Genomic DNA, 122,383 nt, shown 5'->3' on the forward strand with positions numbered 1-122,383 from the left:
TGTCACAGAAATCCGACTTAATGATACGTGCAAGCGTCCTTGTGAGTAACTCTAAGCAGGCCCGGCTGTCTCCTGTGTCTCTTTTCAATGATAAGTCCCTGTCCGTATGGAGAAAAGCCCATCAAAAGCAAGAGATGATAAAATGGACAATAAGCGGGGGCCACTAGGTCCCCCCCCCCCTCCTCTGGGGGCCACAGATTAGGCCTTCTGCACTTCCTTTGGAAAACAGGCAACCGGACCCAGAGGAAGCTCCTGTCAGCTGCGCTCCCTCACCTCCCTGGCCTCTCTCGCTCTAACTTGGAACTCCTCTCTCCCTCGCTCTTACTCTCTCTGTCCTGGAGATGAAACACAGGCCTTTCCATCCACAACTTGCCACCGTACTCCACCCGGATACCGCAGCAGTGTCACACTAACTTTTCTCTTCTTTGTTTCCCACATGCTATGGTGACTCAATTTGAAAATCTTTTTTAGTGGATAACTTTCATCAGTACATCATCACCCATACTTTGTGTGTGAAGGAGATGTAATTACAGAGGAACACAAATCTGTGAATAGAACAGAGAAGCTCCTGCTGAGAATATCCTGCGCTCTGCTGCCAGGGCTGTGAGACAGTGGAGGGTGGAGGTGGGGTCAGGTGGTTAATAGTGATTGAGTGTGGACCCTCCCTTGGCTGCAGAGCCAAATCACTGCTTAAGTCATCAGACAGATAATCGTCGGTCGCCTCCACCCTCCGACTGTCTTGAGGATGATCCAGACAGCTCTGTTAGGACGTGACTTTGCAGGAGTATTTTGGGCTGCATCATAGCTGCAGCACATTTTTGTTGCAATCAGAATTTGTGTATTTTCTGCACTTTAACTTTTGCAAGAAGACATGTCATCCTTCAAACAACACACTCAGGGCCTTTGGCAGCTTGTGGTGGCTGAACTTTGTGCCTAGTTAAGGCTGTCTGGCGCACATTCAATGCAAAAAAAATCATGCTAAAGTCAAACACGCTGATGATTGACTTGTTTGGTGTCACATCTGTGGTTATTATTCAATCCAGGGGTCGAGTTCTGTTCTTTGTAGACATGACAGACATTTCAGACGACTGCAGTTCTGTGAGTTCTATTTCCAGCAGAACCACCGCAGGCAATTTGGATCTCCTGCCGGCCAAGTAGTGCTCCTGGTGTGGCCGCACATGGAAAAGCCTAAGTGGGTAACTCTGTCAGGCTTCCCTGCAGGCGCGGTGGCCGCTGAAGGCTGGCAACACAGTCGCCTCTTCACCACAAACACTGCCACAGGTAATGTTTTCCTGAAGACACGCCAGAGTTTTAAGAATTTCCATGCATCGAGGAAAAAGACGCAGAGCTACACATGAAATACAAGCAGCCTTTTCAGCAGGCTCTTATAGAGTCGGCGAGCGGTCGAAAGCTCTCCTGTCCTGGAAGCAAAGAGGTGAGAGGATTAGGCCTCGCCACAACATTAAACAACACCGAACCTTGTTTGATTCAATCATGCGTGCTAAAAAACAGGCCCTGACCTCAACCTGCTGCCATGCAACGTGCGGTTGTGTACATGTGTATGGTCCTCTGTGTGTGTTTGCAGAGTGAGGGACGTCTGGCTCTTTGCCACGCTGTCAGCGAGCGGAGAGGACAGATTGATCCTGAAGCAAATGTCATCATGTTTTCCCCTGACAAGGTTGACAAATTCACAGGAAAATCCCATCATGTGTGATCAGCATGCAGCTCTGATGAGATTAAAGGTGAGACACTGGTTCTTTCAGAGGGGCGCTTACTTCATGTCCAAATGCTGGAATAAAAACCTTATAAATACATGAGCAAGTCTTTTCTGAAAGCATGTCAGCCTCGCACACGTCAAAATTCTGCATTTATTTCCTGTGTATGACTAAATAAATGTAATAAAACATGACCCTTAAAACGTCAAATTGCCCCAGATTTCCAGAGTAAAAGCTCCCGTCTCGCTATCGTCCCTTCCACTTCATACGAGCCAGAAGCCAGACCTCAGCCAGACACCAAAACACCCGATTCCTCTGGAGACAGGTTCCGTGATTTGACAGGGTCTGGGCCTCAATCTGTTCAGGCCCGGAGCGGAGCAGAGCCGGTCCGCGGAGGAACGACATGTGATAAATGGGTCTTATCTGGAGGTTGTGGCGTTGGGAAGCTGACTCTGTTTCCCTCCGATTACATTAGCAGGCAGGAAAATGGGACGTGGGGGAATGGCTGGAATTCCGTGGAACGAGGGGCAGACGCTCGTTTTCACTTGTTTGTGCCGACTGATAAAGAGAGCAGTAGGAGGCACGGAGGTGGTGTGCCGGTCTGGGTAGACTTTTGTGTCTTTATCTAACAATGCAGAGTAGAATATGAAGAGCGGAAATCAAATGAAGTCAGCTGAGTTAGTCAGAGAGTACAAAACTCCCTCATTTTCAGTTGCAGTCGCTGACCTTAGCTCTCTTTAGCGTAAATCCCCAGGTGACATCATGGGTCCACACTGTGTGATTCATTACTGGGTACCACAGTGACACCTGTGCACTTGACTGCACTTGACCAGATTGTTTCCCCAGCCGCAGGCGTCAGCTGTGTTCAGTCTTACACGAGTGTCACCGGGTCATGTATCAGCAGCATGTTGCCTACATTACTTTTGTTTGCATGACTCACTCTCAGGAGAAAGTGAGTTTTTTAGGAGGCATACCGTGATGATTTTGTCTTCGTTATATAAAACAAATTGCCCTGTTACAATTTCTCTCCCTCTCTCTGAAAAGAAATAACATTGTTTCAAGATTTTGGTCAGATAGAAAACACAGAGATATAGTCTGATATTGCAGGAGAGAGGGAAAAGAAGGAAGAGAGAGCGGTTGTGATAAGAAGTAGGCAGCAGCCCAGACAAACATGGCGTGGCCCTTCCTCACTGACATCCTGAGGAGGAAGCTGCGGTTCTCCGGCCTCCTCTGCTCCAATCCCTCAGAGACGAGATCCTCCAACGGGTCATCCGAGTGAGCCAGGATCAGCGCTTATTAACACTTTCCCTTCCGCTTTCCCTCTTTCTCTGACTCTCCCTCTCTCTTAGTCATTTTTCTACCGAACTCGCTCCGAGATAAGCATGTACGTGCTTTGTGCCTTCTTTGATATCTCGCTGTGTCACGCTAGCTTGGCTGCGCTCTTGCTTTCTTTCATGCCTACCATTGTTTCTTTACAACAATCTATCTCTATTCTTCCATCATATCTATAAATTTCCCCTCATTCCCTTCCTCTCCACTCTCGTCATCACTTATTTTCCACACCTGCTTGTCACGGTTATGAATGTACATCATCTAGCAAATAGCTGCAGATATCCACCAGACGTGCAGGGCAGCTAGCAGGGGGAAAACACAACTCCAGGCTCCATAAATCACGATTCAGACAATCAAGCTAATTGCCCCTCAAATGGCTTCCAACGAGGCTCTAATTGAAAGAGGTGACCGGTGCGTTTAAGCAGCGCAGTAAGCCCGAACTCTGGAAAGGATATCTGTGTGTGAGAGAGTGTGTTTTTAAGCGAGGCAGGCCCGCTGGCACCAGAGCCACGGTGGTAAACGGCTCAGTTTAGCATTACAGTGGTGGCTCCCTGAGGGCCTGTCCTCCACTGTAGCAGCAACCTGAGGAATTGCAGGCACTCGGGGAAAAAAGGCTGGAAAATAAAGAGTGAGACCAGAAGAGAACCAGGTTGTGCCAGTAAAATATGCGTGCCGCAAACACACAGGAGTAAGAAGTTTACACACAAACTCGCAAGTGCATATTTGCTGCATAATACAAACGTGTCTGTGCAGTTTTCCGCCTAAATGTTTATAGATTTCTGTTTATAACATTTTTCTATTTCAGCTTCAAACGCTATGGAGTTGATAGACGTGTTTTGAACAAGGCGTCACCGTCAAAAACACACCGTAGACGCAGAAAAACAATGAGAGAACCATTTTTGTCACCATGTTGTGAAGATATTACTGCCCTGTGTTGTTATTCTGCCTTCATTCTGTTCCCACATCTCTTCATCCTCTCGCTTGGTTATCTGCCCTCTGCATGCCTGTCCAGCGCAGCAGGGGTCCCCCGGGAGAACAAACCCACACTGGCGGGTATGGAGCAGTCCCACAATCCCCCTCTCCCTCCCCCCTTCCCCTCTCCCACTCCGTCTGCCTCCCCCCTGTCCCACCGTGTCCCTGCCTATATGCCCCGCCAGTCTGCCTTATGACCTGGCTGCTGATAAGACCCGAGGCCCCGCAGTGCCCAACGCCTGGTGCCAGCACTTCCCTCTCATACAAAGTCAGTCGACTCTGTCACAGATGGTATAGGTGATCAAAAACAGCCGCCCTGCTCGAAAAAAAAGAGTGCAAACTATTAGACAATAGGCCTCTATGACATGGTGATATGGCCCTTTTAACCCTGTGTGTTGCTCTTTCCCCTCAAAGACAGATATCTTGCATTAATAGCGACATAGCTCGACGGATGGTGATGTCAGGATGTCGGTCAGTCGGTCCAACACTATGGTCCAGACTGAAACATCTCAAGTATAGTGCAATTAAATTTATTTATACAGACATTTATTGTTGTAAGACAATCCACATAACTTCCCAGATGTCTTTATCCCACTCCAACAGGAGGGTCACATTTGTGGTTTTGAGTGAGACATCTCATCAATTATTGAATGGACTTCCTTGAAGCTTAGAACCCTCAAGATAAAATGTCAAATATTTTTGATAAACCTCCGACCCTTCATATTCAGAACCTCATTAGTGCTCTTGTCAGCACTTTTAAATGCTAATTAGCATGATTGCAAATGTACAAAATGTATATATATACAGTATGCCTGCTTGAAACTGCAATAACCAATTTATTTGGCCACTTGGATGCTGCAATTATCAGGTTTGAATACAACATGACATATAATCACCTTATAAGATGATATAGTGAACCTGCTAGCATACAGTATGCTAGCAGGTTCACTATACACTATACACAAGTGTAACCAGTGAGCTTCTGCTTTGTGTTGGGTTGTACTTATTGATGTTGTGACCTTTTTCCCTTCTTTCTGCACCTCTGTTTATTCTGGCCAACAGAAAGACAGACATAACCTCCATAGCCTGCTCCAGCTCCTACACAGATAAAATAAAATGACATCACGCAAGTTAGCTTAACTTGCCGCGCATGTTGAGCTAGCTCACTGACTATTGACATAACGACAGGACATTCAAACACATTAACAAGTAATAACAGACACTATAATATGTTAGGAAATTTAAAAAAAATTGAAGAAGTGACCAAATGTAGTGAATTTAATGTCTGGACAGCTAATCAATAGGCTAGTCACAGCTTATGTTAGCATGCAAAAATTACCCATTAGCTTGAAACACTGCTGTGGCTATGAGGAAATCCTTACAGAGCCGTTAGCATGGCTGTGTTAGCATGACTATGGTAGCATGAATGTAGACTTATTTTTTTTCTCTTTACGATTTATTATGAATTTATTGAAGTTGAGACGAGAACTTTGATTTATTCCAGTTGACTAAAATGTATTTCTCCTCATATGACATGTACAAAAGGGAACACACCCTCACACACTGCACGCTGCTGCACATACATGTTTACATACAACCCTTCACTCACTCCCTCACTCAATCATTCAATAATTCCCTCAAAAAGCACAACTATTAACAGATCAAGTGTGTGTGTATGTGTGTGTAGTCTGGCATGGCTGGGTGTAGTTATTTGTCTGGACACATATAACAAGGCTCATCAATCTTCTTCAGGGACTGTTCGGAGTTTGGATTAAAAACACCTGGGCCTCTGCTGGCCGACTCCTGAGGTGGAAACACGCTCCTGCCCTGTCAGGCCAGCGACGAGCAGTAAGTCTAACACAGCCGCAGACAGATAGAGATGGAGACCTGGGCAGCGTGTACAACCAGGCTGACTCCGGGTGCTCTGGGAGCTGTCTGAAATATTATCCGGATACTTCCACAGCAGCAGTGGAAAGAAAAAGAAGGAGCAGGACAGCTTAGCATATGAACCTCTGCAGAATAAATGTGTTGGAAGAGATTTAAAGTGGAAGAAAGCAACAATTGTGCCCCAGCAGTTAAAGTGTGCTCTTTATTGTTGATATTGCAGTGACTTATGATACAATGCACCTCCTACTGGTCGAAGCAAAACATGAAAAAAAGAGCCGGCAGTGAGAAGGATATTGGCTTCCTTTGTGGTCTATTTGCCTTCCTGAGCTGTTCTTGGCTCTCACAAAGATTAAGTCAACTACAGCAACAAGAAAGGTGAGACCTGAGGTAGACTTTAAAGTGTGCCCATGTTGAAAGGCTGGTGTAACCCACAGAGGAAGGAAGAGCGGGCAGTCTGAGGGTGTTTCATAAACACATTCCTGAGCAAAGCTGAAGCAGCGCAGACAATAAAACTGAGAAGAAATGTAAGGCAAAGAAAGATGCTGAAGACGTATCGTGTGTGTGTCTGTGTGAGTCTGTGCTTGTGTGTGTGGCTGAGAGAGGTGCTTTGACCCCAGTCAAGTCACTTGACTTCTCGGCACCTCTGCCTACCCCAGCTGTATCAACACATCCCCGCTCCACGCAGGCAGGCAGGCGGGCAGAGGGCCGGCGGTGTGTCAGGAGCCTGGACCTTGGCCCATCACACACAGAATGACTGGCTGTTTGTGTGAGTATGGGTGGAGGGGGATATATAGGGTGGTGGAAAGGGACCTGCACCCCTCGCCACAACTCCACTCTATGGAATTCAGATTATTCCTCTCCACCCCCAACGTCCCCCTGCTGGCAACCGTGCCCTGAGTAAACAAGCAGCCGGGGTCAGGGGCAAACCAATCAGCACCACCAGGTCGCTTTAATGGATGGCTGTGTTTGCTGACAGGTGGCTGGGTGGTGCTTCAGAATCGATATGGTATCAGTAGAGGTCTCTTTTATGTCAGAATGAAGAGCTTTAAAAGAAATAAGCTATCAATAGGAAATTTGTATCTGCCGAGTCAATGGTCGTCAGTTTTCTCTTCCGAATAGGCCAACAAAAAGTAACTCTGCTAAGACATTTATAAAGGGTTCAACCAGAAAACTAAGGAGCTAATCCTGTTAATGGACGGGGTGACGCTATGCATATCATTATGTGCAACCTATGGCAACCACTTCTGCCATACGTGAGCCAGCTGTAACCGTCATCGTAATTTTTGCTAACTCACTACTGACGACTAACGTAAACGTTACTTCTACTAATTACTACATTTCAAGCTAGCTGAGTTTCAACAAGTTGCGGCTAAACGATGGCAGAGACGTGTTTCGTTTTCGGCAGTAATTTTAGGAGGAGATGAGACACGTAGCGCATAGGGGGCGGGGCCTATGCAGATCGTGAACTTTTAATGAGGGAGAAGGAGGAGATGCCTTGGGAGGATTTTTACAAGGTGATTAAATGTATTTTGCAGGAGAAAAAACATCTGACACAATTTATTATTTCAAGCAGAGCATTTTCTATGTCTGGAGCTCGTCTTTGAACACAAGTTTGTTGTTAGTGATGGATTTTTTCTGCTTTATCAAATTTTTGTAGAGTATGTTTTGGCTATTGTTAACCGTAAAGGTCGTCTAAATACAAACTGGGATGTCGTTTTGTTGCAGAACTAAGGAAACATGATTCAAAATCACACTTATAGTTTTAACACAAATAACTTAACATCAGTTAGCAGTCAGAAGACTATAGGGTAAATAACAGCAGATTAAAACAGTTTGAACTTTGAACAGTAAGTATTGTAAGTGGTAATTTATCTCAGAATAGGTGCCGTAAACCCGAACACATTTAATAGACATGTAAATTAAGTTACAGAAACAAAGAACACATCAGCTCTGTCCATATTGTCCGCTTCCACATATTCTCTAATTGTTTGACGTTTTGCTATTCCATAAATTCTATTAATTTCAAAGAGATTTTGGGCACAGTCTCAGAGAAACAAACAACCCACCTGAGACATTCAAAGTTTTCTGTGGTCTTTATATCACGCTACACTCACTTGTTAGGGACGGGAGACGGAAGGGGATGTGGATGTGGGTGGAGGGAGAGGGTGGAGGAGGTGCGCTCTGCAAGCCAATTGTTTGTCTAGACATATTATATTATACCGGCAACCTGTGTACAGGGAGGAAGTACATACTATTACATTCTATATATGATTATTATCAATTGAGTATTTAAGTTAAAGGAGGCACATTAAAATGAAAGACTCTGACTGCCTCTTGCTTTCAGGCATTTTTTTTGCAAAGCGATTTGTTAAGATGATAAGAGGTGCTTTGATTTCCGAGGGTGACACAAATGTCACACCACAGGAAGACGGACTCTCCACACAGGCCACTCTGCTTGAGCAGCTGTTAAAGATATGCTGCATGTTTAACTTCTGTCTGCTGGGTCCCTTTCAGATGGATTTAAGGATGTTGGATGCCCTCAGCAGTGACATTAACAGAGGAAAAAAAACTCTGCTACTTTGCTAATCCTCTCTGAACCTCTAATATCATTACTGTGGTAAATTCATCTTGGGGGAGGAGGAATGAATGGGCCTCTTTGTTTTATTAGTATTATTTCTGGCACGGAGAACCACACACACGTCTGTGCTGCGCTGACCGAAGGTCTTTACCCAGATGGCAGCGGTGCTACAACTTATTGTACAACAAAACACATCTTTCAGGCTTCTCTACGGGCTGGGAGAAGGGCCAAACAATGCATTACCTCTCACCGCCTAACCTCCAGCGCTTCCATCCCACATAGTTAGCCCTCCTCTGCACAGGAGCATCCCAATCCCCAGGCTGATTTACTGTGTGAGGGCTGCTGTGGGTTTCCTGCTCCAAATAAAGAAGCCCCCACTCTTTTGCACAACAGTATACAGAGAAAAGGGAGCACACAGACTTCTAATTGCTTATCAAATATTGCATGCCTGCCATTGCATGACAAATGACTATTTGGAGTTGAAATGGTCGGTGGGGCCTTGAGTGCTTGGGTGTGCAGTTCTGTGCAGTCTGTGTTCTGACAGCTGGCAGAGGAAAAAATGAACCTGGCAGAAACCTGCTCCACACAAAAAAAAAGCAGTCAATAACAGGAACTCAATCAAACTGCCCTGGTTTCCGGTAAGTTCTGCACTCTGGACTGCCTGCTCTGACAGACGCTGGCTGCAGGTCGGCCCCCACCGCAGCAGCAGCGCGGGAGAACTCTCACTTCTTGGCTCCGAGGTACCAGTCTCATTTGTACCTCGTCTGAATGAGGTTTCCACTTTTATTCAGCTGGGTTCAGAAAATGTGCCGAACGCTGCAAAGATCTGCCAAAGAAAGTAGCGAGCCCCGGACTCGAGTTAGGTTAGTGCAACAGAAACATTTGAGTTATACTGCGCTTGTTTTTCACGCCACATGAAGTGAATAAAAATAGAAGATCTTTGGATGAACAGGTCATTGCTGTAAATTTCAGAACAATAAAATAATTGAGATGAGATCCACCAGAATGTGTCTTTTAAAACAGTTTAAAGGCCGTAAAATGTTCGATTTAAATGGTAACATGTTCATGGCAGAAAAAAACTATCCAAACATCCGTAGAAACTTGTTTAAACTTTCCTGCTACATAATCTACATTGTCCATTGTCAACATGTTCGTTTCTACACTGTTTTTTCTACACTGGATTGCAGAATAAGGTTAAGTGTGTTAGAGGCCCTGAACTATTCTGTCCCAGATAAACATTAACACTAATGTGTCACACATTTCTGCAGCCAATTATGTCCATCCATCCATTATTTATGCCATTTATCCTCTTCACGGTCGCGAGGGGCTTGAGCCGATCCCAGCTGTCATTGGGCGAGAGGCGGGGTACACCCTGGACTGATCGCCTGTCAATCACAGGGCTGACACAAAGAGACAGACAGCCTTTCACGCTCACATTCACGCCTATGGACTATTTTAGAGTCAGAAATTAACCTACGAAGCATGCACGGGGAGAACACACAAGCTCCACACATAAAGGCCTACTCCGTCAGATCCAGAAGTTGAACTAGGAACCTTCAGACACAGACAATTTTTTTTCGAGTTACAATTTTGTAACCTTTTTTAAAAGTGGTATGCACTATGAGTCCAGGGTGTGGTACGGTTTAGGCAAATAAAAGTGAAGGGAAATACTGTCATTACCCTGAATTATTATGCAAATGATTCTTTCCTAACCTGATGCTTATATGAAATCATAAAAAATAAGTTTGTCATCTGCATTTTCGGTAATTGCCTTGCAGATACGTTCAGCGTTGTTTCCTCGATGTTTCCTCATCATGTGTTAAAACAAACACATTTTTGGCATCATCCTGTGTCCTGCAAAACATATTTACAAATTAGCTGTATAGCGATGGAATGGTCCACTTCCTGTCTGTGTGCTATGCTAGTTTAAACACGCCATAATACGATGCGATTGATATAGATTGTCTCATCTGTGAGTTTATAACAAAGCAAACAAGCGTATAACTCAAAATGTCAGACTGTTTTAACTGATTTTTGTTGGCGTCTTTGGGGCAACAAAAGAAGCTGTAAACACAGCTCTGACATGTAATAAACTATTAAGATGATTTGTCAAACATGCAGGGAAACAGTTGCAGTTGGTTGAAAATGCAAATAGATACAGAAAGATAGAAGCGGTGGTGGACAGGATGCAGTTGGAGGTGGATGCAGCGGTACACGTGGCACCTCACGTCACAGTAAACCTGCAGGGGGACACGCGGGGTTGGCGGGTCGAGCGCTCCGCGTTCGGATTCCACAGCTCCTGTCATCACCTCCACCTTGTTTAGTCTGAGTGTCACTGTCTATCAGCTCACCGTTACACTGAAATATTCCTCTTTCTTCCCTGCAGGCACAGAGGAGGAAAATCAGATCCAGGAGTTGGAAGGAAGGCAGATATTTATCAGAACATTTAATGTATTTAAGAGATTCTTACCCATAATTATATGCTCTGGTCATTTGACATATGCACAACTTTCTTCTCCATACCTACGTCCATACTTGTGTCTTTGTGGCCAATATTAATCCCAAACTCCAGAACAACTCTTTGCAGTTGTTGGATGATGTAAAATGGATTAAAGCTCACAGGGGGTTGTTTTTTCAACTGTTTTAACTCTTCCTGGCTTCTATTTCAGCTGTGATGTGGCTTCATTCATCAGCCAATCACCATCAAGGATCCAGGGCATCTTCAGCTGCCTGGGTAAAAAAGCTTTATTACATTGCTTTATTACATATATCAGCCCTGCTTCGTCATATTCTTTGAGTTTTTAGGGTTATACTTGAAATGTTTTACAGAAGGTCATGTTTGAAAGTACTGTTTTTATTAACTTTCTATCAGCATTTATACTATTAATAATCAATCTTAGAATCAGAAATATATGGAGGAAGAAATATCACATGAAAACTTTACAATAGAGTCAGGAATCAAATTTTTCTAAAGAGAAAATTAAGTCAAATTATTTGACAGCTATACAAACCTGCAAGCATGCACAAAGTATGACGAGTAAGTTGATTCATGCATTTATGTACAGCAATGTGCACATTGCTTGAAGTAGCTTTGGTTAAACTGTTAGTGCTGTTAGTCAAGTATAAGAATTCATACTATCAGTAGATAATGTTCAGTAATGTTTACAATTATAATTTTAAAAAAAAATCCAAATAAGTGCTTTATATTTGTTTTACACTGTGTGTGATAATTCAGCAGGTCTCTCTTGAGAATGAGACCACGTGTCTCTAAATAAAGGCTAAATATGTAATGATGCAGTAACATAAAATGTTAGTATCTTTTTATTTTAAGATATCACAAATATATTAGTCTAATTTTTAAAAACATTTTATGATAACAATATAAATCCTTTTTTTCCTCTAATCTCATGTTGTTAGTAGATGTTGTATTTAATATGGCTGCACACAGCCCGTACAGAGTCAGGCCTGCACACAAAGGCTTTACAAACAATACGTTCCAACTTGGGTTGGTATCTCTTTTATATGTTTAGAAATAAATCTAATAAATCTTTTGTGGCTTTTTTCCGTTATTGGATAGGACAGCTGAAGAGAGACAGGAAGTGTGGGGAGGAGAGAGTGGGGGTGACATGCACCAAATGATTGCAGGTCAGGAGTCAAACCTGCGATCAGTGCAACAAGATCTGTAGCCTCTACATGGGGCGCCTGCTCTACCTGTTTTGTTTGATTGTTCTTTTATATTTTATGATTTGTTTTTATTTGGTTCAACCTGAAAACTGATTCATTGAAAAACTCTGTTTATTATAACTCCTACCAAAGGCCTGTAATGTTTAGTTGTATGTTACTGCCATCTGTCCTAGTTGTACTTCTTCTATTTATTTATTTTTCAAAAAAGAAGAGGAAGAACTTGTTGATTTAGCAGGGAATTGTAGTCCTGAGCTTGTCTCCGAGGCCTCAGGTAAGTGTACAGCTGCTGCAGAGTGTGTGGTTTGAGTCTCAGGCTCAGTGATGACCTCTCTGAGCAGGCCGCAGCCTCTCGTGTCCTCTGATCAAACAAAGATATTAACACCTACTCATGACATGTCATACAGGCGCCACCCTCTGGCAGGAGTCCGGATCTGCACTTTGCAACCACTTATCATCAGTCTCTCTTTACTCTCAGATGTTTCCTGCTTCTTCCGTCCTCCATAATAAAAGGCTCAAACTAGGCGTCAAAATATTTAATACGAACAACGTGCAGCTCCATCAGCAGCCCCCGCACCACCACCACAGACCACCGTCCTCTATCTCCACACTTTCTCACACTCCTTCTCGCCCCTCCATGTTTGGAGCCGTGGATTCAGACTAATTGAATAAGCAGCGACCCTGTGGAGCGCCTCGCTGAGGGATTAGGATATGATCTGAAAAGAGCGCTCCTCTGAGGGCAAACACAGCCAATTTAGAGCCATTTCATGCTCTGCACTGGAGCACACAAGAGGCCACACACACACACACACACACACACACACACACGGCAGAGGAAAGTAATTCATGGCCTCTCAAATCAAGCATGCTTTAAATTCTGCTCTTTCTCTTATGAAACACAGCTGTTTTTCTTTTCTTTTGTCTCTCCCCTGCCTCCCTGAACACTGCAGAGACTATTAATTATCAAGAACGACCTTTTTAAGCACCTGAATTCCTCATTTTCATACAAGAGCAACTAAAAGTTGGGCCTTAATATTTGTTAAGATTAAAATCTCAGTGGTTACATGCTTTTATTTTGAAAAAATAATAACCAATGAGAAGATTTTGTCTGTTAATGACTTGATTTTATCTCAAATCTCAGTAAACCCCAAATACTTTTAACTCTCTACCTCGAGGTCACTTTTTTTCTCTTTAAATTAATTGTCAAATCCTGTTTAATATTATCATTGCGTCCATTATGTTCATTAAAATCCCCTCATACAGACCGTTTTTTTGTATTTCTAAAGAGTAAAAGCCTTTAAATTACAGATTAGGGCCCCTGGAGATCTCAGAACCACCTATTTTATTTTGAAAAGCCACTGACGTCTATCACAGCCTTGCAGACTGTCCCAGAATACAGTGCTGATAATCCCCGTTTTGTCCTCCTAATTGCATAGCATAGCTGTATTTAAATGCATCATGCACATATTAATTCTCGCCTTTATAACTGGTGTAGATTCTTCTCTGTTACTTAATTTTTTTTACCTGTCTGCTTTGGATTTTCACTCCCCTCCTTTAATCTGAAATTCATACGCGTTCACATCACCTTAAACACCTTTTCTCGGGGCTCCAGGGTTCAGAGGAAGCGAGTCAAACAGTGTGTGTTTTATTACATGCCTCAGTAATCCAGGAAAGGGGAAGCACATGTCTCGGTGAAATACGATCGAATTCAGATTATCTGTGGATATTTTGCCCCGTTTTAACCTCGCACATAAAATGAATCATATAAAAGTCTGTCCTGATTCAGCGCAGGTTATTTGTTACACACAGAGTCTTCTTCTTCTTCTGCTGCTGTAGTTTATGTCTGCCTCGCTTTTTCCAGCTGCCTATTAGGATTGTGGCTTCCCCTGTGGCGGTCTATTTCTCCCCTCTGGCAGAAAGAGAAGCATGCCATTAGTTCACCAGACCTGTCAAAATAAGAGCAGGGAGTAGATCTATTAGATACCTATATTTCCTGGTTAGAACAGCCTCAATCTCTGCCTTCCCCCCTTTGGCACATTAAATAGAGAGACAAAACCCAGATGACTGGTTCTGAATCTATGAAAACATGCACTAAGTACACTGCTTTGGATGTGGATTCTCAAAGAAAATAATGAAAAAGCCACTGCTGGAAAAAATAGTCCCTCAAAGGACAGTTGAATGAGAAGACGCAGCTAGCTGTCATGCTAAGCTTCAATCCCAACTGTTGATTCTTTTTTCCTCTTTGATTGTATTTGTTTTATTCCTTTGTCTTTCTGTTTGGAGGACTTCTATTATGTTTGCAAGAATTCGGCTCTTTCTTACAAACAGAGTAAATCACTTTTTCCGTGACAGAGCCAGTTGCGAATCCTCCGTGCGGTTTCACCTCATCTATCTTTATCATGAGGTTGAAAAACAGTTGGAGGCCATCTTTGGTATTTAGTGCTGGGTTTCAGCTCAACAATGAAGCTGAGTCTGATTCCTTAAGTAGCGCGGGGGAACGGTGCAAGAAAGATTTGTAATAAAAGGCCGCTCAGGTAAATCACTTTTCAACCTGTCGTCACCCGCCGGGGTAATATTATTGGAAACAGGCGGTGTGTATAACATGTGGATGTTGGCTGCTCCTTTCAGCGTCCCTGAAGACCTGGGCACGGCTGAATTCCACACTTCTTTGTGAATTATCTTTAACCTCCACTTGGCAGACGTTTTGATGTCTTTTTTTTTCACTGCCAATGATTTGATAGCTCTTTCATTTGTGTATAAACTATAAATTACAGCTGTTAGATTTAACGTGTCAGTTCTTAGTGGTGCAGGAAGCACTCAGATCCTAAAAGAAAAAAACCCGGTTAAATACTTTTTCACAAGTAAAAATGGATTTAAATTCTTTAAGTTGTTATCAATGGTGCACATACTTAATGCAGTTGATTGTCCCATGTAAGTGCTAAAGTGTGCATAATAGGTTTAATACAACTCCTGCATCATTTCACTTCATTAAACAACTTCATAAAATGTTCACAATTGTCTGTATCAACACAGGCTTTACTTTATCTCCCACAATGCATTCCTCTGACCCACTGTTAGAATTGTTTTTCATATTAATCTTAATATATTTACACTAACTAAGATTGTTATTCTGACCCAACAGGACAAGCTCAAATGGGTCCTTAAGTCGACGTGGATCTCACACTCAGAGCTGCAAAAGATACAATCAGTAAAAAATAACATCTAACTTTTCAAGAGCCGGATTATAACGGTTAACAACTATATTTTTAGTTAGCTGTGATTTAACTCAACAGGCATATAAAGAAATAAACACTTACACACTCTTAAAGCAACCTACTGCCTCAGGCTGCTTCACCATCAATAACTCGATTTTTCCCAGTGGGGAAATTGTTGCAGCAGCTGGATGCAAACATTTGGCATACATAAAATACACGGTGCATACAGCTTTAAAAAGTTAAGAGACCACTCCAAATGTTCCTTAAATCAGCATCTCTCTCTACACGTCATGGCCGGCCCACTCCAGATCTGAACCCCACTGAAAACTCGGGGCGATCACAAGCCATCGGACACAGGATCACAGCAACAGCAACGTGACTGACTGGTGGAGAGCATGCCAAGATGCATGAAAGCTGTGATAAAAAAACAAACATTATTCCATCAAATATTGATTTGTGAACTCTTCCAAACTTAAAACATTCGTATTCTGTTGTTTAAATATGAACCAGATTTCTTTGCATTATTCGAGCTCTGAAAAACATATTTTTTGCATCTTTTGTTTTCTTCACCAGTCGTAATTTTCTGCAAATAAAAGACCTGAATGAGAATATTTTATTTGGAAGTAGTGAAAAATGCTGTTTACCATGAAACAAGTTAATTTGACACAAACACAAACTTCTAAACAGTAGAACCAGAGAAAATCTGATTTTTGCAGTGCTCTCTTGTTTTTTCTCGTGCTGTATTTGGCGTCATTAAAGACATAAGTTCAAACACTATAAAACTAATTGGTTTAAACATCGGGGACACATGCAACACAAGGCAAAAAAAAACCACACACAAATAGAGAGTGCACAAAAATGATCATTTACAGGTCGCCAGTCCCTTTAAAATATAAAAACATTCTACAAATAACTCTTTTTCCCTGAGAGTTAAAGCGAAGGAAACATTATAATGAAAAGTATAAATCTATTGAGACCAGGTGGTAGAGACTAAAGACGTACATGTACATCTATCAGTTTGGTGCATACTCATGCAGACTGGGGAACTTTCACCTAAATATGAGCTGACTCTAGACTTTTATGAGTGTAACTGTTTATTATATTTTATAAGATCATCATATATGAAGTGTGTAAAACCTCAAGTCACACACATAAATGTGGTGCAAAAGTGTGATATTTCCCCTCTGTAATGTGGAGAAGTGGAAGTCGACTTCAGCGCTGCCTGAGCAGAAAGTTTGGAAGGAAAGGGAATTAAACAAACCAAAAATAGTTCTCTCTAATGAAATGATCAGATCTGCAGAAAAGTCCGGTTTGTGCTCTGAGGAAGATTAATCAGCACTTCTCCCCCCGTCTGTCTGGCCAAATCCTTTATCCCCTGAGCGGAGTCTCAGGGCGGTCGGCTGTTTGTGTGAGCTCTGAATCTTTGGGCTTTACAGGCTTTCCTCTTCCCCGGGCAGCCAGGCAGGCAGGGCGGAGAGCCTGCTGACTCCACATTCTCATCTCTCTCTCTCTCCCTCTCCCTCCATCCCTCCATCCCCCCCCTCCGGTGTCCTGTTTACTCTCTGCAGCCCTGCGGCTGTGCCACCTCGGAGACACTCCAGACCACCAAGGCCCTGGCGGCTGCCTCAGATTGGCCGTTGCCTGCGCCCTCGCCATGGGAGCGACAGGGGAGAGGTGCAGGAGCGGTGCTGACGGTGGCTTTAGTGGTGGGGATTTTTATTTAATGCTGCAGTGGACGAGGCAGGAGGGTGAAGGTTACATGCGGCCCGGCCTTGACATTCAGAATATATAGGCCTGCTGGTGCATTATGGGGCAAGGTGACCTCTTAAAAGGGCTCCTACGTGAAAAACCACAACGGTGGAACAGAAGAGGCATTTTCCTCCAAATATGGAGACATTTCAGATGTTTCACGTCTTAGTTTCAGTTTCTTCTTACAGATTCTACCATTACATTTCGCCTCAGCTCTAGCTGGCAGCCGCTTTTCATACCATCCTACTTAAATTTCCCCCATAGCCATGAATGTAACGGGAGATGTTATTTTTGACACTCCGAGAAAACGGGGAGGGAGGTCATGTTGGCCCTAATAATAATAACGTCCCGGGGTTCTTTCCACAGCTTTGGTCGCCCTCTGCTGGTGAAACCCTGCACTTTTCTCCCCCTCCCAGTCAGCAGTAATGTGGTGTGTTTGCACAGAACTACAGCAAACCACTAAAGCAGCCACAGCGAGGTCCATTATGACATCTATTTTTGCATGGGTGGTCCCCGTTTGCATTGTTGAACCCAGTGACAGCGAGCTCTCGTGAATGCGAAACGACAGCGCCGGCCTGATTCTGGCCAGTTAAAGAGGTTTTGCTTTGGTCGGTCTGTCAGCGACCCATCAAAGCGAACAGCGCTGGCCAGAGGGTTTTCTCAAAACGCTCACTGGCAGGACATCGAAGTTTGTGAGGAGGCCGCCATTTTTCGAATGATGAGGGAGTGGAGGAGATATTGGTTTCAGTTTTGGAAGAGTTGCATATGAGGGCAGGGAGAGGAAGAGAAAGAAGGAGGAGGAGGAGGAGGAGGAGGAGGGGGGTTACAGGTGTTTGTGCCTCAACATGGAGCCACTCTGCACTCATTTTCTGCTGACTTTTAGGAAAGTGGGTTCCCGTTTGGAGGCAATCAGCAGTGTTTTCCCCACGCTGATGTGTGCAGATGTGAGCTCTGCAGGTTGTGATGGCCACTCCCTTTCAGACAAGGGGGGAGGGGGGTCTGCTGAGACAGCACATGAGGGAAAAGTTGTGCATGATAGAGCAAATAAAAAAAGAAGAATCATGCTTTTTTTTGTGTACTTTAACTAATCATGGCTCCTACCTATTTTTTAAGGAAGTTAAAATAGATTGCTATATCCTGCTAAGATTCCTGCTCTCGTGTCCAAAAAAGAAGCTTCCCAAACTGAGGCCGCAAATAACCTTTTCACTCAAATGTCCGAGACAGGGAAACTCAAAACAAAAAACAAGCTGCTAAAAAAAAATCCCTGCGCCTCTCAGGCATTCCAAAGACAGCTTTCAAGTGAAGTCGCCCAAACTGAGACAAAACCTGGAAAACTGAGGGAAAAGGGGGATTGTGGGTCCTGACTCCAAAATGTTTGTGTAGGGTCTTCAAGATTGCGACAGCAGCAGGATGTGTGTGGGCCATTGTTAGTCCGTCCAAGTGCTACCTCAGTGGTACTACTTCCTCTTCTTCCGCCACCAACCTGCAGGCCCACTCAGACACACACACACACACACACGAACACAGCAACGTGCACGCATCACTCACGACGATGCAGAATTCTATTGTGCCTTTATGATTTATTTTGAAAGGACTGAAATATGATCAGATTTATTAGCAAATTCAAATATTCATAATTTTAGTTTGTACATTTTGTCTTTGAAATTAATGTCACGTTTTGTAGTTTTAACATAAGAAAGGGAGAGGACCAGGTGCAAACACGAGGCTATATTTATTTACTTACTTGTAATTCAGGCCAACCCCACAATCCAAACAGTCCAACTTAAAGTCCATCAAAAAGGGAAAAAACACACCAGACGCAACCGGAGAAAACTCTGGTGACTTCACCAAAGGGTTGGCATAAAGTTTCACGAGAGTTTATACGAGAGGTTTCACAGGGAAAGACGGTGACGAACCCGCACAGATACATGAAAAGAGATTAAATACACTGGGGGGAGGTGAGGCTAATCAGACACAGGTGAGACCAATCAAGGAGCAGGTGACAACAATAATCAAACGGGCGGGAAAACACACAAAGGCAGGAAGTAGAACATGACAAGGGTAGTAAAAAAAACAAATAAAACAGGAAATGCTTCTTGAACAATGAAATAAATAAGAAATACAAAACTAAAGAACAATAACTCATGACGATAAAAGCTGTTTTGTGTTGCATTTGGATTCAATCAAAAGTCTACTCAACTAAACCAGAAGTGTACATTTTTATGTAAAGAGAAGCAGACAGAAGCAGACAGGGATCAGAAATGTTCAGAAACGTCAGGTCTTACTCTTTAATTTAATTTAACCCAAAAAATAAATGATTACAATATTTATTATAAAGCATATTACATGTTATATACATGTAAAGTGATATTATACTGTACATACTGTACATTCTGTACTGTGCAGCACCATATTACATCCAATAGTCTGTCTTTACTGCTGCAATATTCATTATTATATTAATATTATATCATCATCATTATTATTGATAACACATACTGTATTTTATATTATACTATTATTCCATATTATTGCAATTTTACTTCATATTACTTTTTTAGTACTCACTTAATATTACATATCATACATCATTATATACATACATACTGTACTATACCATACTGTATTTTATTGCCTCTTTTATATTGCAGCTCATATTGTACTATATGTTATACCTTATACCTCATATTATACTGTATTATTTTATACTGCTGAAATGTTGCTGCTATTAACCATACATGTCACTATAGATTGTCACCAGTTGTCTATCCATCTTTATTTTATTTATTTCACATCTTCTTATTTCTGTTTGTATTTACCTTCTTGCTACTTTGTCTTTGTGCTGCTGCAACACGCGGACGTCCCCTCTGGGGATCACAAAAGAGTTATCTTCTCATCTTAAAGAGGATGAAGAAATAAATACCAACGTTTAAATCATCATTTGAAAAAATCAAGTAGTAAATAGATGTAGTAGAGGAATTAAAGCCTTTTATAATTGCAGGCTTTGGCAAGGAGAAAACAAAAAATGGAAATCTAAATTGTATTTTACTTAATTCAACTATAAAACAGTACCTTAATATAATATAATATAATATGCTGCTATAATAATGTCTAACTTCATACTGAAGAAGTGCACTTGTGCTAATGAAAGTATTGCGTGTCTGTGTGAACACATATTAGACAGACATTAAATCCATGTATAATATTGTTAAATCCAGCTGTATTATTAGACAGAATATTTTAAGGACTTGGACAGCAATTGAGTCATTTAGAGATGATTTTATGTCTTTTAATTTAGCTGCTAAAAAGTAACAATGTCAGTGTTTTCCAAAACATCTACCTGCCAGTATTTCCCAGCTGCCATAAATCCCCGGCCTCTACCAGTAAGAGCATGAACATCATCCAAAACCCCCTGAATAGACACAGACGCAGTAAATCTTTCTCGCCTGCGCTGCCTGCCACACAACACATAAAACGTCTCCCTCAAAATGGGCTCTTTGTGTGGTCAAGTGAATATGGCCTGAAGAATGAACCGCAGCACTGTGACTCTTTTCCTGTTTCCCCCGTCTAAAAGCAGACTGGACTCAAATGAAGGCAGGCCTAAAATAAAAAAAGCCAAACCGAGAAGCAACCAGCGAAGCATTTTTAGCTGAAATATGGTCAGATATCAGCAATTCCCCTCAGGGCGCACCCACCTCCCATGATCAAAAAACCTCAGTGGATGTTAACGTTGCTGAACAACAACAACACAAATGAGATTATCTGGCTGCTATGGTTTTATAATCTTGAAATATGTAGTATTGCAAAAATGTCCTTCTTTTTCACCCCATGCTGCATTTTCACATCTCAACAAGATACAAACTGACACGGAAGAAACTTCTGCATCGTTTGCATCCCCTCAGTCTGAACTTTGTCTCTCATTTTCAGGGATTTCTCATGCATCCAATCCGTCTCTTGTGTCTCTAATCGTGGGAAACATTTCACACTACAATAGCAGCGGCCGTTCGGGTTGCCATTTGGGTGCCTTGCGCTGTGTTTTTGTTGGCTATGAGAGCTGTTTTTGGGAGTCAGACACAGAACGGGCTGAGGGTTTTTTCCCCTCAGTGCACGGTCCCTGCTGCAGCTCATCGATCACTGCGCGCAGGGAGGGAGGACAGACGCTGTGGGTGGGACGGGAGAACACAGCCAGGAGATGTACAATATGGATATGTTTGCAGCTTATGTGTGTCAAGTATTTGCTGGGCTGTAACATGTGAAAGTTATGCAAGCGGATGAGTGTGTGGGCGAGATGCAATAAAACATGACAGGAGTATGTTGCGGGCAGGATAAGTCGGTGTTTACATGGGTGCGGGGTCAATAAGGAGTTCATTTGTCTGTCTGGAAAAGGCCTGAAGTGATAAAAAACACACACACACACACACACACACACACACACACACACACACAAGAAGCATGTTCATACACACACACTTGTATTAACACACTAACCTCAGACACACAGAACACGGTCCCTCAGTCTGTTTGAACAAGACGCTTGGCTCCATTTAGTTCCCTCAGTAAAGACTCCTCAGCAAGAGCTAAAGCATAAAAGAGCGCAGCACGTACACACGCCGAGGCCTGATGGATTGCGGCTCTCCCGGCCACAGAGGCCTCTCAGCAGGGCTGGCAGACTGAACAGAGACCCCGTGCAGGCCGAGGGGTGAGCCAGAGGGACGAGTAAATACAAAGCTGATGGAAAGGGCCCCAATGTGGGACCGCCTGACCAGCAGTAGGGCCCAATCGGGAGGTGATACGGAGCCAAGCAGATGACCCAGCAGCAGGGAAGCTCTCAGATCATTAAAGGCTTTAGCATGGCCATTTGATCAGTGTTGAAACCACCGACTGAAAACACTGCACACAGCGAGCTGCTGTGTTTCCCCCCTCGTCTGGAAATCAATCTGTGTGTGGGTGGGAGAGGGCTGTTTGTATTTCAAAAGTCATGTTTTACAGTTACTGAAAAAATGGGTCTCAGAATAGTGAGTGGACATGGAGTATTCCCACATCATAGACATTTTAGACATAATAAAACTATTGAAATTGGAGAAATATATGATGCTAACACTTTCCTGTCTTTTTCTATTTAAACTGCATGAAAGAGAAAACAGAAAAAAGCCCTAAAAATAGTAATATCCAGGTCAATACCTGATTTTTTTTTTTGCCTCAAAAACAAGTTGTAAACGGAGAACTGACATATGTCGCCTTTTGGGTTGATGTATTAGCACCTTGTAGCGTTGATATCTATTATCAGTTAGATAACAAGAATTAAATAGAAATACTGGAGTTGATATGAAGTTGTATTTGTGTCCAGCAAACAAAGACAAATATTTAATCTCTTTTAGCTCCAATTTTGGTCTCCACCAGCTCCATAGGGAATATTCTCCACATGTAGCTGCTCTCTTACTGTGTCAGTCTGCTCTTTACTTGGGGAACAGGTCGAGTAAAGTCGGATAAGATATTTCACTGAAAAGACCTGCTTGCTGTGGCTAAAGAGAACACTATGAACATTATAGATGCAGGTCACCTAGCTAAACAATTAGCTAAACTTGTTAGAAGGCTCAATAAAGCCTAGGGGAGCCGTACATTTGTTGGTTCAACAACACAAGTGACCCCTTTCATATTGTTCAAGGTCAAGTTCTTTTTATTTTAATGTAAATAGTCGCAAAAGTGCAACAAAATAGCAGAGCAAAATGACTACGGTAAATGCTAATATCTAGCACAACAGTGGTTTGAGGAAAGAATATGTAAGGTCAGTTACACAGCAAACGGTAACGCTAACGGTAGCCAACATAAGCTCACTATATGTTCATAACAGACCAACTAACGCTGTAGTGGGAAAACTGCTGAGTATATTGAATCAAGAATTTGGGCATTTTAGTATTAATGAATTTAACTTCTCATTCGAAGAAAAGGACCCTTCTTCTTTCCAAAGTTACAAGTCTAACTGAACGACATCATAAAGAAGAAACACAACCCTCGTAGAGACGAGACGTTATCAGTGATATCCAGGTTAAGATGACTTCTTTGGCAGAAAACCATAAAGGGATAATTCGACATTGTGTTGTTATTGGTGCAAAACCTCAGCAGCTTTAAAAACAGATCACTCACCCAGCATGTTCCCACCGCTGGATGTGACGACACGTGTACTGCCATTAACTGAACATAAACGTGGTCTGTTTCCCCCCCTCCTCGCAAATCAGAACCACCTGCCCCCCGGCCCTGAGAACCGGCCGGCCCTCTCTCTGGACCTCCTTGAAGAGAGAGAGAGCACCTCTTGTTTGGATAAACGTCAGGACCAGCTCTGGGGCTCTTACATGAAACGAGGAATGGAGCAGGGAATCTTACCCTTCACGTAGCCTCCTACAACCCCGGGCCTCCGTCTCCTCCCTTCTGAGCAGGGCCCAATATTTTTTAATTACGTACAGGAAACTCCTGTTACAAAGGACACTTTCTTAGTCGATCTGCGGGGAGGCACTGAGGAGTTCTGGGGTCACCCTCATTTTTTTCTCTAGGTCCCTTCTTACTAAATGTGTGTGGGCGGTATGTATCGGCTAACAAACTAGGGAGCATGCCACCCAGAGATTCGGGTCACTGCTGACAGCTTACCTTTCCAAAACCAAGATGGCACCTGGTCTGGTTTTTACACACACACACACACAAACAGCAAAACTACAGCGCTAGCATCCCCATCTCTAAATAGCCTCACTCTGGACCATAAAAAAACAACTCCAGCCCCAAATTTTATGTTACAATCCCACTTTCGTATACAGTATTATAATACTTGTCAATATTAATAATATTGTACGAAGCAGGATAAAAAAGTAGACATGTCAGTAAGTTTTTTTTTACCCTCAGCTTCTTAGCTCCGGTGGTCTCTAACTGACAGGAACTCAGGCACTATTTGTTATCTTTAGGCCCAATAAGTCCATCTGGTTTTGGTTTGGCTCCTCGAGATCGCCCCTGGAGATGTGGATGGAGGGGACTTACGGGTGAGGCGAGGTGGTGGAGGGGCAGTTCTTCTAGGAGGAGGCTTTTTTCTCCTCTTAAATTGAATTTCTCACCATTCCAACCTGGGCCTCGGACCAGGGATAGAGCGAGAGCTTGCGTTCGGCTTCCAACCCTCGGGCTCCTGGAACTATATGTGAAAAAGGGAAGAGTACTTGGAAGAAATCAGAATCACCTGTTTAGCCAAACTACTTGCATGTTCGGAGTAATTGCTATTAAGTGACTCAGACTCTCTCTGCCTGGGTTGTAATGGAAGAATGTATGAACTCTTGCTGAACCATGAAACCTTTTTATGTGAAATGATGTGTGAAAATAAACAAATAGTAGACTAAACAAAGCTGTCAGTGCTTGATAGGAAATCAGGATGGAAAGTATTTTAATTTCATGTTTAAGGTTTTATATTCTAATGGTATAAAAATGTTTATTTTTACATTAAATTCACCAGGAGAAATCTTAAAGAAAAAAGCCAACCTCTGTAGCAAAGGTCCATAAAGTATTGATAATGCTAGCCAACATAAAGATGCTAGTCAGATGTAGGCTACCTGTGAGTGCAATTTACTACATATCTTCAGATAAATTCCTGGTATTTTCAGTTTTTGTAGTCTTTTGGGGTTTGTGTGCTTAGGCTATTTATATATAGGTACTACAATGTAAGAAAAAAACAATGTTACAGGTGTACTAGAAAAGCTGTCTATCTGTGAGATAGCTGCTAGCAAGCTAGCTGTAGATCTAGCTATCTACCTGGATCTACTGTAGGCCTGTTTCTATGTCCTTGTTTTGCTTTTGAACTAAAGTACACAGTATGTTTCCATGTTTAACTATGAACATTATAGAAAATTCATTATAAAGTGAACGTGAACTGTTTTTAAGTTAAAGCCTTTGAAATGCCTTTTGATTCCATAATGAAGTGATTAGCAGCATTGTTTTTCAGTTTTAATACAGGAGGATGAATTTTTCATACATAGGCTTATTTATATATATCTATTTATTTATTTATTTATATATTTTCTTTAAGTTGGATTTTGTATCCTTAAATATCCCTGACCTGGTATTCCATTTCTAGACTCCTGTCTTTTTTCTTGTCCACTTTTATTTATGGTAGCCAACATAAAAATAATCTAGCTAGCTAGCAACTCCCTGCTAGCCAGATGAAGGCTACCTGTGAACGCAATTCCCTCCAACATGCGACAGGTGTACAGGAAAAGTAGTCTTTCGCTGCTTTCCCACTGGTCAAAAAACCTGCTAACACCCAGCTTTTTAGCTTAATGGGAAAGGCTACAATCGGCATTCAGACCCGGGTGAAATGACTCTGCAGTAGACCCAGGTTATTATCGCCTCGGCTCCGATCAGCAATGATGGGAACACAAAACCTGTGCTGACTCTAATCTCCTACACCTTTCCGGTGCCATTCTCCATCGGTAACTTTCTGCCACTCCTTGTCATCTTAGCTACAAATTTTACCCGTCTCTGTCCGAGCAGCGCTCGAACATTGTTGTTTACTAACCCTGTCTCCGGCGTGTTTGTGACGTCAGATGGTGATGCAGCAGAAAGAGACCGACAGGAGTATACTCCACTGGCAATGGGAACAGAGACAATCAGCATCTATAAACGGGTCTTCCCAGGACTAAAAAACCTCAACACGCTAAATTTAGGTGGGAAAGGGGTATAATTGTAAGATAGCTGCTAGCAAGCTAGCTGTAGATCTAGCTATCTACCTGGATCTACAGTAGGCCTGTTTCTATGTCCTTGTTTTGCTTCTGAAATTGAATACACAGTATGTTTACATCAATGATTATTTAAATAAATTATGAATATTTTTCGAATTAAAAAGTGAACGTGAACTAAGTAAAGTTAAAGTTGTTTTAAGTTGTTTCATAATGAAGAGATTAACGCCACTGTTTTAAGTTTTTCTTGCATACACATCTATTTTATTTCCTTTCAGCTGCATTTTGTATCCTTAAATGTCCCTGGTTGTGTTTTCCATTTTTAGCCTCCTGTCTTTCTTCTTGTCCACTTTCTAAGAAGAAATTCCTCGATAGCATTCTGCGCTACATTGTTTTTAAGTTTACATACAGATGGGAGACAGTTGGTCTCTCTCTCTCTGTCATCCATCTTTCATGTCAATGTCCAGTTCAGGCTATATAAATCAAAATGGAATGAAAATGAATATAACCCAAACTGTGAATTATTTTGTCGGCCCTTACAATTTTATTGCCATGACAGTCTCAAACTACTAGATGTAAAAGTGGTCAACTACTGGGTTCCTCTGCTTTCTGGTGGTACAGTTTGCTTTTCTGGTATTTCTGTACAATTAAATACATGTTTCCCATAGTACTCCCCCATAAGTCTGCACTTATCCCTGACTAACCCTGTGGCTTTTGTAAAATAAGACCTTACTGTCTTAAAAAGGATAGAGCAGGCTGAAAGTTAAGGTATATTTTGTGTAAATTTAGCTGCTCCTTAACGGCTCAATTTGCTTCTTTGACATTCTTCCTCACTTGTTCTGCGCCTCAGTCCTTCCTCTGACCTCTGCAAAAACCGTTGATACCCACTTTTTTTCTCCAAAATATGTGAACCAAAGCCCCATTCCCTCGACATCATCATCATCCCACACACTCTGTTTATTTTCTCAGGTGAACAAACTGCATCGCTCACGCTGGCTCCCTCAGATGCTCTTTGTTAGGCTCCTGGAATCAGCTGTACTTTCATCGGGAGTATGAATGTGTTTGTGTGTTTAAGGTTTAAATAGAATCCGGGTTGAGATGGTAAAATTGTCACCAAAAATAGTTCACTATGTCGTCGCAGATAGAAAAAATGTGTTATGAAATCCGACTTTAAAGATATTTGTTTCTTTTTTGCCATTGTTAAACTAAACAATCCTAAGAGAGTACGGGGAATCCTGCTAGAAGAATTTGGTTGAATTTAAACTTATAGACTTTAGCATTAGGAGAACAAAAATAGACTTGTTTAATACAACATCAATTCAGCTGTGCCTCCATGGTTATTAGAAAATGCAGGCGTCACCTTTATGTCTTGTGGTTTTAAAAGGATAAAGTCATCTTACTTAAATTGCTGACTGTAAAAAAAAATCCCTACTTTTTAAAAGCAACTCATCTTATGGGGGTTTTTGTAGTCCTTTTATGCCTTTACTGAGAGAGAGAGATCATTGGATAGTGTCAGAAACAGGGGAAGAGAGATTGGGGATGACATGCGGCAAAGGGCCGAGGGTGGCGGTCGAACCCGGGGCCGTCTCATCAAGGACTGCAGCCGCTGTACATTTGACGCGTGATTTAGCCATGCTCTTATGTTTAACAGGACAATTACACCAACTATTTACTTTAATTTGAATTGATGTTGGATACGCTATACAAACTGAGCTTCAAACGACAGTAATAAAGGATACACACTGGTGATTTAAGACACTATTTCAGTTTAATGGATGTGTACACACTTCACAAATACATGCTGATTTTGAAATTGTTAAAATTGGGTGAGGATAACTTCTCTGACTAGCACTCTGCTCAACAACATTCATCATTTCGTTCAAATAAAAACCACATAAAAGTAGTTCTAACAACATTATTAAAACTTAGGCAACATTAGGTAGGTAGTGTTTTACTTTCACTTAGTGGACCTTCACAGAAGGCAAAGATAACACTGTTTTGTGGAAAAAGCATCTACAGTAGCATGAATATGCAGCTAGAGTGGTATGACAGCTCTAGCTTACAGTACAATAAAAAAAAAGAGTTTAAAAAAGGTTTTCTCTGTGTATCAAGTTGAAGCTATAACGGCTAATAAAACATAAAAACAAAGAGACATGCAACAAAGGATTCAACTAATACACTTAGCTGATAAGACATTAACTGTGTCGGTGAACTGTTGGTTATGAAGTAAAAGCGTATTTTCTTTATAAACACCTGGACAAAGCAGGATGAAAAAGGAAATATGGGTAAATCTGACCACACAAGCTTTTTACTGTGGTAGCTTTGTGTATAATCTATGTTTTAATAAATTACATGATAAAGTGCACATACTACAGCTCATGACACCGACCGCACTAATTCCATTCTGTCCATACGTTCAATAAACATCCAGCTGTTATTTAGAGTCCTTCCCCTAAACTATGAGCAAATCTGAATTTTTAATCTATAGCTCAGTCGTTATTTACAGCCAAAAACAGCACATGAGATTATATTTGTAACTGCGAGGGGAGAAATGCAACACACATCAAAGCAGACACATGATAAAGACTTTGCTGTCGCCTTCATACAGAAATAGTTGAGGTATGTTTCTAGCTATAAACAGAAAATGAAAACAGCAGCGAACAATAACGGCACAGTGTATTTCATTTGAGATAAATGATGGTGGCTCACTGAGAGGATTTTTCAAAGTGAATATGTGCATGAGCAACTTTTAAAGGCAAAGTTGCCAAACACAATCAAGCTCTTACAGTATATGAGAAAACATGACGCATGGAATACATGACGCATGCAGCTAGGTCACATTATGACATTAGCACCGGTTTGAAGAATGGCAATATACAAGGACAAAAAAAAAACACCTTATAAAGAAATGCAAACAAGCCAATCTAATCTTTTCTCCAATACTGTTTGCCAAAACAATGACTGAACAACACAAGGAGGCATTTCTTACTGGATTGGTTAATCTTATAAGTCTTTTGTTCTGTTCTTTTGTTCCGCTTGCATTACACGAAAACTTTGACTGAAGTTGATTGAAGTGTGAATTGTTAAAGGAAAATACATTTTCATGAAAGTATAGTCTAATGCTCGTGGAACTATCCACCATTAAATCCTACTTAAACAAAGCTCTTTTTTCTCTCAAGATTTATTTTTGTATATTGCTTACATTAAACACAACACAGTGGATCACATGTCAGAAGGTTGCCAGATTTTCAGCCCGTGCCACCTTCAGGTGCAGCGACTGAAAAATTGGGTAATTTACATGGACGGGAGGGTTGGTCCAAGTGGCCACAGCTGGAGCCATCACATCACCGTAGCCCTGAGGGAAGACAAACGAGAGGATTTACTTTCAGATCACAGTTACTGTTTAAATGTAACATGTTGCAGCAGTCAGGCGCTGAATCCCCTGTTTCTGCTGTGCTACCCTGTACAAAATTTGAGACATGCTTCCCCCTTGTGGATGTTTTGAAAGCACTCTGGTTCTCTGGCTTGTCAAACAAGTAACAAGATATCTTTTTTTGTACTTTAAAAACAAAGACAGAAAAAGGACAAACCTCAACTATCAGTCGGGGGCACACATGATGACCGCCGTGATCTGCACATCGTTTTCTTTGAAACAAAGCAAAAACACATCGTTATTATTCTTAAGGACAAATCACATAAAATCACATCGGCTATTCCAAGTTCCCTTGTTCCTTTAACATGATTTAACATCATATGTTTTATTTTGTTATGTTTAATAGAAATGCTGATTTTAATTACTTGTCTACCAAATTATAAAATGTGTCAAAATAACAATAATTTAAACATACAAGCTGCAATACGTGTCCAACTAACTTTCTTATCTTTTATTTTATAGAAATGAAAATAAATTTGATGTTGAGAAAGATTTCTTTGTTGTTAATTGTTTAATATTTTTCGGAGAATTAAGTCAGTTTAAGATAAGTGACCGTGAGTGGCTTCTTAGTTTTATATATGATAATTGTAGGCCAGGACTTCTGTGTATTCTACCTTTGTGTACAGGCGATGATGAAGGGCTGTGTCAGAAAGCCAAGGATGTCTTAAGGCCTCAGATGCCCCTATCCTCCAGCTGATGAAAAAGACAATAACACATGAATATCATTCACATTTTAAAAATCATCTTAGGTTAAATTTAGCACAGTGAGACAGTAAACGGAGTAAGAAGACGGATACCTTTTATTCACAATCAGCAGCTTGGAGATGAAGTCTTTGGCTTCTTCAGACGTATCTACAAACTCTTGTTCCTCAAAGTTCCACTTACAGGCCAGGATGTTGTTCAGAGTCTCGTTGTCGTCGTCGCCGAGGAAGGGGCAGAGACCACTCAGACTGACGGGGAGAGACAGGCGGGGTCATTAACATTAGCTTGTAAGGGTTTGTGTTTGCATGTTGGCGTTTGTGTGTTGACTTACAGCATGTAGGTGATGACGCCGAGGCTCCACATGTCCGTGTTGAAGGACACAAAGTCGTAGTTGATGACTTCGGGAGCGAGGAACTCTGGAGTGCCGAAATTCACTCGCAGTTTCTCCCGCGGCTTATATCTACGTGGGAATATCATCACTGACAGTTACATTTTGCCTGACAACAGTGTAAATGAAATAGAAGCAAATAGCGATACTTACATCCTAGCCAAACCAAAGTCGATGATTTTAATCTTATTTGTGACTCGGTTCACACACAGAATGTTTTCTGGCTGAATTAATGACGAAACAAGATATTTTAGTTACTGATTGATTAAACTTTCAGCATTCATTAATAGTACAATAAATATAAGTGACTTTGTTACCTTTAGGTCCAGGTGTAGGATGTACATTTTGTGCATGTGCTGCAGGCCCTCACAGATCTGCCTGATGAACACCAGAGCGTCCAGCTCCATTAATTTGTAGTTTTCATCAATGATCCTGTCAAACAGCTCCCCTCCACCAACACTAAGACAAACGCATTAAAAAAAACACTTAAAAACCCCAAATTCAAAACATGTTTAATCTTAAATACAGTTTTACTTTAGCATAATATAAAGTTCATTTGGTAATACAAATTAACTGCTTTAAAAGTCTATTTTAAAAGTAATATAAAAGAAGGAGAGCATACTATTCAAGTACAAGGATGATGTCATTCCTTGACTCATAAGCTGCATAGAGCTGGATCAGGCTGGCATGGTCCAGATTATTCATGACCTGGATCTCATTCTTCACCACCTCCTACCAAAAACACAGGCGCAGACAGACACACAGCCAGATGCAGAGGCCGACAAACAGACACAGAGGCAGACAGACAGGGACGCACGAACACAGAGACAAGTGAGCAGCCACACACGTACACACACACACACGATGAGAGGTGTCAGCTGTTCCCTGCTATGAGACAATGCATCTTCTCTTCTAGGTCAAATATTTCTCACCTAGGTGAGAAGTATTCCCTCTGCTTCTGTTCCAAGTGGCCTTGTCATGCTCTAGTATGTATTAAATATTGTAACTGAGCCCCTGCTTTTTATATCATGTGCTGTGGCTTGTATCAAAATAGGACTAATCTATTGTCATTGATGTAAGGGTGCTTTACCTTTTCTTTCAGACTCCTGGCTTTGATGACCTTTGCAGCCAAAGTCAGACCAGAGGAGTTTTCCACACATTTGTGCACCTGGCCAAAACGCCCCCTGGAGGAGAGGGAGAGAATTAATCGCTAGAGTCGCAGAGTAAAAGTTCCCAGCTCTGTAACTCCAATAAAACACCCGAGCAGTTTTGTGATAGTGTTTTATGTTTCCATGACAAATCAAAAAGTGATCTCCCCTCGGGCGGGGAAGTTTTACTGTTGGACAGTGTTGTTGCTTAATCTGTTATTTCATTAAATCTGAGCTGGGCTGTGTCTCCTCTTTGAAGACTTGGATTAACACTTAGTGATTAGCTACCAGCTGGCACCAGGGATACAGTTTCACATACCACTCAGGCCTAAGGTAAAAATAACTGCCGTGACTCTGAAGTTATGAACCAGGGGAGAGGAGGGGGGGGGTTTACGCAATTAGGCTTTATGGGAATTGAGGACCTCGTGCTCACTGCCTTTGATCTGCTATAGATCATCAATAGCGTTCTGCTTTTTACATTACACAGAGATTTACGGTTCTCACCCGCCCAGGACCTCCTGCCAGTTGATGGTGTAGAAGTTGATGATCTGGTTGGGCTTTGCAGAGACGATGCGGTGATTAAAAGGAGCCACTGGAGGAGGGCTGGTGTCTGAAGTAGGATGGGAGGGTGGAGAAAAGATATAATCTGTTTTAATAAGTACAGAGGAATGTGAGAACACAGGAGCCTTATTATTAATCAGCTACAAGGAGGCTTTTCAGTGAGTGCCGCTATAATTGAGTTAACACATTGTGCATTAACGCGCTGTGATAAACATCAACCAGGCGGAGTTGTTGTCTAAACATTACAGAGCTGCTTTAGCACAATGCAAGAGGCAGACTTCATCTTACGTCACACTACTGTACTGTGTCAACTTAGTACTCTGGGGTCCTCAAAGGAGATAGTTAGAAAGCATTAAGCCTGACAAACAGAGGATTTTTGATACTGATATTAGTTTATGTATTTCTTTTATATACGCACAGAACATAAACAACATACTTAACCCTATATGACCAAGTGTGTCATATTTGATACAATAGATTTTGAGACCTCTACATCATTAGTGTGATCTTTTTTTTCCTGACACATGCAGTGAACGGATAATCCACCATGGGGGAAAAATATCTGACCCAGAAGATGAGAAACTGATGACACATCTGTGACCCACACGTGGTTTTTATAACGTTAAGGCAAGAAAAACATTGAAATTGTTTTTGAAACTTCAAGAGGAGTTGAGCAACATATAATGACTTAATATTTTCTAACTTATTTTATAGTAAAATGTGTCAAAAAATGTGTGCATTAAATTAAATACAGCAGGTATTTAAGATTTGTACATTTATCAGTATACATTTTTTTCACTTTATGCATTCATAAAACTTTTGATTGTTTAATTTAACTAATTATATTGTATTGGTTTTTTTACATGTGCTGCCTGCTTTGTCACAATAATGTAAGTAAGTGGCTCTCTTTCTTTAAGTTTTCTTTTGCAAATTGATTTTCACAAAAAAAACATTGTTTAAAATAGTGTTTTCACTTGACAATTTAGAGCATTTGTTTGATCGATTTTTGTCCCCTTTTCATTTTCTGTATACTAATTCTTCTATTTTATTATATTTATATGTTCACTCACTTCCATATGACATATTCCATGTTAGTTTTTACTGTATGCACCATCACAACAAGGCAAATATTTTAAAATATTAAAAGTTTTGAATCAAAAGATTTTGATACGGATGAATAAGATTTAATTATGATTATGGCTACCGAGACACAGGTCATCCAATCAGAATAATTCCAACATATCATTGGAGTGCAATTTCTTGTTACTTAATCAGCCAACATACAGTATATACACTTATACCAATACGTCTTCAATAAGCTCATATCAGGTCTTTAACAGGCTCCAATATCTGGAGTTTGCAATGACTGTGTCTTTTCTGTGGCTCTGCCTTACAGAGGACTTTATATGACCAAAAAAAGTGGTTTAAACCCACTAGACTGGTGTTTAGGAGTGCAGACTCACCAATAAAGTACCGCTCCACATCTTCATCGTCCTCCTTCTCCTCATCTTCTTCCCTTCTCTCCCTCTCCACCCTTTTTTTCAGGTCTAACTGGAATTCCACTCCGGCTGCTCTGAAGACGGCCCAGCCCTCGGACTCCAGGCTCTGTTCGTCCTCCTCGTTGTCCTCCCTCTTCTCCACCACCTCCACCACCTGGCTCATTGTTGTGTGTTCCTCCACTACAAAGTGTTCCTCCGTCACAAAGGACTTTGTACTCGTGCTGCTGACCTCTGATATCTGGTCTGGTTCGGCTTCAGGAGACGAGGGAGCGTCTTTGTTGTCATCGCTGCGGGGACAAAAGTTGTGATTTGTTCTGGTTTGTATTTTTGTTTTTTTCTGTTTCATTACAACTTGTTCAGTTTTGGGTACTTTAATAAAAATGGCCTTTATGACTTCCAAGAGCAGCCCAAAATCCCAAAACAGCAGTTCTTAAAACATGAAGATTATCTCAATTTTTTAAAATAAAAAATAGCGTAAATTAGCGTTAAGATTTAATCAACCTTGTAATTAATTACCTTGCAGGAGTCGGCTCTTTTTCCTCCTCATGGGCAGCAGGGGCTTCTGGTTCTTTAGCTACATCCACAGCAGGAGAAGCGACCTCCTCCTTCTTCTCTTCTGGTATTTTCTCCTCCTCTTTCTCTTCAAGCTTAGGCTCCTTCTCTGTAACTGCTGCCTCCTCCACATCCTCACTAACCGTCTCCTCAGCCTGATCTACTTCAGCCACAGTCACTTGGGAATCTTCACGCAGGTAGTCCACCAGAGCAGGGGCGTCAGGTTGTTGATCTTTGGGGGAAACTCCAGCCTCCAGATCCAATAATTCAGAGCTCAGCTGCTGACCGGATTTCTCTGTGTTCTCTCGGTTCAGTTTCTGCACCTCTTCAAGAAGCAATGCCTGCTTCTTCAGGGAGATATTATCTACAAAACAGCCATTACATTTGCATCATAGCAACACATTCAGATTAAAATGCACACATCTAGTAGATTATAATGTGTATGTGGATCTCAGTACCTGCTACATCTGGGGGTTTCATCTTCTTTTGAGCCTTCAGACCCTTAGGGCTCAAACAGGGCTTATCTGTCCCATCTTTACCTTTGTGGTCCTTCAGCTGTGAAATACAAATAAAACTTAGGAAAACAAACATCTCGACAGCATATGACCATTAGATTTTTACTCAAAGAAATTACTTTAGTTTAAAGCTATAATCTCGAAGATTTCAATTTCGTTGTCTTTGGCGGCACATAAAGGCCATAAACAGTAATTGATGGAGCACACTTCCCAGTTTAACCAGACTTCTACGGTTGGCTCCAGTTGTAACTCTTGATTTTCCCCGCTGATGGTCACTTTCCTTTTCAGACTGTTTGCTTCATCTGAGTGTCAAATTTGTTCCCTTTTCTTTGGATTTTCACATGTTTTTGAAGTTGTATCTGTAGTCATCGATCTTTTCTTTGTTTGTTCAGCCATAGTAGATTACTGTTTACTCGCAACGCTTGCAGAGACCGGAAAAGCAGCCGCTTAGCTCCGCCTACCCTCTCTGGCAGACCAACCACTGCTGGCTGATGGAAAATGTGTCACTAACTGGGCTTGTGTTTTTTTCTGCGAATGTCGCCACAGACACCCAGCCTGTAATACTGCAAATGCTGAGGGTTTCATCAGTGGGCCATAAGCTTAGTTAGCATTGTGTTACCTCATTCGGTAACAGATAGTGACTTAACAGATATTTTTTTTAAATGAAACTCTTCAAGATTATATCTTTAAATGTTAACATGTTATTTCTAAAATCAACAATTCAGCCTGGTCACGTTGGGAATATTTAATGCCAAAAAGCGCAACTAAAAGGCAGTGATGTTTTTTCTTTCTTTAGCAGATGTAAAGTTGCAGAAAATTCACAATGTTAATGTTTCATGTTGAGAAAACTAACAAATAATATTCAGAGCTACAGAAAGCATTTGAAGCTAAAACATTAAGAACAAGGCGCCAGCCTGAAGCCAGAAAAGCAAAAGCACATGAAGTGTTAAATACGTATAGAAAATAAAAAGACCAGTTCCTGTATACGTACAGTCCACAAGCACAATAAACCTACAAAGTTTCCACATTTGCGAGAGGCGAGGAAATGCTTTGGTCCACGGAGCTTTATCTTGTGAGCGGGCTGTGGAGAACTGGGCTCACATGCAGGAATTATCTCCTGATTCCCTTTAGTCGCTGTATTAGAGGTAGGTTTCTAGTAAAGAGACAAGATGGCAACGCTTAGTAGGGTTATATTAACGCACATGGATGGAAGAAATATCACGTTTACAATGAGAGAGACATGAGCTGATATGATGAAGTTAGGGTCAAACAGACAACACAACAAATGAACCAAAACTCATTTGATGAAACGCACAGAAATGCACAGAACACGACAAATGAATCAATGACATGACGGATAAAATAGAACACTTGTCTTCCAGCTTCTATTAGCACATTTATTGCCTGTCTCCATGCGCACACTGACTTGTATCATGGCATGCCTTTGATTATTCATGGCAGATAGATAGACAGCGGCAGGCCAGTGAATTTATAGCTTATCACTTGTCGCACTCAGCGATGGAATGCAATGCCGACCCCCCTCAGCGGAAAATATTACAGGCGACGTTAGGGTGTTGTTCAGATTTCTGAGCTGAGGAAACTCACTAAACACTCTGTGATCAGGTTAACATGGAAAAACCTGTCTTGAACCCTGGGGGGTCTCAAATTTGTCCTCTGAACGCTGTCGTGAGGTAAACAGCGCAGGGGATATTTCCAGTGCAGTGTTTCCCCGGTGACAGCTGTGTTTACCGGAGTTCAGCACTGTGATTGGGTGATTGGAGAAAGCGTGAGGAGGCCATAGTTACAGGTATTAAATGTAAGATATCTCACGCCTCTGGAGGTGAAGGAAGAGGGGGGGGGGGCGAACACCTGACGAGAGCTCTGACGACCACAGAAATCCCCTGAAATGTGAGTCACACATGAGCCAGCAGATTGGCATGTGGCCGTTAATCATCAGGATAGCCATAAAAACTCGATCCAACCTTTTAATTGGCTTGGGTTCAGTAGGCCACGTCTTAATCTAATACGAATATGAGCACAAAGATGCCTACACTGTGTACTATGACATAAATACACTTGAGTACCTCACCAAGTGTGGCTATAAGCTTGTCAGACGACGTCACAGCCACTCAGGTGAGTTTGCGTTTTGCTTGTCAGCCACAGAGGAAAGGAGATATGACTGTGCACAACCTCTGCACTAGTGATAGGAGAGTGTTGATAGCAGACTTCAGGTCTGTAAGTGCAGCACTTAGTGACCTTTACATAAGGTCATGATCTGTCTAATGATTGCATAATAAAGCAAAACAAAATCTCAGATATGATTCGGGGGTGACCTAAGTGTGAGAGGACTTAAATTCAGCTGAGCCGAAGTGCAAACTTTACACTTAGATTATATTTACACGAGTTATACCAGTTTTACCTTTCCGAGCATGTACCAGCGTTTCCTAAAACACAGCAGGCCGGGTTAAATGCAGACATTACTGGAACCTTTAAATCAAAGGTGCTGTGACAGCATTATCAGAAGGACTCCCAATGAAACTGTATAGAGAGCTATTTTGCGCCACAGGATGTTAAGTAATTTGCAACATGGCAGAGACTTTAGGCAGTGAACACTGTTCGGGTAATACAACTGTGCTCACAAAGCAGAGCTGTTCATTGTTAGAGTTAGGACAGGAAGTATATAACGGGAGGAAGACTGACTCATCACTATTTGTTGAAACCTGACTCCTGCTGAGCTGAAGGGGTTAACACCCTTTTGGACCACAAACACAGCAGCCCTGATCCAAAAACAGCATTTCTAAACTGGGCCACTCACATTTCCCCCCTGGCCTCACACCGGCCCTCTCGTGCCCCGCCGGGGGTCCCCTCATGCCAAGGAGGCCATGTTGCACTCCGCATGGGTCGAGATCCAAGACACTGTAAGCTTAGCTTTCTTAATTACTTTAGCTTCAATCAGCAGTTGGCAAGTGTAAACGTGTCAAATCCCAGTCTCTACCTGTTACCCACTCTTTATACGGGGAATTTAAGACACAGGCCAAGTTACATTCACAGGCAAGAGAGGTGTTGGGGTGGTCAGCTTTGCTGCTATGATCATTTTCACATGTTCTGCCAGGAACAAGAGGATCTTTACAAGATCTAAGAAACCAAAGTCAAGTGGAAAATATAAAGCAGCTTATGCAACAAAGACAAGAACGAGACTAGATGTTCATAGTGATGGACGGTGATGGATTTATCTAAACTGGCAAAATATGAACTTTATGAATCTTTAACAAATAAACCAAAGATAGTCAAAGACATTATTGTGCGTAGACATTCCAGGTTCTGGTCTCACCTTGTCGAGCTTCTTGCTTATCGTGTCTGTAGATGATCTCTTCTTAATGGCTTGCTTTCCTTTATTGTCTTTGGTCTTGAGGCCCTTCCGAGCGGCGGGGCCTTTGAACATCAGCTCCATAACCCTGGAACTCTTCACCGTCTCCCCGATGAAGCTGATCACCTGCTGCATGCTGAGGACCAGCTTCTCCATCCCCTCCAGCTTCTGAGCCTGCTGCTCGGACCGCTGGTTCACCGCCGTCATTATGGTGCTCATCTCCTGACATATCTCCCTCACCTCTCGCCCCATCACCTTCGTCTGGTTCACCATCTTTGGTGGGAGATGGATCTCCTCCTTGTCCACCTTCAGGTTCTCCATATCCTTCTCGATGAAGTCAATGTCCTGAGACATCCCGTCCAGTCGGTTGAGGACCTTTTCTTGAATGTTGATGAGCTTGTCCATCTTGCTGCTGAGTGACTCAATCCGGTTTTGGATGAGGTCGAAGCCTTTATCGCCATCTCCTACGGCGTTCTTCACCAAGGAACTCATGGTTTCTGGTGATTCAAAGATCACGTTAGGACGCCGATTTGAGTCAAAAATAGGACAAGAAGCGTCCGTGAAACAGACGAAAAGAGCTTTTCAAGATCCGTAGCCAGCTCTACCCTTCAGTGCTCCCTGTTGCTGTGCAAACTAATAAAGCTATAGAAAAGTGGAGCAGTGGGAAAGGAGTGATTCGGGATCAAAAATCACCAACCAGCAGCAAAGCAGATGAAGATTTTAATCCTCTAAAGCTGTAAAGTAAGCTCTAACACGTCTCTGTTTCCCTCACTCTTTACCCCCGGTGCCTGCTTCTCTCCACACTTGAAATGGTATTAAGAATGTAGTGAGCCGGTGTCCCTAAATGTAAATGGACAGCCTACGTCAGCAGGGGTCAAGTGTTTGGGGTGGGGACTTGGCACTGCTCGGGCTATGGGACATTTGAGAGCCTTTAAGTGTTAAGCCCACCTCCGTCACTCGAATGCTGGCTGTCAAAATGGTCACTGTACACAGTACCTCTGCAGTGTGTGACAATGCTTGGCCGTTTTTGCAGTTTTTCCCACTCAAATGACATTTACAATAAGCTGTTCTGACAGATGGACATGTCTGGTCCACTGGTTGAGTGGACTGCAAAGGTGCTTAAAAATGGAGAAGCAGCGAACACGTTGGTTCACTTATATTTCAAAGTAAAAGATCAAAACATAATTTCATTAAAAAGTCTGACAGAAAAGTGGAAAAGTCGACCGGTTATGTGACTCTGCTGTTTGTGGTCTGTCTGCGTACTATTGTGAATGACAACCATGTCGCAATGCACATAGCCCGCTTTATCTCCTGGATGCCTGTAACAAGCACCAATGTCAGGGGGAAAGAGGAAGCCTGTGGTTTCTGGCTGAGGGGAGCTACAGTAAGATGTTTAGTCCCTCTGCTGAAAGAAGAGATGGCTGACTCACATGATTTATACGATGACTCCTCTCTGACAAAAACATCCACTGATAACCTTGCTTAAGAGAGGAAAGGATCATTTTTAACTTAGCTCTTGTAATATGACCAGAATGTTTCCCGTAAAGCAAAATATGTTTGATGATTTATTCCAACAGACTGTGTGTTTGTGTCAGGTCACAGGGCATACACACAGATTAAATCCTAAACAAACTAAGAGATGAAATGCTAATTCATCTGTGCTGCTAATTCTTGGCTCTATTTCTTAGTTAGAAACTAATTTGTTCCCATACATTCATGTTTAATTGAGTGTAGAAGGTATTCGAGCTCTGCCACTTTGACAACAGAGGCACAGACTGAGAACTGAGCCACGGTGACCCCAGCCAAACTCGCCTCACTCATGTTATTCAAGCCAAAATCTAGGCTCAGGGGTGCAGCCTCCCAGGAGGGAAGTGAACTTGGCAGATAAAGTGGAGCCAAGTGGGGTTAAGTAGCGCACCAGACCAGTGACTGCACCAGGCTGTGTATTACTCTTCTTCGTTTTGGGATAAGAACCAGGCAAAGTTGTGCAAACCGTTTAGTCATTTTCCTACACCAATATAAGCAGATTCACCTGCTTCATTCTGCCTGTTTTTTTATTTTCATCATTGTTTGCAAGCAAAAGATTGCCACAGCGGAAAGAACTCTGACGCGGCAGAAACAGATGGGAGTGAAATCAGACATCAATCACTCAGGCGGAGAGACAGGGACGCTCACACCTGTCCTTAGATTCCAACCGATGACAGACAGCGTAGGTCAATTGCTGCATGTTGTGTCAATTTGAGGGGCACGGACAGCCAACTTTCGGACGCAGAGGTGTGCAAAGAACACTGTCTCCAAGACGAATGTAAAGCATTTCTTTACGAATGTTAACGAGAAAAACACATCCCGCAACACAGCCGTGATTAACCTCATTTTGCAGCACATGAAAGGTCAGCACGCACGACTTCGATTGCAGTATATCTTGCTTTGCCTGGGGGCAGGGGGGCACTTTAAGGTTATCAAACCCTGCAGGGGATATAAACAGACCCTTGGCCTCGCCGGCTTACGACACAAAGCAAATATCGAGCGTAGATCACTTACACTTTACAGTGAAACTAACGCCAAGGAAAGTAACAGCATCATGACTGGGACTTAAAATCCTCTCTCACCTTCTTTGCCAAGCACAAGTATGTGTACACGCAGACTGAGCCCCTGACAAACACTGGCCCGTCTAGTGGTGCATGATGGAAATGTTGTTTGGTTAATGTGACAGCAAAGGCATTAGCATGTTTGAGGCATTTTCAACCGCACGGATGTTCAGAAAGCCAGTATACTACGGAACAACTGATGCCAAGAGTAGACATCTAACTTCCAACTTTTATTTTGAAAACCATCCTTCCATCCTTTAATTTGTTGCTGTCTTTTTCTGTTGTTGTGTGTCAAAGGCAAGTTAATGGAAAAGCCTAATATATTTTCAGTATGTACATTTGTAGGGCGGCCTCCATTGTTATTTTTTTTTTATCGATACATCTGGAATTTATTTCGGTAATGTGACAAGGTACTAGAGCCAAGCCTGACATTTTCAATCTCAAACAATCTCAAGGGCTGAAAGTGAAGCCAAGTGGTAAAAACTGTCTTCAAATACCTGAGGCAGGCTGCAGAAGCAATCAATCTCCTGGATAACTTAAAAAGTTATGCGCAATGGATGCCACCAACTGTCTGGGTGTCACGTCAACTAATTGGAGTCACTGAACTTAACCTCTTTGGTATCCACCCTCTTGTCCAGACATGGCCACCTATGGCTCCTAAAAAACAAGAAGGTGACGACCAAAATGCAAAACTTGAAGCCTCAAAATAGTAGTCCACAAAGCGCTCGGTGACTTCATATCAATTACTTTGTTCAATTCCTTACACTATATGCTTCAAATGTCTTATTTTTGTCTTAAAGAGGGGGTATTATGCTGTTTCACATTTTAAGACACATTAGACTCTCAGCTCAGTCTGCAGGCTGCTCTGCCAGGAGTCACACAGGTTTTTCCTACACACTGCACTTTGTGACATCACAAAGTGCAGCCTCAGCAGGGTTCGGAGAGCTGGCCAATCAGAAGAAAGTGGGCTTGTAGGGGGCGGGGTTTCTTAAAGGGACAGAGCTGCCTGAGTCGTTTCAGGCAGAGACTGTATGAGGGCCTGCACAGAGCACCAGTGTGAGAAAAATGATGAGTTTTTTAAAATTGTAAATCATGCTAAGCTACTCCACAAGTATCACAGAGTGAAATATGAAGCTTGAAACTAGAATAATAGTCTCCCTTTAAGCCAAACCCAAAAGAGATTCAATGTAGAATAATGTAGATAATATGCCATATAGCTGCTGCAACGTCACCAGTGACGGTGACCTGTGGTCCCTCTCTTTTATTCAAATTGATTAATTAACCACTTTTTGCAGCTTTAATCAAGAGTTTGTTTTGGGTCAATACTGCACCTGAATGCATCATGCAAAACTAGGGGGGCAATCACAATTCAGACATGGTTGTGGCAGAACAAATAAGGCTTGAGAGAAATATATGCAAACAACAGCTTGAAGTAAGGTGCCTTATGGTGTTGCTTCTATAGTATAACCCATACATCCCTACATATTGGAGCAAAGTGCACTTAGATGCATTCATGTTTTTGTTTTAGACATTATCTCCTTTTTCTGAACAATCACTTCTTGTGGGAGGTTATGTACTGTGACCTGCACGGTCCTCTGTGTTAGGCTATTTGTTTGGCACCGGGACAAGGTGAACCGCTCAAAGTGGAGCACCACCTCCCTGACAGAGAACACAATGTCCTGGGGAGCAGCGGGGCGGTCGATGTGGCTACTGTCCAGTCACCTCTCCAGACTCCACTCACACACGCCACAGCCTGCCAGCTCCGGCTTTACTTTCCCTCGGAAACTTGTGGGCTTAAATGTGTGTGAGAGCCGTGAAACTTAACTCCTCTTGCTAATGTCTAAGACATTTCTTCTGTTCTTTCCCCATCATCTCAGGTTTTCTCCTGGCATGTAAACACATTTTGCTGCTGCACGTTAAAGCACTATTTAGCTTTGTTTATATAAGGTTTAAATACATTGACCCCCTACATATATGCATACACATACATGCCTGTGTGCCTTTTAAAATTGTAATGTAATTGCATCCAAGCTGATGTATCTAAATTAAAGGGGATTGCATAACTAATGCACTGATGCCTTTAAAGAGTGATCACTCAGAAGAACTTCAGACTCTACGTGTCTAATCCAATTATTCACTCTAGGTCTTATGTTGAACAGCAGGTGGCATTGCTCATCTGTGGAAAGGATGACCAGTGAGACTTCACTGCTCAAAAGTCAGATGTAAAGTGATACTGTGTGTGAAACCCTTTGGGTTGCAAGTTAGATAGAAAATATAGTTAAAAAAATATATAATTTTCAAAGAGGAAAAAAGGTTTCCAGTCATCCAGGTCATGGTAATTCTAAGCTTAATCCAGAAGGCAACTGGACTTGGTTGAAGTTCTTGAAGACGTTTCAGTGAGGATGAGTGAGTGACTCACCCTTGATTACACTCCTATTAGCATACTAATGACCTACAGAGGCTAATATTTCTAGCTCTGTCCACCAGTCAGTTTAGAACTGAGGAAGCCTTTTGCATTAGAGGTGAAAAGTCCTCAAGAACTTCAACCAAGTCCAGTTGCCTTTTGGATTAAGCTTTGAATAATTCACCTGGTAATACAGAGACTGTTCTCTGACAAAAAAAAGTAGAGCAAGGGGCGGACACTTTCATCTGTGCAAATGACAACTTGCTGCTGACGAGCTAGAGAGGATTATGTGTACGCTTTGTGACAGTGCCAGTGTTCTTTGGCAACAGAGAAGATGGATGAGGCACAAATGAGAGTTTTTGTTGTGTTTTAGTATTATTTACATAACTGATACACATTTTGTGTTTTGAATTGCCTTTGTCGTCTGACCAACACTTGGATTAAGACAACCAGCAAAGAGTCCTAATCGATAAGCTGTAGTCAGTGCATTTTTGTCACCTGGCTTTGATAATGATGAATCAACTGATTGTTTGTGGTGCATCACTGAGTTCCACAAAGACTCTTAAATGGTTTGACATGTTACATTGAATCTTTACTGGTATTGTTATTGCTAAATCTAACCTGGCCCCTGTGAGGAACTTTTGGTTTGTGTTGATTTTTCTGGCGCCCCCTGTGGACAAAGCCGTACCTCTTATCTGTTTGCTGATTTTGTCCTGTACGTGTTTAAGTGGTGTTTCTCATCCTGCTTTCTTTATTCTATTATAATCATAATGATAATCTCTTGTTATCATTATGGAAATGTAAGAAGCGCTGTACATCGAGGATGTCATTTAAGGTATTAAGGGTTAGTGACAGAATGCAAAGAAAGCTCAGTCACATGCTGGTGGATCTACTGCAGCAAATGTCAGTGTGGATCTCTAAAGGCCAAAAGAGGAATGGAAACAAGAGAGCATGAGAGGGCTTCAGCTCAGTCTCTGAGGTGTACTATCACGGCAATACGGATAAATACAGTATGTGTGTATCAATAAAGATGTATGGTGCATATTATATACTGTACGTTCTATAATGTGGAATAGGTGAATGGAGATGGGGCCATTTCTAGTGAGAGCCATTATTAAAGAGTAACATAATTCTGAATATTATTTAGGAAGGTTTTACACCTGTTGCTTTTCCCATCACATGTAATGCAATAGTGCTGTCACCACTGAACTACACATGAAGCAGTGCAACATCACAGAAGAAATATAGACCTTCTGTATCACTAGATGGCAGCAAAATCAGGATTTTCAAGCTGTTTCTTCACATTGCTGTGTCTGTCAGCGTCTACCACTAGAGCTCACTGTTCCTTCGCAAGCAGGTTCCCTTAAACTCTGCATCATAAACACCAACAGCATCTCATGTTTTATCCTTCCTGCTGCTATCTGTAGCATAGCAAAACACACACATGCATCATAATTACTCAGCTCATCTTTCACTCTGATACTGAGCATCACATTACAGCTGAAAGGATTAACCACCATATGTTGAGCTTACTAATTAAATCAGATGTGACATTTAGCTTGAGGATTACATAGTGAGAGCAAAAGTGAGCATATAATTGCCCAGATTTACTGCACAATTAAAGCAGTATAAAATAATAAAAACGTAGGATACTGCCATCTGCGCATGCCACCTTCTTTGCCAATGGGTCGATGTCTGTCAACACGGCCGATACTGGCCGATTCCTATGTTGAGCCGATGCATCGGTGCATCCCTACTTTATATGGCAGTAATAATAAGTTTCTAAAAAATTATTAATTAGAGAAAAATAAAGAATAAATTATATTAAAAAGTAACCCATTACGTAAAAGTATCTAAGCATTGTGCAAATTTAAAATTTTGTACCAGTAAAATAAACCCAATAAGTTGTATTAATTTGGCAATAATACTGCAATGTGAAGTTAAATAGCTTTTAAAAATAAACAGGCAAAGAATGCACATGTGTTGCTTGTTTGTTGTTTAAGTTTTAAGTAATTATAACACTATTATAATAGAGGGAACTCCACTCAATCACTCACCACAGTTGTCATAAGTGGCTGAGAGCCTCCTCCACATGAAATGTGATGCTACAATATGTGTTGTGTTTAAGAGAACTGCTAAGCCCCTTCAGAATCTTACGCAACACATGATATGCAGGACAATACAGGAGTAGGAAGATAAGATGAAACAAAACAAAGTGTCAGTCATAACTTAATGACTATCCTCTCCAGCCTAATTGGACATTCCTACGGTCGCAGTTAGATTATCAGAGGAGGTTATTAAATGTTGGTGTTTCACGAGGGGCAGGCATCCCCTCTGAAGACAGGCCAGAAATACTGACAGGATTTATTCTGTATGAGTTACTAATCAAGGTATTCAGTTTAACTGCCATCAAGAAGCAAGCACAGCTATCCACTGTTGTTTCAGGGAAAAGTCCAACTACAATATACATGAAATAATACATGTGTTATGATTTAATATGATGCAATATTTTACACATGCAAATTAATGCAAATGTGACCAAAGGAGGTTTTCCTCTATGTCTTCAATCTGTTGAAGGAATGTTAACAAGCAGCATGACCAGGGCAGAACTAGCATCCTAAAAGGCATCTTAAGCACGTTAGCAAACTATGAAATGTTGTGACACTACCGAGCTTTTCTACTGTATTCTCTCTGTAGGACTTTAAACAGCAGAATTAAGTGTATTATCAAGAACTCCACGATAACAACACCGATAACATGAAAGATAGTTTTGAAAGGTCAATAAAATATACAGAACAAAAGTTAAAATGTAAAATGATGATAGCCTTGCTTAACCAACAACACATTTATATTCTAGTTATGTTTCCTTTTCTTTGTCAGTGTTCCAAAGCTAATGTTTCAGTTGTATTTAACAGGTCAAACAGCCTTGTATATACCTGAAGTGCGGGTGGAGTGGATGCTCTGTGCCTCGTCCTGTAGCAGAGTAAACCGCACAGCCTGCGCCAGAGGTAGGAGGCGACCACACACATGCTGTTGACTAGCCAAATGTCCCAGCCGGTGACAAAGTTCTTCATGGCTTTAACTTTACTCTTCATCCTCCTTCTGTGGCTTTTCTTTTCCTATCTTTAACTACAAAGAACCTCTCGGAGCTTATGGAGTAGAGTCTCAAGTGGTGAGTCAGAGGAGATGACAGTTCCCTTCCCGGGGTACGGACCGCCCAAACGTTAATACTACACTATCCTCACACAGCCGCTGTTAATTCAGTCAACGCCCCACTCCCATCAGCACTCGGAGCCAGAGGACGGGCGGTTTGTCCTTATGACAAAAGAGTGACAGGTGCCAGCAGTGAGTGTATAAGATACCAACTCTCTCTCTCTTAATCTAACCTTTCCACTCTCACTAAAACAGGACTTTTATTCTCCTCTTAGAAAATAACTCTGAATAAACTAAAGGTGGAAGCAAAATTAAGATTGAGCACAGTACTGACATCGAAAACTGCGAGAATTGTGACAGGGGCTCAAGTCTCCCTGTCAACACTGACACTTGGATGTGGTGCAAATAAATAGCCTGTGCTATTGAATTACTGCTCCAAATGTCACACAGACTATCACGTGGATGCTTACACTCAGCAGTCTCAACTGAGGTAATATTACATTGAATTATATTGTTTGACCCTAAATCATATCCATGTATATAACATTACAATAATAACAATATTCAATCCAAATTCAAGATTAAGGCATCAATTATTTCATAAATTACGCACAGTATCTCTGAGGACCTTTAAACCCAACACCGTAATCCCTATTGTGCTTAAGTGACCCTCTGGGTGTGAAAGCCACATGGCCTCAAAGCCAAGAATGTATCATCTGGCTGGCAGCAGCCAATTACAGCTATGTTTGGCACGTCTGGATATCTCCCCAGCCACTTCTGGCTTCACCAGCAGCTCTGCCAAGTACAATCATGAGCTCACTTCTGGATGGGAGCTGCGCCCTCGGTGTGCAAATGAATGTTTTGGCGGCCATGGAGGGAAAGAAACCAAACTGCTCTTTGGATACTTACAATGTCTCAGTTTGCTTTATCGTAGACGACTTAAGTTACAAATGCATGTTAGCTGTGATTAATTGAATTCCAGATTACATGCTTTATGCTATTTTGGTACCCTTAGGTCATCACACGATATGGAAATTTACCACTGATTAAATTAACACGTATTAGGCATTCTATTCAGTACATCAGAACATGCACCAGTACATGGTTACAGCATTCCTGTTATCTAAAAAGGTGACTTTTGCCACCCTCTGCTGGTACTCCTGCAGACTTGAATGGCTGATTCAAAAAAGACTAACTATATCCCTACTTCTTGATTTAGTTTGAGTATATTTAGTATGGATTTAGGGAGCTGCATGTATACCTCTGGTTCAAACTTCATCTCCCAGAAGCAGCGTAGAGTTTTCACCTTCTCCAAGTAGGGGAATAAGGCCAGCTTGGTCATGTTTCGGCTGTTGGCACACTAGTGAAATGACTTCAGCTTGGCCATCCTCCCTGAGGGAGACACTTGGCTGCCAGGCCTTTCCGTCTGAGCTCTCTCTGCGTCTTCCTGGCCTGGTTGACCTCCCTGGTGTGTTTCTCCCCGGGTCTTTTATCTGACAGAAGAAGAAATGGGCAACAGTAAAGTACCAGTAAGTTTATAAGAAAAAGCAGCTTAAAATCAGATCAGTTTTTTCTATTTCAATGTTGTGCATTTCTTTCTTTTCAATATTATATTCTTGTAATTATAAGCCCTTGTAGCATGGAGAGCCTTAAGTGTCTTGTATATTTATTAGCCAGTCTAATTCTCTATAATACCCTGTTCCTCATACTCTCAATGCAATGCGGCCACTTATTCTGTGCTATTATACAACGTCACGCCCAGTTTGCTGTTATGTCACTTAAATTGCACACATTAATATAGCCTATTGGAATATATAAAAGCACAAAAGTGACACAATCTGCAGCTTAAAACTTGATTTTGACACAGGGCACTCCTCAAGGCAGGATTAGTTTATAAAGGACCATCCTTAGCATAGTCAACATCCTTAGCAAGCATAATTTGCATACATTTGCTGTTAGAATTTAGGCCTGAATTTTCTGGGGGCCTGTTAAAAATTTCCCACTTCCCCCACTTGACAAACCAACGTTGCACGACAACGAACAGCTTTGAAATATGACGAATTATTTTTCTGCATGTCTCAATTGTGAGGTAATTTATCAGTTTCCGTTTTAGTTTCTTAATAAACAAGGACACGTGGACCTTAAACATAACCTTATATTTCACGAGCACCCAGAGTTCCATGTTAGGAACTTGATGCATTCACGTACTTTTGCCTATGGGGAAAAAAAAAGTTTCCAAGGACCCGCAATACTGTTTGTCAAAACTGTTACAGACACATTTAATTTGCAACATTAGCCAGAGGAACCATGCCAATGGCTTAACCAAAAACAACCCAACTCCAATTTCAGTGTTTTCGTTTTTATGCAGCCCAATTTCTGTTGCAAAAACATAAACTAGACTAAAAATTATCTGATGTCGGACCGTGCCATCAGCACTTGAATGCACACAGGCAGTAAAGAAATGAGAGGAAGTAAAAAGAAAAAAGTAAAACTATAATATTCTTCGAAAAGTCATATTTTGTTTAATAAATGTAAAGGGGGAGTTGCATCTGTGATGAGCAAAGTAAAAGAAAACTTTCAAACGGTTAATCTCATATCAGTGTTTGGTCACGTGATTAAAGGTCAAATGTTTCGCGGGAACCAAAATGGCGAACGAGATGCCACCTACAGCACCGGACTCTGTGCAATGTCCGGTTTGTTTTAAAGAATTTGAGCCTTCCACAATTAACGGACACCTTGACGTGTGCCTGCTGAACACCATTACCGACAGCAGTCCGTCAACAACAAACGAGAGCGAACCTCCTTTGAAGAAATCTCGCTTTAGTGCGGAGGCGTTACCACCCAGCCCCAGTGTAAACAGACCGTCCGCCAGCTCACCCTCCTCCTCCTCCTCCATGTCCAATCCGTCTTCCTCTGTATTTTCTCTGTTTCAGACCAACAAAAGCAAAGTTTCGGTTCAAAGTGAACGAAGTGGGTTACTGTCAGGTAAACAAACTGCTGTCAATAAGGGAATTAAACGTAGTTTGCTGGCGGAGGCAGAACCTGGACCAGCAGGTGCAGAGAATCTGAAGAGCCAACTCTGTGAATCTAACGGACAAACTTCGAAGACATCAAATCATATCCCTCCGCGGACTCTGCTAGCGATAAACAAGCCTTTGGCGGAGATTCTGAGACCAAACACACTGGAGGACTACTTTGGCCAAAGTAAAGTTGTAGGCCAGGAAACACTCTTCCGCTCACTTCTGGAATCACAGGAAATACCATCTTTGATCCTTTGGGGACCACCGGGATGTGGAAAGGTAAGGGCGGCGATGACTGAGGTGTTCCCTTATTTCAACAATAGCTTACTGTATAACTACTACTATTTATAAGATTTGTGTCTAAGAAAATTACCCTTTAAAACCTTACAAAAATATATTATATTTACGTTTTATAAAAAAAAAAAGAGAGAGAGATAGAAAGAGAGGCAGTTACATATTTAAACATTAATTTTATTGGGGGGGGGGGAAATAGACTGCTTTTTGCCCCAATTTTGCACTGACATGACTATGCAAAGCTCCTCAGATAACACTTTTCTGAAACAAATAATTTTATTAAAGAAAATGTAACATTTTTAACCAACTGATAGTTATGCAGACCGCTGTATGCACGTATGAAGTCTGAGCTCATTCTGCATGACCAAGTTTGCAATGACATGATTTTTAAATCACTCCGAACATTGTTATAAATCCTATCAGCAGATGTCCAAAAGCATGCACTGATTCTGATTTATCTCTGATAGGTCAATATCGACCAATAACATTGGCCAAACAATAAGGCTATTATTTTTACGTCCCCCCTCTCTTGCACTCGATAAAGAGAGACTTGCTGAGAGCATGATGAAAGAGTAAGTTGTCTCTTCTCTGGCTGCCAGGTTGGGTCTTGCAACTGTTATTTGTCACACCTGAATACAGCATGGTAATGACTTCTTAGGTATGCCAAGCTACCAGCATAGATTGTCATTTAGCAGCTTGCCATACCTAGACTTTGTCAACATGCTTCAGTAACAATCTACCTCTTTAACTCCCCCTGTCAGTTGTCTTGGTTTCACAACTGAAGCGTTATTTTAAGAGCTTGTTATAAGGATTTACTGTGAAGAAGGATCTCAAAGTAGGGTGCATTATATGACCTGGAAATAAAATAAATGGCTCATAAAATAGAGATTATTTAAAGTACATTTGTTTCCTTTCAGACCACTCTTGCTCACATTATCGCCAGCACCAGTAAAAAGAAGGGAACAGCCCGTTTTGTGACTCTGTCTGCCACCAGCGCGTCCATCAATGATGTCAGAGAGGTGATCAAGCAGGCGCAGAACGAGCTGCGACTGTGCAAGAGGAAGACCATCCTGTTCATAGATGAAATTCACCGCTTCAACAAATCCCAGCAGGTGAAGTATTAAGAATAAGGATGTGCTCTGATCATTATTTGTAATGTAAGCTGTATTTGTGTTGTAAGCAGTACAATAACTTATCAAGGACTATGCCTTCTTCATTCAAGAAACAAATGAAGTCTTTTAATAGTAGTCTAACAAATACAGTACTTACTTTTGATATCTTGTCATTTCAGAGATGGTCACTGTCGCCTTCTTCCTCTCATGTTCGCTCTGCTTTCTCTTTTTCCCTCTGTCTACATGTGACTGCATCTGTAGGACACCTTCCTCCCTCACGTGGAGTGCGGGACCATAACTCTGATCGGAGCAACCACAGAAAATCCGTCCTTCCAGGTGAATGCCGCCCTGCTGAGCAGGTGCAGGGTGCTGGTTCTGGAGAGGCTCTCTGTGGAGGCGATGGGCTTGATCCTGGAAAGGGCTTTGGAGATGCTGGGCATCACAGTCCAGGGACGAGACCCCAAAGATCCAGACCAATCAGATAAACACGAGTAAGTGTTTCTGAGCATGCAGTGTTACAGATCTTTCTGGGTGTGTCACTCTAAAACTCTAAAAATCCTTTTGATTTAGTAGGAGGCCTGTTGTTTTCTAGTGTTCCAGGCTTAGATAATGTATGGGAGGACTTTACGTGTAGTCAGCAATCCCCTCAGCTCTGGTCCGGGCTGATATGTTGACAGAAAAGAATTTGCATATGATTGAAGCTCGGAAATCTGGGCCTGTGACACGCGTTGAGATTAAAGTGTTAGCCAGCTAACTTGTGGTTTGAACCAGAATGAAGCTTGCTCATTTTATCCAGGATAAATCTCTATGGTGACCTATGCTACACAACTATCCTACTCAGGAGCAGGTTCATGTCAGGGGAGCAGACTATCACCTGTAAACAACTTGAATTTACAGGTTGTTTGTTGTATATTTGTTGGAAAAATATCTAAATAATATCTGTTGGCAATATTCTATTATGTCTAATGTGTTGCATCCTTACAAAAAAGGAATATGTAAAAGTATTAATGCGGATCTGGCTGATAGCTGACATGTATTTTTGTTTTCCCAGGCCAAAGATTCTCATTGAACAAAAAGCTCTGGACACCATCGCCTACCTTTGTGATGGTGACGCGCGAACAGGGCTCAACAGTCTGCAGCTGGCTGTTCAGGCTCAGGTGAACTCGGCCCGGCCCAACCAATCAGGACAAGATGGTTCTCAGGAAATACTGGTGAAGGAGGAGCACATCAAGGAAGGGCTACAGAGGTCCCATATTCTCTACGATAAAGCTGGTAAACCCAGATGTACTGCTTTTTTACTTTATAGGACAGAATAGAATACTTTATTGTCATTGCACAAATGTACAACAAAATGTCATGCATCTCCTCTCAGAGTTTCAGATGGTTCTAGTGTTTCTGCACATGCTTCATATTTCACAAATCCACATTTTTAAATCATCTCAGCGTCTCTGTAAAACACATGCTATCAATGACATTAAAGTAGAGGGGGTATCTTTTAGCCTAACTACCCTGTCATATTACTGCCCAGAAACTGTGATCACTAGCTTGTTAAAGGGCATTCATATGAAATGAAAAAGTGCCACATGTTTGTTTTGTGTGTGCAGCACATGTTGTTATAACTGTACACACATTTAAGTAGAGCTCCAGTGTCCTCACAAAATGATGTATAAAACTGTGACTGTATGAAGTCTATGTTTATTTACTCTCTCTCCTAGTTACAATATGCACGTACTGTACTTTTCTGGTCATCTACACTCTGTCACCCCACACCTCTCCCCGAGTATCAGTGCATAACTCCTACTCACCCTTTCATCCGACCTAATAGCCATTAGTCCTGTACACCATCCTGTTACATAACACGTCAGCTGTCGCAGAAGCCTGAGATTTACTGTTCCCTTCACAGGGTGATGAAACTGTCACTCAGCTGGTCTAATGGCCTTAATGGATATGGCGTTCTTCCCTTAGTATCAGTGTTCTTCCCTTACTTACAGCTTTAGATTTTCTGATCATTTTTGGTTCCTTTATGTTTCTTCAGGCCTTTGTGAAGGTTTGAAACCTGAAAAATTGATGTATCTTCTTTCCTTGCACATGTATCGTCTGTAACCTAACAGGTGAGGAGCATTACAACTGTATCTCAGCCTTACATAAGTCCATGAGAGGCTCCCATGAGAATGCGTCTCTGTACTGGCTGGGCCGCATGCTGGAGGGCGGCGAGGATCCTCTCTATGTGGCTCGCAGACTGGTCCGCTTTGCCAGCGAGGATGTGGGTAAGAGAAATAATTGATTTCAAACGAAACAAAGATTATTAGAACACAGTGTGACTGAATGGCCTCTGTCTCTTGTCTCATGTGTCTCTCAGGTTTGGCTGATCCTGCCGCTCTTCCTCAGGCTGTGTCCGCCTTCCAGGCCTGTCACTTCATCGGGATGCCTGAATGCGAGGTACGCTTACCTGACCAGTTTTCAAGTCGTAAAATCAGACACATGAATGTAATTATCAGTCAGTCTTATAACAGTTGTATCCTCTCCTGTCTTCTTCTTTTTCCCCGCTCATCAGGTGATCTTGGCTCAGTGTGTCGTCTACATGGCTCGAGCCCCCAAGTCAGTAGATATATACCTTGCCTATGCTAATGTAAAGGCCTCTTTAAGGAACCACAAAGGCCCCCTGCCTTCTGTCCCTCTGCACCTTCGCAACGCCCCGACCAAGCTGATGAAAAACTTGGGCTACGCTAAAGGCTACAAATACAATCCGGCCTTCAGCGGCCCGGTGGAGCAGGAGTACTTACCCGAGGAGCTGCGGGATGTTGACTTCTTCACCTGGACACCTTCAGAGCCATGAGGACCTGTGGTAATGACTGAGACAGCTTTATGCAATATGTTAAAAAACAGGCTGATAATTGGAAGCAATACTGTCCAATGAAAAATACATAACCATCATGTCATGTTCGAATGTATCTACAATTTGCTATTTGTTATCTTCATCTGCTGTTATATATGTTATAAAAGACACAATATACCTTTAATTCATGTTTACACAACAGGCCTTGTATACCCATAATACATGTTTGAATCTTTAATGTTTGTTTACATTTGTCCTGTCCTTGAAACGTGTTCCACATACCAATGACTGTATATATAGATGGACGACGCGTCTCCATCTGCTCTCATTGTCCAATATTGAAGCCAAAACAGCCCCAACAGCAGGGCAGCTTCTTGTGTTGGTCTGAGGCAGACTCTCACAGATATGGAAACTTCAATGACTGTAGTGATTGTTCTAGTTATGTTTCCTCTCACCGTTCCTCCTCTATTCTGCTAATCCGGAACAGATCAGCTGCAGGAGCTGTTATTTGTCAACAGAGCTGTCAATCATCCTTTTTACAGCATCAAATAACTAATTAAAATTAAACTTGTCAGAAGAATGAGCACTTGGATGTAAATCAGCATGATAAGAACTAACTATAATGACAGAAACCATGTTTGAAAAAATGTATTTGGCGTGTATTTTAATTTTATAGTTTGGCTCGTGTCCCATCTGTTAAAATGGAGGAGTCGGGCTTTATGACCTATACTGCAGCCAGTCAGCAGGGGGCGCTCCAAATGTTTTGGCTTCACTTTTAGGGAGCTGTCATGTCATCCATTGTTTTATACAGTCTGTGTTATAAACAAACTAAAATGTTTGTCTTTTCATGTTCTAATCTGTATATACTTTGATGAAATACAAGACAAATATAAAATGAAAGTTTTATTATTCAGTTTATTGTTCAATCACTTGCTCAGTTGTAGGATCTCCTTCAGTTCTGGGCCATGGTCTGAAGGGAAAAACACAAGACTAGGTTTATTACATTCTTCTGACCCTTTTTATGATTATATATCTTAATGTAAAGTTCCCTCACCTCACTGATCCACGGGATGAAAGAGGCCACTTGGGTGAACACTGTGGGCTTCTGAGGGGTATTACAGCCTTGTCCATCCACAAAACTGGTCACCCCTTCTACATACCACTTACCATCTCTGCCCTTACAGTTCAGAGGACCTCCAGAGTCACCCTGAAGATAAAGGCAAACATTTGAGCAATTAAAAATATTGCTTCACAAAAAAACATTGAGTTGTGGTGTTCCTCACATGGCACGCTGACTTGCTCTCTCCTCCTGCGCAGACCATCGTCGTCTTTGCTGAGCTCCCCCACCAGTCACTTTGACTGCAGGTGCTGTGATCCACCACAGGAAGTAGGGCCTGCTGCAGTGTCGTCGCCCGAGGACCACCAGCTAAGAGAGAAACGAAATACCAACTAGGCATTTCAATATCCGATACATCTCTACAGGTGTCAACAGTATGGCATGCTTGGCGACAGGTCTTACAGTAGAGACGACCCCAGCCTGTGACGTAGCAGGGCTGGTTGTGGGCGAGAATAGCACCTTCCTCTGGCAGGCACGCTGGCTGAACCTTGTCATTGATAACAGCACTTTTTTCCAGCTTAAGCAGGGCGATGTCATTCCTACAAAACAAGATGAAACAAAGAATTAAACAAATCAGTATTACGTTTTACTGCTTAAGTATTTCTACAGATGAAGGTGTTTTCATTACATTAACAGAACTAGTATTTACTCAGCTGCTGTCAGGCAGAAACTCTCAGGGTTGGCACCTTTCCAAGGACACTGTGCTTCTTAATAATCAAACACAGATCTGTCTGGAGCACCACAGTGGTTGTGTTGAAAATGTATCAGAACCTACCCACACGACGCACAGTTGTCGTTCCATTTGGGATGGATGAACATTTTTGACACCATGATAAACTGTTCAGGTCCCTCCTCCTTGTTCATGTCATGCTCAGCAAGAACCACCCTGTACGTGTGGAATCTGGATTGGAAAATAAAAAGATTATCTAGTTAATACATTTTAAAAGTAGTTAAAAATTACATTTAAAAAATACATTAAAAACTTATAATGTGATTGTTCCAAGAAAAATAACCCTTAAGTGTAAATCTGGAAGTATAATTAGATGAAGTATTTCCTCACGTGATGCAGTGTGCAGCAGTCAATACCCAGTTAGGGGCGATAAGTGTCCCTCCACAAGTGGGGAAAAATGACTCCAAAGAAATCTGCCATGGCCAGCTGTATGGACGGGCTTCTTCCCCGTTCACCACACGGCCGGTGTCGGGCTGGTGGCTGGGTACACCGCACCCAGATGCTACAACACAGAGGAGATATAACCAACAGAATGAATGTGAATCTCTACAAGCTTCATATTTAATACATGTACTTCTTCCAAGAAGAAAATGAATGTGTCAAATCTGGACTCACCAGTTGTGACGACCAGAAGGAGGAGCAGTGCAAAAACCATCGCGTTTTCATCCAGAAGAAGCAGCTCATCATGCACTGCTATTTATGGGCAGCAGTCCAGACAGCACAAGACAGGGCCTGGGAGTTCTCCTCTCATTTTACAGATGGTTTAACAGGCTCAGATAATGACTGTACAGCAGACTGTATATCAGTATGTGCTGATAGAGTTATTCCAACTTACATTCTGTCAACACTTCAGATGGTCTCCTAACAACCTTAAAGGAAATGGTGACAACCCTATGGACCCACTTTAGGAGAAAATAAGATTATTTTATTATTTTAAACAGGACTACATTTTTAAATATTTAAAGCGTCATAATATATTTATTGCTAGGAACAGATGTTACATTTTTGTAGGGTTTTGTAAGACTGATTCTTTCTAAATCAAAATTAATGATGTATTCATTACAAAATTATATTAGTAACAAAACTTTATTTGTATATACACATGTACAAACAGTCAGACATGTCAGTTCAGTTCATCAAGCAAGGCACATGAAAGGAAATCCAAAGGCGACAAACCCAAAAGTCTTTGTGACAGACTCATTCAGGGAAAAGTTCTTTGTGAATTGAAATAATTGAAATAGCTTTCTTGCTGGAGAGTTAAAGAGATTCAAAATAACATTCTAAATCAATGAAGAACATTTTAAATGAGGGGGTTACATCAACATTTAGCCAATAAAATAAAAAGGTTAACAATAGTGCACAATTTACTATCATTACATATAAAGTAAGTAAAAACATTTTTGTCGTAAATTTTGATCATATTTGCTGTTTTACATGAAACAAAAGATCTTTCCAGAATGTAATCTGTAGCTATGTTGTGTCATCTTTATGCATTACATCATGTTCTTAAGTATTCATTCATCTTGGTAGGTGGCGTTCAAGATATTTAATAAATGTTCCCCATATTCCAAAAAAGCTGTAAAGTGAGCATAAAGTAATATATTACGTTTTTTTGTCTGTTTTTGCACGCTAAAGAGAAGATAGATTAATGGGAAAAAAATACACACTCTTCGCCAAAGGGTGTCGCTGTGAACACCGAATGTCTACTTCAACTCAAGGCCGTAGCGTAGAAGAAGAAATTGTAACTGAAAGATGGCGCAGCCCGGTGTTTTACTCGTGCAGCTCAGAGCGCTATGTAATATTGCCAAATGTGTCCATACAGGAGGACACACTGCGTCCAACTGGAGCAGAGAAATACGGTGGTACAGGACAAAAGCGCGCAGCGTTCAGGAACACGGGACATCGTATTTACAGTCTAAAGGAGGTGAGTGAAAACGGGCGTTAGCTAGTTAGCCAGCAGGTTATAGCTTCCAGTAGTGGTACAGCTCAAGGACATCATCGTGTATAAACATGGCATTCATGCTTTCGTAGGGGTGTGATTTCCAGTTTACTTTAGGCTGGGTTTGAAATATAATGTCACCTCGCTGTGTGTCTGGCCTTTGTTTTTACTGTCTTAGGTAACGATAGCAAGAACCTCTTGAAGGAGTTTCCAGATCCTAAAAGTCTCTTGTACAACACCATCTCCCGTTCACTGGGAGTCAACGACCTGTCCAAGCTCATCCAGTACAGCTGCAGTGAACATGCAAGCGTCAAGGTCAGAACCAAAGTGACACTGAGATGGAGGGTTGCTGAATACACCATGTCTCTGAGAGCTTATATCTCCCTAAGCTGATATGTTTGTATTTTGCCTTTGTGTCTGCAGAAAGCCACTGTGAAACTACTCTGGCCCTGCGAGATTGAAGAGGAGGGACATGCCTCCAAGAAGGTCGATGCAGAACGACTTGCTGCAGCTGCTGCTTGTCTCAAACTGAGAGTAAGCTGAAAAAGCTGTTAAAAAGTAAAGTGTTTCCATTTTGTCTTATCAATTCTTAGTGATATTCCTTCCCCTCTCTCTTGTGTAAGGAAATGGGTGTCATTGGTCCAAACAATCAGCTCCCCAGAAGGAGATCTGGTAGGTCTAGCGGAGGGGTACAATCAGCACTTCATGATGAAGAGGATGACTGGACAGAAAAAGTTCACATGCCGAGAGCAAAAGCGGATGTAAAACAAAAGCAGCTACTCCCTCCTGAAGAAGATACTTCCAAGTTCTCTGAAGCTCTCTCCCTGTTTCCACAACCAAAATCTCTCCTCACCAGGGTCATCCAGGTGGCCACATCGTCCAACAGAATCCGGGTTGGTGGCTCTCATCCTTTGCACAATGAAAGCTAAGCACTCTGGAATCATTTACAAACTAGTCATCTTCTTTCCTTACAGGAGGTGATGCAGTTCAGAACAACAGGTGGGAAGCTAAAGAAATGTGAGCTGACCCTCCACTGGCCAGAGGAGATGACATTCTCAACCACAGCGTACAACAGAGTGACAGCGGAGAGGAGAGCCGCAGCTCTGGCCTGCATGAAACTCAAGGTGAGAAGAACTTTGGGAAACTACTGTACATACTATATATCCTCATGCTTGAGCTGTGGAAACGTTATTGTCATGTCACCTGCTCCAGGAGCTGGAGCTGCTGGATAATGACAACAACCCGCTGACTCACGCCAAGTACCATAAAGATATGGTGAGGGAGGCTGGAGAGCGAGGGAGACGACCCCTCTCCCTGGAAGTTCCAGATTACCTGGAGGAACAGATGAGAGAGTACCTCGCACGGGTTTGTTATTTAATGAATGTTAAACGGATATAGATAAACAGAGCAGGTATCTTGCTGAACCACATAGCCGTTCTATTTTTAGCCATGTAGTGATGCGTCATCTTTACTTTATTACAGTACCCAGTAGCAAGAGAAGTCCAGAATCTGTGGGAGGAAGAAGAAGCAAGAGGACAGCAGACAGTGAACCAGGAGGAGGAAGAGGAGGACTTGTTAACAGACGCCATTACAGGCAAGCCGTACAGGCCTCTATCTGAACGAGAGGCCCGGCAGCTTAACACCTACCTGCAGGAGGAATGGGAGAGAGCAAACCCTGGACTGAGTGTGGCGCTCCCGGTTGATGACCACCGTCAGCGCGTGGTCTCGACAGTACAGTCCAACAGGGTGGTGGTGATTGATGGGGAAACAGGATGTGGAAAAACAACGCGGATCCCCCGCTTCCTGCTGGAGGAGTGCGTTAGAGGCGGAGAGGGAGCCGAGTGCAACATCCTGGTGACCCAGCCTCGTCGGATCAGCGCTGTGTCTGTGGCCCATCGTGTTGCTCATGAGCTTGGTCCGGAGCTTAAACAGTCAGTGGGATATCAGGTAGGTGCAGGCGTATACTATACTTTTACTGTTATTAACCACAAGTTTATATATTGTCAATAACTATTAATAATACTAATAGTTTTTATTGCTATAATCAGCTGTAGGCTCTAGAGGACTAGTAGAGTGTTATGCTAGTATAATCATTGCTAATGACAGGAGAGGATAAATTAATACATTTTAGAGCTTTGTGCAACAAATATTGTTCTATGCACAGGTGAGACTTGAGAGCCGCCCACCAGAGCACAGTGGAGGAGCCCTGCTCTTCCTCACAGTGGGCGTCCTGCTGAGGAAGCTGCAGTCAAACCCGTCCCTGAAGGGAATCAGCCATGTTGTGGTGGACGAGGTTCACGAGAGAGACATCAACACGGACCTGCTGCTGGCTCTGCTGCGCTCCAGCTTAAACGAGAACCCCAACCTACGAGTGGTGCTAATGAGCGCTACCGGGGACAAGCAGAGGCTGGCCCAGTACTTTGGAGGCTGCCCTGTGGTGAAAGTGCCCGGGTTCATGCACCCAGTGAGGGACAGATACCTGGAGGACGTTATGAGAGAGTTGGGACGCCCGATGCCGGTACAACAGAGAGAGGAGACGGAGAAGCAGGTGAGACTTTTCATGGGTTGCATTACTTTCAGATTCTTTCAGATTTATCTATGCAAATGTGTCTTATTATATTTTTTTCTCATCTTTTTTGAAGAGAGGAAAAGAGGATCTTTCACCAGATTCAGATTTAGTTGCTGATTTAATCGAACGCATTGACAAACATGGAGAACCAGGTAATAAACAGACTAACTCGAACCTTCCCTTGGTTTTAAATGATGCTTTTATAGTGGTTTTTAAGATGATGCCCTGAATCATAATTCCTACAAAAATTCTCTCCCCTCATCAGGTGCAGTGTTGTGTTTCCTCCCCGGATGGCAGGACATCAAAGCTGTTCAGGAAAAGCTGGAGACAAGGCCCCACTTCTCCTCAGGCTCTCAGATGATCTTACCATGTAAGAGAGAGCACAGACAGATTTACAAAGACGTTTCTGATGTTCTCCTCGATAGTGAAATGATTTTCTCTACATGTTAATTGTACTTTTCTTTTATCTTTTAGTGCACTCTAGTTTATCAGTCACAGACCAGCAGATGGTGTTCCAGCGCCCCCCAGTGGGCAAGAGGAAGATTGTCCTCGCCACAAACATTGCTGAGACCTCGATCACCATCGATGACATCGTCCATGTGGTTGATGCAGGAACTCACAAAGAACAGAGTTATGACCCAACGACTAAGGTTAGTCTTTGTAAACTATTTGAGATCTGCGAAGACAAAGCTTGAAAATATGTTCAAATGGAGCACTTTGGTTATGATTTATTTCTTTGTTTTCCAGGTCTCTTGTCTAGACACAGTCTGGATTTCTCGCTCTAATGTCACTCAACGAAAAGGGAGAGCGGGACGATGTCAGCCAGGACAATCCTATCACCTTTTCTCAAGAAAGCAGCTGGAATCCATGACACCCTTCCCCATCCCTGAGATCCTGCGCACCCCGCTGGAGAGTTTAGTGGTGCAAGCAAAAATCCACAGTCCTGACAGCAAGGTACTGACAGAGAACAGTTGCTTCTGTGTGTGTTTTTATTTTATTAACACTGTTAATTTTTTTTATATTTTGGACGTTGTTAATTTCTCTGTCTTGTGTCTGAAGGCTGTAGAGTTCTTATCCCAAGTGTTGGACAGTCCAGGGAAGGAAGCTGTGAGAGATGCTGTTCGAAATCTACAAGACATCGGTGAGAGCTCAGAAACTATTATGCTCTGGACAGTATGTTGAGGATTAATGCTCAGAGTGGGATTGATTGAATTAATAAGCTGTTGATGTTGACTTCTGTAGGAGTTCTGGACAAGACGGAAACCTTGACGCCTTTAGGAGAGCGTGTCACCTGTATGTCATGTGACCCTCGTCTGGGCAAAGTGCTGGTCCTCAGTGCCATGTTCAGATGTATCCTGCCCATGCTGTCTGTCGCCGCCTGCCTGACCAAAGACCCCTTTCACAACAGCCTGCAGAACAGATCACTAGTCAACAATGTGAGATGCTTTTACCACCCACCTCTTCATTCTGCTAGTTTTTCAAATAAGTGTGATCATGTCCTCATGAGTTTTCTTTGTTCTGTTTGTCCAGGCGAAAGCGGCTCTGAGCGGCTCCAGCTTCAGCGACTATCTGGTGTTCGTTAGAGCCGTGTTGGGCTGGAGGAGAGTTCAGCACGAGGGCGACAGAGAGGACAGAGATGAATTTCTAGACGTACACACTCTGTCCAGGTTCAGCCTGCGATTCATCAATGGTCAGTTTGAAGCGTACACACACACACACACCAACACTCACTTTGGCCTTGTTCAGACTGCAGGCTATGTAGCTGTCTGTGAAAAGGTACGCTGGTGATCTGGCCTTCCAACATGAAAGCATGAGAAATCATTGTCATTGTGACGCAAAAGGCTTTGAAATTGGATTTGAGCGACCACAGAGGCCAGACTGAGACGCCTTTGTAAAAAATAAAAAGGAAATGTAGTTCAGAAACGCCTCCAAATGTAGATAAGCCAGAAAACTTATTTGGATTGGTAGCCCGTCACATTTTTCAGTGCATTTTGAGAATTTTAAATGATTTCTTTCCTTTTCATCTACATTTCTTCTCCTGTGCCATCGTGCTGCAGGTCTCATGTCTCAGTTCAGCGAGAATCTGCACGAAGCCAAGCTGGTGTCTCGTGCTAACGAGTGCCAGCGTAACTCCTCTCTCTACAACCAGCACAGCCACCAGGACGAGCTGCTGAAAGCTGTGCTGCTGGCTGGACTCTTTCCCAACCTCATCCAGGTACATGGCCACAAAGGAGCCTGTTATAGTACCACTTTTTATACTATATATTCAGGCTGGGTTTAAGTGGAAAATGGTCCTGTTTTTTTTGCTGATTGTGATGGACTTGGGTCTTTGTCTATTTTTGTGGTGCAAATATAGTTTTTGTCATGTTTGTTAATCCAAACCCCATGAAATAACTGTACACGTACTTTTACTCTCAGGTGAAGAAAGGTGTTGTGAACAAAGGCCGCTTCCACCCCAACAGTACTGCTTTGCGCACAATAAGTGGGCCTGTCCTGCTCCACCGCTCCTCAGTGAACAGGTTTGAGCATGCTCCAAAATCAGCTACATATTTAGATATATACGTCGTACTCTCAGTGCATTTCTAAATTTGTGTTGCGCTTCTGTGTTGTAGAGGAAAAGCCGAGCTCCCCAGTCGCTGGTTGACCTTCTTCAGTGCCGTCAAGTCCAACGGGAATGTTTTCATCAGAGACTCCTCAGCCGTCCATCCGCTCGCCCTGCTGCTGCTCGCAGACTGTGACATCACAGAGAAAGGTAGGACACGTGCTGCTTTGTGTTAAAGGGAGTGAATTACAAATGCACTGTCACTCTTGGTGATGGTTCAAAGTTTAATCACCACAGTGGTTTGGGGGTGCCGGTTTAGCTCAGCGGTTAAAGTACATGCCCCATGTATAGAGGCACAGCCCCACTCTCTCTTCACTCATTTCCGACTCTATCATCTGTCCTATAAAGGCATTGCCTTAATTTTACAGGGTAGACTGTGGATTTCATTTCACTGGGTCTTAACAGGGTTAAACAACAACACCAGACCATTCATCAAATGAAATGAACCATGTCATGAGGGGAAGCGTTCGTCTGTACACTCTGTTCACATTTTAACAGACTGATCCTCAAGTTGACAATTTTAAACATCCATAATAAACAACATATGTTCAACATTTAAATGACATTTGTTTCCCCATCAAAGATCCATTTTTTCTTCCTTCATAAACAAGAACAATCTGTCAGTGCGAGTTATTAATTATTGTTAGTTAATTGTGCAACCAGCAGTTTGTAATCTTGTGTTTCGTTCCACATTAACACTATTTTATAAATATTAATTTTATACAGTGATTTTACGATTGGGATGGAAACTTGATGTGGCGCTATACCGCCCCCGCATTGTTCTCCAACTATCATCCAATAACTATCAGCGTTTACCCCGGCCTTAATTCCTCGTTAAACCAAACAAACCGTGGTGGATATATAATTTTAGAATGTTTATCAAACATAATTTTATCTTTGAAGGCTATACTGCAAATATGAATGGAGACGATAAAAAACATTGGACAGGATCATTCTGACAGACTGCTACACTTCTTATAATAATGATTAGAATTGTTTTTTGCATGGATTGAGTTAAAAAAAAAAAATTATTATTATCATTATCATTATTATTATTATTATTATTATTATTATTATTATTTTTACCTTATCTATACAATCTTCACTTCTTTTAGTATTTAAACATTGTTACTTAATTTGGGTTGCTTGACCTGAGAATATTTGGTGTATAAATATGTTATGTGTTTGTGCTTTACTTCAATGTGACTTTGTGTGTTATGGTTGTCATGTATTGGTCATGTATGTTATGTTTTGTTTAAAAAAAACAACAAAAAAAAACGTGGTGGATAGGATTAAACTTTGAACCGGTCTGTCCAGGAGGCATCTGCAACAACTTGTTTTCCAAGCTGCTGACATTGACCTCAGATTTAACTGCTCAGTGGTGACATATGTATGTTGCCAGTGTCATTTTCAATTGTCAAAAAGGCTGCTGTTTTAAGATTTGACTTACTGTACAATAAAGAAATACACTTTATTTTATTTTTATTTTTTTTAAAGAGTTCTTTCTATTACTCGGCTTACAATGACTTCACGTACATGTAGTAGTTCTGGCACAAAAAAAAACAAGGCTACCCAAAACTCAAACTATTAAGAAGTTATTGACTTAGCCTGCATTTTACACCAGAGAGAACCAAGTTTTTTTTCCTTCCTTTAAAAAAATTGCTCAGACATATTTACCACTTTAATAGCACAAACTTTTAACAAAGTACTCGAGACTTGTAGTAAACCTTCCTCTCCATTAACGACTCTTTCCTTTTACTTCCCAGTGAGCGGAGACCGAGTGGAGGTGTCGTTCTCTGGACACTCTCTGGTGCGTTGCGAGTTGCCAGTGGACACCTGGGAGCTGCTTTGGGAGCTACGCACTTCCATTCAGACCATGCTGTACCGCAACCTCAGCAACCCCAACAACGCAATCACCAACTCCTCTCAAGATGGAGAGCTCATCTCTTTACTCGTCGAGCTGCTCAACAACACAGACTCGAAGCCTTTTGCACAGACCGCAGACGGCAGTGACAGCGAGGTGGACTAATGACAGAGCACTTTCTACGTGTGTGTGATGGATCTGCTGGCTGGTACAGAGGGAACAAAGAGGATGATGGTGTCTCACATGTTCTATTAAAGACAAACTTTTGAATACCTCAGTGAGGACATAATGTGTTGAAATGAAGAGCAGAAATCCACAGCGGACTGCTGCCAGCTGTTGTTTTAAGGTGAATGATGAACGTGGTGTGTGGAAATCCAGTGGTTTGGATTTTGGACTGTGGTTTCTAATTTATGGTAATTCGCTTTCTGAAAAGCAGAAGTTGAACATTACTCTAACAAGTAGAGATTAAGGATCGTTGGCCAAAGGTCAATGACTGTGCATCATGTAATGTCATATTTATTGCAATAAATATCCACAAAGTAACATAAGGAAAACGATCGAACTGGTTATTGATTGTCGTGAGTAAAATAACGGCACATAGACGGTCATGACAGGAGAAAATAAGTCACTACTTTTTCTGTTATCGCTGCTTCTCATTCAGAAACTTCCTGCATAAACTGTGTGTGAAAGCTGCTTATGCGTGTCAGCACTTCTTCCATAGTTTCCTGAGGGCTTGTGATGCAAAATCTGCAGAGAAAAAGAGAGTCAAAGATCAGAGGTGTAAATGTTTCTATATTTTAAACTACAGTGACATTTAATGTTAATCCTTGTTACATGAAAAATACAACTCTGACCACAAAATGGACCGCTACTCCTTATCAAAACAGAAATGTATCTGTATTTAAAGCTGCTGCGAGGAACTTTAGTTTTGTGTTGATTTTGGCGCCCCCTGTGGACAAAAGCTGTACCTCTTATCTCTGCTGATTTTGTCCTGTACATGCTTAAAGGCCAGTTTGCTGATTTTCAACCTCAGTGCTATCATGCTATTATGGTAGGAAAAAAATGCAATTTAACTGCCTTTGGAGGATGCTATCCGCTTCTCCAATGGGCCCTGGAAAACCTCTGCCAGGCTACGTAAAACACGTCATCTGGCGGAGGCCAGGGAGGCCCTAAACTACACCTTAATCTAGGACGCCCGCCTCTGATGTCTGCAGTGTGTGCCTGCAGCGAAATGGGATTATTTCATTCTAGCGTCTCTCGGTGGGCCGTTCCTCTCAGAGGGAGGGGCGCAATGCACGCTGGGTGTTGTAGGAATGTAGAATGGGCGAAACCACGAGCTGTTTGTACAATTTCAAATATTATTGTTACTATCGATTACATAGAACACCAGCTTTGACTGACGGAGAATTGCTCCTTCTAGTGGTGGATTTTAACAAAAAGTCTCATCCTGCTTTCTTTAACAGTCATATGTATCACTCAATTAAAATGTTTGCCCTGGAAAATGTAAACAAAGGCAGCGTGCAGTTAACTGCTTCATCTGACACCTACCCCCTGCCAGCAGTTTCAGACATTAAAAATAACTGTAGAAATAATCAATCTTGGCGCTGATGGTCTGGTTTGTTTTTGTAAATCATATAGTCATCAGAATTAATTTCAGTCTGTTTCATAACCAGTGAAAAACTCCTCACAGCAGCTTTAAAATAGCCATGCCTCATTTTATACGTTATATTGTACCTGATGTGGTGGGTGCCCTTCTTTTGTTCGTACTCACACCCAGGAAGCAGCAGCACACCAGCCTCCTCCAGCAGTCTCAGACAGTAGAAAGTGTCCGGTTGCAATTCTGCTTCCTAATTAAACAAAAACATGAACAGATCTGAAATATTTAAGACTGGTACAAAAGATATGTGGCACGTTTTTAGCGCTTATATTGCCGGTCTATGAGCTGGCGTTGTAACCTCGGCTTTCTGAATGGCTTTGGGTGGAAGAAACAGTCTGGGGAACGCAAACGATCCTCCTTCCACTGGCTGGCAGCAGAAACCCGGCAGACTGTTCAAAACCTCTGCGACTCTCTTCACATTATGGACCACCGTGGTCCTGATGTACTCTACTTCCTGCAGAAGAGAGAGTCGAGAGCATGAAAAAAGATCGAACTTGGGCGTCATGTTTCTTTAGACAAGCCGGTCTATGTCTGGACTCACCTTATTGTACAGGGGGAATGAGGGATCTCCTGGCTGTGGAGGGTTGATCATTAAATCCAGGGCCATCTGACCCAACACAGGCGCACAGCTGTCAGTGGAGAATAGAGTGCTGATGTATTTCATAACAGCTGGGTCGAGATTTACCAGCTCCACATATCCACCACGCAGACCACACCTGAGAGTAGAAAAGAACACAGGGCCTTACTTGTCAGAACACTTTGAATGTTTCCACAGTCAACAATTAACTTTTTCTCATCAGGCCTTGAAAAAACCTACTCTCCCATGAAGCCTTTGGATGCTGAGTGGAAGGACGCCAGCTCCACCGTGTCTGAAAGAGGAGGACCCATCTCAGCCAGAACCTTCTTATAAGAAACAAACTCAGTCTGTTCCCCATAAATCAAGTCCTGATAGACCTGTGGAGGAGAAGTTACAGACAATTCAAGCCTTTATTTACACTGTTTTGTTTATATGAGTTAATTATTGCGCCATAATAATAGTTTAAGACATTCACCTCATCAGCCAGGAGGAAGAGCCTCTTCTCCGAAACAAACCGGATCACGTCTTGCATAGATTTCCTGCTTTGAACGTGACCTGCAGACGTAAAAACGATGTTAATCATCTTTCATATAAAAACAAACTTTAATGATCAATCTATAAAGATTTCTCTACCTGAGGGGTTTCCAGGATTGATGACGTACAGAGCTACAGGGTTGCAGACTCCCTTTGCTGATTCCAGAGCGCGATGTAGCTCCTCCACCTGCAGCTGCCAGCCCTGCTCCTCGCTCAGGTAGTAGGGAACGGTGACTCCGCCCAGACTTATGATGGATGAAGTGGTGGTGCAGTGGCTCGGCACTGGACTCAACACGCCTGATCTGGGTGAGGCCTCGCGGTTCAGCAGCACCTTAAAAATGTTCTAATACGCGCAGTAAAGAGATTTAGTCAAACTGAAGGTGAGAGACAATGTTTACAGTTTAAAACAGACTGTTACCATGAGGGACCACTGTGAGCCGGGGCTGATGTAGATGTTTTCAGGGGAAGAAGGAACGCCACCATCTCGTCTGGTTATGAATTCAGAGACTCCATTGACTATTTCTGGTATTCCGGGTGTCTGAGTGTACGAACCTGAAGATGTGACAGATACACACAGACTGATCAGAAGAGCTGCGCTGACACTGCAGAGCAGATTGATATTATCATTGTTGTACCACATTTTATTATGGTATTATTTTCTACTTCTCTTATAAATATCTCTAGTATTGTATATAGCGATGCATGATATTAGATTTGTTGCCGATATGCCAATATTTTCCAACACTTTTTACCGATTTCAACACAGATATATTAGGAACATGTTTTTTTTCACCTAATTGCAGAGAACATCAAGTCTCTACTCTTATTGGCCCACTGGCAGATTCTTGAGATGGGCGATTAAATTTATAGTGTTGAATGAATGAGATTTGGCCCCTCCTCGCATGACCGATGCTGAGCAACCATTGCAAGTTGGCAACCTTGCTGTCCCTTTCAGAAACTTTGAAAAACTGCCATGCTGCAGACATCTTGCACTCTTCACGCTTGATGGAAGAGGCGTGGTCATCGAGCATTTAGGCGTAATTAAAGCGTCGTTTTATCGTTGTTTTATCAAGCCATAATCTGCAGATACCGATAACGTGCAGATAATATCGTGCATCCATAATTGTATAGTGTGTGAATATTACATATGCAGCATAATTACAGTTTAACTGTGTTTATACCACCATATACATCCATAGATCCCTATGTATATCTTATAAACTGTTTCATTCTTCCACCTTTGTCCATACTATTGTACAGAGTATGTAAAGGAAAGACACATAACTGCTGCTATTGTGGAGTTGCACAATGGCATTTGTGCTTTTTTTTTTTTTTTTGCAATATTATTTGTAATGTTATTACATATAGTCCAAGGTATTTTAATGTCTATCTCTGTTATTTATTTAATATCTCATAGGGCTGCAATTAAAGATCATTTTCATAAGGGAATAATGTTTTAACATTCCTTTAATTTAACTACACAAGAAGTTATCCTACAGCTAAAGGTGACATTTCCAAATAGCTAGTTTTGTCCGATCATTATTCCAAAACTCAAAAATGCTCATTTTATAATATTGCAAAATTCTCACATAGAATTTTCACATTTAGAAACCTGGAACAAATGTTTGTTTTTATTCCTTGAAAAACAACTAAAGCAACTAAAGCAGTCTATCAATAAACTTAAATTAAGGCTGCAAACCAAAAAGTAAAAAAGTTTAATGCTTCATTCGTCAAAATATGAAATAAAACGCGGTCACTATTTCTGCTGCCTTTTTAGGTTGCTTCTATTGAGCCATCTTACAGTTTGTTTTTTCTTCAATGACCATTAAAGCCTCACAGAGCAACAATCACCTGTAGACTTTGAGTCATGCTGGAACACTTCATATAACATTAAGTTTATCTTTAATGTTTTTGGATGGTGGCAGAAAACTTGGAGGAAATAAATCTCAAAACCTGAGCAAATAAACCAAAACCATCTTGGCTGTAAAACAGTAAAGGTCGGAACAGTAGAAATTATTTTGTGATTTGACTGAGCCTGCTCTTTAACACTTTAATACCACACACGCAGACTTACCTACACTCCCTCCAGCACATTCACCAAGCAGCCTCTGAGCTCTCTGCCGGACGTCGAGCGGCAGTTTGTTGCTGTTCATAAGCTGAGGGTAAAGACAAGCTGCAAGAACCTGCAAAACATGAAAACATACAGGAAGAATTTGAGTCTAAAGAAGATGCATTAGCAGTCATGTGCAGTGTTAATACAGCTTGAAGATACGTTGTCTTGAAAGGTCATTGATAATAGACATGGTCATAATAATAATAATGATATGTACATTAAAGTCGAGTGCAAACAAAATAACAGAAAAAAGTTCATAATATACAAAAATCTGTAAAATATGGATTGGAGAAATAAGATCACCTGTCGGACGAATGTCAGAGGCTTCAGACCTGACATGTGCATGTCTCCCATGGCGACATTTATAACCTCCTTGTATGGCCTTTTCACTCCCTGTGGACAGACAGATTTAAAGCACAGATATCAGATATCACAACACAAGTTGGAAAAATGTCCATGAACTTTTTTTTTGTCTTTACCCGTCTGAGCTCTTTCTTGATCAGGCTCAGTCTTCTGGCCAAGATTTCATATTCTAATGGCTTAATGTTCTTTACATTCTGACTGATCTCCTGCAGGACAGACATCTCTGTAACTTCTCTTCACTTCTTCACTACAGGTTGTGTTGAGCTAAAATGAGCTGAGCTGTGTGTCCCTGGTCAGCCTGCTGCAAGTACTACTCTTTCCATGTCGTAAGGAATTTCTAGTTAAAGATATAAATGAGTGCAAAGTGGGTCAATCTGTTACTGACGTGGAGTCATGTCATTCAAATCCTTAACTTACCACTAAAAATTGACTTCTTTGTTGTATATTAACCATTACATTACCACGTCTTGGCCGTGCATGTCACCTGAATGTATACTGTAACCACTCAACTATTGTTCTGCTGTGTTTACATAAGGTGTTGCTTTGAACTGACATTAATATCTCAGCTGTCAGCACTTATACCTGTATATCAAATTATGTTTATTTTTGAGTTGGATAGAAATGGATTCTTTTGCAGAGAAGTTTCAGATTTCACGAAAGTAGGCTCTCTTGCTGCTACACAAGGTATTAAAAAAATAAAAAATAATTTACAGCTCATACAGAACTGGCTCATAGCAAACAGGTGACTCCAGCTCTATGGTCCCTACACTGCAGGGGGTATTAATGGATTACTTTATAATTTTAATAGTTATTCTGTTAATAACAAAGGTTTAAGTAATTTAATTTAAATTAAATAATCTGATGAAGATTATATTTAATTTTTAAGTTTTAATGCCTGCTGATTCTGTTGGTGTTTTATTGCTTTTTATCATCACATATACTGTACTCCACTGTAAAATAAAATATTTAGAATATTTGTATTCGATAATAAGAATACAAATATTCTCAAATGAGAAGTGTTTTATGGTGACATTTATAATGTGTGTTGAATTTAAAATTAATTCAACTTTATTTGATAGAGTGTTTCTGATCCACGATTTATGTGAGGTCGAAAGTCTCACTGCCGTGTTTTTCTACGGACAAAAATACGGGACGTACCGCAGTACTTCCTGTTTTGTTTTTCTCTCGCTCCGTGCCTGCTCGGGTCGGGTCGATATGGAAGAATATGCGAGGCAAGGAGACAACCACAGGCTCCCCGTGAAGAAACGCGGTTTCTCCGGACACTGGTGGACCTTATAAACCAAACAGAAGCAGCGGGCAGCAGTAACACCTGCCGCGGGGCTTCCGACACCCTCACTCCGCCTCTGGTGCCCGCGACATGGCTCTCAGCTCGGGAGGCTGGGCTCCTCCAGCCCCGGTCTCTGCCTCGTCCCAACAGGCTGCATGCGGCGGGCCCGCGCTGACGGCTTGCTGCAGCACTGTTTTAATGTCAGTCCGGGTGTCGGTGTGCCATTCTGGCATCCGGCCCCTGTGCCTCCCCGGAGCCGGCAGCGAGGCTCTGCGCCTGCAGCTCAGCATGGACCCGAGCCGGGCCGGAGAGTTCCGACTGGCGCTGCGAGATACGAGCGGAAACCGCAGTGTGGTGAGATGTCACACATACACCTGTGTGTTTAAGGCGCGTGTTGTCGTTAACCAGTCTGATATGGGTTTGAAGAACCAATTTCCGGAATCATATGTATATTTTATACCAACATAGGCCTGAACACGCCATTTTATGGGGAGCTGTCGGACCCAACATAAAAAGTATCACAGAATCACACGCTATTTCATTTAATGCATGTGGAAGTAAAAAATCTGCAACACCATCCAATACTTCCTCTAAAGTGTTATAAAGATCTTCTCTAACAGAAAGCAAAATAGGCTAAATATAAGCTGTCGTTCTTGGTGTGCTTCTAAACTTTACTCATCTGGCAATAACTGCTGTTTAAGCTTTTAACAAACAGGAAAACTTACAAAAAACAATACTGAAGAAAAGAGGGTTTTTAGTTTCACTTTCATTTTCAGTCTTCCTATATCCGCCACACAATCAGTTGCTTCATCAGACTTCAGCAGGGGAAATCCTTGAAATTGGCATAGGACTGAACTGATGCAGTAAGACTCTCAGCTGTCAGCACCTAACAAGACCCGTTTTCAGTCTTGCTTATAAGTCCGTACCATCACACTTGTTACCCTGTATTTATGTTCTTAATGGTTACAGAAACTCTAATAATTCTGCTAACCAGATAAAAGTGACACTAAGAAACCTGCAAAAACTTCAGTTAGACCTTGGTGGGTGTTAGTTGTAACATTTCAGTTGTGGCTTATTTATAACATTTGGAGCTTTTCCATGAGATCCTTGTTGACCTCCATGTTGACAAGTGTAATTGTAGATATATAGACAATAACACAGAGCTATTAGTAACAATATATAGCAGTAGTGGGTGTAAGAGAAAGTAATGGCATCCCCCGAGTCCACTGTCAACACAGATGAAAATGCATTTATCTGCTATAGATGCTTTAACACCAACTTAACTAACAGGGCTAAATGTTTGTTTGAAGCATCAGCAAGGAATAACGAATTTAAGTAACTGTAAATGTATGTAACTTATGTTGTTGCTTCAATATATAGCCATCAACAAGCAGGATTTGCAATAGGTCTGAGCCCAGTCTGACAAAAACCTAATCTGACTGACAAAGTTTGACAACGTAGAGCTAAGCCTGACAAGCTGCGTTTAAGATGAACGATATACACTCACTGGCCATTACATTAGGTACACCTGAAAAATCTAATGCATTTCAATACAGCAGCAGTGCCATGGATTCTGCTTTTATGAAGTTTAGTTTTTGTGGACTTAGCGGGTAGTGTGTAAATTCAATGATGTTTATTACTGAGGCCAGAGCTAAAGGTGGTGTTGTACTGAACTAAATTATATTGAGATGTGTCTCTAATTTTTTGTCCTCCCTACATACATGAGGGGGCCAGAGTATTAGAAACACCTCTGAATATAATGCAGCTCAGTGCAGCCCCACCACCAACTGTGACCTTGACGCTAAACCATCATTAAATTAACACAAAAAATGTTTAACATAAAAGCTTCAACATAAAAGCAAATCTTAGGGCTGAGCTGGTGTATTGGATTACATTAGATTTTTCAGGTGTACCTAATGAAGTGGCCAGTGAGTGTAGATATAATATGGAAGATAAAAACTTTAGCTAACAACATACTGTTCCTACTCCCTTCCTTTTCTTCCCCAACTATTAGTAAAGATCTGTGAGTAAAAAGTCTCTCCCAACCCTGTTTTTTGAAGGATTTACAATCAGCATTGCAGCCTTGTAGGGCTACTATTGTGATACCTGTTAAAGGGGCACTCTAGGATAACACTTCGATAAAGTTTAGGATTGAATTGTTTTTACAAAAAGGGACTAATGGAAGTGTCAGAGGTTTCCTGAATAGGGTTGTCAAGACACCAGAACTTAAAACATTGATACGATTAGAGATAGACCGATATGGTTTTTTCAGGGCCAATACCGATACCGATTATTAGTAGTCAAGGAGGCCGATAACCGATATTTGGAGCTGATATTCATTTGCAGTAAAAGTGAAAATATTGGAGTCAAAATTTTGAATAATACAAACTCCAACACTTAACTTTGTTTAAATGCCTTTAAGCACATGTTTATTAAACAAACAAAGTTAAATAAAATTAGCAAAGAAATGAACTTTTTCTCCTCTCCGCCGTGTGTGTGAGCACTCTGCATGCACAGCTTTCACTGCTGATTGTTACCCGTGCCATGGCTCTGCGTGTAACCAATCAGTGCTGTGGGTGGGACAATGCTGGAGACAGAGTAGTGACTGCAGACAGAGAGGCGCGGCTGCATCAGAGCCAAAATAACCCAGTTTTAAATTGAACTCTTATCGGCCGTCGGATTAAAAAAAAGGCCGATGCCGATATGCGTCAAAATGCCGAATATCGGCGCCGATAATCGGTACGATACTAGTAAAAAAAAAAAAGATATTCGATACTATGGCAACTATAAAAGAACTATTAGGTACCCCAAATTAGGTAATCTTCTTCTTTGATTTCTTCCTGCACACAGTGCTGGGACAGAATAAGTCACTGAACACAAAACCAGCTCATTTGACAGACTGTTTACAGTAATTAAAGGCTTAATGAGCAGGATTTTAATGTTTAAAATGTTTATTATTATTATTATTATTATTTGTAGAGATGCACGATAATATCGGCACATTATCGGTATCTGCAGATTATGGCTTGATAATGACATATTGGCAGGTATGTCATTTCTCTGCCGATATTTTCCGCCGTTAAAACAACGCTTTAATTATGATGATTCTCTAAAAAAGCTTGGAGAATATTACACTTTTATTTGAAATAAATGTTGCATACAAATTAATATGGCATGTTGTACATAACCTAAGTTTAAGTAGTTTCCTTGTATTGCCCAGCGAATATGTACATTTTAAAAAGCACTGTATTATGTCAATTCTGCTCTGCCGGTGGGCCCCTACAATAAGAGTAGGCATGATATAAATTCCACTACAGGGGAGACTTGATGTTCTCTGCAATGAGGTGGAAAAAAACATCTGCCTAATATATCGGTATCGATTTTAGCAAAAAGGGTTGGAAAATATCGGCAAAAAATCCAATATCGTGCGTCCCTAATTATTTGATAGACTATTGTTTAGACCAGTGGTTCTCAAACTGGGGTCCCCGAACCATAGCCTGGGGGTCTGCGAAATAAGTCAAATAAATTTATAATAATATATTATTATTATTGTGCTGTATCATTACAAACTGCATGTCTACAGATGAGGACCATTTGTGCCAATGAAACAAGCATATTGTGTCCATTACTCCCGCCCACTTTAGCTTTGGACCAATAGAAACTGACATGATTGTGACACATCATGTCAATCTGTCATGAATCACTGAACTCACTCAGGTCTCAACGAGCCGTTCCTGTTCCTGTCTCGCTACTGTTCATTTTTCTGAAAGCTTTTAAGATCAATTACTTGAAAAGTATAAATGCTGTCAAGTTGAGTCCACAAGCAATTTGAATAAAATGAGCCTCTGTTTTAAAGTATACAAGTGGTATTAACATGATTCAAGTTGAAATGTTTTTCTGTTAATCACTATGAAACAGGTCTGAAGTATTAAGGTTGATAAGTTTCACAATACAAATAGTTCCAATGGCATCTAAAGGTGCAAATGGTCGTAATCATATGCTTTTTCGGTATTAAGATTATAAGAGGGTCCTTGGAAAATGTTCTCCCTGTGAGGAGTCCCTGGCCCCAAAAAGTTTGAGAACCCCTGGTTTAGACCCATATTAGAATATAACTGTCTGTTACTCGACCACAGATTAGGGATGCACGATGTTGGATTTTTTGCCGATATCCGATATGCCGATATTTTACAACTCATTTAGCCGATTACCGATACCGATACCGATATTTTTTTCCCGAACACCTAATTGCAGAGATCATCAACTCTCTTCTGTATTGGAATTAGCGTACAGTATAATGGTGATACTCTTATCACATTTGTTACAACGGTCGGGGTGACGGGTCTTGAGATGGTTAATCAAGTTTGTAGTGTTGAAAGACTTTGCCTTGGCTCCTCCTCGCATCACCGAAGCTGAGCAGTCATTGCAAATAGCAGTTTTGCTGTCTATTTCGGACACTTTGAAAAACTTCCACACCACGGACGTTTTGGCTTCTAACTCTCTCATGCTGCAGGTAGACACACATGACCTCATCACGCTGCACCGCGCAGGTCTTCTTCGCGCCGGGGACATTGCGCCGAGGTCGGGCATTTAATCAAGTATGCAGCAGCCCATTATTTTATCGGTTAATTATAACGGCGGATATCGGCGTGTTGGCCGATAATATCGTGCATCCCTACCACAGATCTCTCTTTCTCTTTCTCTCTCCTCTCTCTCGCGGCAGATTCGGGGTGAAAACTGACACACGTAAATGTGTGTGGTTTTTTCAAAGGTCCGGTACCTTTCAATACAATCGAACGGAAAAAACAACGGAGATTTTATCGTTTTAAACGTGGTATGAAAAACATTCTGATCCTAAAACACTTCAAACAATAACCAGAATGCAAAGTGTCTAACATTTGACCCTCTGTGCCCGTTAAAAGCCCACACAGCATTTAAACTCTACATTCATAAGTTAATTAAAAGAGTCTCAGTTAGAATGTCTTTAAATGTCATGTCATGACATCATCAGGGTTACTCCCCTCCTCCTGAGCGACGTCAGACTTTTAACAGCTCCTTTTGACACTTGAACTGATCCTCATATGTACGATTGGACCCCTTTTTAAATAACCCAACATATTTGTTATGAACAGAGTTGGGTGTCCATGCTGCGTGTAACTGTTTGTATCCTTGTCCTTGTTATGACATGATGGATAACACGGTGTGTTTGCAGCTCTTTCAGCCCTTCATTAAGGGGCTATAACATCCATGGCCTTTACAACCTTACTGCAATATCTACTCTCTGTCTCTTTTTGCACACATGTGCTTGTTGAATGTCTCTAGAGGGCAAATCTTCTCACACACTTGTACAGTGCATAAGTCAGTGCCCAGAAAGTTAATGTGCAAATATTTTGATGACCCCTCAAAGTTTCTAAACGGGGTTAAAGTCCACTTTAGTTTCCTTTCAGCTGATCACATACATTGATGTAACTACAGTGCAGAACCCCTGGGACACATTTCATCACAAGTACCAGGTCTTTCTTCTCTCTCAGTATGATGGGTCATCACTGTCAGCGTCCACATCAGTCCTAACTGTCGACACACACGTTTGATCAAGTCTGAAGTTGACCGTTCGTTGCACTTTGCCTTTTTCACCTCCTCCTAACTTCTCTCCCAAATCTTTCCTTTGTTTGCCGAGTTCACTCTGTGCAGTCTCCCCAAAAACCCGACACGCTCCGAATCGCCTTTTCATCTCTGCAGAATCTCGAGTCAGACAGATTCTCCCCTGACGACGGAGAAGCTTCTTGATTTGCACGGTTTCCCTTTGATCCCGGCCTCTTTTAGCTCGGCTGTCTGAGCTGGCAGACTCTTCGTACACAGTTATTTCAGTGTATATACACAGTCTCTTGTAGGAGGCAAATCCCTCCATAACAGCCTTCAGTGCACTAATGATTCCCTCTGTAGCCGCTGTGAATGTTAGACTGCAGATTATGTTTAAAATCTCTGTTCTGCCAACTCACTCATTTATTCTCTTTCAGAATAACAAATTTACTTTCTCTCTGCAGGATTTCAGGGGATCATTTCCTTTTTTTATGCTGCAATCCTCTGAATACTGAATCGCATTTTGCACCCACATTTTGTATATCATATTCCCCCATGTTCCTGTCATATTTAAAAGACAAGGGAAAAGATTGTGTGAAATGTTCTGCCATGTATGCAACCATGTTTACAATCATCAACGATGGCTTCATTTGCTAAATCCTCAAACGCAGTTTTTCTTTGTTCCAAACCTAAAAGAAAAGTTAAATCAAGTGTTGATTAATCGATAAGTCCGATAAGGAAACTAATTCAGCTGTTTTTCAATCAGAAATGACAAAAATCCATCAGTTCTGCTTTGCCATGAAGTTGATTATCTTTTTGAATATGTTAATCAGACAAAACAATCTGCCTTGTTTTTCACCTTCAGTTCATTGCAGAGTTTGACCTGCGCTCGGTGCAGTATGAGGTCAAGTCCTCTCGCAGCCATGAGATGCGCCTTGCTGCTCCGCCCCACGACTGCATCCGCTTCAACTTCCGCTGCGACCGTGAAGCCGAGGAGTGGGCCACCGTGGTGATGTCTTCACTAAGGGAGGCACACAGAGGTCAGTTTAACAGCTATTTATTTTTATTCCTTGACCTGCTTTTTCTGTGACCAACTGTGTTCCTGGTCTGAAGGACCGGACAAGTGTTATATTGTATAAGGTAATAGATTCATTCAACTCTCTTCCTCTCATTCATTATTGTAACAATCACTCAAACAGGGCTCATATTAGTCATGTGCGATACTTGTTTTACTGGCTCGGGAGTCATGAGTCCTCACCTCCACTAACACGTTCACTGACTCACCCCTCCGACCCGCTACCTGCCACTGCAAACTCCGAGTTTGAGGCGAGACCACCGTATATGCCTCGCCCTGTGAGAAAAACAACTACTTTGGTGCTTGTTTCAACTCAGTTACTCCCACAGTCCGTCGTCCCGAGCTGAATGTCTGACTCATGTTACACGAATCACCCACTCAGTCATTCACTCAGTAACCAACTCTCCAAGCTCTGGGTAACTCGTAAACCCGACTCTCTTTAGTCAGTGACTCACACAAACTCGACTTAGTAAAAAGAGTGGAACCTCCCATCTCTAGTTCATACCAACTGATAGATTGGATTAATCATTACTGAACAGCAGATGGAGGAGGATGGATGAAAAACAGCCTTAACTACACATCTGTAGATGTAACTTTATGGAGCTAAAAACATTGCTTCGCTTCCGCTCAACACCATTTTTACATTACATCTTGTGCATTTATGTCAAATATGTAACCGTGTTTATTTGTTTGTTCCTGTTTAATAATGTAGCAAACAGACATTTACAGCAGTGCCCTGGTGGTGTTTGTGTGTCATAACTCTCTCTCTCCCCAGCGTCCCCATTTGGGATAAATAAAGCCAAATGTAGACTGTTTGTAAAGACACCATTTTTGCCTGCCAGGACATATTAGAAGGACAAACAGGTGTCCTCACACATAGAATGAGGGGACCAGAAGTATTGGAACTTAAGCTGTTTAGGCTATTTATCACTGCCTGATACATATTATAGGAGCGCACAGTCAAGGCGGTTAAACGACCTTGCATGTGGACAAAACTTAGAACTACGAGACTAAACAGAGCTTGTAATGGTACCATTATTTGCTACAAGATTAATGTGGCAACTTTAAATAGGGACACTAAGATTTAAGGAATAAGTAGTTGAGGGCACTGTGTGTGTAATAAATACACATAAGGGAATGCCTGAGTTTGTCTGCGACCTGAATGCACCGTTTATACAGTCATCAGTGTGGCTGGAATAAATACTGATATGGGTTTCAAATGTGCTTAAAATGTGGTTGTCAACAAAGTTTCTTGTCTCTCCTCTGACAGTTGCAAATATAAACACATGTGAATCAGACGGCAGACACACAGCAGCAGTAGCAGCTACAGAGCAGTGGAGCCCGGCCTCGCTGCCGCTCACCGGTGGGTATCTCTGTTTACACTTCTCTCTGCTGAGAACATGCTCTAAAAATGTCAATTCTCATCCCTGCCTCTTTGTTTGTGTTTATTTTTTTTTTAGAGGAGCTGTGCTTGGAGCTCGCCGGGGCGATAGAAGCAGGTGACACTCAAGCGGCCTCGCAGCACGCCGCCGCTCTGGCCCGTCAGAAAGCGGTGCTGACGATTCAGCTGTCTGAGAAGAGCTACGCAGAGGGAGAGATCAGGTGAGGGATGGAAAGTGTCGAGGAGTCATTTCAGGTCGCTGTGACCGTGTTTTTTTAAATTCACGGTGCTGTATGTGTGTTGCAGTTTAACGGTGGTCGTGGAGGATGTATCGTCATCCTGTTGTGTCACGGTTAAAGTATTTCCTTACATGACAGTGGCTGCACTCAAGCAACAGGTTAGGAAACTGTCAATAAAGGAATAATTAAATAAGTGTAGCGAGTTCTCGTTCACTGACTCCCTCGCTCGTTCTTCAGGTGTTCCTCGAGTACGGTTTCCATCCCCGCGTGCAGCGCTGGGTGATCGGTCAGTGCCTGTGCACCGAGCCGAGGTCACTGGCCTCCTACGGGGTGCAGAAGGACGGCGACACGGCGTACCTCTACCTGATCTCTGCCCGACAAGCACGCATTACCCGGCAACTGTTCCAGCAGGACCTGGAGAGCGCCCTCCTCGCCCCTCCTCTCCCGCCGGGCAACGGCCCCACCTCGCAAGACTGGAGGGGCTACAGCACCCTGCCCCCGAGGCTAACCCACAACAAACAGGGTGAGCATCCTGTCACAGTTTATGTATTATGTGTTAGGTTTAAAATCAATACAGGGTGAACAATGTTGGATCTATAGGCCTTAACCTGATCTCAATCCATCTGTTAATGTGGCGCTTCCAGCAGACGATCACTAGAAATGTGCCTGGTGATGTATGCGAGACTTAAGTAAATTCTTAACTGCAAAAAACTATTTTTTGTCAACTTCTCTCGGCCAAAAAGGAATATAATTCCCACAGTGAGAGAATAGTGGCAGCACAGCACACTCAAGTCCATGTTTTATCAGAGATTCTTAAATCTTTTTGTGAATAACGAGGTCATCAAAAAAGAGGTTTCTTTATTCTCAGACTTTTTGTAGTATTCTTTGAAAGTCACTGAAATTTAATTCCATTCCATTCCTACATTGTTCCTCCCATGTGAATCTAAACACTTAACCCTGCAGCCATTGATCAACTTCAAACACAGCGTGCTCGAGTGCAGCAGAAACACCAGAAAAGAATCTCTACAAATATTTCCTTGTAAAAACTTCTGTAAGAGAAAGTAGAACTCTGCAAACTTTCTTCTTTTGTTAACTTCAGGGAGCACAAGCGGAGGAAGCGACAGACCGGGCGACGTCAAAGATCTTCTTGACATTGAGAATCTGCAGCTGAATGATCACACCCACAAAGCCAGTAAAACACAGGTTTGTTGGCAGAATACACTTCTGGTGAAACACTAGACACAAAGGCACAGTTTAAGTTTTCCCATCTTTGTCTGTGTACTGAATTTAAACTAAAATGTACTCTGTGGAGTTTTCGACCTCTACGAGTGCTGTGGAGTCATATTTATTCAAGAGTGAGGCAATGTTTCTTTAATCTCTTGCACACACACACAAAAGGATGTCAGTGAATGAGAGAGCGCACACTGAAGATGTTAAACACAATCTTGCCAATGGCCTTGCCTATTCCTCTTATTGCCAGATGGTGGCGGTAACCGGCCAATAATGTATCAATAAAGGCGAGGAAGTTCAATGCTATGGAGGGAATATGGATGAGTATAATGTTAGTGGGGCTGCACGGTGGTGCAGTGCTGTCGCCTCACAGCTAGAAGGTTCCTAGTTCGTACCCCGGTTCGGACGTAGAGGGCCCTTCTGTGTGGAGTTTGCGTGGGTTCCCTCCGGGTACTCCGGCTTCCTCCCACAGTCCAAAGACATGCTCGCTAGGTTAATTGGTGACTCTAAATTGTGTGAGTGTGAAAGGTTGTCTGTCTCTGTGTCAGCCCTGTGATTGACTGGCGGACAGTCCAGGGTGTACCCCGCCTCTCGCCCAATGACAGCTGGGATAGGCTCCCGCCCCAGCAACAGGATATATATCAGTATTATGAGGAGGGAATGTTTAATGGGGCTCAAAAATACGCATTATGTGTTTTTGGTCAATATTTAATAACAGTGTCAAAATCGAACATTAGCGAATAAAGCTAAATGTGATCATATTGAATGGAATATCAGTAGGGATGCACGATATTATCGGCACGTTATCGGTATCGGCCGATATTGGCTTAAAAATGAACTATCAGATATCGGCCAACACGCCGATATCCACCGATATAATTAACCGATAAAATAATGGGCTGCTGCATACTTGATTAAATGCCCGACCTCGGCGCAATGTCCCCAGCGCGAAGAAGACCTGCGCGGCGCAGCATGATGACATCACGTGTGTCTACCTGCAGCATGAGAGAGTTAGAAGCCAAAACGTCCGTGGTGTGGAAATTTTTCAAAGTGTCCGAAATAGATAGCAAAGCTGCTATTTGCAATGACTGCTCAGCTTCGGTGATGCGAGGAGGAGCCAAGGCAAAGTCTTTCAACACTACAAACTTGATTAACCATCTCAAGACCCGTCACCACGACCGTTGTAACAAATGTGATAAGAGTATCACCATTATACTGTACGCTAATTCCAATACAGAAGAGAGTTGATGATCTCTGCAATTAGGTGTGCGGGAAAAAAATATCGGTATCGGTAATCGTCATCTCCACGGCTGGGCCTGTCTGCTTTTAAACTGCAGTGTACCAAGGACAGGCTGAACAACACGTTTTCAGATTGGCAGGTTTGAGACGTCACAAACCTAAGGAGCCAATCCCGTTAATGGACGGGGTGACGCTATGCATATCGTTAAGTGTAACTATGGCAACCACTTAGGAGATGCGCGAGGCCAGCTGTAACCGTCATCATTATTTTTGCAAACTCACTACTGACTACTAACGTTAACGTTACAACTACTGATTACTACATTTCAAGCTAGCTAAGTTTCAACAAGCTGCCACTCAACGATGGCAGAGACGTGTTTTGTTTTCGCTCTTTGCCATGTTGGATGAATATAAACATGCATCATTTTTGAACTGGTTGCCAACAGTGAGATAATTGTAATCATTTTAGCAACATTACTTGTGAATCTTTAATCATCTCTGTTTAAACTCTGCTACCTCAGCGCTGGAGAGACTGACACAGAGGTGACAGAAATGTAACTGTGAACTTTGTCTGAGTTTGACTAAAAGTTTCTAGTTTGAATAGTTTGGACTTTCTTCCTCTCAGCAGACAGAGTGGGCTTGTCCCTCGTGCACTTTCATCAACAAGCCGTCGCGTCCGGGCTGCGAAATCTGCGCTACAGCCAGACCTGACACACACATCCATCAGGTACTGCATAACACCTCAGTCAATCAATACTTTGTACTTCTCTTTGTTTGATTTCCCCTCGGTGACGATCTTTTTATGTCTGATGTTGTCTCACACAGGAGAAAGGGAGGAGAGAGGACCGAGGAGAGTCTGGTTTAAGCAGCAGCTGACTGCCCATCGTCGCTGTCTGGTCTTCATGTCTCATCTCACTCACTCACACACACAGAAACACACACACACACAGAGTGAAGATGCTAAATCTGCCTCGTACATGTTGACAAAATACTCACATAAAGCCTGTCAAGTGCACTGAGAGTCCTCTGACAGCTGTCTGGCTGCTGACGACCGGAGCGTTTGAAGCACTGTAGCATGACGCAGAGCTGCACTGGCCGAGGCTCGGACAACAAACTGCAGACAGAGAGCGTCGGATATGACCGTATATGGACGTGACCGTGACATACATTTGGACTGACCTCTTTGTTATTTATTTTACAGGGTGTGTGTGTGTGTGTGCGGTGCAAACAACACAGGCGGCCTGATATTTATTTTAGGGGAGGCAGATGTGATGTAGGCTCTTTCATCATTTAATTGCAGCTGAAAAGAAGAGGGACTTTCAGTTCGTACCAACTGTGAAGTGAGAGAAAGGTGAAGCCTTGTGCACTACCCTGCTCTGTGTGTCAGTGTGTCATCTGTTGGTGCCAAAATAATGTTCAAAGTCGTGGCCGAGAGGAAGCGGTGTGTCACGTTTACAGGGTTGTCAAGTGCTTTTATTTTTTTATAACATTGTATTAAGTGTTTTATTTTTAACAAGATGCATTGAGTAATTGATGTACATTTTAGCATTTGATCTAATTTTCCTCAGATCCCTCTGAGCTGTGACAGCAATGGAATGACCTGTTTTCAGTACATCATACTGTAAAAACTTGCATTAGCTGAATAAACATAATGGAACTTAACAAATGCTACAGGTTTGTTCTTCAGAGATACAGAAGTTAATTAAAATAACTGTTAGATGTTGTACTACTCATCCTGGGATACACTTACATGTACTCATGTGGGGCTCTGGAGAGATGATGCCATCATCCATCATGTCGTATTAGAGTTATTGTACGTTTCTGATTTGTTGACAGCATTCATGTCAACACCCCCGTCACAACGACTATTTTTCTGATATATATTATTAATATGGACAACTCGTATCAACCAAAGTTCGGGGTTAATTTCCTCAAACCACCATCTAATGTTTTTTTTATTGTCTGTATTCGAATTCTCACACAAGTAACAACCAGTAATACAATCACCTTGATGACGTGAACATTTACAAGTTGTAAAAAAAAGTGGGTCTTTCCATTTCTATTTATTTCACAATAAGGTCGGATGGGGTGTTTTCAAAAGAGGCTATTGAGTAGATGTAGATTGTGGTGTTTATGGAGCGTGAACCTCCGTAACAATACAGATACGGTCACTGATTCTTACCACTCTTATTTTCAGTGGGTCTATCCTGAGTAGGCCAACTTAAACCTGATGGGTTTTTTTCGAGTGGCTCTCTGCTGAATTAACTTTTGCACATGAAATTCAGTGATGTGATACAAACTCCTGCCAGTTGTTTCACTCTATTCCACTGATCTACAGTTGGTGGTATTGACAGGACAAGATATGCAACATTGCCCTGCAAAGGCTGGAAAAAAGAAGCTGATAAACAATTATACTATACAGAATTTTAACTGAATAAATCAGCTTTACACATTTCGTGAGTAAGAAAATGCATTCATCATATTAGCCCTTAAGGATACGCTCAATGCTGTTTGTCTGAATGTGAAAGTAACTTTAGTTTATTTATTAAGAGAACTCCAGAGGACACCTTAAATTAATGCTGTGTCATTTTAATCTGTAATTTCTTTGTGTTTTCATCATGGTGTGGATACTTGTTGTATTGCGCACCGATTGACTCACCAAAAATAGCTATTAAGTGTCAAAAACTGAGCTCCATCCTTTTACAGATTTTGTACACAAAAAGCAGGTTTAAATCGACACTGTGTGAATGCAGGTAACAATGTTGCTCATACTTCTTATTTTGTCTATTTGTGATCATGTAATGTAATTTATGCTAAAATGTGTCCATGAGCATCCTTTGTGCAACAGCTATTGTGAACTGCAGTAACTATTGAAGTGATGTAATTTATTGCTGTTAGATAGAAAAACACAGGAACCAAACCTCCTTTCAGTCTTTTAATTTGGCCTTTATAAATAGGAAATAAACACATTTCAAACAAAGTTATCAAAACAAGTATAAAAATATTAGATGTAGCAATGGCTTGTTCAAAAGAGGCAGACATCTTGAAGCAGGCAGACTGCAAACAAACAGCTTTTTCATCCATCACCATCCTGCCTGAAAAACTTAGTTCAAAAAAAAAAACAGTGCAGAATTTTTCATGAACCACCAACAAATGCATTTATAAATAAATCCTTAAACCAAATTATTTTACAGAAAGCAACCCAACGATAAAAGGTATAGTTCCTTGTGAAAAGATCATCCCCTCTTCTCTTTTCAGTGAGCTGTAGAGTACAAACCCTCGGAAGCAGACAGATGGCCGCACTTGTTATTACTTTTATATTGCTGTTATTTTAAGATTACGAGTTAATTATTTCAGTATCTAAGGGTAACAAAATATTAAACTCGTATTTATGGTCTTTCTTATCTTAGATAACAGCCCTAAAAATATAAATGCAAGTACGGCCTTTCTCGGCTTCTGAGCATAACAGTCCATTCAGCTTAGTTTGTCGAGAAAACCAGATTTTCTCAAATATTTTAAGAATGAAATACTTGGAGGTGATATCAAAGTACCAACCAAATGTCCAAGAGAAAAAGGGGAATCACAGCATTCTTTCCAAGTCAACTTGGTCTTGTACGATCTCCTCCGTGTGAAGACAAACCTTACAACAGAGGGTTTTGTGTTACTCTGTCACTGGCCTTTACTTCCAGAAGAGGATGTTCCAGAAAAGCAGCCAGCAGGGATAGACCAGCAGCGCTATGAGAGGGTAAACTAGAGAGCCGTACAGGCAGTGGTCCAGGATGCCCTGGGAGATGACTGACAGGTAGAGCAACCAACCGTCTTGGAAGCTGACGGGCACCTCCACCAGCTCTTGATAGAAGAAGACAGAGAAGAGGAGCGTGCAGGCCGGGCTGAGGATGACCAGGATGAAGGCTGACAGTGCCCTGAGATGAGAAGAAGAGGGGATTAAGGTTTTCTTTAATTTGACCGACATGTGGCAGTGCAGAGCGACAATGCGTGTGTGAGTGCAGGGGTGTTACTTTGGTACGTGGGGTGTGATGAAGGCAGCCACAGGCACCAGGGTGAGGGCCAGGATGAAGCCCAGGGAGAAGTTGATGAGGGCGGTACAGCCCAGCAGGACAGCCAGGTACAGTACGGCGACCAGCTTTAGGACCCTCCAGCCCTGCTCCGTCCCCTCGCCTGACAGCAGCCTTCAACAGACAGCAAGAAAACAGCTCACTCTGCTGCATCACAGAGCTCCTGATGGGGTTCAAGTTACTAGCTTTGCTCTTGGTTTCTACTTACTGCTGTGCATGGATTTAGCTAGTTTATGCCAGAACTATGAGCCAAAGGAGGCGATAAGATTAATTTTTAATGTTGTCATTTTAGAGAGTTAGCTGAAAATACTCAATTTACATGTGATGCTCTCTTAAGACCAAGAAAATACACAATAAAAAGTTTATAAAAAAGAAAAAAGTTCCCCTAAAAAAGACTGTGCAGGTGTAAGTAGCTACCTGTTTGTGTTATGAGGCAAAGCCAGGCCCGCTGTGTACACAGCGATCGCTGTCAGGACCACAGCCTCGGTCTCTGACACCGGGAAGTGTTCCACGGCCATCTCCTGGAAACGGATGGGCAGGGTGTACAGAGCCGCTCCAGTCAGGTGGCTGATCACCAGAGGAGTCAACACCGACAGCACCCCTGGACTGGACACCTGAGAGGAAACACATTTAATAAAAGTGATGATTTAAAAACTCTAGATGGAGCTCTGAACTGTTTGTTTTAATGTTTGCGTCTAACCTGCTCAGTGTCAGCGACTCCATCCTCTGTTCTCGGTGGTGGACTTGAAAGCTGAACCCACAGGTCTAAGGCCTGTATCATAGTCAAGGGTAGATCTGATCAATAGCAGTGTAAAAGTCTTTGCTTCTCTATGTCTAATGTTAAGATTGTATATAAGTGAGAGTGAAGTAATTGTGAAAGGATACACGGAGCAGCAGGATAACAGCGAGGAGGCCGAATGCCGGCATGTAGTAACCAATGGAGACAAAGTGAGAGAGTGACGGCATAAGGTAGAAGAAGTAGGACTGGTGCAGGCGCTCTAAGAGGTTATTCAGCTTACGGTACATTCCCTCCAGGAGCCTAGAAGATATTCATAAAGTCACAAAATTAAACAATAATTTAAGTCATTAAATGTCAGAATATGAAGGTGAGACCTACACAGAAAAACATCCAAAAGAAGTCAGTATGCGTTTGCTCTGACCTGCCAATGGTGGTGGCGTCAGTCTTGTACTGACGGAAACTGTTGACGCCCCTGACGGTGGCAGCCTCAATGTGGTATCGCAGGAAGAGGCCATGATCCCCCCAAGGCCGCCCACTCGCCTGCTTCATCACCATCAGCATCATGGTCTGCACTGAGTGGCTGTAGCCAGAAACACTGTCCCAGTCGTTCCTCTGCAGCTGAAAACACATCAACAGAGAAGTTTAATAAAAACTACCCCCACTTCAGTTTATACAACAACTCTGCAACATCTCGTCACAGGCCTTCACCTTGCCCTGGATGGTGCAAAGCACTCCGATCTTCTGACAGAATGCATAGAAGAGGTTGGCTAAATCCAGGTTGGGAAGCTGGCCGTTGAGGCCTTCCAGTACCAGGTCCATACTGGTGATGACATCACTGCTGAGCTCCAGGGACAGAGCGGCCTGGATGGAACCACCACGGCCTTGCAGTGGGGACCAATCCATTCCTGGATGCACCATTACAGAAGAGTGTGGCATGAATAGAGCTTACTTCTGATGTATGAAAAGAATACAAAAAGTGATATGTGTTGATTTGTTTTGTATTTGGTGTAATGCTGGTCATACCTGTAGTGTTGGTGTGGTGGTAGCCTTCCAGCCAGGCTTGCATACCGATCAGATCATGCTCATTGACAAGGAAGATGATGTCCTTTGCCCAGTAAATTTGATCTATAGAGGAACACAGCGGCCATAAGAACATGAAATGCCACTTCAGTGTGATTCAAATGTAGGAGAGGGCTGTGGGTTCTGTACTCACTCCTGAAGTACTGTGCCAAACCAAGTAGCAGCCCCACCGCCTGATTGTTATCGTTTGGACTACAGGAGGCACTCAGCACCAGGGCTTCAGTCCGTGGAGCTCTGGGGGCCCGAAGGATCCCATATACATTTGTGCCTTTTACCATCTAAGGAACAAGAATAGAGTAAGACGAAGAGGGCCATGGAATATGCATATAAATACTATAATAAATAGAAATCAGTGAAAAAAGTGCCTTAATACAGATAATTACTTAAACTTACATATCTCTCTTTATTTTCATCGGGGAAGGGCAGAGTGCGAGAGAACCTCTGGGTAAACACCTCCAGCCCTCGAGCCTGCATGGTCTTCACCAGCCAGTCAACTGGCATCCCACTGCAGAGAAACAACCGATTAGTGGAATAGGAACAAATCTTGAAACATGCAAGGAAACTTTCAAAAATCATACTTTAAAAAGATTCATCCTCCCACATTAAACCAGTGACATTTATTAATTATTAATTAATCAAGTGATTAAATGTTTACCTACTCAAAACCTCAACATGCTTAGAGTGTTCATAATAATCCATCCTATTTGGTATGAAACAGTGCAGACCCTCCATGCTCTTGCAACCAGTCATCATCATAATCAAATAAGCAGTTGAAAACAGAGGTTTTCATTCATGTCACTTCGTCCATCTTTGTAGCTTTGTGTTGCTCACCCTACTTTCTTCTTATGAGCCGAGAACTCCCTGCCCGTGGCCAGCGCCCTCTCTCCTGATGGAAAGCGCTCCTCCACCATGGTCGACCCCATGGCATTCTCTGACATGTATGTCCGCAGAGTGAACGGCTCAAAAGCTAACCCCATGAACCAGGCCACACCCGCCATGTAGCAGACCACACTGAGATGAAAGGATGGAATCAAATGACAGAAATCATGCAAGTTATAAATTCAGCTTCGCTCAGATTTCATTTAGCCATATTAATCTTTCAGTGACTCACCATATTGGGGTATTGAGGCGGGTTAGCAGGCTGATTAAAGCCCGTCTTCTGTTTGGGTCGGACAGCAGTCCCATGTTGTTGTCTGTTGTAACGTAATAAAGCCTTGATACACTGGACCCTGAAGGGAACACTAAACTGTAACTATAGCTATCAACAACCGCAAAACAGTACACAATGTGTTATATTCATAACTAACGTTTTCATTTTCATTTGAAGTTAATTATATGGGTTTTCCCATTCAGCTCGAGATGAGAATTCGTGTTTTTCTGCCATCCATTGTCATATCATGTATTGACAGCTGTGGTTAGCCGGTGGCTAGTTAGCTGGCTGGCTGGATTCGCGATTTGCTAAAACATATTACACCCTCGTCCCCTGGGAAATGTAATTATTATTATAACTGTTACGTAGTAAATTTAAAACATTTCTAAACATGTTTGCTTAATATGTATTAAGACCTACCTCTTTCCAGTGTACAGCGGGTCACATCCACCTGCAGAGGTGGAGCTTGCTTACAGCTGCTGTTTTTGATTTCCTGGTTCCTGCGGGAACATTACTGCGGCGGACTGACTTCCGGCCATAACGGGATCAAATAAAATTAAACGGAAAAAAATAATATAAAAAAAATATAGAAAGAAATGTAATTACAAAGAAAACTAAAATAATAATCTAGCATAAAAAATAAAAAGAGAATTTTTTCTCGTAATTTTTAATTTCCAAGAAGTGATCGGTACATCGTGAAAGATGTTAAGTCTGATTATAAAATATAACATTTATTTCAGAAAGTTATGTAATTCCTATTTAATTTCTTCATACAAACAATGCTGATGTACACACATACTTGCATGTTAATCTTTAATAACTCCATTTCTTTTTTTGCAATGTTTTTTCTAAGGCGATATATTTTTGTTCCCATTAAGATTAAGAAAATTACCTTTAAATACTCAAATAAATTAACAAACCAAGAAGTACCACAAAAATATGCAGGGTTGACATATTTATTGTTATCTTCACCACATACACATTGTACAAAATTATAATTGCCTTGAATACATAAAAAACACTTTCACCAGGTCCCTCCCTCCTCGCTGCATCACTCTCCAGAGAGCACAGAAACTTCTTGCAGATGTTGTCGCACCACCTCATCCAGCACCTTGCTCACACCTTTACAAGCTGTCATGGCAGCTTCGATTAGAGTCTCCAAGTGATCCTGATGCAGTCTGGCGTCCATCTGCAGGAGAGCAATCTGTCCGCCCCGGGGCAGCAGCGCTAAGGCCAGAGAGCTCACGCCTCCACTTTCTTCTGCATAGCAAAGGTCAGCGAGTGGCGTCTCATCCACAAAACCGACTGTACAGGCACACACGTAGTCCCGCATGGGGATGCCAGCGTCAATCACGGCAAGTGTGGCAGCATTAACGCACACACTGTAGTTCCCTCCATCTGACTGTAGAATCTATTTGGAAAAAAATTACGTTAGTGTGTTCCAAACATGGTAATACCAACACTCTCACACATATAATCCACATCTCCCTGTTTAAAATTAACCTTGACATAGATGTCTATCTGAGAGCGTGGGTAGAGCTGGGTCATCACAGCAGCTTCAAACGTCTGCTTCAGGTGAAGGCTCATCTCAGTAGACTTGCGATCCCCGTGTGGTCTCCTCTTCCTCTCTGCTGTGCTGAACGTGGCCATGCTGTACTGACAGTTGATGATAGCTCGATCGTGACGAGTCCGACTGCGTGAACCTCGCATCTAGGGAACAGTCATGAATTAAGATTTTATTTGCTCTTTATAAATAACACTTGCCATAATGTGATACTCAGTGGCCATTTTAATAGGTACACCTGTAAAATCTGAAGTGATTCACAGTGTGAGAGGTATAGATTTAACTGTAAGGAAATCATTAAGATTGTAGTTTGCAAACATGTTGAACGGGACTGCATTATATTGACAGATGTGTCTAATGTTTTGCCCACCCTATTGACCAACATAAGGGAGGGAAGCATATAAGACACACATCTCAACATAATGCAGACCAATGCAAATCGACCCCAAACTACGACAACAAATAGGTGAGTGTTACCAAAATAAGGCATTACAAGCTACTTAAAGGGACAATAGATTGTTTAGGTGTACCTAATAACGAGCTAAAATATATGAATTAACATTGTCATATTCATTTAAACCAAGCAGGATTGCAATTCTAGAAAATGACTATATAGTCGGCTTATAATGTTAAATTAAAGGAGCGGATTATGTTGATTATGATTAGCCTTTAATTCGTTTTCTGCATCAGCATTATGGAAAGTGCTATTCCATGTTCAAAACATAAACAGGACAACGCAACATAACAGCAACAAGCTGCCTATACTGGACGGTGATGCACATGCCAACAACAAGCCCTTCTCAAAATAATAACCTGTTTAAGGCTGATGAAGACTGCACTGCTTTTCAATTATTAAACATGCTTGCAGCAGTGCTCTCTAGCTAATAACTCATGCTGCTCTTCTATGCCTCCTCAATACATGCTACTCACTTCATGTGGACCGTAAACCACAGCCAGAGCTTTGGTGTTTCCCTGCTCTAAATACGCGGAGCCGTCAGCCTGAGCGAACACACCCATGCGGGCCTGAACCTTCCGCAGCTCGGTGGCTTTTCTTCCATCTAATCGGTATCCCTGGTCAGACAGCAACTCCAAGCCCGCCATGTTTCCGCTAACTTCGACAACGAAACGCCCCACGTGCCTGACGCTGTACTACATTACCCATACACCAACTCCCTGGAAGAACTACGGTGGGTCGAAAGGCCCAAAATACAGAGTTTGTCTTATAAATGGAAAGGCAGTTTTTCCGAAGTTGCACCTGCAACAATTACGTTATGAATTTATGTATAATACATAACGTGTTTTCCTACTTAAAATGAGAGAGAAATAATGGATATTTTTTCCTCATCAGCAGAAATAAAACTTTATTGAATTTTTAAATCCCCTTAAAGTAAGATATGTATGTATGTATGTACTTGTGTCAGTCTGTTTATTATATACATTTATTTACATTTTGGCTTATAGTTTAAAACCTCTTGTTCTTTTCTCAGTTACATACGCCTCTTTTATATAATTTATTTTCTTTTTACTAAATTATGTTCCCTCCATCGTTGTCCCTCATTTTAAGCTACTCAATTTCTTATTTTTTAATAAATCAAAACATTATACACTTTATTTACCTGCTTTTAGGCAATTGCTGTACATAATTTAATTTATAAAAAATATGTTCATATTTTGAGTATTTCCATCCAAATAGGACAAACACAGCAATTTATTAACTATGACTTTGGGCAAAAAACTGAATGTATATTGTGATGTGACTATACCTACAGCAATGAAAGCAAATACAGTACTCGTCTTTTCCGAGGACCCCTGCAGACCCCTTATGATCCCTGGAGCACACAGTAGGATCCACTGTATTGCAACTAAGAAATCAATCCCAGTGTCTCTAGCCCGTTTATCAACAAATCTGGACTATTATGTGGTTATATTCAGGCCCAGCGAAACGATGTGTAAACTAGTGAACAGAATGGCACAATAGTGAGTATTATAATGCATGAGTCACACAACTTAAACACTTTTAAAAATAAAATTTATTAGCATCTCTAATGTGTATAAATAAAAACATATATGAAACAATGTATATACGTATGATGTAATGAGTTTAACAATAACAGGGTTACATGTGATACAAAGGAGCAGTCTTTATTTAGCCAGTGTATTGTTAGGAAAACTGTACCTTGAAATCAAGCTTTCAAATATGCATACCTATAAGTCGCAAATCTACATTCTTTGATAAGAATGAAACGTAAAAATCTGTTTGGGGGTGGTAACAAGAATATTGTAAAGATGCAGTTTTGCATTCCTGGTTTGTCAGATTTTAAAACATCTTTGATTTAATACATTACTTTTTTTAAGGTTGCACTAACCATGTTGAGGCACAAAGCCGCAACACTATCCACACTGACCTTCTTGACTTTAAATTACACTCAATAAAAATCCTAAAAAGGATTTCACCTCACTCCGTTTTCCCTTTACCGAAGTCACATTGTTCCACAGACTCAGAAGAAACGGTCTTAATAAGCAGACCTGAAATCTAGGGACAATATGACTATAATGTTAGACACAGCAACAAAAAAATAGTAATAGTGACAAATGTTACATGTAACTAACAGACCTGAAAAGGATCAAACAAACAACATGATTCGCTCTTTACCAATGTAACAAGGTCCGTCATTTTCAGCGATGGCTTACTGAGCCTGGGTCAGAATACATAGAAGACAGTGTGTGGATCCTTTTTGGGGGGGTCTGAGGACACCGATCTCTGGACAAAAAGCAAATAAAAGGAAAAGACCTCCCTTCTTCTGTCAATCATTTCTTATTTGGTCATTCTTTCAACACTCATCGTGTTCAGTTGTCTTACAAAACGGACAGATATGCACATAGGATGAATGCTACCTCTGAAAGCTGGCCAGAATTTTACAATAGCCAATGTAGTGTGGGTTAATACACAGCGCTGAAGACTAGAGGGCTCAGTCTACAACCCACACACGTGTGAGTGAGTGTAAAACCGCCATAGACATGTCAGTTACAATGTGTGGACTATTATTGGCCTTTGTCTCAGTTTTTCCTCATTAATTGAAAAATATAACATTTTAAAAAGGGGGAACAACATCCAAGACTAACTGCTTCAAAGTAAAAAAACAAACAGTGGGCAGGTACAAAAGAAAGAAAGAAAAAAGTGATGTGTCTGCTTTAATACGCAGGTGTAAGTGACAGTGAGAGGTTTTCGGCACCCAAGGATCATGGCGACCTCATTCAGCCGTGTGGAATGAAGGGACTATATAGTAGATCTGAAAAACGATGGTCTCTGCTCCATCCAAAGTCTTTAGAAGAGTGCAAAGATCCCCTTATTTCCCTGATATATCCATGTTCTCCAATCCTAAAACTCTGCAAACTCCTTCGTGCATTTTTCCGTTACAGAAACGCGGATTTCCTCCTCCTCGTAGTCGTCGAAGTTGCTGGTGTCCCCCGGGCCTCTGCACTTTGGTATGAACGGGGCTTCCACCTGCAAGAGCGAGAGCGATACATGTTAAAGTGGGCAGGATTTACATCTATGTCTACCGTGCCAATCACAAGAGCCACGACAGAGAAAGGAAAGGCAATTATTTCTCTGAGGAAGGACGGCAATGCGTCTAAAGCTGTCAAAAGGTGTCTAAGAATGAAGGAAGGCACAAATGATGGTGAAAGACGCTGAATTCTGACAGTTTAAGGGGGTAACTATGCTTTCAAAGGTAGTGCTTGTCAGAAGTCAGTGTGATCCCTCTCCTTTTAAACCTTTCCAACATTAAGATTGAGATGAGCTGGGTCCAACAATTTCTTTCCAAAACCGACAATCACATCCACTTCGGCAGATTTGCGAGGTAGCACAATATGCACGGCCTTAACTTCTCTTAACACAACGTCCTTCATTATTATTCGTGTTTACAAACCAGTGCTGCTCCATCAATTACTTTGAGTAGAGGCTGCTTGTCGGTGTGCGTCTTAATCCCCATTAAACAATTATCAAGGTCTCTCCCTCTTGTTGGCAGCCAGCTTTTAATCCCACCTTCAAGTGTTGCCATTCAAAACAGCTGTAAACTCTTGTGCATTCAGACACACTTGAATGCAGCTTTGTGCAAACTAGTTTATCTTAACACCTGCTTTAAAAAGGAGCCTAATGTCACAGATTTTCTTTAGCACATGCAAGTAAGCCTTGATTTATAAGAGCATCTTTGTAGACTTTGTTTTTATACTTCGATGATTGAGATGAACCCTCACTGATAGTTTTAACTGCTGTTTAGCCACACTGTAAATATAGTAAACATATAAGCCTCTCTGCTGTGATTATCTTCTCATTGAAACACTACAATACACAATTTACTGAGCATTCATGTCCCCACGCCGTTTCTAAGGTGTCAGTTTATTCAGTCTTTTGTCAGTAAATGTCATGGTCATTTTAGTGTGTAGTCTGCTTCATTGACAGCACAAAAGCTGCAACGCGGAGTGATGTTCTGATTCTCCGAGGTTAAAGCTCGACACGACATAAACACAAGTCTGCCGTGTACTATTTCTTCAAAGTTGTCAGTCCGGCTCCCTCGACTCTGTGTTTACTAAACACACGGTGTGTTTGGCTGTCGGAGACAAGGCGATGAAGGTGGAAAGATACAGAGAGACGTGGCTTTAGCTGGGATATAAAAACATATAGGGATGTGTTTGTGTGAAGACCAGGCCGACCTAACACCTCAAAGTCCTCTGCAGAGTTCAGGATAATGGGTCCCTTTTTGCAATATCTGGACTTGCATGTTTGTTTGTTTCTGCCCTTTGTTTTATTTTTACTTGTAAAGCATGGGGTCAACACTAAATATGAGAACATGAATAGTAAATGGAAATGGTTGTGAAATAAAATAAATGACATCCTGTAACAAATCAAAGCAGCTAAGGTCAGATTTACGGATGTATTGGAAAACAAAGGTGAAGTGGAACGTTTATAAAACCAAAGTGTGATTGTATAACAATGAGGTTAAACAGAGTCCACAGATCAATGAGGTTCAAGCCTGAGCTAAATATCTACTTTGATTAATCGAAGAACTTCATTATCATTGTGACCCTGCAAAATGGCATGTGGCACGGAGAGCTCACAGCCGGCAGAGAGTGATTTCCAAGTGAAGAAGAAGCTCACACCTACAGCTGCAGATAATGAGCATCACACGGGATAATACATGTGAAATGACGAACAGTCATTAGATAAATATCTAGAAACAGAATAGTATGAAATAATACTGTGGAACATCATAGCTGGGAATTTTACAACTAGCTGAAAAAAAAATCAATAAAGAAATCAATATGTAATTAACTTGTTTTCATAGTGGTAACAGTGTTTGCTGTCACTGTGTTTGCCGTCTTGCCTTTCTCTCGTAGATTGCGATCCAGTCTGTCGTTGCGAACCATTTGTGGCCCTTGATGTCGTTGACGCCGTTCTTCAGGTTTCCGTAACGTTTGGTCAGATCCACCTGCAGCAGGTTTCTCAGCAGATCCTTCAAGTCGGAGCTGAAGTGGGAGGGGAACCGTACCTAGAGAGAAGAAACACACGTTTGTTGAGTTTTGTACACTCTGATTTAAAAAGTGCTTCTTTTTTTTAAACAAAAAACACCTGCTTACCTTTCCAGACACGATTTTCTCATAGATCTGAATAGGTTGATCTGCAAAGAATGGAGGGTAGCCAGCTGCCATTTCATAGATGAGGACTCCAAGGGCCCACCAGTCCACAGCTTTGTTATAGCCCTGAAAGATTCAAGGCAAACGGCGCTATAAGTTTACAAATAGTCATACTTGACACTGACCTGTATGTGTACTATTAAGGTTTACTCTGGCTTCTTATTTATAACTGGAGTAGAGATAGACCGATATGGTTTTTTCAGGGCCGATACCGATTATTAGTAGTCAAGGAGGCCGATAACCGATATTTGGAGCCGATATTCATTTGCAGTAAAAGTTAAAATGTTGGCGTCAAAATTTTGAATAATACAAACTCCAACACTTAACTTTGTTTAAATGCCTTTAAGCATATGTTTATTAAACAAACAAACAAAAAGCACAGGGAGTTCCCAGGGTCAGCAGCATCTCTTATAAAGTTAACTGAAAATTTAAATAAATAAATAAATAACTTCCAGAAGTTTTATAAAGTAAATAAAACAAAGTTAAATAAAATTTGCAAAGAAATGAACTCTTATCGGCCGTCAGATTTATAAAAAAAAAAAAAAAAAAAGGCCGATGCCGATATGCGTCAAAATGCCGAATATCGGCACCGATAATCGGTCTATCCCTAAACTGGAGCCACTGGACCAAATACTCAACACACTCTTCGTAAAAGGTGTGTGTAAGGTGATATGATTACAATATACAGTTTAGATATACTCAAACTTGCAAGTAACATTTCTACCTAACATCTCCATACAATCCATACACCTAAAGGAAAACTAACAAACCCTTGTCCTCCTTTGATTTTGAACAATGTTGCCCCAGGACAAAGCAAGCTGGGTATCCCTAAATTAAAGAAACTACTAGGACATAAAAAATCTACTGCTATGTTTAAGTACACAGAGAGAGAAAAGTGAACTCTAAATTTTTTGTAAACAAGTAAACCAAAAACCTGCATACTTTGCTGAGGATGATCTCTGGTGCCAAGTACTCCGGTGTCCCACACAACGTCCAGGTCCTGCCTTTTACCCGCTTGGCAAATCCAAAGTCTGTCACCTGGAAGTCACAGCATCATACACCAAACATGAGCAAAGTACAAGAAGCATTACATTTTCTTGTGTTGCGTTCTGGCAGTTCTAGCTCACCTGAATGTAGCCGTGGTGGTCGATGAGGAGGTTCTCCGGTTTTAGATCTCTGTATATGAGATCTAGTGAATGGAGGTACTCGAATGTCAGCACTATCTGGGCGGCGTAAAATCGTGCATGTGGTTCACTGCAGAGGAGGACAGAAGTGTGTTCACAAAATACCTTTTGAAGCATGCTATCTCAGAACTTAGTGTGTGCGGAGTTCATGACAGGCGCAGTAAAAATCTCACCTGAACCTTCCGATTCGTCTTAGGTGCGAGAACATCTCTCCACCTGGAACGTACTCCATCACCATGTACAAATTGGAGTTGTCCTAAGAAGAGTAAAATATGTCACGCTCCATAAAAGGGATTTCAGTTCCTACATTTATTTACGTAAGAAAACGCACTTTACCTTAAACGCGTACTCGAGCTTGACGAGAAAGGGGAAGCTCACGGCCTGTAATATCCTCTTCTCGTTTAACGTGTGTTCTATTTGCTTGAGTTTCACCACCTGACACATGAAAAGAGATAAGATGACCTTGTCAGAGAAATCCCACTGACACGATCGGCAGAGATAGCAGACACTGAGAGGAAGCTTTTAGTCATTTATTTATTTATTTATTCAGTTGAGTTATGCAACAAGAACAGGGTTTTAATGCACTTTTATAAGGGAGATCACAGAAACGTATTATTCAGATTACGTTCTATTAGATTGCTCTCGCTTACCTTCTGCTTGTCCAGTATTTTCATGGCAAAGTATTGCTCTGTTCCTTTGTGTTTTACCAGCATTACTCTTCCAAATGAGCCCGTACCCAAGGTCTTTAGTCTCTCAAAGTCGTCTAGGCACGTTGTGCTCTGTAAAAAAAACAAAAACATGTTAGCCTGTTCTGTGGACGCAGCTAGCAAAAATGTTGAGTTTTCATCAAAGCCCTTTCATCATCTGATATGAGTATGATTTGGGTCTATCACAAATATATAGTATTGGTGGATATGATATGATGTATTCTCATATGTGCTTAAAGTAATAATCTCGAAGATTTCCATGTAAATAAATGTCTGTTTGGTCACAATTTATCGCCAAATGAGGTAACACAATGGTGATTGAGTCTATGGCCCACTGATGAAAGCCTTTGCATTTGCAGAATTACAGACTACAGTCACAAGCAGCGCCCAGTTAGTGATGCGTTTTCCACCAGCCAGCAGTGGTTGGTCTGCCAGAGAGGGTAGGCGGAGCTAAGCAGCTGCTTTTCCGGTCTCTGCCAGTGTTGCGAGTAAACAGTAATCTACTATGGCTGAACAAACAGAGAAAAGATCGTTGACTACAGATACAACTTCAAATATAAGTGAAAATCCAAAGAAAAAGAAACAAACTCGACGCTCAGATGAAGGCTGAACAGGAAAGTGACCGTCAGTGAGGAAAATCAAGAATTTCAACCGGAGCCAACCGTGGACGTCACACATGCAACACTGTCTGGATATCTGGGACGTGTGTTCCCGCAATTACCGTTTATAGCCTTAAGTCGCCAAAGAGTACAAAACTGAGATCTTCGAGATTAGCACTTTAAATGAAAACGTTTTTACAGGATATAATGTGCACAAAACAATGATAGTTTAAGAAATGGTGTCCGCATTGTTTATAATAGTGTATGCACTGTCTGCGGCACACAGCTGAGCTAAATACTTTTCGGTGCAAAATTGGTCAATAATTCATATAGAAAAAGTTTATTTTCATTCAAGTTAAAGGTTAATTAAATCGGATAATAGTTTCCCTCTGAAATCAGTATTGGTGTCACATATCTCATATCAACCAGGGCTCTACATTTCATCATTCCTACCTGTGGCGGGCATTCCCATTTCCGTAAGAAATCTTCTTTGGCTTTCGCTAGAAACTCTTTCACTAAAGGAGCAGAGACATATACAGTTAGCACAAGTTCCTCTGGTGACACAGACTTAATTACTGGCATAAAAACACACTTGGGTTTTAGATTAAAATGCCAAAGAGGCCAAATGCTTTAGTACTACAGGGGGTAAGGAAGACGTGTGGGGAGTGGAAAGTAAAACAGTAAATCAACAGGAGAGAATTTTGGGGAAAGTTGACTCTCATCTGGATATAAAACAAAACGGGTGACTAAAAAATATCACGTACGTTTTTCTAACAGTAAGACAAAGCACAAACACAAGACGACAACATCCAAGACAGGCAGACGAGTGATGCGTGCCAAGACACTCAGAATACTTTGTTATTTGGTAGCCATATTGAAAAGGGAGGGGGAGAACACAACATTCAGAATTACAGGGGAAGTTTCTCTGAGCATCTTGTGCATCACTTGATACGGTTCGGGGAAAGGCTATTAAACACAGCATAAAAATGGTAAGCAAAGACAAACCAATGTATGGGGAAATCCAGATTGAGAGAATGTGGATAACAAAAACACTGACTTATTATCAAAGCACACAATCAAAGCAAGCACATCTAGAAAAGTTGTCACACTGAGACCAATGCTGTTCTGCCATTCTGGTCATCTTTTGGAGGAATGAGCATACCAAAAGTCTCTATTGATCACCAAGGTTTTGCAGGAGCAATCACCCACATGGATGGGATGATACAGAAGAGAAGACAGAGAGAAATATAGAGTTCATGTACATAACAACAAGTGTCACACATCAACAAACATGGAGCATGTCGTGATTCAAATGCAACAGGAATGAGAACAGAGTTGACGTCCACTTGAGGAATTTAAACAGAGACTGACTGTCGACTGTGGTATTCAAAGAACTGGTGAACCCAGATGTTATGCGGCACAAATGCAGTCGTGCATATTAGGTCACACAGATAAGATATGGCTTCGTACTGGAGAACATAACTTTCAAAACTCTCTGTATGCTACACAGCTTTTGACGTGTGTGGCACTGATAACGAGAGATTCCCTGCAACCTTGTCTGACAACTTCTCTTCTTATAATTAGAGATAGACGGATATGGTTTTTTCAGGGCCGATACACATACCGATTATTAGTAGTCAAGGAGGCCGATAACCGATATTTGGAGCCGATATTCATTTGTAGTAAAAGTTAAAGTAAGTTAAAATTTTGAATAATACAAACTCCAACACTTAACTTTGTCTAAATGCCTTTAAGCATATGTTTATTAAACAAACAAAAAGCGCAGGGAGTTCCCAGGGTCAGCAGCATCTCTTATAAAGTTAACTGAAAATGTAAATAAATAACTTCCTGAAGTTTTATAAAGTAAATAAAACAAAGTTAAATAAAATTTACAAAGAAATGAACTCTTATCGGCCGTTAGATTTAAAAAAAAAAAAAAAAAAATTAAATAAATTTAAAAATTAAAAAAAAAAAAAAAAGGCAGATGCCAATATGCGTCAAAATGCTGAATATCGGCGCCGATAATCGGTCTAACCCTACTTATAATAGCTTTGAAATTGTGATGACTGCTTGGAGAAAAACTAAGCTGAAACAATTAGTAGTCAACAGAAATTAATCCTCAACTACTTTTTTATAATCAATTAATCAGGAGTACATTTTTAAGCAAAAATGCCAAACATACCCTCGTACCCAAAGGATTTGTTGCTAGAAGTGCAACTAAAAAGTATTTAAATTTCAGATTAACCGGACATTTGCTTTATGGGTGTAGGGCCTCTCCAGTGCCAAAGACAATGACATCTGACCAACCAAGACATTTAACATATATTGTTGTAAATCAAAGAAAAGCCGCAAATGTTAACATTAAAATGCCAGAACCATTTAGCATTCTTGCTTAAAAGACAACTTAAACAACTAATCCATCATACCATAGTTGCTGAATAACTTTCTAATGAGTAATCGACAAACATTACTAGACTTGGGATCTAAACTAAACTAAACTTTAAAATTAATAAAGTACCTGCAGAATAAGTCATAATGAAGAACATTGTTAGTTGCAGCCCTAGAAAAACATCACTAACTTGAAAGGCACAAGAAAGAAAGAGCGCAGACCCTCACTTAGGCCAACAGTTGAGTAATTATGATATGCAAATGTGCGAGAGCGTGTGGATATTATTATGTCAAAATATGGTTGTGCCTCTTCAAAGTGTCATCATCTTATCTGTGCATTTATTATGAACTCCTAAATTGGTGGTAAATTTTGAGTTGGGTCCTCTCTTTAGAAAACAGTTTTACAATAAGGTCAATATTATTGGTGAGAATAGATAAAAATACACTTTCCTGCGCCACTGGGTTTCATTAGTGTTTATTCAGAGCTAAACACAACACATGGGACACCATGGAACAAAGCAGGTGTCATGACAGTGGCTGTTTAATCTCCCTGTGCAAGTATGACTGTGTTGATGTTCTTCCAACTGGCAGCTATATACAGTAAACACAGGTAGTCTGGTGTATATATACAGCACTACAGGTAACCAGGTCATCAGGCCAGAGCGGCTACACTCCAGACAGATCTGCAGCTAAGGCAACAGTGTCAGCTTAAACAGGTTTAACAGTTTGCCAAGGTGCAGGATCTAGGGATCATAGTAACACTCAAAAGAAATGCTTGGCAGAATTGCAACTGCTGATCTGATCATCTCTGTCCACCTGAGCGTCTCTGGTTGGCACTGCTCACTGCACAGTGTGTGCCTGGTCTCTCTCAACAGGTCAATGAATCTTAGAGGTACGCAGTCACTGCACCATAAAGTGACGCTACTTTAAACAAACTAAGTGCATAACTGAACGCAGAAGTTCTCTGCATGTTCTGAAGGTTAGAAAAAGTGCATGAAAGTAGCAGTGCAGAAGTGACAAATATAAGCCAGCAAATGCTGCAGGAAACACGTAATACCTACAGTTTAAATGTATACAACCAGGCGTAGAGGAAACGATTTATAATAGGGGATGCTCAATGATGACAAGCTGCTCACATCAAAGTATATGAGTGCAAAGTAACACTGGCCTAGGCCTAGTTACGTCAAACCTTTCAAAGCTTGTAATACCTCTTATCCTCTGACGAAGGTCTGATGACAAGCTGCTCCAGTCAATGACATGCTGAATGTGAGAAGTGAGCCTTGATGGACCTTTACCACGGCAAGATTAGAAAAGGGGGCTCTAAATAAAACCGAGGCACACAATTCAAGTGTGTTTATGCGTGCATGCAGATGCCAGGAAGACAGTAGTAGCTCCCAGTTTTATGAATGGAAAGCAGCATTTGTCATTTTTTCACCATATTTGGTCACAGATGCAGTACAGAGGGAAAGCTTTGTTTATGCAGCCAGGAATAAAACGTGGCAGTGTAGCCTGGGGGCAGAAACAGTCCCACACTATCTTTAAGTAAAATCTATTGCCTATTTTTAACCAATACTCATGGGTTGGTGGTTAATTGCAGCAAAAACAAAGTTTCTGTGTGATCCAGCTAGCTGTGCTCACTGAAGCTGCAGATAAAGAACACACATCCTGATTGTTATTCACCTGAGTTAGGGATGACAGCACAGAGGAGATGATGAGGTGATGCTAGCCTGAGGTTTTTTAGCTGTTATCTAAGGCTTTAGGTGGAAACGCCACGGCTAACTCACTCCTGCACAGGCCTGAGCAGCTAGCACCATCAAAAGGCACTGAAATGACAGGGGCCTTCTGAGGGCTAATCCCCCTCCTCACAGCTAAAGTTAGCATGCTAACTAGGTGGTCATCAAGCTTGATCCTCACTGTGCTCCAGTTGGCATGCAAACAGCTTTTAAACGTGCGGACTTGTCAATACGTTGAATTTATCGATAAGCATTGTTGTGTAATAGGCTTTAATAGATTGGTGTCACTGTCAGCTATGACCCCCCCTCCCCACCTTCTTGCAGCAAAGAAAACCACAACATCCACGGGGTCTTCTTGCTGCTAGCTTACTTTTTTAGCTTATTTTTACGTACAAAAATAGCGCAAACAATCCCGAGCATGGACATTTATCTTCAGCCAAATGGAGAGTGTTTGCAGCGCTGGTGGGATAACTGCGCGTGGATGGCGGACGCACGCGGCCCTCCCCTCTTTAACTGTTAGCTTCCAGTCAGGACAGTTGAAGTGTTATAACAGGCTGAGCTATCCACGTTGAAGAGGCTTTCTACGTGTGAAACACTTAAATACAACATTAATAAAGCTGACAAACTCACCGCTCTCCAGCTCGTTGCCCTTCTTGGCCGTGGCAGCGTTCCCCATGGCTCCGTCTGAGAAGAGATGGCGGCGGCTACGAGCTAACCTTCCTACAGCTGATGTCCACGAACTCCTTAAAAACAGGTGAGTTAAACCCAAACCAGAATTTTCACTCTGCAAATAAAGTCCGGTTTCCCTTCCAGCCGTCCCCCCTCGCTCTCCCTCCCGCTGCTTCTTCCCTGCTACTTCAGTAGTGTCTGTGTGGTTGACATGAAGCTAGCGGTCACTCCTGTTTCGGACTAGTCTGCTCCTGCTGCTCCCCCCTCCTCCCCAACCATCCCTCAGCACTCAGCTGCGTTCATGGTACGGTCAGAGATGTCTGTGTGAAGATAACCAAACTCGCGTCGCTTCCGCATTTTTGGAGCATCGCGGTTGCATTCACAGATAGAGGATGACATTTGAGTACTCGTTTGTTGACTTTACTAGAGGCTAAATATAAACTTGTTCTTTGTTTGATTAGTTCTTTGTTATTAATCCGGCTATTCATGGGCACACAACTGCACCTGTTTATGTGGCGCGAGACTAATAGACTTTTGCCAAGGGTATGGAGCTAATTTCCTGCCAAAGCTTAAACAATTAAACACATTACACAAATGCCCTACCATTCACAAACAAAACACCATTAACAAACGTATCTATTTTGTTTTGCAAATACGAAACATACCTATCAAACAAATACACAATACATCAGGCTTCAGAAGCAAATGGTGAATGTCTTACAAAAAAAGTATATCTTACAAGTACAAAACATATATATTCTACAAATACAAAAAAATATATCTTACAAGTACAAACAATATATCTTACAAGTACTAGTTTGTTTATTAAGTTGGCAGGAAATTAGCTCCATACATGGGGATCTGATATCTGAGTATTTTGAAGGAATTTTTAAGTAGTCTTATAAACTTTTATTCCATGACAATGACACTTAGATATAAATAGGATATAAAATATGCCTATTAATGGAGTAGGCTATATTTACATTGTGGTATGGAATTATTAATTTAACTTAATTAAAGCTCCTGTGAGGAACTTTTGGTTTGTGTTGATTTTGGCGCCCCCTGTGGACAAAGCCATACCTCTTATCTCTTTGCTGATTCCAGTACATGCTGAAGTGGTGGATTTTAACAAAATATCTCATCCTGCTTTCTTTAACAGTCATATGTATCACTGACTTTCAATTTTGGAAAGTGGAAAATGTAAACATTTAATGTTAATCGCTTCGTCTGACACCTACCCCCCACCAGCAGTTTCAGGCATTAAAAATAACTGGAATAGAAATAATCAATCTTGTTGATGATTGTCTGGTTTGCTGTAGGTCATACAGAGTGATCAGAATTAATTTCAGTCTTTTTCATAACCAGCGAAAAACTCCTCACAGCAGCTTTTAGTAAAATGCTTCTTTTGACTGCTGCAGTTTTGCCTATGCTGACTGTCTGTTAAAAGCTCACATGGTCAGATGTCCCATCAGCCCAGTGTCGTTAAGACCACCAGCACGTTCAGAAATGATTGGATAACCAGGGATAAGCCTCAGAAGACACAGGGTTATATAGAGTGCAGGTTACTGTAGCTGTGCTGGTTGGGATGGCAGCAGTCACTGCTCAGCCCTTTGCAGATATCACAGGTCTAATTATCATCAGCATGTGGAGAGGGAGGTCCCACCCTTCACTGACACACTCTACCAGCTGTCATATTTTGATAAGGCTTCTGATGATTGGTGTTTCCTGTTTGAATGCAGGCTTATAGCCTTATTAGTTTATTAGCTCCTCTGCTAGTTAGCTACAGTTTTCTTCAGACTGCATATATATAATCTACTCATGTTACAATGGAGGCGAAACAACGTTAAATACAACAAATACTTTAGTTTTTGGGGGGTTGCAACTTAAAATTATATTTATTATTAATTTATCTGCCAATTATTTTTTTAATTATTAGTGTTTGGTCTTTAAAATGACAAAAGTAGTTTAGATGCCCATTGCAAAATTATTATCTTTGGGTGTTTTAAGTCGTTGCTTACCTTTGACTTGTAAATATATTAAACTGATATGGTATATTTTCTTAAAAATGCCTTGAAGGGATTGTAAGTAACATTTCTCAATTAAAATCTCTAATAACATTACATAGATCTATTTATCTATTATGTTGAGTTGTGTAATAATTCAGCTTGTAATTCTCTTCAGGAAACAGCACATTTACTTATTGTGACATGATGTGACACCCTAGTTTTTTAATCCATGACACCCCTATGAATATTCACACGGGTGGACAGATGAGATCAATGAAAACTTATACCATACAAACCATAATATATATTAATATAACCTATTAAGAACTATTCTTAAGTAACTATGTAAGTAGGCTACATAAGTAAGAGAATTGTAGGTAATACACTTTACTTGGGTATTTTTATTTTTTGCTATTTTATATTCATACTATTCATGCTGTTACAGATTTAAATAATATTATGTTAATTATTAGCTCAGCTTCAACCAGCTAAAACAATTGAATTTTATGAACACATAAATCAAGAATGAAAGAAATGCATTCTTCTGCCTTTCGTCAATGGAAGTTCCTCTTGCTCCTAATACTTACTTTTATTTCAGTGATATTTTTGGTGCAGGACTTTTACCTGCAATGGAGAATTTTTCTGCGGTGCTATTTTTACTTTCACTCCAGTAAATGTTCTGTGAACATTCTCCAGCACTGTGTCCTCTCCTCAGTGTGACAAGCATCAAAGTGCGTTGAAGTGACATTTTCCTCCACAAGAGGGCAGCAGATCTCTGTTACATAACCTGGGACCTGTTCCACTTCTGTGTGCCGTGATGTTTGTTCCCTGACCGCAGTCAAAGCGACTTAATTTGATTTCTTGATTAAATTGCGGTCAGTTTTTCCTTCTCCGTACAGTATTATATTGCATTTGGCTGCTGTGCGTCTGCATGTTGTCTACTTTGTGAATTTTACCAACAGGGCTTTCTCTTGTAAACAGATTTCACTTTTTGTAGCAAACATGTGCAGCGTGCCCTGTTGGGCCTGTGGTATGTCTGATGGTTAAAAAAAGAAGAACTGTGTGTATCCAGAGTTGTCCAAGAATTTTGCACTCATCAAAGTATAGTGCTTCATGTTGTGTTTCGGAGAAAATGCATGCTAGCCGTCGTGTGAGGAGATATTTTCCTTATTGAATGTGACGCTCATCTGTTTTCACTATTTTATCTCCTCATTTCTTCAATCTTTCTGTTTTCTTCCCAACAAACAGCATGTCATGTTCATCCCAGCTGACCAGCTGCTCTCCATATTGCCTTTCTTATGCTAGCTGCAAACAGGCTCCACTGTGCTTCAAAGGGAATGATTTATGCCCTTAAATGAATGAATGAAAAACCATAACTTTCCTGTTTTCTGATGTGCTCTGTTTGGAGCTGTAACTATAGACAGTGCTGCATTATGTCAGCCTGACACGTTCACATGGTTCTAACAACACAAATAATGATCGTTTTTGCTTTAACCCAGCATCCATGCCCACCTTGACTTCAAAGATGGTCAGAATAAAATCATAACTATCCACTATTTTGATCCTTTATTTATCCCGGCGATTGAAATATCGTGTAGAGTGGCTGTATTTCAGACACACCCTGCTGCACATTCACACAGGAGCTGCCGAGTACAACCACAGATTTCCTCTGTTGGCTACTGACCAACTCCACTCCAGTGGTTGGGGCTTGAGTGCCTTCCTCCACAGCACATCAACTGGATTTATAGGGAGTGGGGTGTGTGATATTTGCAGCTCTCCAGCTTCTGGTTGTCACTGGATCCCTAAATTTCTCAACTCTTACTGGGAATCAAACCAACAGCATCGCGATTGTATGCTTACTTCTATCATTTTAAGATTACTGAGACCTGGAGTGCACAATTCTGATACTCATTCTGCATTCTTCTGTGGGTGTGGCGCTGCCTGTGTAAATACATTTACTGCTAAACATGATTTATTACAGATTTTCTGTTTAAAAAAAGACAGCAAACTAAACCTTCATGTGTTAAACTCAGCACTATTTCAAGGTTGTGTGTTGTTAAAGGAAGAATTGAGGTTACAGGTTGCAGATGGATAGAGATGATCCGGTTATCTCCTTCTTATCAGTCACCAGCTTCTATTAGGATGTTCCATGTGGTTCCAGGACATTACCCATTTCCTCCTCTGTATATCAAAGCCTCAAGGTCCTCCTCCCTCCCGCCGCCTAATTCACTCCAGATGAGCACAATGGGACGTTTGATTTAGTGTGCAAGACACATGTATACAGCTGTGTCAGCCTGCCCCAAACAGCTGGCGTAGAGCTCCAGTACAACTTTTAATCATGCATTTGTTTATGTAATTAAGATTTTAAAAAAATCTGCACCGAGGACTGTGTTGCATTGTCCTCAGCTGCGGACCGATCAGATATTTCAGCGTGATGTAGGTCCTGTCTTTGTTGCAGATCCCACCGCTAGCAAATGCTTATGGTTTAATGATATGCAGGTGATACAAATCATGTGCAAACTGCAGAAGGTCTTCCAAGTGTGTGTCAACACACATGACAGCTCTCCCACTGAATATATTCCAGCTGAATATGTACTTTGGATCCCGGACAAGCGGCTCAAATGACCTGTTAGGAAGGCCTAAAGTCTGATATTGTTACTAACATGTAGTCGAGTTTTTGTCCGCTTCAAAAACATTCAAAACCTAAGAAGGAGACGGAAGAAATGGAGGAAACATGAGTTAAAGTATGCAGAACACGCCTTATCTTCACTTCCCATGTATGTTTTCTAGCCATCTAGTATTGGCGCCTGTATTTGCAGCTTAGTGCCCTCTTGCAGCTGCAAGCAGGGTAAGCTCTGGGCATCAAGAGGTATCGTATATATACAGAAAGTCTGTCTGGGAATGTTGATCTAAAAAACATCAGGCCTTGTCTTTACTCAGTCTCTACTCATTGTTCCAAGTCTCCTTTGTGGCCTCATGCGGGGAATATCCACGTTTTCTGTCCTTTTGGCAGCCTCAGTGGTGCACTACAACATAAACGCCTGTAATTTCACAAGCACAAGATAATGTATTCTTCCTAACAGAGGATGGTCTCAAAGTGCTCAGACAGTTGCACAGGCAGCTAATTTGGGATAGATGCACAATATCCCTTTGAAGTTGTGCTTTAGTGCTGCTGCTCTGAAATTCTCCCTGCTAGAAAACAGCACATAACGGCTCCACTGTTGCACACTGTCTTAGTCGCTGAAGGGTAGGTAATATTGCATTGGATTAAGTGGAGGGTTGATTCATTAACAAAACAAGGCATGCATGAGGAAGTCTGAATGTAAAGTACGGTAACAAAGTGATCCAGGTCACCTTGTGAGAGTCACAGTTGTTTTATTCCATTTCAAAGAATGCCTCTGCAGATTGTCTCCACTTTTATTCTCAGATAAGGTGATTCGTGCGCACTGTGCGAGGGGTGAAAATATTGACCAAAGCAGTGCGCAGACAGAGAAACAGTGTCTTTTTCCACTGCAGTGTTTCGGAGATGGCAGAGATTATGGGAGGATAACACTGCACAACATGGCCGCCCCAAACCAGATCAAAGCAAAGACAATCAAAGCCAGAGTGAAAGCTACAGCAGTAAGCTCTTTTAAATGTCTGCCCCCCCCCCCACCCCACACCCCCCCCTCCCGCCCCAGACCGAGCAAGAGTGTTACCCTCAACTCAACTGTTTCCATCCCCACTCTTTCCACTGCTGGGACAGACATAAGCCCCCTTCTGCATGGATACTGGACAGTGAATAGGCCGGACATAAATCCTTCAAAGCAATGCAAACAGAGCAGTCAATGACCTATGATAATATTAAACCTGAGCCGGCGTGCTGTAAAGCCTATGTAATGCCAGCGCTGATAAGACATGACACTGGTCATAATCATTTATGGCTCTGGGTTCAGGCTATAGAAGATCGTCATGACAAACGACATGTCATGACTCATGTATGGTTTTACATGAAAGGGTGTAACCGCAGGGCTCTCACACGGCGCGGTCAGAGCACACTCAGTTTTGACCCACTTTCTCACGTAGGTTAGAACGCAGCCTGTGGAAACAAATGACACCTCGCCATACATCTCAGGAGGCAAGCCTCCTTGACTTTTCAGCCTCTGACCTTTTGGCCCCTTTAACTTGCGCCCATATGTTTTTAGATTGATGAATGCATTTGTTCTACCTCCCAGACAGCTAACCGTTTCAGTTCATTTCAGTACGGTATGAAAATCAACATCAGAGACGTGCTCGCAAAGGGTAATCCATCATAACGGACATTCAGTCATCATTATTCTAAGTCGGGGTTATGTTGATGGTTGCATGGTAATGCACTTGAAAGGCTCGGATTGTTTTTAAAAGTGTTTTTGAGGGCTGATGGGAAAATCTAACAGCTGCTAAACACCAAATGTTTTTATGCACAAAGATGCCGAATGTATTTATTTATAAAGTGAAGTGATTTTGAAAAACTCTGTAGCTCACAGCTTGTTAGTGTTTTCAGTCCATCAAGCTCTAAATGGAGTCACTATAATGTTGCTAGTTATGCCATATGCGAGGATAAGTGAGACTCCAGAGAAATGCATGTGACTTGTATCATATATGTTTAGGCTGTTGTTAATCCAAATAAAGATTATATTAAGGTGCTCTGTATTAAATCTACAGGGAGTTGCTCTAACTACTTAGATGCAGGCCAACAAGTACTGAGGAATACTTAGAATCACAAAGAATCGCAATTGTGTAGACATCACCATTAGCTTCTAGAGCAGTGGTTCTCAACTGGTCTCGCCTCAGGACCCACCACCACCTACTTAATGACCAATTGCGACCCAAATTTTTTCAACCACTCAAATTTATTGAACTAAAATCGGTGCAGTTTGGACTTGAGACGGAACGCAACATCACAGTATGTCAACTTCACAAAACACAACAGTGTAATAGTCAACCAAAATGGTGGCAGTCCATAAGAGGAAAATATTCCCTTTACTTATTTATGCTCAAAACTACAACATAAATGCAACTACTGTAGGGCTCATCATCAGTGGATATATGGAGTGTGAGTAAACTACACTACTACTGCAGGCACATCAAGGGAAACCTTTGTCTTTCAAAATAAAAGCGCAGCATAGACTTTTTGCCACGTTTTCTAGGCACACATCCACGACCCACTGAAAACAGCTCCGCGACCCACTTTTGGGTCCCGACCCACCAGTTGAGAACCACAGTTCTAGAGTGGTCCATCTATTTAGCTTTTTACAGTTGAATTATAAAACATACAACAAGTAAAACATGGAGTGTTTTTACATGCAAAAAAGAAAACATAAGGAGAAACACATATATATATATATATATACACACACACATACAGTATATATAACTTAAACAGATTTAAGGGCTGAGCAGTGGTAAGCGCTGTCACTTCACAGGTTCCTGGTTCGAATCCCAGTTCAGATGTAGGAGTTTCTGTGTGGAGTTTGCATGTTCTCCTCCAGGTACTCCAGCTTCGTCCCACAGTCCAAAGACATGCATTGTCAGGCTCATTGGTGACTCTTAATTGCCCATAAATGTGAGCGTGAAAGGTTGTCTGTCTCTGCGTCAGCCCTGTGATTGAATGACGGTCAGTCCAGGATGTACCCCGCCTCTCGCCCGATGACAGCTGTGATAGGCTCCAGTCCCCTGTGACCCTGAATCAGCATCAGCGCTATAGATAATGGATGGATGAAACAGATTTAATTGATTTATTTTCTGAAGCTTCAACTTCAACTCAACTGAACTGAACTATATCATATCAGTCTTCTATGGAAGTGGTGACCATCCTAAGCCAAGCTATGTTCAATATGTGGAATAAGTATTTAGTTTTGTATTTTTAGATGAATTTGAGATTCCAACAAAAAGTTGCTCCCTCTTCAAATTTTTGGATCTCACACCACAAAGTGTGTACTAGGCATGTCCAGAGCAGGTGGTAGTGATTTGCTTCCAGTTCCTCCAGCAGATGGAAGAGCCTAAGTGGTGAGACTTCTCAACAGGTGTGATAAAATATCTAATAAGACTCTTCTAACAAAATGCTCTCCTGGTGGTTGAGCTTCTTATCTTCTTATCACTATTTTAATCTGGAATTCCTGCCAGCACCTGAATGCACCACTTGAATGCTTCACCGAGGCTGTAGCTTGATTTGTTTTAGCAAGCGAGGTTACTGTTAGCTCAATAATTCATAAATAATGTCTATGAACTATAAACTACTATTGATGATCTATCTGAGGCAGGTTTCACATCCCTGCTAGTTCCTTTCCAAACTGAACTGACATTAAACTGTGCCTCAGCAGAGGCTTCAAATACACATCAATCTAAAACGTTGCTGTGGGAAATGTTTGGCAGAAGCATAGAATATACACAATTTATAGTAATTGGGCAATGTGCACAGACACAGCTACAGTTCTGTGGATATACACACACACAGCCTCTGCCTGTGACTCTGCCGTCTCAGATATTTGATTCTGCCTCGGGGACAGAGGTGACGGGTTGACAGTAGCAGCTCTCGGGGACAGGTTTACTTCAGGGAGCATGGATCAAATGTTTCACCTGGACCTGCAGCGGTAGGGGACAAACCCGTATCAATTAAGAGCATCGTAATGATTACGGCTGAGATCAAACACCCGACCTGGCACTGCTTGTCAATTCCACAGACAGCAGCTTTCGGAGTGCCTGTAATGTCTGTGTGTGAGAGCAGGGATGAGCAGGCTGAGGGGGGAAACTCTCATTTTGATGATGTTTCATCAATCTGTTTGAAGTTCCTTTTTTTTCTTTTTTGGCTGCACTCTTGCTTGGTTTGCAAAAGCTTTCACTTCTTGGTGACTCATAGTAATGTTTTGCTGCCCTATAACTGTCCTTGAACCGGGATGAAAGCTAGCTGACAGCTCCTCATGGTGTTACCAGACAGGCTATGGTATCTAAATGGACAGTATAATGAAGCCGAGCTGCAGGTTAAGTGGTTTGTTGGCTGGTTTGTGGAGACATTCCCAGAGATAGGTCGCATTAAGAACGGCTGCACAGATGTTAGTCGTCTTATCGGGTTAATCTTGGGAAGGTTTTTGACTTGACTTTAACTCTGCATTTATTTTCAGTAGTAGATGCCATGTTCTTATCGTTAGCGTTGTCCTTGTATTATTTTTATTAATACTCTCATCAAAACAGTTTCTGCGTTTATGACGGCTCACTTTATAACTTTTGTATTGTTCAGTTTTCCCACTCCTTGTGGAGACTTTCTGGCACCCGCACAGCAGACTGTGGTTGTATGTTTCAAGCAAATAAAACGACTTCTGCATCTGCTCTAAATATTTAGCCACTGCAAACCTGCAGTTCATGCACTGTGTCAGCTTTAATACAACGTGACTGCGTCTGGACTTAAACTCCTTTCACGTTAATACAGTTTTCAAACCGCTCTACATTTGGCCTTGGACTTTTGAGACAGTTTTGGCCTTAGGTCCTGCTGTTCAGCAGGGAATGGGGTTGTTAAATTACTTAAAATAAGAGCTGAGAAATCTGCTCCGGCTTCTCACACATACGGCTCGAGACGCTGTCGATTCCAAGAGCACTTTCTGATCTTTCAGTATTCATCTTGACTCCAACTTTCCCTTTCTACGCCTGGAATGTGGGAGTGGTAATCTTCACTCATCTCAGTTTTTTTAAACTCCCCTGATAGCTCCGCTTCCTATGTTCTTCATCGCCCAGGTCCGACTGTGCTATGCGTGTAATTAAGACCGAGAATGATCAGACCTGAAAGGCTCATAAAGCACCGCTGTATTCAGAATTCAGAGTGCCAGCGGCCAGCTCGGTTACAGACTTAATTCATATTCCCTTTGTTCGTCTCCAATCTCACAGAGGGCTGGAGGCAGCTGAGGGACTGGTGGGCCTAGTGACAATATAACAGGTATTAAATAGACCTAGTGTCACCATGTGGTAACTGGAGGCTTCAAAGAGCCGACAATTTGCTATGAAATTAAACCAGGGATCAGTCCACATGATACTGTATATCTCCAGCCCTGCAATATGAAGTGTTATGATGCAGACATTTAGCATGCCCACGACAGAGACCCTGAAACAACATTACTTTCTTGAAGATATTAGTCCACTGTGGAAATCATGTGAAAGAGTTATGCTCCCTTGTACTGTATATGAATCATGATGTGTTTCCTGAGCGTGCGGTGCCGGCTGGAGTGTGCTACCTCATCTGTTTTGCTTCCTTTTGGGGAGCTGTTTCAACTCTATTTCTGTAAACATGGCAGGAATTATGCCACCTAACCTAGCAAATAAACTGATTTTGTTTGTGAAGCCTGTTTGGTATTCCAGTCATTCCCAGCTGAGCCATCTGGTGGCGGTCTTTGCTCTCTCCCAGCGGAACATTACTCTTAGTGATCTTGTTGTCCTATCACTTGCTACCTCATTAAAATGAGTGATGATAATAAATCCCACAGGCCACGTGCAGGGAAATCATATCGATCTGCAGGCTCACCCATGCATATATGCATACGTATCAATCGACAAACAAGCCCCTGCAGATGCAGTAAGAAGCACTCCACTATTAAAATATGTCATTTCACATTCCTTTTTCACAGTCCGACACCTTTGTAGGTGCACATTATTCGTACACTACAGACACATACCCAAGGCTGGGGTTTTCAGAACAAGGAGTGTTTAATCAGCCAAGGTCACTGTGTGTTGCCACGCACTGTTGTCGAAGGAGCTTGTGGGAGAATGGAGGGAACATCTCTCATCTGTATTCTCTGCAGATGGCTTAGGTTATAGTAGGATCATGCAGATATGGGATTTTGCTCCCAGAATTAAAATGTACGTAGATGTCACACACATCCACAAAAACACAGTAAAAGATTATTTATAGCTCCGCAGTCAGCACATCTGATGCCACACAAGCAGCTTTCGCTCACTGGGAACAATGCAAAAATAGTCCTCAATTTGAACTTGTTGGCAATAATCCACTCCCACCCATGAAGCAGGGTTTATCTGCCTCCCCGGCTCTGCTCACACACACTTGAAACATTAAGTCATTTGACCGAAAGCAACAAGAAAGTGCTGTTCTCTTGATTTTAATCTCACTGTTATTTCTGGATGTCAGTGTGAATGTCAAAAGCACTGAGCAAAGGGACTTTTACAGCATAAATACAGCAGGCTATGTTTCTTTAATAAGTCCTTCACATTAAAGATCATACTACCTCTAATGCTGAATGCACACAGTCTATTGCATTTGAATGTTTCATGTAGTGTTAGATGTATAAAGTGTGAATCTTAAATGCAGTTAATCAATAATTTCATAGCGAGGTGAAAAATGAAATCCAGCATTTACATTAAATATGCAATTTTAAATTGCTTTTCACTCTACAGAAACACACACACACATGCAGAGGTGAGATGACAGGTTGGATATCACAAGCTTTTCCTACAGAGAGACTTTTTAATGCATTTCTCTTCATTGAATGTAGTTATGATAAATTCATGTTTGCAGCGCGTCACTGTATCTGCAGATAAATTTGACAATGTGACATGTTCATACATTTTGTTGTGTGGCGGAAATCCCAGATCCATCCTGAAGTGGCAATTGACTTACAGATACGAAGCTGCCGAGAGCCTTTCCGCTGTTTTGCATAGAGTACAGAGGCTTTGATGTCCCCCCATGAATTGTGCTGCAATAACTGTGTCTCAACGGAGGAAATAACATCGACACATCGCAGGTACAAGCCAATATGACAACTGTGTTTCATGCAATATTTGATTATGCTAATGCACCGCACAAGTATGGCCAAGGAATGAATATAGAGACCACAGAGAAGTTTAATATGTCTGCTCATCTAGAAGCTACAATAAGCATTTGTGGGATTCCGACTTTCAATAAGAGAACAAATATCTTGACTTTTCACCTGCAAATACCCCAATTTCTTTCAAACCCCTTGATGGGATAGTAAAAGCTGTAGTATGATCTCTCCTGCAGACAAAGACACAGAGCAATACCTGCACAAGCAGTGAAGTTAAGAAGGGTTTTATGTTTTTAGAACTAGCTAGCAAATAAATAAAAGTATAATTTTTTAGATATTTGTCTGTCCGACTACAATCTAATACATTTAAATATTCACCATTTGTTTATGGTAGACTGAAAAAACCAAAAGAATTCGATGAGAGTCAGAGAGGGTCCCTGAAAACTGCCAAGCTACTCACGTTAGCTTCAGCATGTACTTAGCTTAGTTAGTCTATCTCCGTATTTGTCCTATTTCACTACAGCCTCATTTAGCTATGCTTATAACTAAGTCAATGACCTTTTAAATTGGATACCTTTTCATTACAAATAAGCACTGGGGGGAGATGGTTGTTTTGGGTGAGCAAACTGAACAATGTCTCTTCCTGAATTGATCCGTTCATTCTCTGCTCAGTTGAGCTTTCTGTCAGTTGCGAGCGAACGTGCAGGGATACACCAAGCAGCAACATGAAAAATGAAACCAATGCTGAAGTGACAACTGCACAGAAAAGAATGTACAACTCACCTGTTTACATTATTTTAATGCTTAAAGTTGTGCATATTTAGAAGCAGCCTTGAGTGACAGGTGCTGCTAGCTGCTAGGTGTCACTCAGCTATTTCCAGTCCATTTGACATCTTGTCTGTGCTCATGGTGTTTGTTCCTTTTCCAAACGTTGGACATATGTCTTCCTGTGCTGTTAATTGTACTAACAGACTGTCCAGGAAGTCAGTGCTGCTTTTTTGGTGAGTCATTTCTAGTATAAAAAGCATAAGCACTAATTAGCAGCTACCGGTGACTGTGCTCAAAATACCTGGCTTGTTAGCTTGCCAGGTGTTGTAGCTGTAAAGTGCTTCTGGAGTTTAACAGAACAACATTGCCACGGTTTTTTTTTTTGCAAGTGAGGAAATTCAATATTTGCAGTTTCACAGTTACATACTTCTAAACATAACTAACCCAAAAGCTTGAATAATTCAGTTGAATTGACATATGTTAATGATTCTGTATCTAGCTAGCTGTTGCTGTCTCACTAGCTAGCTTTCATTTTTAGTACCCTTGCTTTAGTTGTTTACTGCGGTTTGCACTAGCTCTGTTTTGAGGCTGTGTTCCCTGAAATACGTTTACTGAAATATGTTTTTTTTTTTAGAATATAGGTAAACTGAATTTTGACTAAATATGTAGATATTCCATTTTGTCTTTGTAGGGCCGTATTGCTAAATGTTAAATGAGGGTCTTAATAATTTTTAGCACTCTCTTGACATTTTTGGCAAAGCACAAGGTTCTTTTGGGTTACCTGTGAGTGAGACCTTTTTGAGCCTGTGCCCATATTATTGCCTTCTCTCCTGTCATTTTAATTCCACACAACGGAAAAGCACTGTGAGCCCCTGCCAGCCAACTATACTTAGAGCGGAAGACATAAAACGGAGACATACCTGAAGTGACACAAACTTGGCAGGCCCGAAATAGTTTCCAGATAGTTAATTAACCTTAGTGACTGGTATAGCAGTCATGCCTGGCTGGTCAGTCGCAACCTGTGCCGGGATAAATACAAGCAGTCATGTTGACATGTCACAGTGCATACATGTCATGTGTGTACTGCCAGCCTTTTCACTTTGTTTAGAGCTGAGCTCAAGGGGTATTTTCGTCAAGGAGGGGAAAAGGCTGCACAGCTTTAAAGTTATGCAAACATAGAAAAGTCTCACTGGACATAATTAACTCAAGAAGTTTAGAAAATTATTTATTTATGTAGACTGGTGAACAAAATATGTTTGTTTACTCATTTTTGCTAATCTTAATAAGTTCATATCATCTAGTCTTATTCTTATCATTCTTTTTTAATGGTTTCTAGCTAAAGACTTGGTTTTGGTTTTACTTTCCTTTAAAGTATTTTGCCTCCACAATAATACAATCAAGTTGAAGGGAATTTGTTTGTGGTGTAAACAGTATTGAAATACACAATTAAAATGTAAATAAAAAATAAAAAGCAACATATCCATTTCCCCTTACTCTTAAGTTTTGTTAACTACTTTCAAACAAAAAAATATCTTTAGATGTTGTACAAGGCAAGTGTGAAAATCAGTTTTTGGTTCAACTAAAAATTTTACTACAAAAATTACATCACATTAATTTTAAGTGTATCTCATAAGCTTTATCCGATCAAAAAAAGAGCTGAAACGTTAAAGCTCCTGTGGAGTTTTCCACTGGTTATAAAACAGACTGAAATTAATTGTGATTACTCTATATGACCCACAAAAGCAAACCAGACCATCAGCAACAAGATTTATTATCTATATAGTTATTTTTAATGCCTGATACTGCTGGCGGGGGGTAGGTGTCAGGTGTTAAAAAAAATGTAAAGTGAGTGATACATATGACTGTTAAAGAAAGAAGGATGAGATCTTTTGTTAAAAACCACCACTTAAGCATGTATGGGACAAAATCAGCAAAGAGAAAAGAGGTACGGCTTTGTCCACAGGGGGCGCCAAAAGCAACACAAACTGAAAGTTTCTCACAGGAGCTTTAAGTCGATGGTTTGATTAGTCAGAAAGTTGAAGGTAGTAACAGAAAATTCATCTTTTCCATAATTGATTTGCAAATATTCAAAAAGTTGTCAGATTCCAAATTGGACGATTTACTGGTTCTCTACAGACTTTTTAGGCAAAACATTACATTTAAATGTGACATTTTTCACTACTTTATTAAGATTTATAGGCTACTGGGGGAGCCAGTTTAGCTCAGCGAGCAAGTCCCACATCCCTCGCATAGAGGCTCAGTCCTCGGTGCGACGGCCCCAGGCTCGACTCCCACCCTTGGCCTCTTGCCGTGTTCCATCTCCACCGTCTCTTCTCCTGCTTCTGACACTATCAACTGTCCTCTCTGTCAATAAAGGCAGAAAAGGCCAAAAATTATTCTGTAAAAAATGTATAAGCTAATGATTAGACAGATAACTAATCCATTAAATATTACATTTTGAAAATAAATAGCTATTGAAAATAATTGCTGCTGTCTTGCTTGAGAAACATTATCTAGAGGATATATCTATATAGACCGTTTTGCTTTTCCCTGCTGTAGAGCAGTGCCAGTGCATATAGAGAGTGAAAGCCACCCTGACGTTTGAGAATTATTACAGTGGTTTTCTGCATGAAGTCCAGATGTCACTCTGCTGTGATTTTTATGGGGAGCTAAGAGGTGGCAGCCCAAAGTAACCATTAAGTCCACAGTGCGACATAAACATTCATGTGAGATACTCTCCTGACTTTGAACATTTCCATGTTTCTCACATCCATCGCACACATAGCTGCGTTTCAACGAGATCTTTAAAAGCACATGTCTCCAAATCAAAACGTCTCCATGAGTGGACTGAGAATGAAACATCTGGTGGGTAACACCTCGCAGCTCCTGGTGAAAGAGATCACATGTGTCAGAAAAATGGATGTCACGTTGGTGGAGTGAACCTCGAACTGAAATGAGGGGATGATGACACTTGCATGGCTGCGATTGCACAAATGAATGGGAAACAGGTGGAATCGGTATGCACCCGCAAGAGACATTACGTTTTACTGTTGTGTTAATTTTTTACAGGCTGTCTTTCAACCAACTTATTGCAAAAGAATCCGTCTCTTTTTGTCTTGCACAAAGAATTCACACATGCTTTCTTAGCCACAGAGTCTCCATGTAGCTTTTCCCTGCTACAGTTTCTAATGCCAGGCTCATCCTCTTAGTTCAATCACTGAGGATTGAGTCCTTTCTGTCTCGACCTGGAACAAGGCCAGTTATATCCCTTCAACTCCTCAAATAGATGCCTAAAGACTTTCGGTCCAGACGAACCAAATGACAGCAATATTTTGTAGCAATTTGTTGGGCAGACCCAGTCAGTTTGAGAAGGTATATTAGCATGTTATTGATGCCAAAAACAATCATGGCTGACAAGTTGGAAATCCCAACTTCTTTCCTACATAAGCCCTAAGAACGTCATACCCCCGCGTCCATTGCCTGACGTGTCCCTGTCAAATTGCACCCTGATATTTTGCTTTAGCAGAGCCGAGGTGATTTAAGAAAGCCTAACAGAAGAAGACATGCGGTTTGTATTCTCATGCCTGTCTCAGCGTAAATGTCTCCAGATTTTTTATGGACGGGATTGTAGGGGGTTGATTTGCTGACGTTATTTACATGGAGGAGGTTTTGTAGCCTCCCTGTATGCCAGAACATCAGGATTTTGGAATTTTTTGGCAGTGACCTACATCTGGATTTCTGCACTAGAGGGTGCCCCACCCCCTGTCAGCCTCTCACAGCGCCGCAAGCCTGACTTCTCTCTCTTTTTCTCTGAGCCACACGGTCGTGAATGCAACCCTTCGATGTTCCCTGTCACACCTATCAGAGCACAGTCCGGTTAAGCCCTAAATCAACACTTCCTCACTGTGTCTCTGTTACAAATGCGAGGCAGAGAAGAAAGAGACAGAAAGCAGCGTCCTTTGGGCCTTATTCTTTATGCTGTATGTGGAACAGAATGTGGAGCACCCAATCTGGTTTTCATCCTCGGTGCCCCACCCTGGCTGAAATACAATGGATTGGGAGCAGGCCTGCGACTTATAACTCACTCTGCAGATTCTATGCTCTGCCGCCAGTCTGGTCAATCTGCAGCCCAGAAAAATTCCCTTGATGTGTCGGCCAAAGCAGCTTTGAATCCAATCATAAGGCCATAGGTTCCCTTGTAATAGTTCATCCATGTTCTTTCACTTAGACACAGGGGAATTGCGTTTATGGTCAGCAATGTGGAAAAAGACAGATTGATTTTAGCCATGAATCTCCGCTCCCAGAGTGATGTATTGCAAGACACATAGTTTAGAAAACCTTCTCAATGGTTAATCAGTGAACTCCCCGGCGTTCCAAGGCTGGAAAATAGTTAAAATCTCATTTTTTCTGCCAGTTGTTGAAAGTTTACCATAACTTTAATGCACAGTCAAATATACCGATTGGCAAACCGCCCAGGGTGTGTAATCAAACCTATATTTGTCTTTGTTACTTCCAGTCTGTTATTGAGGCCCAGTTTTCCATAATAGAACCAGAATGGACGCTTTAATTAAAGAAAGCTGGGACGGGTGAGGGAATGACTATGTCAGTCTTTGAAAGCCCAGTTGTTCATCCGTCAAACTTTGAAACCGCTGTTCTCCAGAGTGAAGTGTCACCGCAGTGGGTTTTGAATGATTTTCTTGTTGTAGCCACCGTACAAACAAAGGCACCCCCGTAGATTTATGTCTCATCCCTCTCTCTCATATTGGACTCTGAGGGCTTTAAGGCTGTAATTAAATTCCAATCCCCACTCTCACTTCTCCACCGACTGTCCCCGTCTCTGTGGGAGGCTGAGAAGCAGGGTTTTACCGCCTGTTGTGGTTTGTTTGAAAGATCCAGAGTTCTCTGGAAACCCAAGCCATTACGATAGAATTCACACATGTGGTGCAGAGAGAGAAGAAGAAAAGGCCTTTGCTCATGCACAGACGCAGGACTGCTGGGACATCCGGTCTGGTCGAGGAGTTGAGACATGTGTGCGTGTTTCACCCACGTCGCCATCTCTGCCTGTGAACTGCAGGATTTGAGTATTCTCACGTCAAAGTCAGTGATTGCCATTCCAACACGTTGCTATTTCATGCATATGATACAGCTTGTGGGGCGTTAAGATGCCCTTACGAATAACTCCATCTCTGTACCTATCAAAGCCTTCCCTTACCAGACGGCCACCCACTGCCAAAGCACAGATTGCTTGCATCGGCCCATAGCAGGGGCCAACAAACTGGAATCAGCTGCAGCAGCAGGCTGTCAGTTGGGACTCCTGACAGCGATATGAGGGGCTAGACTGAGCGAGTCCAGTCCGGAGGGGACCAGCGGGAGAGGAAGGATGAGTTCTGCACCACTGATCCAGAGTGACAGTGATGGACAGGTTCAGAGAGGAGAGCTGATGGCCAAGGTTTTTCTCCTGTCTGGACAGTGTTTGAAAAGATGGACATGACGGTCGCAAGGCTTCAAAGTCCAGCAGGGCATTTGTGCCAAAGTGTGTGTGACGCTGTGTGTGTGTGTGTGTGTGAGTGCATGGAGGGCGTGCGTGTGTTTGAGTGCCAGAGTGTTGATGTGGGCGTGCATGCATGTCAAACGGTCAAGCAGAGCAATAAATGTGAAGAGTGACACTGAAATCTGAGATCAAAAACTTGTTTATGTTCAGTTTCAGGGCAGTTTTAGACAGAGCGATGTGTTAAATACACAGCACGCGATGTATAAATACAGAAGGGCTGCAGCACGTTTTCATTATTTATTAACTAGTTATTTTTGGGGGCTAATCTATTAATCATTTCAGCCTATAAAATGCAAAAAAAGATGGTGAAAATGCACTTTAAAAAATATCTAAAATTGCAAATGACCCTCAGATCCATCAGTCTGTAGATATTCAGTTTTTCTTTCAAATTAGAGGCAAATAAGAAAGAGCATTTAATAATAAGGTAAGATAATGAATCAGTTATCAAAATGAGATTCAGCTTGAAAATGCAGACATTTCTGAAACATTAGAAAACATACATATAAATGTGTTTTTTGGCTAAGATTTAGCTTGAGCTGCAATTACAGCACAAGCAGAAGAAGCACAGGGACACATTTCTTCTTTATAGTGTTGGGAACCGGCTCTGTCTTGTTAAAAACCTGAATTATTTGTCACAAACATGCTTCTCTTCAGCTCATGCTTCATAGAAAGTCAGGGTTCCCCCTGACAAGTAATTACGTCAAGAGCAAACGTTCCCAAAGGTGGCAATTAATGCTGAACTCATAACACACAATGAGGCCCCGAGGCCCAGGATCTAATATGAACGTTGGCACCCCTTGTTGTGCCGTTTACCCAGTTGTCTGCTTTGATGACTCACGTACTTACACAGTTTTTCTTATTAAGTTGCGTGCATGTGTGTGTGCGTGTTCACATGTAATTCAGTCTCAATATTTCCTCTGTGTCCTTTATTCTGTGGGCTGATGACTTCGGGCAAATTATTCAGTACGTGCTATCATACCCATGGAGAAATATTAGAGCATTTCATTCCCAAGAGAACTGATTTTTTTCAGACACATACGTTATCCAATGGGACAACTTCCAGATGTAGCCCGGCTGTATATCCTCTTGATGTTGAAATGAATCTTTTTTGACTACGACTTCGCCTTCAAGATTTGCTGTTCCTCTAGGAAATATATGCCCAGTACATCCAGGACAGATCCCTCTTCCCCCCT

General features: G+C 41.6%; 9 protein-coding genes across 12 annotated transcripts; 3 read left to right on the forward strand and 6 right to left on the reverse strand.

The window, feature by feature from the left end:
- Positions 1-27,600: 27,600 nt before the first annotated feature.
- On the reverse strand, positions 27,601-38,549 carry mylk4a (myosin light chain kinase family, member 4a). Of its 2 annotated transcripts, XM_069684809.1 has the most exons (15): positions 37,964-38,549; positions 35,648-35,785; positions 34,576-34,672; positions 34,082-34,481; positions 33,530-33,852; positions 32,010-32,115; positions 31,448-31,541; positions 30,980-31,089; positions 30,675-30,816; positions 30,511-30,581; positions 30,301-30,429; positions 30,065-30,217; positions 29,882-29,960; positions 29,425-29,479; positions 27,601-29,189 (listed from the first exon to the last, which is right to left on the reverse strand). In XM_069684809.1, exons 1-14 carry the CDS (start codon positions 38,489-38,491, stop codon positions 29,426-29,428), a joined length of 2,424 nt encoding a protein of 807 aa, XP_069540910.1. In that variant the 5' UTR covers positions 38,492-38,549; the 3' UTR covers positions 27,601-29,189; position 29,425. The 2 variants fall into 2 exon arrangements, with proteins under 2 accessions (XP_069540910.1, XP_069540911.1); XM_069684810.1 differs by lacking the exon at positions 35,648-35,785.
- Positions 38,550-48,789: 10,240 nt separating this feature from the next.
- wrnip1 (WRN helicase interacting protein 1) lies at positions 48,790-54,281 on the forward strand. The gene is made up of 7 exons (XM_069685221.1): positions 48,790-49,443; positions 50,376-50,570; positions 50,832-51,061; positions 51,622-51,842; positions 52,682-52,837; positions 52,930-53,009; positions 53,125-54,281. The coding sequence occupies exons 1-7, from the start codon at positions 48,790-48,792 to the stop codon at positions 53,404-53,406; spliced, it is 1,818 nt and encodes a 605-aa protein (XP_069541322.1). The 3' UTR covers positions 53,407-54,281.
- Positions 54,282-54,358: 77 nt separating this feature from the next.
- LOC138611375 (chymotrypsin-like elastase family member 3B) lies at positions 54,359-55,908 on the reverse strand. The gene is made up of 7 exons (XM_069684443.1): positions 55,869-55,908; positions 55,584-55,755; positions 55,299-55,424; positions 54,926-55,062; positions 54,690-54,832; positions 54,461-54,613; positions 54,359-54,376 (listed from the first exon to the last, which is right to left on the reverse strand). Exons 1-7 carry the CDS (start codon positions 55,906-55,908, stop codon positions 54,359-54,361), a joined length of 789 nt encoding a protein of 262 aa, XP_069540544.1.
- Positions 55,909-57,005: 1,097 nt separating this feature from the next.
- On the forward strand, positions 57,006-65,002 carry dhx30 (DEAH (Asp-Glu-Ala-His) box helicase 30). Its single transcript, XM_069684326.1, has 19 exons — positions 57,006-57,177; positions 57,371-57,507; positions 57,616-57,726; positions 57,816-58,085; positions 58,167-58,316; positions 58,405-58,557; positions 58,675-59,139; positions 59,357-59,740; positions 59,835-59,913; positions 60,027-60,131; positions 60,236-60,411; positions 60,509-60,715; positions 60,821-60,902; positions 61,004-61,197; positions 61,292-61,451; positions 61,819-61,976; positions 62,180-62,280; positions 62,374-62,513; positions 64,130-65,002. The coding sequence occupies exons 1-19, from the start codon at positions 57,006-57,008 to the stop codon at positions 64,390-64,392; spliced, it is 3,507 nt and encodes a 1,168-aa protein (XP_069540427.1). The 3' UTR covers positions 64,393-65,002.
- Positions 64,770-69,692, reverse strand: LOC138611880 (alanine aminotransferase 2-like). The gene is made up of 11 exons (XM_069685135.1): positions 69,588-69,692; positions 69,412-69,501; positions 69,070-69,178; positions 67,414-67,547; positions 67,095-67,338; positions 66,937-67,016; positions 66,702-66,838; positions 66,426-66,600; positions 66,183-66,338; positions 65,962-66,074; positions 64,770-64,974 (listed from the first exon to the last, which is right to left on the reverse strand). The coding sequence occupies exons 1-11, from the start codon at positions 69,690-69,692 to the stop codon at positions 64,881-64,883; spliced, it is 1,437 nt and encodes a 478-aa protein (XP_069541236.1). The 3' UTR covers positions 64,770-64,880.
- A 956-nt stretch (positions 69,693-70,648) lies between these two features.
- Positions 70,649-83,152, forward strand: sharpin (SHANK-associated RH domain interacting protein). Of its 2 annotated transcripts, none has more exons than XM_069685016.1 (9): positions 70,649-71,113; positions 77,202-77,376; positions 78,682-78,774; positions 78,872-79,013; positions 79,099-79,189; positions 79,269-79,554; positions 80,131-80,234; positions 82,126-82,227; positions 82,326-83,152. In XM_069685016.1, exons 1-9 carry the CDS (start codon positions 70,850-70,852, stop codon positions 82,374-82,376), a joined length of 1,308 nt encoding a protein of 435 aa, XP_069541117.1. In that variant the 5' UTR covers positions 70,649-70,849; the 3' UTR covers positions 82,377-83,152. The 2 variants fall into 2 exon arrangements, with proteins under 2 accessions (XP_069541117.1, XP_069541118.1); XM_069685017.1 differs by having other exon boundaries at positions 82,129-82,227.
- Positions 83,153-84,427: 1,275 nt separating this feature from the next.
- Positions 84,428-89,034, reverse strand: gpaa1 (glycosylphosphatidylinositol anchor attachment 1). 2 transcript variants are annotated; one of them, XM_069685020.1, is made up of 13 exons: positions 88,966-89,034; positions 88,507-88,624; positions 88,227-88,406; positions 87,789-87,900; positions 87,529-87,673; positions 87,339-87,440; positions 87,024-87,220; positions 86,737-86,933; positions 86,462-86,615; positions 86,277-86,348; positions 85,994-86,190; positions 85,520-85,690; positions 84,428-85,423 (listed from the first exon to the last, which is right to left on the reverse strand). In XM_069685020.1, the coding sequence occupies exons 2-13, from the start codon at positions 88,578-88,580 to the stop codon at positions 85,180-85,182; spliced, it is 1,845 nt and encodes a 614-aa protein (XP_069541121.1). In that variant the 5' UTR covers positions 88,581-88,624; positions 88,966-89,034; the 3' UTR covers positions 84,428-85,179. The 2 variants fall into 2 exon arrangements, with proteins under 2 accessions (XP_069541121.1, XP_069541122.1); XM_069685021.1 differs by having other exon boundaries at positions 88,507-88,588; positions 88,966-89,030.
- A 462-nt stretch (positions 89,035-89,496) lies between these two features.
- Positions 89,497-91,216, reverse strand: exosc4 (exosome component 4). Its single transcript, XM_069685416.1, has 3 exons — positions 91,040-91,216; positions 90,049-90,255; positions 89,497-89,956 (listed from the first exon to the last, which is right to left on the reverse strand). The coding sequence occupies exons 1-3, from the start codon at positions 91,208-91,210 to the stop codon at positions 89,597-89,599; spliced, it is 738 nt and encodes a 245-aa protein (XP_069541517.1). The 5' UTR covers positions 91,211-91,216; the 3' UTR covers positions 89,497-89,596.
- Positions 91,217-92,121: 905 nt separating this feature from the next.
- prkacbb (protein kinase, cAMP-dependent, catalytic, beta b) lies at positions 92,122-103,348 on the reverse strand. The gene is made up of 10 exons (XM_069684395.1): positions 103,045-103,348; positions 98,747-98,808; positions 97,638-97,766; positions 97,324-97,422; positions 97,161-97,243; positions 96,931-97,057; positions 96,746-96,841; positions 95,747-95,869; positions 95,494-95,658; positions 92,122-93,614 (listed from the first exon to the last, which is right to left on the reverse strand). Exons 1-10 carry the CDS (start codon positions 103,088-103,090, stop codon positions 93,489-93,491), a joined length of 1,056 nt encoding a protein of 351 aa, XP_069540496.1. The 5' UTR covers positions 103,091-103,348; the 3' UTR covers positions 92,122-93,488.
- Between the last annotated feature and the right edge of the window lie 19,035 nt (positions 103,349-122,383).

This window comes from Semicossyphus pulcher, unplaced genomic scaffold (assembly GCF_022749685.1).
Source record: "Semicossyphus pulcher isolate SPU_LCO1_2020_fin unplaced genomic scaffold, fSemPul1.0.p SCAF_7, whole genome shotgun sequence".
Lineage (NCBI taxonomy): Eukaryota > Metazoa > Chordata > Actinopteri > Labriformes > Labridae > Semicossyphus > Semicossyphus pulcher.

Excerpts from the sequence above, each read along its gene's own strand:
- mylk4a (XM_069684809.1), bottom strand. The coding sequence starts at position 38,491 with ATGAGTTCCTTGGTGAAGAACGCCGTAGGAGATGGCGATAAAGGCTTC. Across the intron at positions 33,853-34,081 it reads AAAGAGCCGACTCCTGCAAG|CGATGACAACAAAGACGCTC; the intron begins GTAATTAATTAC and ends TTGTCCCCGCAG. Across the intron at positions 30,817-30,979 it reads ATCATCCTTGTACTTGAATA|TGTTGGTGGAGGGGAGCTGT; the intron begins GTATGCTCTCCT and ends CGTTTGTCTTAG.
- wrnip1 (XM_069685221.1), top strand. The coding sequence starts at position 48,790 with ATGGCGAACGAGATGCCACCTACAGCACCGGACTCTGTGCAATGTCCG. Across the intron at positions 49,444-50,375 it reads GACCACCGGGATGTGGAAAG|ACCACTCTTGCTCACATTAT; the intron begins GTAAGGGCGGCG and ends GTTTCCTTTCAG. Across the intron at positions 50,571-50,831 it reads GCTTCAACAAATCCCAGCAG|GACACCTTCCTCCCTCACGT; the intron begins GTGAAGTATTAA and ends CTGCATCTGTAG.
- LOC138611375 (XM_069684443.1), bottom strand. The coding sequence starts at position 55,908 with ATGGTTTTTGCACTGCTCCTCCTTCTGGTCGTCACAACTG. Across the intron at positions 55,425-55,583 it reads ACTGCTGCACACTGCATCAC|ATTCCACACGTACAGGGTGG; the intron begins GTGAGGAAATAC and ends TTTCCAATCCAG. Across the intron at positions 55,063-55,298 it reads GACAACTGTGCGTCGTGTGG|GAATGACATCGCCCTGCTTA; the intron begins GTAGGTTCTGAT and ends CTTGTTTTGTAG.
- dhx30 (XM_069684326.1), top strand. The coding sequence starts at position 57,006 with ATGGCGCAGCCCGGTGTTTTACTCGTGCAGCTCAGAGCGCTATGTAAT. Across the intron at positions 60,412-60,508 it reads GTTATGACCCAACGACTAAG|GTCTCTTGTCTAGACACAGT; the intron begins GTTAGTCTTTGT and ends TTTGTTTTCCAG. Across the intron at positions 60,903-61,003 it reads TCGAAATCTACAAGACATCG|GAGTTCTGGACAAGACGGAA; the intron begins GTGAGAGCTCAG and ends TGACTTCTGTAG.
- LOC138611880 (XM_069685135.1), bottom strand. The coding sequence starts at position 69,692 with ATGTCTGTCCTGCAGGAGATCAGTCAGAATGTAAAGAACATTAAGCCA. Across the intron at positions 67,548-69,069 it reads ATGTGCTGGAGGGAGTGTAG|GTTCGTACACTCAGACACCC; the intron begins GTAAGTCTGCGT and ends TCACATCTTCAG. Across the intron at positions 66,339-66,425 it reads CATTCCCCCTGTACAATAAG|GAAGTAGAGTACATCAGGAC; the intron begins GTGAGTCCAGAC and ends TCTCTTCTGCAG.
- sharpin (XM_069685016.1), top strand. The coding sequence starts at position 70,850 with ATGGCTCTCAGCTCGGGAGGCTGGGCTCCTCCAGCCCCGGTCTCTGCC. Across the intron at positions 78,775-78,871 it reads GGCCTCGCTGCCGCTCACCG|AGGAGCTGTGCTTGGAGCTC; the intron begins GTGGGTATCTCT and ends TTTTTTTTTTAG. Across the intron at positions 79,014-79,098 it reads TACGCAGAGGGAGAGATCAG|TTTAACGGTGGTCGTGGAGG; the intron begins GTGAGGGATGGA and ends TGTGTGTTGCAG.
- gpaa1 (XM_069685020.1), bottom strand. The coding sequence starts at position 88,580 with ATGGGACTGCTGTCCGACCCAAACAGAAGACGGGCTTTAATCAGCCTG. Across the intron at positions 87,901-88,226 it reads GCTCATAAGAAGAAAGTAGG|TGGGATGCCAGTTGACTGGC; the intron begins GTGAGCAACACA and ends GTTTCTCTGCAG. Across the intron at positions 87,441-87,528 it reads TTTGGCACAGTACTTCAGGA|ATCAAATTTACTGGGCAAAG; the intron begins GTGAGTACAGAA and ends GTTCCTCTATAG.
- exosc4 (XM_069685416.1), bottom strand. The coding sequence starts at position 91,210 with ATGGCGGGCTTGGAGTTGCTGTCTGACCAGGGATACCGATTAGATGGA. Across the intron at positions 90,256-91,039 it reads TGGTTTACGGTCCACATGAA|ATGCGAGGTTCACGCAGTCG; the intron begins GTGAGTAGCATG and ends ACTGTTCCCTAG. Across the intron at positions 89,957-90,048 it reads AGATAGACATCTATGTCAAG|ATTCTACAGTCAGATGGAGG; the intron begins GTTAATTTTAAA and ends TTTTCCAAATAG.
- prkacbb (XM_069684395.1), bottom strand. The coding sequence starts at position 103,090 with ATGGGGAACGCTGCCACGGCCAAGAAGGGCAACGAGCTGGAGAGCG. Across the intron at positions 97,244-97,323 it reads AGCTCGAGTACGCGTTTAAG|GACAACTCCAATTTGTACAT; the intron begins GTAAAGTGCGTT and ends TACTCTTCTTAG. Across the intron at positions 95,659-95,746 it reads AGAAAATCGTGTCTGGAAAG|GTACGGTTCCCCTCCCACTT; the intron begins GTAAGCAGGTGT and ends TCTTCTCTCTAG.